General features: G+C 42.0%; 4 protein-coding genes across 5 annotated transcripts; 3 read left to right on the plus strand and 1 right to left on the minus strand.

The window, feature by feature from the left end:
• Positions 1–31679: 31679 nt before the first annotated feature.
• TCF21 (transcription factor 21) lies at positions 31680–34746 on the plus strand. Its single transcript, XM_048846294.2, has 2 exons — positions 31680–32306; positions 34219–34746. The coding sequence occupies exons 1-2, from the start codon at positions 31857–31859 to the stop codon at positions 34306–34308; spliced, it is 540 nt and encodes a 179-aa protein (XP_048702251.1). The 5' UTR covers positions 31680–31856; the 3' UTR covers positions 34309–34746.
• Positions 34747–47446: 12700 nt separating this feature from the next.
• TBPL1 (TATA-box binding protein like 1) lies at positions 47447–72514 on the plus strand. Of its 2 annotated transcripts, none has more exons than XR_007355812.2 (7): positions 47447–47625; positions 57137–57323; positions 58731–58813; positions 64331–64394; positions 66435–66538; positions 66639–66816; positions 70482–72514. XR_007355812.2 is itself a non-coding variant. In XM_048844510.2 (7 exons), exons 2-7 carry the CDS (start codon positions 57189–57191, stop codon positions 70559–70561), a joined length of 561 nt encoding a protein of 186 aa, XP_048700467.1. In that variant the 5' UTR covers positions 47449–47625; positions 57137–57188; the 3' UTR covers positions 70562–72514. The 2 variants fall into 2 exon arrangements, 1 of the variants encoding a protein (XP_048700467.1); XM_048844510.2 differs by having other exon boundaries at positions 47449–47625; positions 66639–66733.
• A 4181-nt stretch (positions 72515–76695) lies between these two features.
• On the minus strand, positions 76696–119934 carry SLC2A12 (solute carrier family 2 member 12). Its single transcript, XM_048844507.2, has 5 exons — positions 119639–119934; positions 109398–110735; positions 86134–86256; positions 82481–82613; positions 76696–79319 (listed from the first exon to the last, which is right to left on the minus strand). Exons 1-5 carry the CDS (start codon positions 119763–119765, stop codon positions 79220–79222), a joined length of 1821 nt encoding a protein of 606 aa, XP_048700464.1. The 5' UTR covers positions 119766–119934; the 3' UTR covers positions 76696–79219.
• LOC125634153 (uncharacterized) lies at positions 89660–92180 on the plus strand. Its single transcript, XM_048844509.2, has 2 exons — positions 89660–90981; positions 91570–92180. Exons 1-2 carry the CDS (start codon positions 90396–90398, stop codon positions 91650–91652), a joined length of 669 nt encoding a protein of 222 aa, XP_048700466.1. The 5' UTR covers positions 89660–90395; the 3' UTR covers positions 91653–92180.
• Positions 119935–121896: the final 1962 nt, after the last annotated feature.

The raw sequence follows: 121896 nt of genomic DNA on the forward strand, positions 1-121896 counted from the left end.
ATGGCTTAAAGCCATCTTTGCCCCTCCTCCCTCTGCGCTATGAGTTCTAAACTGAACCTTCTGGAGGTGCAGCACAGAATCTCAGCCTTGGTTCAAAGATCCCTGACATTCATTCCCCTTTCTTTTTTTTCCCAAAGAGAAATTGCCACTCTGAATCTAACAAGTCGTGGATAGTTTCAAAACTAAGAATGTCCTTGAACTTTCAGCCATTTCAAGAACAAAAATTTCCAAAATTTCTTTCATATCTGGAATTAGAAGTTTTAAATACCACAAAGGAAGCTATTCTTGCTGTACGACTAGCCATGACTGCACCTGAAAGCACTAGAATGTGTCAGCCTGTTCCCATGAAACTCCCAGCCTAGTTTTAGGAGGGATAGAAAAGCTTCTGAAATTTTGAATGTTCATCCAGATTGAGCCAGAAATCCAAACCTTTTGAAGCTTGCTGTCATCATGGCAACTCCTTAGGCCAGCATGGAACACTTCAGGGATTCTTCTGCTCTAGAATCTCCTTTGTAAACTCATCTGGTTCAGCAGCAGTCTTCTTCTGGGTGACTTAGCTCTCCAGCCAGGTCACACTTAAAGTTCAGTCCCCTTCCATGGACGCGAAAGTCCAACTAAATGTCAAACAAAAAAAAATGTTCTTCTGCAAGTCTTGGGCTACTCTTCAGCCTACCCTCTGGGCCTAAGTTCCCTCTGAAGTGCACGCCTGTGCGTCTGCACAGGAAACCATCAATCCCAAGGCTGTGATGAGGCAAGGAGACACGCCTCTCCCTCCCAGCTCCGGGGCTGCGGCGGGAAGAGAGGACACCTCTGTCCCGGCCCCAGGCCCAGCCCCAGGCCCAGCCCCAGCATTGCTGTGATGGGGAGAGGCGCCTCTCCTCTGGCCCCACACCCGGAGTTCCTGTGGTGGGAAGAGGTACTGCTGTGGGGAGAGAGGTCTCGGGGGAGTCCTTTTTCCCCGCTGCAGCCCCGTGGCAACCTGCACCCCAAACCCTTCATCCCTGGCCCCACCCCAGAGCCCACACTCCCACCTAGAGCCCTCACTCCCCCCACGCTCCAACCCTCTGCCCCAACCCTGAACCCCCTCCAGCACCCTGACCCCCTCATCCCTGGTCCCACCCCAGAGCCCAGACCTCCAGCCAGAGCTTTCAGCACCCACATCCCAGCTCTCTGCCCCAACCCTGAGCCCCCTCCCACCCTCCAAACCCCTCAGCCCCAATCCCGCCACACATCACCTCCATATTGGTGCACATAGCAAAATTCACTCTGCACATGGATGGGAATAATTAGAGGGAACATTGCTCTGGGCTCCCTTACAATTCTTTTCTGCTCTGTACTAGGCTTTCCCCCCAGAGGGTCTCTTATAGTCTATCATGCACTGGCTGAAGTTCCTGACTCTTAGCTCCTATTTGTAGGCCCTGAAGTAAAATGAGGTTCATTCATTTTAACTGAGCATTGCTTTCCAGAGCTTTCTCCCTGGAGGCACTTTTCCCTAGCAGGTTCCTCCTGTCTCAACTCCCAGGAGACTCTCCTGGAGACCTCCCTGTTTCCTACAGACTCTACCTCAAGGCTTCCCCCATAAGCCAAAGATGCTCCCTGGCATTCCTATCACTGCTTTCTCCTGGGTGTGTTCTCGCAAGCCTTTTTATTATGAGGCCCAGGTGTTCACCACGCTAACACCTCATCCCATTAGCCCTGGCACCCGGAAAGTTTGCAGAGAGCCTATGCTGCTGCTTGTGGACCGTGTCTGTGCCGCTCCCAAACCCAGCCTGGCCTGATGTTAATATCCCCCACCCCGCATTAGCCCTGGCCCCTCTGGCTGGGAGACAGTTAATTATGGCACAGGTGTAGCTTGCCCCCTTTCTCCTTGCATTGGCAAGTCACCCTGTAACACTTGCCTATCATATGTTGAAAATGCAGCAGACATATTTACTATACCTGACATCATTATTGCAAATTGTATCATTGTTAAGAGTGCTCAGCTTTGCCATGTAACAACAGGTTCTGCTTTTAACAAACTAACAAATATAATAATTGTATTTTTATTGTGGTAGTGTCTACAGCCCCCAGTTAGGATCAGGATCTCCTTGTGCTAGGTACTGTCTATTCAAATAATGAAAAGTCAGTCACTGACCCAAACAGCTTATAGTCTAGGAAGTGTTTACTATCTAAGTGCAATCCTCCACATTCATGCTTCATCCTGCTCCCATTGAAATTAATGGCAAAACTTCTACTGACTAAATGAGAGTTTCTTCAGGTCCATAAGTTTTAGTCTAGTTTGTTTTCCTCTTCCTCCTGGAAAAGATTCCTTGGATTCAACAGTAAGGAAAGTTTTTCACATATCTGAAACTACCACATGTGCTTCCTTGGTTTTCACTAATACAGAGTTTTCTGCATTGGCTCTTCAGTGTAAAGACTGAGTAGCTATAATAACATAAAACAGTCCTATAGAAACTTGTTTATAAAATTCAAGTAACATTACATTTCTCTCAATAGATGGCTTAGAATAAGCACTAAAATAGCTTTTATACAGTCCATAAGGCCAAAAAACAAATGCAACTCTGCACATTTTTGTACAGAGAGTTCCACAAGTGACGTGCAAGGCATAAGTGTGGCCAGAAACCATAAGCAAAAGCATTGTGTTAAAACTTTGCATGTCTTGATGCCAAAAAACTACTTAATATTAATCTCAAATCTCAACAGAATTATGAATTAAATGACAACAATCAAAACCAAAGCACAGAACACAATACATCACACAACTTTACTTTTAATAATTTGCATGGATGCACATATATATATATAATTGAATATGTATTTGAATATCTGTTGTGATTTAAGATATGAATCCTACGTGTGTGTGTGTCAGCATGAAAAAATATTATCTGGATACGGAGTTCTCTTCTTATCCTTAGAATAGGTACAACACGAACAGTACTGCTTTATCAGTGTAACTGAGCCTATTCTGGATGAGCCCCCTCTAGTGGTGAGATGGGAGTTCAGTCTCTATCCCCGTTCAGTCTCCAGTTTCCCTGCTGAGACTGCGAATAAGGATGCTAATACGTGCCATATTTAGTGATGGTATTGTGATGGGGCCATAATTTGTACAGATTCTTATGTGTAGTATAGGGCCACTTCTATATCAGTCCTTTCATCCAATAACATTATATATATTGCAATTTTTGCAGCTTCTAAAAGTGACCTAAAACAGCTTTCCATGCATGTACAAATCCTATCTGATCCTGAAGGGTCATGAAATATCATAACTTAAACCTGAGGCAGGTGAGATTAAGTAGTAGTATTATTCACATTTGAAAAAAGAGCAATTGAAGGCCTAGAAAATTTAGGGCAGTTTTGCAGCAGTGGGAGCTCTGCACTTCTGCAAATCTGGCCCAAAGTATTTTATGTAACAGTTCCCTTTCCTTCCTGGGTTACTCAGAAGCAGGCAACACCCAGCTGTGTGCTCAGGCACCTGATACTGTTGACAGTAAAGGAGTTCCTGAGTATCCCGGTGGCGAAGCTGGATAGGTGGGAATCCTCTAGCCACCTCTCTGCTGCAATCCTTTTACATATAAATAAATACATTTTCGCAGTGCCTCCACTTGGCAGGGCCCTGTGCACCCACACAGGGGTGTTCCTTTGGAGCCTGCAGGAATAAACCTCAGTTAATCTATGCAATGGGTCTAATCCCAAAGTAACAATTATAAACTCTATACAAACAATATACTCTGAGATTAGAGTTAACACACCTTTACTTAACAATTTAGAAAAATATGATATAACATTGATATTAACTAAAATGTCACAACCACTTTCAGTCAGCAGGGGCACTTCAAAAAATCAATTAATAAATGCAGTTTACAGTAGTAAATAAAACAGCCGATTTACATTCATACTGCCATCAGTTACCCCATGCCTGAATGTGCACCCCTCTTCATTTCAGCGTTCTAGACCATGATGGGGTGTACAAACCCCACCCTGGGCCTGAAGGGATTAAAGGACAATCCTGGGCCCAGGCAGCCCCACCCCTCCAGACCTGGAGGGGAAGCTTAAAGGGAGCAACCCATTTTAGATTAGGGAGGAAGACACACCTATCCTGAGGGCTCCTGGACAAGGGTGCTGAAGAAACTTCCTTGTGAGCAACAGGACTGCGGGCTGAGCACAGATGAGGCTGAAGGCTTAGTTGTCTTTTCTTTTGTTACTTTATATTGGCTTTGGAGCTCTGGGAAGAGACAGGCTGTAGGAAGTGACTCAGGGAAGGTAACTCTGAGGGCACTCCAGGGTGCCAGATGCCCTTGACCCTCATAAGGCCCTAGGTTGGAGCCCAGTGGAGTGGGAGGGCCCGTGCTCCCCTAGCAACTGCACCAGCTGCAGAAGGGACATAAGCCACATCCAATCTCACTCCCCCTCTGATAAGTAGAGGGCAAAGACATTGCGAACCTGGGGTGAAGCTAAACCCATCCTCAGGTGAGGGACTGGACTGAAAGGACATCTCGCTGAGTGATGATATTGAGTGTACTACCCACTAGACCAGCTGGCCCTCTGAGGGCTCTGTTACACAGATGCTCATGTGGGTATGCTTGAAGATCTTGAAGCTGGGGACAGCACTCTGCTAGTCCAGTAAAGAAGTCCAGCCAAGGCAACAAGGGGCAGAATAAGTGTAACTTGGGATCATTCCAAGCTACACAACCCCTCTGAAGATAGGAGTTGTTACAACCACAGGTCAAAAACCCTGGATCCTGGTTAGCCAATGAGAGCATGTCTTCTCTTTTCAGACTCAAGAAAACCCCTCAAAGTCTCTCTACTATCCCCATTCTTCCTAACAGCACTTTCCAAACAAAGAAGGTTGTGATTACTCACACAACTTTCACTGCATGCCAACCTGTGATAAGGTGACTACCCCCACACTCACCCTGCAGGGTTTAATGCAGGCCAGATGGGCCAATTAACCCATTAGGCAGCTATAAAGGAGACTCAACTGGTGGAGCCTTTAAAGGCCAGGAGCTGAAAGGAGAAGAGGCAGCTGGGAAAAGGCAGACACTCCCAGGAGAAAGAGAGGAGGCTTTTGGGAACTGGTAGGCCCAGGAAGAAAAGGGGAATGAGTAGTAGGAAGAGTAGTGAGACCAGAGAGAGAAGGCCCAGACTGCTGAGCTGAGGGTCCCTGGGCTGGAACCCGGAGAAGAGGACAGGCCCTGGTTCCCCTACCAGCCACTGGGCAAGTGGCACCCAGGCAGTGAGCGAGACGACTGCCTAGGACTATTGAGGAACTAAACTCCCCTGGAAGGGGGAACACAGACAGTGACATAGCCAGAGGGCCGAGCAATGAAGAGGACTCTGTGGGTCCTGGGGCTGTGGGAGGAGCTGCAGACTGACAGAGTAACAGTGTGCAAACCACGGATGGGGAGGCATCAGCCTTGAGCTAATCCCCAGAGTACCGGGGGAGGTGCCAGGCTGGAGGTGAATCGTGCACCCTGTGACACAACCTCAGTCAGTTGTGGGCACAGCAATGGTCTCTGCCCTGGCTCCAGTGAAGCCCAGCAATAGCCTCCTTGTGTCCATGCTTGGTCAAAACCAAAGCAGTTTCTTAGCAGCCACTCCAGGCTTGGACAGAGCTCCACAAAGCAATCTCCCATCCCCCACCAGGACCTCACCTCCCCTCACTCCTAGAAGTCGAAATCTCTTTTCCCCAAGGCATCAAGGGAGCTCTAGTCTCCAAGGCTGGATTGCAGCACTCAGTATCTTCCTGTCTGGAACAGTTAAGTTCAGTCCAGTTAAGTTCAGAGGCTCCTCTAATAGGGGGTGCCTACACTTATGCTGGGCAACCAGAAATGAGGAATGCACAATTTGTGACCACCTGTGACAAGTTTGATGGAAGAGAATTGTGCAGCATCACATGACAACCCTGCGGCAGAGGGAGAAACAGAAGCCAGTTTTCCAGGACAACATTCAACTGCATTAACCATGAGGCCTTTCTCCTCCTACAGTCCCTGTCCTCATTCACTACACACCTTCCAACTTCTGCAACAAATGAAGCAATGGTCCTGCAGACAAGCAGCCTCTAACTACACAGCCCTGATTCATCCCTAGAGTAGGTCCATCCTGTGCACTGAATGAGGCAAAAAAGTATGTGATCATATAATTGACTGAATCCGAATGTGTATACATAAGGGGACCAAATTAAGATTGCTCAGCCAGCTATAATTCTGGCATTTTCTAACTCTTGCATGCTTGGCTTTGCAACCTTAACATTGTTTTAAAGTTGGTTGTTGCTTTTTAAATAAAATTTCCTAATTTAAATATAACCCTGGAAAATCTCCCAGAAATTCCATCATGTGGAACCATGTTGATCCCCATCTTGGGTCATTACCAGGGTTTGGACCTTTAGACCCACAGCACAGACCTCTATCACTTGAGATAACAGAGTAACTGATAACCATAGTAGACTGTTATCCCAGACAAGCCAGTGGGTTTCAGAGCTATTTGTTGATGGCAGAGGAACGTAGAGACTCAGGCCTCCTGGATTCAATTCCAGGTTGTGCAGGGGAGTGTTCTCCAGTAGCTGTAGAACTTACTGCCCCTGTCCTCCCTGCCTATGTGTCTCCCTCTCTGCTTTGCTCCTGCCCCCAGCTCTTGACCTCTGTTCCAATCCAGCCTCCTGATACTTCCCCCTCCCCCTTATCCAAGCCCTTCTCTCCGAAACCATGCCTACCTCCTGCTCTGAACCCATATTTGTTAGAAATAAGGATTAAGGACACGCTCCAAAGCTCCATGTAGTCAACAGGAAAAACAAAAATCTCATTAGTTTCAGTGGGCTTTTTGACCAGGTCTGGAATGCGTGAAAGAAAAGCAACACCTGTGTTAATTTTTTCCTTCCTTTGAACAATGCTGGTGAAGTTGGCACTGGCTCGGTAGACTGGTGAAACATGGAGGGGCGGAGAGGATGAACAAAATTGGTATGTATAAGAAGGAATGATCGCGCACATGTGCTGTAAATTCTTCATCTTAGATTAATGTTTTCCTGTGAATATAATTGGCTGCCTTCTGGTTTAGGCCAGATGACCAGTTATATTTCAGCTCAGCTGTAAAGTTGAATCTAGATGAAATATTTGGACAATGGAAGCCAATGTCTGTGAGCTATTCCAGAAAATTATTAAATAAACAAAAAACACTGGAACCTCTAACAGCAGAACATAATAATAATTATTACTTTTCATTCACATATAATATTTAAATTCTACTGCGTCAGCTTGGCTGACAAAAATAAATAAACCACTGAAAAAAAGCAGGTTACCATAGCATCACCTTCACGTGTATGGCAACATAATATTTCTCAATGAAAAGTCTACCGTCATTAATAAGGGCACCAACAGATTGTCATGGCAAAATAACTCTATAAATTTGTTTGCTGTCTAAATGTTCCCATCCTGCATTTTCAGTCAAATATCAGTAAGAGAAGGAAGGAGCTGAATTCTAGTCCTACTGAAGTCAATGGGCCTTTTATTATTGACTTATTGGACCAGGGTTTGGCCCTGTGGACCAGATTCTGAGCTCATTTACACTGATGTAAATCAGGAGTAATTGAATTGAAAGCCCACATTTACAGTTATGCAAGTGGCATCAGCATCTGGCCTATGGGTTTAGCCCTATAAATCAGATTATCTTCCCCTATTCTGGTCACTTTCCACCTCTACATGGTACAAAGCAGTCAGAAACTGGCCCTAACTAGGTAGCTGAGAATTCCTCACATACATAGGGAGAATCTCTCAGTGGGCATAAAGCCAACATAGCTGGCTCCTATGCCAACTACCCTCCCCTGCTCTGGTGTAAGGTGCATAGCAACATGTGTTTGTGCTCCACCAGTTCTGCACTGCCATATGGTGTGGTCCCCAGTGGAACACAGTCAGCTGGTGTTAATTGGACTTTAATATACACTGGGGTAGGAGCAATTTAGGAATCAGAATTGCAACTGGCTTCCTGACTGCCCTTCTGCCCTCTGTCTTGCACTCGGCAGATGTCAAAACAGGAGAGAATCTGGGCCTATGTATTTAGGCAATGCGTGAGTGAGATTGAGAACCAGAAGGGTAATAAAGTGATACTCGTTGCTGCTTTTCAGTAGACTCACTGCCTTCTATGTTCTCTTCCTTGGTGTACCTCTTTATTTTAGGTACTCAGTAAGGGCCTGATCCTAGTAAGTGGAAAGGCTGACATTGCCTGAAATAGATGTGGGATCAGGGCTAAATCTGATTTTGAAATCTCGTCTTTAATCTTTCGTATTCTTCTGTGGCTTGCCTCAAATTTGTCAACATTTCTTTCAGGAGTTAAACTGATCAACGAACTGAGGCTTATGAAATGCATTGCCATGCCTTTATTCACATCCCCTTCAAACTAGCATTGCTTTACTCAGTGCTAATTGGTTTCCATCATACAACATCAAGATTTTGTTTCAAACAGAATTGTAATGAACCTGGGGCTCATTGCTGGCTTCCTCCTCTTCATCCCAGAAGGGCTGGAGAGCAAGGATGTAACCAGTGAAGTGTACTGTTACTCACTTCAACCTCCAATCAATAGAGGGCTGAATAATTCAGAGTACAGAAAGATGAGGTACTATCCTATGGTCACAGATGGGACCACGTACAGTAGACAGCTTGTAGTTGTGTGAGAGCAGGAACAGCTGGCAGCAAGAACCCCGGAACCGTTGTAGAAGTGGGGTGGCCAAGGCCAAAATGCCCCTTCCCTCCCTGGTAGAATCTATTATTCTGCAGGGTGGAGGGAATCTGCAGGGGATATGAATTCTGTACTTGCGCAGTGGCGCAGAATTCCCCCAGGAGTACATAGTGCATCTTGGCTTTTAGTAGCATGATCATGTTTTTTCCACAGCACATAAGTTTCTTTTGTTAAAAAGTGGGGGGCATGGCCACCTTTCCTCCTACCCCCCAATTCTGGTGCCTGTGGCTGGCAAGTTGATCACTGGTTGTGGAGAGAAGGCCAGGAAGCTTGAGAATGAATAAATAAATACATTAAATAATATATTATCCTTTAATAGGAGGGAAGGACTCTTGGAACTGAAAAGTTCAACATGGATTGTGACTGGGCAATTGGAGACAGAATATCTGAAGAGAAGGTGGGTTACTGACAGCCAGACATCCTCCCTGAAGTAGAACTACAGGGAAAAGTCAGTGAGAATAAATTAATCAGAAGCAAGGTGAAGTGTGTGGACTTGATTCTTCCAGATACTGAGCAGCAGTCAATTACATGCTTAGATGCTTTGCTGGATCAGGGTCAAAGTATTGAGCACCTTGCAGAAGTTCAGGGCCAGAGTGTTTAGCACCTTGCCTTAACAGAAGAACATTGTGAGGAAAGTGATGGTGACATGAAGAAAACATCTCTAATAATATCATTGGAAGTACTACAGATATTTGGCACCCTTCATAAATGGATCTCAAAGCAATTACCAACTTTAATTAGTTTACACTCTATACATTATATAGCTCAATATGGCAAAATGTGATAGCAAGCTATATCTTGGGGTTTGACAATAGCTGGATCTTCTTTATGGGCCAAATATTACAGTTCTAACTCCATCAAGTCAGTAGGAGCAGTGGGTGCTTAACACCTCTAAAAATCAGGCCATTCTTTTTTAGAAGCCTAACTATGCATGTAGGTGCCTAACTTTAGGAATTCTAGGGTGGGATTCTCAAAAGTACCTAAGGAAATTGAGTTGCAATAGTAATTTGAAAATCCCATCCTTACGTTTGAAATCCTAGCCAGTTATAACAGTTTTTATCCAGAAAGATGATAATATACCATAATTCAGTTCCTCAAATAAGGTTTTAAATTATTCATTATTTATTCAGTCTGTATTTCTGTTTGAGAGGTAGGTCGACTGAAATCATCTGTACACAAAACGTATGTGCTTAAAACACAACCTCAGTTTCTACTCTGAGTTTGTTTGTTTTTTTTAAAGTTCAGTATGTGTGGATTCATGCCTAACTCCTATTCCATTTCAGTTTGCTTTCAAACATGGCCAAAGAAAGGAGAGGAGAAAATGAATTGATATTGCAAGGTGAAATAAAATGTATAATGAAAGAAATCAAACAATGTTTGTGCATCAAGTCTGGTAGAACTTCTTCCTAGGAATGTATCTTATCAGTGATCAGACTGAGCAATGATCTGTTTCATTTTACTTTACCCTATTTGTCAGTGGCAGAAGAAAACAAACAACCAGCAATCCTGATAATTGTAAGAAGCTGGTGTAATCATTCAATGCAAATGAATTCTAATACGCCTGTTCTAACATCACTGTAGCCTGAAATCTCCTCCTTCTTTTCATTTAAAGCCTTATCACAATGATTTTCTGGCTTGCTCCTTATTATTCAATGTAAATTGCAAAAAACATATATTTGTAAGTTTCCTGAGAACATAGAGCACTAGGTTTAGTTTTGGCTTTTGTAGAACCTTAGAAGCTGGTGAATTATGTACATTATTAATTTAATTTTTGTGTTTTGCTGCCATGAATTAGCATATCACCATATATTTTCTAAATAAGAAGCTCACGTATGTCTTCACAAAACTTTAAAAATACTGGAACATTAAGGGCAATGAGAAGACTGGGTGTCCCATCCTGCTAATCCCTCTGACCCTTATCTTTCCATCTTCACTGACAAACACACATCTTGGGTGACATTCTGTGCTACACCTCTAACAGGCATAGCTCAGAACTTGCAGCCAAGAGGGAGAGGGAGCTAGGGTGGCTTTAAGTCACATATTTGCGCTCCTGATCCTGGGCTGCTCCAGGGGCTGGAAAGGCCCCTAATGTAGTTTATATAGCTCTAGGAGCCAGTCTAAGTTACAGAAGCCTCCCTGGGTTGCCGTAGGGGCTTCAGCACTGCCCCAAATAACCACAGCACTGCTTGCTGTACTCCTGTTACCCATGCACGACCCTTGCTACATTCCGGAAGACATTCCGGATGTCTTCAACAGTGCCTGCACAGGGGCAAATCCACCCTATTCAGAACTGGGGCTTTTAGGGCCCTTTCCACTGTGCTCCACCCAATATAAAGAGACAGGAGCAGGCCCTTGTGTTTCTTATTTATGGCCTGATCTTTCAATAGCTTTGGTATAGACTTCTATGGGGCCAAGGTCAGGCCCTTAAAGCACATCTACCCCACAATTTAACAAGAGGGTGAAAGTAAATGCAAAAATGGTAAAACAGGTTTCCTCCACTTTGAGGACTTTATTCTCCCCTTCCTGCATGTAGGTAATTCTCACTGTGCCCAACTCTGAAGACCTCATAAGATTAAATGCCCACTGATGTCAATGGCAGTTTTGTCTGGTAAGGACTGCAGGTTTGGGCTCATTAATACGAGTGGGAGGTGTGCTCGCAAATGAATCCTGGATGTGATTTGTGCCCATTAAAGAGATCCCTTTATGCTAGGGACTGCACAAACAAATAGTAAGAGACGGTACCTGCCTAAAGGGAGTTATAGTTTAAATAGACAAGAAAGCTAGAGTGGGAGAAAGGGAATATTATCCCCTGTCCCAGTGCAGTCCTTAGACACAAGGCACACTCTTTCTCTCACACGTTCAATGGCAATACAGGTATTTGGTATTGAATCTCTCAGACAATTCCATAGGACCACAGGAAGTGCCATTCCATGTCATGGGAGCCTTACCATTTACTTCAGAGGCATAGTAGGTTCAAGAACATAGTCTGGTACTCTGTCTCTGATTGTGACCAGTATCTTAGGTGTCAAAGGAACAGGGGAAATTACTCATAATGTATCTAGCCAATTATATGGGAACAAGAGGGAATTTTCTTCCCCAGCCTCAACAGAGATCATTTTATGCCATAAAATAGGAGGTTAGATTTCCCTTATCATAATTTTAGTTTGCGTAGTTACAGATGTTGCTGACAGTCGTAAAATTATCCTTTAAAAATCCAGCCACAATATGTTATCTTAATGATTGTCTATGGCAATGAACTCCACATATTAACTAAATGCTGAGAAAAGTGGGGAATTTCCTTTTACTTGTTCTAAATTTACTGCCCTTTAATTTTATGGGGAAGCGATATACTTTTCACAGTTTAGATTACATGACAGGGTATGTCTCAGTTCTTTACTGGATCAAGAATAGTTTTAGAAACCACCAGTGCAGTTTGATTTTTTATCGCAGCAACTACTATCCTCATTTGCAAAAGCACAGACAAGGGTGAGGCTTAAAGCTCTTCATCTGTTGGTGGCCTCCTGGGATGGACTCGCTCTTCCTCTCCGCTTTTTCTGCACTAAGCTGTGTCCAATTATTCACCTTTTAGGGCTATCAAAAGAGATTTATTTTCAGAATAACCTAATAATGTCAAAAACAACACTGTTATGCTCTGTCACCCACCAGGATGCTACAAAGGGAGACGAAAATGATTGTATCTACTCACTTTGTCTTGCACGTTTCACGTGACTTCTCTGATGAATTGACTGACCAATTTAGGAATCTATGTAGGTTATCATAAATAACTCCCTCACACTCCCTCACACTTTCTAATAACGTTACTGCAGAACAGTAACAACACCGTGATCCACCTCCTATTTCTGAAATAATTATTTTTTCACACAACTCCAAGTCTGCTTGGAAGGCATTATATAAGCTGACTCATGTTTTATGCCATTGAAGTAATTAAGCAGAGCTTTAAAAATCGTGTCCTTGCCCCCTGAAGGTTCTGTTAACAACTGTTTGGGTCTTTGCACAAATATTTCTTCTTACAAAGAGCTAGACTGAGCCTTGGTTCTACCACCTGTATAAAGGCAGTGTGTTGCTCACTGTACCTCCCCAGCAGAAGCTCTAGGAAGGAACTGTGACTTGCAGAGACAGAATTCCTTCTCTACTCGCCATTTACTCTCAGGGGGAAATAATGTGCATCACTCCCTTACCTGGCATGGATTAATCCCTCCACCCTGCTTCCAGTGCCATGCTCTGCCAAATCCAATGGCTGTGTGGACTGCTGGAGCAAAGCCAAGATGAGCAATTGCCCTTCCCTCATCCATTTCCCACCTGGGGTGGGGCAGAGCAGGGAGAGGGGTGACCAGGAATATTAGATGCGCAGCCCCATTTTACCCATACACATACACACACATACACCCATGCTAAGAGGTGGACAGGTCACAAAGGGGGAAGAGGATGAGGGGCATTATTCCCATTATGTGTGGCTGCATTAGAGCCAGGCAAGCTCTGGCCCAAAGATACTTGGTACTTTTACCAAATACTGTAGCTGCATATAAGAAAGGGTTGTGTGATTTTAGAATCACTAACACCATTTATATAGGTGAGGTAAGTTTACAATATGGGAAATTAACTCTCATGCTTCAATGAATAAATTGGCCACCTGCTGGGGACAGGAAGGAATCTACGCTATGTACATCACTGCACAATAAGCTTGGTCCATTATGGTCGGGTGGGTCCCAGAAGCAAGCTTCAGGATTAGATAGACAAATTCCTGTGTTCAGTGATTTATATAGGTGGGCTAATAGGAGGTAATAGGGATAATTTAGTTATAAAACATGCACAAATATTTGTATTTACATTTTGTTCTCAATAAGAGAGAGACCACAGAAAACAATATCTTATTTGTGCCCACATATTGAATGGGGGCTCTTTATTCCATGGAGTTTTGCTACTGACTCAGTACGAGCAAGATCAGCCCTTAATAGCCCACATTTTTACTATGATTTTCCTGTAACTTATGCAATATATTGGGTAAAAAATGGAAGATACCTTCTTAAGAAGTGAAAAAGGCTTCTGGCACATTATACAAGAGTTTGAATGACAACTCCGTAGAGCAGTAAACTTCCCTCCTTAAATTGTTGTGAGGCCTAAGTTGCAGGTCATCTTGCAAAAATTTCTATAATCACATGAACATTTGTATCTTGCTCTTTTTTGTGACCTGTTTTTTTAAATTAAAGAACATGAAAAGCAAACAAAAAGTCCATTACTATATTTGTTTCCTTCATGAGAAAGCAGTAAAAAAGTAGGCTTGCTTAGGGCTTGTTTACATGGTGTGATCATGCATGCCAGCAGGATGTAAATTCTAAAACATACAAGTGTGTTGTGCACTAACTGGTCTGGGTAGACTCTGCTAGTGCAAATTAAACGTTTCCTAGTGTGCATTGATAAAGAAGTGTTTCAACTATGTTAACACGCACGATGGACTTTTAGTGCATTCCAGTAGCATCCACATGGACCAGGTAGTGTGCAACACATTGGTATGCAGTAGAATTCCCTCCCCTCTGGTGTTCATTGCTGGACCATGTAGACAAGCCCTTAGACATAAACTCAAATGAAGTCCAGTGATAAAGACCTGTGACAAGAATTTGTTAAGGCAAAGTGTTTTTTCTTATTATGTTTAATTTAATTTCACATAGTCACATCATTTTCCATGGTTTTGTATAATGGAACTATATTAACCTGCTCTACTTATTTAAGGGAATGTGTTTCTAAGTAAAGAAGTTGTGATATAGTGCAAAGTTTAATGAAAAATGGGCAGCTCAAAGAATGTGTGTTCATTTTATATCCTTTTTTGGATCTATAAGTTATATGCCACCTGTTAGAACACGTAAAGAACAAAATGCAAACCACTGATCTAAATCAAGTTAGCAACTATTATATCAAATGTATTAGGAATAATATATTGCAAAAAACCCGCATAATTAAAATGAAAATAGAATTAAAATATAAATCAGATAAGAGTTCCTGACAGCATTTCTATTACAACATTTCATTTTTTTTTGTGATGACGTTACTCCCAAAATAAAATATCAGGAATGATCACATGATCGTTGTGTTACTTCATACCTGTGTTTGGTATTTCTAAATGGAACCCGAATTGTACATTAGCATAGGAGGAGTTCTGTACAGCATTTTTAATAGAACCTTCTTATTTAAGGCCAGATTCTGATGCCCTCACTCAAGTTTGGTAGTACTTTACTCCATAAAAAGTCTCCTTGACTTCACTGGGTCTTTACCTGGAGTAGGGGACAGAATGAGAGAAGGGTGTGAAAATTTGGCCCCAATAAGCACTTGCAGTCTGGTTAAATTACAGTAAAGCTCTCCTAAACAAAGTCTGGCTAGGGATCTTCCTAGCAGCCTGATAACCTGACAAATTATGACGTGAAACTTCCACAAAGTAAGGGGAAAACAGAAGAAATGTGTAAGCTAGCAATCACCAAGCCTATTAAAGTGCTCCCAGATCTCACCCGGAGGATTCACAATAATTCCTGATGTTTTGGTTTGGCCAAGAGGCAGGTTGCTGAGGCAAGAAGGGCAGGGGGGAAAGGGGGAGAGATGACCCTGGAAACAAAATATTGGTTTTACACCACAGGATATCTGTTACAGGGGAATTTCCTCTGGCGCCAGCAGGTATTTGAGCAGGCAGCTGGATGGATCCCAAAGGGGGTGGGGGAGGAGAAGAAATGGAGATGGAAGTTTGGGGGGGGCGGGGATCAAGGCGTTAAACCTTAAAACTGTTTGCAAGACCTGTGATGATTAGTCCACAAGGTTTTGGGCATGTGATGTGTTTTTCCCATCTGAGAGGGTAGAGGAGCAATCATGAAGAAATGCCAGATTCTCTCCCTAAACACTAATGTGTAAAATCTTCAGACTTATAGCAAGCCTCTAGTTTATGGCATGCTTTGTTCATGTGGACTGGATTGTTTGACCATGCAACTAATCTGAGACCTGCTAGCCACTCTTAGGGGTTCCAATAGCCTCTCTAAAGCAGCGCTGCACAGTGAACCCCCATTCTTTGGCAGACTGGTCCCGTTGTTTGTGACATTGCCAAGTAGCAATCATGCAATATCATACAGCGGATCAATAAAGTTTCACCCTAAAAGCCACCTTTTAGCAAATGTTTGCTCCCCGTGGGCTTGGAAAGGGGGATCTTCCTTGGAGGTCTGACGGCTGATTCATTAAACCAGAGCTGTCCACTGAAGTGCTCAGTAAAAGTGACTCTGATTTATTTGGATTTGTCACTATAAAGGTCTTTGGAGACAGCTATTTATCCAGTGGGATTCTTGACAAATTGGCCAAGTGATCTGGGTAGTGCACAGGGAGGACAGTCTCCTATGACCCTTCACATGGGCTGAGATGAGAACAGGTAACAACTTCTCTGCCTGATCAGAAACATGCACAGAGATCATGTCATCTGTAAAGCCTGCTCTGCCCACCTAGGAGCTAGTCACCCCCAGTTCAGCAAAGCAGTTAAGCATGGGCTTCACTCCAATGGGATTTACGCACATGCTTAACTTTAAGTATGCACTTAAGTGCTTTGCTAAATAGGGATGGACTTAACCACATAATCAAATAGATTGTTGAACTGGAACCTTACAAAAACATTTGTCCAATCGTGTCAGAATTTATAAAATGCCTGGATAAAATGTGGTGGATTCTCCATCACTGGAAATTTTAATATCAAGACAGGATGATTTTGTAAAAGATTTGCTCTTATTCAAGCAGGAATAAATTTAGGAAAGTTCTATGTCCTGAGTTATACAGGTGATCAGACTTGATGATCACAGTTGTACCTTCTGTCTTTATAATCTATAATTTTATAATCTATAACTCTTAGGATCAACTTGAAATTTAATTTTATTGGTAGTATACTTTAACCCTCTCCCTCCACCTCCTGTCTCCTTCAGCTAACCACATTAACTCCTGTGCCCACACTGAGAAAAGCAGGGTTTGAATCTGCTGCTACTTTCTTAATTCATCACTTATATAAATCTCATTAAAATCTCTAGTTTTGATACCTCCCTCTTATTATCACCTAGCCCACTAGCAGAACATTTGTCTGAGCACTTGGCCACTGCTGGTGTGTTACAGATACTGTACTGAGCCTCTCTTTTTCTAGCACACTCGTTTGTCTGATCTGCCCTCTGCTCACCTCCACTGGATTTCATTAAACAAATAAATAATACTCAATTTGAGTCCAAAAGTGCTGATTCCAGTGAGAAGGAATAAAGATGAAAACTTTGCTAATAAGGATAAATAGAAAGATACTCCAAATGAATAACAGCCCTTCTAGGAATTAGGTTGTCATTTTGTGAGGTTTTTAGCTTTATATGGCCCCATTCTTCTCTCACGCACACCAGTATAAACCAGAAGTAGTTGACAGATTTCAGTGGAATAAGTTTGGCATAAAACTGATGCAATTGAGAGAAGAATCAGGATCAGTGATATCTAAAGCAGAGTTGTGCAAAGAACTGATTTCTCAGATTGGGGGCCAAACCGAAAAATCAAAAACCAAATTTAGTTGGGGTCTACCTGAAATGGATGTTCTTGGGCAGGGGGATGTTTGGTTTTTTTTGTGGGGGCGGGGGGCATTGACAAACTGAAAAAGTTGAAAAAAATCATTCCAGGTCAGACAAAATGTTTTGTCTGAGCCAAAATGAAATGTATCGTTTTGCTTTCAATGTGTTTTTTTTTACCATTATAACAAATTAATAAAATTAAAGCGAAATTTGAAACATAAAGGCATTTTGACTTCAATTTGCAAAATATTTCAGTTGACCCACATCTGCAATATTGAGTGAAAAAAGTTTAGTCTGAAAAACTTCACCCAGCTCTAATCTAAAGTAATATGCCAAGCGGCACATTACTTATGGGCCCCAGCCTACCTCCTTTATTCAGGGTGAGTAATAATTTACCCTTCAAGTAGTCTTGCTCTTACTTGTGGATTAATGTACTAAGTGTGAGTAAGGATAGCAGAATCTGGCCCTAAATGAATCACTTCATCTTATCTTTAATTTAGCAAACCCAGGATTTTAAATGCCGTGCTAATGTTTTCAGAGTCAGTGGGAAAAAAAACAGAATCTTAACGGGAGCTGGAGCTAGTGTGAGCTATGAGAGTGCAACTGCAATGGTCTTTTCACCCTGCTTGGTGGTTGGATGATTTCAGCCTGGGGGTTTTGCATGGCAATCTGTCTTGCTAAATGTCAGGGTAAGATAAACTGTACTCTGTCTCTGATTTCTTCAAGAAAGAAAACAATTGAACGACTGATCATTCATCACTGCACTTCCCCTCCCCCTCCCGAACACCTCCTTGTATCCCAACATGTATTCCAGAGCTGTTTTGCTTTCCTTATCCATTTTTTAAAGTGAAAACAAAGAGTTTAGAGTAGTTTGTGTGTCTTTTACCATTTATCTTTAACAAAAACTGTTGGAGAGAATTAATAATGCATTTTGGTGAGAATAATACTTCATAAAGCACTTTGAGATTCACTAAAGAAGAGCACCAGATAAATAACATTATTATTGTTGTTGTATTTGCCATCTATACTTACATGTCCACTACATAAAAGTAACATTAATATTAAAGAGCTACATTTGCAAAATCAGCCTCTCAAATTGTGCCCACAGGTATTCACAGCTACATATGAATACCTACATGCACAAATGCAGTTTATGGACATGCAAATTTCAGTTTTTCACATTTAATTGTGAAAAGTTGTGAGTATAATTTTACAGCTCATGTAGGAACCCCTTTGAAAATGTGGACTCATATCAGTTGTTAACATCACTAAGAAAACCACTGGAAGACAGATTAGAAAGCTCAGAAAGGCAGATCTGTTAAGACATGCTGCAGATTGAGAAGAAAAAGATAGGATGGAAGCAAAGAAGGATGAAGAAGAATGGAAGAATGTGGAATTTATGTGGAGAAGAAAGGAAGCGTAGATGGAGCTATCCAAACTAGAAAACAGAAATAACTAGGTTTCCCTTGATGAGTTAAAGTTGTTTATACTTATTCTATTATCACTTCTGCTGTAAAAGCCAATAAAGCTACAGCTGTCATTATATCGAACTCATACTTGGCCTGTGTCTTGATCATTCCTATTTGATTATCTGCAATGGACAAATGTCCTTCTATGATGTACAAAGTACTTCACTTGTGGGGCCGATCCTGCTACTGCAGGTACTGAATGCCTCCTGTGAGGTGCTGAGCATGCTCATTTCCCACAGTAGCATTGTACTATAAGAGCTGAAGGTGTGCTGAGGAGCTCAAAGACCAGGCACACAAGCAAAAACTTTCTGGGTCAGAGTCTCAAAAGAGCTCAGCTCCCCTATGGGAGAGGCTGCATGTTCAAAAGGGCTAGTCATCCAACAGCTCCTGTCGGAGCTGCTGAGCACTGAACTCATTGGAAAGGCGGGGTATTCATGTTCATGTGTGTGTAAAACCCACTGGTGTCGGTGTGTGTGTGTTACGTGTATCCCTCTGGGTTTGTGTGTTACAGTTCTCAAATCCAAGTTCTGGCTCTTTAATGCAAGCTGTAGCAATTCATGCTTTTAGCTCTGTCAGTCTCTGGTTCAATCCCTAATGGGTCAGCCAAATCTGGTGGTGAAAATATGGCCCTTATGATCATCACAATTGTTCACTCATGGATTGTTTAAACCAGGATGTCTTAATATGTATTTGGGAATGTAAATGTTCATTATTTTCTTTTTAATATAAGCTGTTGGCCTCAGATGGACCCATTAAATGAAACTTTTTTAAAATATAAAACAATAAAAAGGTTCCTATTTATTATGTGTGAAACTGATGGGTTTTGAAAACAGACTGAGGCAAACAAGGTTTGATTCTCTGCACACCTCTAGCATGTCATGTGTCAGCATCAACTGTTCAATGTTAAAATACTGTGTAGATGCTTTTAAAAATTGCTCAGAAAATAAATCATTTTGGAGGATAATTGGTTAATAAAGGTAATCTTTAAACAATGAGGGTTGAAATCCTCACCCACTGAAGTTAATGGGAGTTATGCCATTGATTTCAATAGGGCCATCATTTCACCCTGAGCAGATGAATTAGTTATTTATTCAACAGAAGTGGCCTGGAGTAAGACTCTTTATATAAGGGAATTAGGGCTACAAGGGGTGTAAGGAACGTTTATAAATGTCTTTAGATCTCCCAAGGGAATCCTGTGTCATCAATGAGAGAGAATTACAGGAAACTTTGAGCAACACTTTATTTTCTTTTTCTGGAGAGCTTGGGGACTTTTGAGTAATTTAGGCTAAGGTCACTTGCTACTTGTGCTATAATGTTACCAACAATGGCCTTCTTGGTTTTACTGTTAAATCCTGAGGTCATCACTAAAATGATCAAAGTTAGCATTTTTCTTCCTACAGAATCTGTTTTTCCACCTTGATGGGATACCCGTGCTATTATCAAAAATAATATAAATTGACAAATCAAAATGTCTTAAAGACAGTAAAGCATCCTGCTTGTGAGCAAGACACATGGGTATAAAAATGCACCATCTTAATTGGGGTTTCAAGAAATAAGATGAGAACAAAGATTCAAAACTTTCATTATATTTCTATTGTTCTGACATTAATCATTACCTTCCAATTATCTATCAGTCTATTTATCCTAGGCATTGATACGGTGCCTGTTGCTATAGGGACTGAGCACCAAACAATAGGCCTGTGATGTAGAGAAATACTATTATCCTTGTTTTACAGAGGGGGAACTGAGGCACTGAGACACTTGCCCGAGGTCAGAGCAAGGAATTGTATGTGGATATCCAAAATTCCAGGCTAGCACCTTAACCACTGGGCTATTCTTCCTCATTTGCCTTAGCCTACTTTGTACTATATTATCTTCACACTGTAAACTTTATAGACTAGAATGTGTAACTTTTACTCATGGGGAGGGTCCCTTACATACATGAATAGTCCCATTGTCTTCAGTGACTTAAGGGACCGCACTTGGCTAGTACCCAAAAAGGGGCACCAATCACCTCAAAAGGACAAGGAGAGGTACAGAAAAGATTGTGTGATCCCTCCCACATGACAGCCAGAAGAGGAAGAAAGCAGAAGAAGGGAGAACACACTGCATGCTGCTGAGGGAGCGGGGGAGGTATACTAGGGAGATCTGGGGAGCTTTGCCTGGGGTATTTCCACACCAGTTCTTATATAGGCTGATACCTTAAAGGTAGACTATGGCTGTAGGGTTGGGATTTTCAAAGGGGCCTCTCCTGGGGTCTGCTATTTACTCTTTGGCAGCACCTCCTCATGGCTCATCTGGGGAATTGTTTAGCCTGCAGAAGAGAAGAATGAGGGGGGATTTGATAGCTGCTTTCAACTACCTGAAAGGGGGTTCCAAAGAGGATGGCTCTAGACTGTTCTCAATGGTAGCAGATGACAGAACGAGGAGTAATGGTCTCAAGTTGCAGTGGGGGCGGTTTAGATTGGATATTAGGAAAAACTTTTTCACTAAGAGGGTGGTGAAACACTGGAATGCGTTACCTAGGGAGGTGGTAGAATCTCCTTCCTTAGAGGTTTTTAAGGTCAGGCTTGACAAAGCCCTGGCTGGGATGATTTAACTGGGAATTGGTCCTGCTTCGAGCAGGGGGTTGGACTAGATGACCTTCTGGGGTCCCTTCCAACCCTGATATTCTATGATTCTATGCTCCTTCCCTGGACTGCTTCCTACATTCCTATTATAGGCTCCCCCTTGTAACAGGACGAGTGACTGGAGGTTTCCTCACTACTCTGTTGCCAGCTCCCGACTTCATAGAAGCCCTGCCTGTTTCTGCCCACATGAGCTTCATCCCCAATTAAGCCTCATTGCGTCCTAGTTCCCCTCCAGGTGCAGCTTATGGCTAATTGGCCTCTCTTGCCTCCAAGGCTAGTTTGGGTCAAACACCCCATCACAGGGCCTAGGAGATTAAGATGTCCAATGGAAGTCCAAAGAAATTGATCGCTTAACTCCCTTTGAAAATCCTGTCCTAGAAGGGTAGCTGTACAGTACCACGTAAGTCTTGGTGTTACCTGTACAAATCTGGAGTGTGAATTCACTTACAGTAGTGAATAGAAAGGGCTTGGATGCAGAGCTACATGTTTGTTAATTTTATGTTCACCTTCCGACTTTGGGGTGAATCTCTGCAATAGGGTTTGTCAACAGTGTGGGTGTGTTGTTGTCACAGTTTCAAGGTAACTGCACCTTTGTCTCCCTCTTCATGGTCCACTCTAGGAGTGCCTAGTCAGGTCTCAAGTCTCTAGCCATCCCCTGTCTTTGGGCAGGGACCCTTATCCCACTCCCTTCTGACCAGAGGGCTTAAGGGTGGTCAGCTCCCAACTTTACACTATGATCTCCAGCAAGCCAGTCTGCCTAAAGGTGAGCACCTGTGTGTTGCTTTCTCTCCAAGGGCAATGAACTGTGTACTGCCAGCAGTTTCCATTTACCACACAGTTCTTTCTGAGCAAGCACATTTATTCTTAAGGTATGAGCATTACAGAGAAAACATATAAAACCAATAAAAGTTCCTATATGCATACTAAAAGCTCACCAGATGTCACCCATCAGTCTTGTGGCCCTAGTAGGCCAGTCTTTCTAACCCTTCTGCAAGAATTGGGCCCCCTTTGGATAGAAGATCCTGTCCAATTGCTGGACCAGAAAGGAGGACCTGAGGCAGTTTAACTGCAGCTTTTTTATGCCAAATGCCCTTTCTTTGTCTGTTGGTCTCCAAAAATCCCAGTTTGAACAAGTCTATGCAAGCCCTCTTGCGGGTGCTACCTCTCTGAATGAACTCACACAGAAAAATTATAAAAGACAAAAACACCATAACACCCATGGGTGAACACTTTTCACCTCTCAGTCCTCGTCCTCAAATAAAACCTGTACAACGCCTTCAAAAGATGAGTCTGGGAGTTTAAATTCGTTACTTTACTAGACACTAAAAATATGTTCTTAATAAAGACACTGGATTTTTGGCTTATTACAACAATCCATAACCCTCTAGCCTCCCTTTTTTGTCCTAAGCCTTTTAACAGGCAACTTCACTTACGATATGTGTGAACTATTTATGCTAAACAACCTGTTCCACCTTGTATTTAGCAGTGACACTCTGAATACCTTTCCCAGACCTGGAGAAAAGCTCTGTGTCGCTCAAAAGCTTGTCTCTTTCATCAACAGAAGTTGATCCAATGAAAGATATTACCTCACCCACCTTGTCTCTTTACAACCTATATGATTCACCTTAATTATCTCCCACTATATTTGGTTCCTGAAGGAGTTGTGGTAACCCTTCCAATGGAGTTGCATACAATCTCTGCCCCACAGAGATATATGAACTTAATGCAATATGGTCCCCAAAGATATTGCATGGGATTGCAATATGTGCCACAATGATCACATTTATCTCTTTGTTCAGTTCAACAACAGTTGGATCAGGATTTTCCCCCTAACAAACCATGATGTACATTTGCAGCACAGTACAATTTGCCTCAATGTCATATGATTTCAAGCTTTACCAAAATGGCCCTTGATTATGGGCGCTATTCCATATCCTATCTAAATTCTCCTCATAAATTACAATCAAAGAAGTTCAGATGTAAATGTAAGATTTACCATTAGCTTGTCTTAGAGATGACAGAACAAATTAAAATATGTTAAACCCATATGCATTTATGGGATAAAAATATACAGCAAGAATTAAAACTTTTAAAAGGCATCATTTGAAATACATAAATAAAATGCATCTCAAATAAAATAAAATGCATCTCAACTCATACCACCTTGGGCTGTGATCTCTGCAGATCTTCCCAAGATAAGCAAGTCCAGGTCTGGGTCCTAATCCTTCCTTGGGATATGCTAGCAAAGACCACTCTGTTAAACCATATGTCCTGGACAAATTCCTATAGTTTGGGGATAACCTAGGATGAAAGGCAACCTAACTATAAGATAATATTATTTAAGATGCAATGGTGTGCCCCCAAATAATCCCCAGAAGAGTAGAGAAGTATTTCTTCTACTCTACCCCGTAAGAGAATTCTGAGGGAAAAGGATTATTATTTGTAGAAGATAGCAGCCTCAAAGAGTAGGACTCGCACGAGGAAAGGGCAAGAACAACAGTTGCAGAGGACAATAAATGGAAATTGGTAGCAGGATGCTTGTGAGTATTATTTTCCATACTAGCCACCTAGAAAATAGTTGTAAAAAAATCTGTGGCCCAGCTCTTTTGAAGTGACTAGTAATTTTGCATTCCTCAGTTCTGGAGCACCCAACTTGATACACCTTAAAGGGGCCTGATTTTCAGAAAGGGGGTGCACATTCTGAAAATTAGGCCTCTTTAAGGGGTCTCAAGTTGGACACCTAAAGCAGAGGCATTCAGATCTCTAGTTCATTTGGAAAATCTTGGCTTCGATATCTATACCATCTGTACCTAGCTATACCTACGGAGTAGTAATACGGGGGAAGAAAGAGATTTCCTTTCCACTCTGTGGGTTTTGTCATCTTTTCCTCTCACTTCTCTTGTAATTTTAGTTCTTCAGTCCTTTCCCAACCATGCTAAATTCCCCTTCAGTGTGCACGTGCGCACACACATACACCCCCCCGACACACACACACGTGTTTCTGGTCTTCTTTTTATTCTCTTCCCCATTTTGTTTTTAAAAACTGTTTTTCTCTAAATTATATACATTGAGTTTTATTATGTGCTTTTGCAACACTGCTTTCTAAAACAACCATGCTTTCTATATGTATTACAGCTCTCCATCTATTAATCGCATCATAAAACCAAAGGGCTGGATTGTGGCAAACAGCCATGACCCCACTTTGGGGGTGTGCCAGGAGCTAGGAGAGTCATTGTTTGTGAGACATGTACAAGGCCTGTCAGAGCTTAAAGGAGTGCAGGGTGACTGTGGTCTCTGCACCCCCTAGGAGCTGCATCATTTCTTTCCTCTGTGTACCCCCGGCCCCAGCTCCATTTGTTCTGGCTAATTGTTCCCAGCTCAGAGCCATGCACACACATACACATCTCCAAGAAACTATTGAGTTGAGCAAATCTATATCCCTGCATGCAATCACATATGTGTGTGTATGTATGTGACTAGTTTTCTGGTTTGTTGTAGTACCATTTTCAGCCAAATACTGGCTTTGATGGGCATGGAGCTCCCATTGATTTCAGCCTCTGAAGGCTTAATGTGGCCCCATATCAGGGGCGGAAAAGTGGCACCCCACATGCCCAATGGAACCAATGGAGCCTGTGCAATTTGTGGTCAACTCTGCCTGTAAGAGAGAAATGCAGCCCATGGAGACAATGGGTCCCAGCATGTGATGCTTAATTTGGATGTAGGTGGAGGACATAGAATGACCCACTCTATTAAGGGTGAGGGCAGTAGCTGCTATCTGTTACATTTTATACCACATACCTGTGTCCCTTGACATCTTGGAAAGTTGCCACTGCAGCCCCTATCTTGGCAAAAGATGAATATTCTTGGGGCCTGATTTTAGGAAGTTCAAGTCAATAGGAGCTTCAGATGCTCAACCTCTCTGAAAATCAGCGTGTGTGTGTGTGTGTGTGTCTTGCCAAAGAAACAAAAACCACCTAAATTGTTGTGATTCCTCCTCTCACACGCACCCCAGCAGTGACAACAAGTTCTGGGCATTTGCACCCTGCTTTTCCATTTTTTCGGGAGGCTGAAACCATCTGTCCAAGGTACTAACTATTGGAAGACAAAAGAGGGAAATTATTTCTTATCAACAAACTTCATCGTGTTTTAAAACCACAAAAATGCAAAGAATTAGCCAACTTAGAAACAGTATGAAAAGAGATATTCAAAATAAAAACAGTTATGTCTGCTCTTTAATCCTTCCGTGATAATTTTTCATGAAATATATTGCTTCTTGCATACTTCTCTTTTGAGTATTTGGTAGAGGGACCTGTGACTTATAATGTCAACTATGTGGCAATGTTTCCGAGATGCATCCTATAAGCATTAGATAATATACTGTGTAGCACAGTTGGGCGGATACCACACATCATTGTCTGTGAGTTCTTGCTTGCATTTTAAAATACATGTGCATCAGCCGTGCTCGTACCCTTTTTGTGTTTGGTTTCTACAAACGTTGGAGAGATCAAGTCTTATTTGCATGCATGGTTGTGAAAAGCAAATTGTAAGCGTGTTCATTTGCTCATGGACGACGGCACAAATGGTAACTTATGATGATAAACTTATGTTGGTGATAATATTGGGACTACTTGTTTGTGTGTGCTTATAACTGTAATGTGTCTCTTGAAGGAAAAATGTATCTGTCTTCTGCTGTTATAAATATGCCTCTACATTTTGTGCTGTTCACCAGTAAGGTAATTAATAGATCCCATACAAACTTAACACCTAGCAAGGCAAGAGGATTCCCAGTATTCCTTATCTGAGACCTGCCACAGAGGCAGGAAATGAGTCACACGGGGAGTTGACTGCAGCCTTCATAACTAGGGCCACAAATGCACACACACTTGCTTTGTTTCCAGCTTCTGTCTTGAACGTTAATATCACCTGAAGTCAACACTGTTCACACTGAGCCAGATTCTGCCGCTCTTATTCATGTAGTATCACTTTGTGGGCAGTTTTGTTGATTTCAATGGGACTGCATAACTAGTAAGATACTACTCCACATGAGTAAGAGTGGCAGAATCTAGACAATTATAGATGATGACCTATAGATAAGGTTGCATGACAGTTACCATTATAAAACCCTGTTTTCAGTTGCTTATAATTTTGGCAAATTTTAACAATTCTGGCTGAAATTTTCCACGGTGGCTTGAGCTGTTTTTCTTTCTTTTTGTTTGTTTGTTTGTTGTTTTTTAATTCAGCATAAATGGTTCAGCTATTTTATAGGATGAGGTTAGGGAAAAAATATGTTGCATGGTCCATGATAAACAGTTCTTGCAGCCATTTTGTTGAAAAGCCCTACCATCTCCATGCTTTGGAGCAGGAGCTTAAAATTTGGCAGGGGAATCACTCTGGTGTCATGTATGTGCTTTTTGCACCAATTCTCCAGGGCATCATTCGGCTGCCTTAAAAACAAGAGCATCCTTTTTCTTCCTGCAGTTTCCTGTCTCATTCACTAGACACCTTCCAACTTCTACAGCAAATGTGGCAGAGTCCTACGGACAACAGCCTCCTTCACTACACAACTCTGGTTCAGATCCTGTGCACTGAATGAGGCAGGGGTCCTGTAGAAAAAATAGCATGTGACTATGTAATTAAAGACTGTATCATAAGGCGTAAGCACAAAAGGAGTCAAATTAGTGTTGCAAGGACAACCTTAATTCCAGCATTGCGTAACTTTTGATTGATTGACTTTGTAAACCTAATGTTCTTTGAATGTAGCTTTTTGTATGTAATTATTATCATGACGATAGCTATTTAAAATTAGCATTGTATGGGGGCGGGGGGTTTGGGTCATTCTACTCTCTCAGATTTAGCTTTCAGCTGAGACCAAACACACCTGTGTGCTATGTCAGCCCAAAAAGATTTTTTTGTGAAAATTATAAAATGAAAATAGGAACTGCACAAGGTAACTAGAACCTTGGGGTCCTGTCTCACCTGCGCTCTCAATGATTCCCTTCTGAGGCCCAGGCAGTGTTGAGGAGAAAGGTGCCTGATGCACATGCAGAGTGGACAAGAGGCATACGGAGTGGTGGGGAGAAGGAGTACATTGGGATAAGGAACCTAATGGAAGCGGGGAGGCAGCAACTGGAGGCTGATGCGGGGGATAGAGAAAGAGAAACTGGGACTGAGAGCTAGGGCAGAGCGACAGAGGGGCTGGGCAAGAAGATGGGGATAGGAATGGAGGAGACAAAGACTGGAAGCTGAGGGACACTGGATTGGTTGCATAAGGAGACTGGGACTGAGTGGCCAGGAGGGAGATGCTTGGAGTGTTTGGGTAAGGAGACTGGGACAGAGAGCTGGGGAGAGACGAGGGGTGAGAGCAGGGTGAGGAGAAAGGGGAAGCTGGGATTGATTGGACAAGGAGACTGGGAGCCAGGAAGGGAAACAAGGAGGGAAGACTGGGAGTCTGTTGGGGGCAAAGAGCTGAAACTGGGTATTGGGGGCAACTGGGGATGGCTGGACAAGGAGACTGGGACTGAGAACGAACAGGGGTGAACAGAGCTATGGAAAGACAAGGCATATCTGGCAGGGAGCCAGGGTGCAAGGGGAGAACTGTGACTGGCTGGGCAAACAGACTGAAACACGGAGCTAGGGAAGGTGTGGGGAGAGACTGAGATGGGATGAGGGGCAGTGCAGAATACTTGGACTGGCTGGGCAAAGAGACTGGGATGGGGGTGAGAAGCTGAGGGTGGATGGGGAGCTGAGCCACAGCGGCCCAGATCCTCAAAGGTATTTCGGTATTTTATTTCAATGGAAGTTGGGATCCTATATACCTCAGAGGATCTCGGCCAGAGAGATTAAAGTCAAACGTGACCACTAATTTGGGGTGCCCAATCTGAGACTTTTAAGACCTGCTTCTTCACAGTATTTAACTTTCTCTAGCACTTGATACATGCAAAGCATAGCCCCCACTGACTTCAGTTGCAGCTGCGAGTGTTCAGCTCTTCCGCAAAACAGATCTCAGGGTCTCAAGTTGGGTACCCAGAAAATACGGAACAGACAATTAGTGACCACCTTTGAAAAGTTTGGTCTCATGACTTGCCCAGCGTTCCATGAGAACTCTGTGGCAGAAATAGGGATAGAATACAATTCTGCAGGGCAGCATTCATCTGTCATAAGCTTGAGGACCCCCACCACTACCATCACCACTACTGCCACCCCTCTAATATGTTATGTCAATGAAGTATTGTCTACTTTTCTAGAGTCTGGCCTTCTGGCTTTGATCAGTTGTAAAACAGCATAATTGCCTAATTCTATTGGATATCCTGTGAAATGTTTGAGATTTGGAAACATATACAAGCTGTAAATTAACTTTTTGTACTTTTCATTGTCTATTTCTCAATGAAGACTATTACAAAATTAATCACACACACAAAAAAGCATGTATATATATACACTCCATATGTATCTAGATTAAAAATATGATCTAGATTATTCTGATTTTCAGAGTATATGTGCATGTGTATGCACGTATACACACACATCCTCTGTATCTATTTTTATTAAAAAAAAATACAATCTATATTAGTTTGATTTTCAGAAGTGCTGAGGACTCAAAACGCTATTTGAAGTCAATGAAAGCCAAAGATGCACACTGCCTCTAAAATTCAGATGCATACTGTATGTGTGTGAAGTTGCATTTTATAATGTATTTATTAGCATGTGTTTTAGATGTTTTCATAAAATCTGAAAATTATTTTTGCTTTCCCATCTAGTCAAGACTTTGAGAAATTTATAGGATGCAGTTAAAAGTCACTTAACTGAAAGCCTATGTAGACATGCTGGTTGATATCCTTTTACTATTTTCTGGGCTTTTTCTTGTGCTTTGCATATTGCACTCTGTGGTCACTTGTGCTCAAAGAAACAAGCACCTTCAACTTGATATTTCTGTCATCCCTGTTCTGGGAAGAATCCTGTTGCTGGTTAATAACATCAATCACTTGGGCCATAAATCTTTGCAGTGGATATGGTCATTTAAATCTCCACCTGCACAAACAACAAGCAGGCACAGAAAATAAGAAAGCTCATAAATCTACATGCTGGTGATTAGTAATTTTTGGATCTTTAACAAGGATGTTATAAAGAAAGAAATCCTAATTCATTAATTAGAGTTATATGCTGACAATTTGTTTAGTTTATAGCACAGAGAAAACACAAACAGGGCACAGTTAACATAACATGACGTTAGAGGTTAGTGAATTCCCAACAGATCCCAGAGCTTGAAGATATGATATCTTAATGTACTTATCCTATTCTGAGGAGGGGGTGTTATCTTGCAGCCAAATGGCAAGGACTAGTTTAAAGTTTAGATCCGCACTTCTTTTTCTGGCTTATACAACTAAGGGAAAACATAAATGGATGAAAAGGTAAGAGATACTTTCATTGCTTATTAAAATCTATATTGAATAATATTTTGTTCATCTATAAAAACTCTCATCTGAAGATCTCATACCACTATACCACCATTTACTAATTTAGCATCACCATATCCCCTAAATATTATGTTGGTTTGGGGGAGGGGGGGGTTAGAAGTGTGGACAAAGAGCCTGATGCAGTGCCCACAAAAGCTAATGGAAGTCTTTCTCTTGGTTTCAAGGAGCTTTCAATCAGGCCTGGAGCAATTAAGTTACACATTGTGATTAAGTCTCCTAAGTAATTGTTTTCCCTGGGGTCCAGATTGTACTTCCACATACTCACAGAGGGCACCACCCATATGTGGATCTGCTTCCCTGTAGTCCTGTTCTCTCCTCCCACACATATGTACAACTCAATCTCCAGAGAGATTTATTTTTGGTCCAAGATCTATGGGTGGGGAGGGGACAAGATAGGGAAGGAAATACAACATGCTGCATTTACTTTTCTATGGACCTCCCTCTACACTTGGTTCCAGGGGCAGAGGCATTTAACCATTGACTTCAGTGGAAGCAGAGTTAGGCCAACGATGGGTACTTTTGAAAACTCTACTATATATATTTCAGAAAAAGCTTTACATGGGTCTTAATAACCTACCAAATTACATTTACACATTATGGGTGGGATTATGAAAGCACTCAGTATTGACCTAACTCTGCACTCATTAAAAACAGTGGTAAAATTCCTATTGACTTCAGTGGCAGCAGAATTAGGCCAAAGCTGAGTTCTTTTGAAATTCCTACTCTATGGGCCATCCCATGCTGTATTTACTCAGACAAACCTCCCAGCCGGTCTTTGGTAATGGATCATGCAGTAACCTGAATATAGACAACTAGACATATTTTTAGAATATAAATGAACAAAATAAATATTAACATAAGTACCAAAATCTTTGAAAGAAATATATTTATTTAAACTGATGTTTTATTTAAAGGCAACTTTTTATGCAAACTTTGCAACATTTGGTAAATATTTTTCCTGATTTCATTTCAATTTGTAGGTATATATTTTTATTCTATTTGTTATTAAAAGAAAATAGTCTAACATTAAATTATAATATCACTTTGCACTTATATAAGGCCTTCCATTGGAAGAATTTCTAAGTGCTTTGCAGATACTGATGAAATAAGTTGCACAGCATACCTGAGAATTAGGGAAGAATTAATTATTAATTATATTTGTTATTGTTGTTGTTATTAGTATTACTATTATTGTTGTTGTTATTATTCCCATTTTACAGATGGGTAAACTCAAACAGAGAAATGAAGGTGCTTAGCCAAAGGTCACACAGGAAGCCTATAACTGAATTCAGATCTCCTGGGTTCAATCTCTGTGCTTTCACTAGGGGACCCAGCTTCTGTGTTTCAGAGTATATCCTAATAGGATGCATTCTCAAACAATCATCCACAAATTTCTTTCAGATGAGTTTACAGAACACAGTTTGGAAGCTATGTGTTAACAATCCATGGCCAAGTCAGCTGCCTGGTAGACCGGCTGGGCACCCTGATCAGGAGGCATTTTAGCTTTCATCAGGAGTCATGGACAAGGATGACACCAGAGGCCTGGGTCATCTAGCAGGCAGGAGGGAGGGCCATGCAGAGTTCCAAGGGGCAGAGGAGGGGGGAGTTGCCTTGCTCCAGTTGGGAAGATTTGAATTACAACGTTGAGTTCACTGGAACTCTTCTTTGGTGCCTGTTTTCCCCTCCTGCTCTTGAGCAGAGGTTTGTGAATGTGGTGAGCAGCAACAGGCAGTGGCCGGACAGGGCCCCTCCCCTGGGCTGCAGCCGGATCCGCCTCTCTATTCCCCAGATAAATTACTAGTGTCCTCAACAAATTCCTCAGCTTTCTCTCTCACTCAAACACGGGCAACAAGCGGGGGTGGGGCGGGGATCCTCTCTTGACTGCAAACCTATCACACCCCAGGGCGAGGGGAAGCGTCTTCTCAAGCTGAGCTATTCCCCCAACGCCTGCCCCTGTGGGAGTTTTGATCCCTGCGCATCTCTCAGACCATGTCCACTGGCTCGCTCAGCGATGTGGAAGACCTTCAGGAGGTGGAAATGCTGGAATGCGATGGCCTGAAAATGGATTCTAACAAAGAGTTTGGGACGTCGAACGAGAGCAACGAAGAGGGCTCCAATTGCGAGAACGCGTCCCCCCAAAAGGGGAGAGGCGCCTCAGGCAAGAGGAAAAAGGCTCCCACCAAAAAGAACCCTTTAAATGGAGTGAGCCAGGAGGGGAAGCAAGTCCAGAGAAACGCTGCCAATGCCCGGGAGAGAGCTAGGATGAGGGTACTCAGCAAAGCTTTCTCGAGGCTTAAGACCACTTTGCCCTGGGTACCTCCAGACACCAAGCTTTCCAAACTGGACACCTTGAGGCTGGCATCCAGCTACATTGCTCACCTGAGACAGATCCTGGCCAATGACAAGTACGAAAATGGTTACATTCACCCAGTCAATCTGGTAAGTTCCAGCCTGGGCGCGTTTAATAGTTCATCAATACACTTGATGGCTGAGGTGAAGGGCGGGGGAAATCAACATGTGTTGTACCCTTCAGATAGGACTGCTGGCAGATTTGGGGCGTTGAGGTGTTGCGTTTTATTAGAATAAAACAGACGCCTTCCAAGTCACCTCCCTCCCCAAACGCTGTTTGCTGAAACCTTAAAAGATCTTAACGTTATAATGGCACTCCTTTTTCTGTGTTCATCTGCTCAAAAGGGGGTGACAGATCAGAAGCGCTGCAACTGTGCAAATCGATTCAGTAACGTCTTTTACACACACACTGTTGGGAGAGAGACGACATCCCTAAAAAACCTATGTAACAAGTTCATTATACACGCAGTATTTATACACACAGGGTTTCTTGTTCAATTAAGTACTTTAACATTGTTCAGTATATAGGAACAGGTCCGATTTCTTAACGCAGGAGTCAGTCTTCATGTCTTCTTTATTTTCTGGTGTTTATTGATGTAAAATAGCACACACACACACACACACACAAACCCCCTTGCTTTTTAAAAACATCACCATAGATCTATTCTTTCAATACCTCAGATTTACTGGTCTCGGGATGTTTCTTTTATAAATGAGAACTTTAGAGTAGGAAAAAAAAAACCCTCTAAATCCTAGGCGAGAGTCCTCTAATTTCACCAAGGATTTAAAAGATGTATTAGGTAATTGTAGCTATTACTGTAGAGTTGGAAGTACAGTAAAGATAAATGAAACACAAGTTCTCCCTCATATATATGTTGATGTAATTCATTCTTGCTGTACTGCCAACCGTATGCATAATAGTAATAATTCAAACCACTGCAAGAACTGAATACATTTTCTAAAATCGGTGGTTAAAACAGATCATTCTTACTCTTCATTTAGCGTTTAAATTTTGATACATGTTTGGACATTGCATGATAAATGAATTTCATAAAACACTGCGGCCGTTCAGTGGGGTGATCTTCTTTTGAGCTGCTTTTCAAACGTTTGGGACTCCGCGGGAAAATAGCCGGCAGTTTGCTATCCACGAGGTGATTTGATAAGGACTTGAGCTATTTATTTTTAAAATAATTGCATCTTAACTCGTGGGTAGACACAGCAATCTAACAAGCGGGCAGACTGCAGTCTGAGGGCAACCCTTTTGAACTCCTTGCAAAATGTTTTCGGGGGTGCAGCTGTTAGTGCTAAGGCTATTAAAGGAGGCTGCTCTTCCTGCAGCGGTAAAGCGAGGGGAAAATAATAATATAATTTAAATTATGGGTCTAACCCGGCACTCTTTACTTAGCTAAACCTCCCCTTAACCTCAGTGAGACTTTTACCTGAGTAAGAACAGCAGGAGTTGGCCTTCTAATAGTAGAATTACAGTAATCGGTACAGTGTAGAATGCTGAGACTTTTGGTAAGACAGCAAATGGATTTCATTTTAAAAACAAAGGAGCAACATATGAGAGCGGTGCCTTGACATTACCCAGTTTAGGAAGAACGGTGTTGATCTGTCTTTACTCGTACTAATTATGTGCTCATGAAAACGCTATCAGTTATCTGAAAAGCAACAGAGAGCGATTTCTGGGATGGCTAGACCACGATTCATCACTCGGAGGACTATATATAATCACAAGGGAGAGAGACGAATGGCTTTGGGAGGCTAAGCGTTTTTATGTGCGTTGCCCCTGAGTACAATCCAGCGGAGTCATCGCTAGAAATGACTAACCCAGCACCTGGTTGCCTAGCTCAACAGCTTTTTATTGCTGGTAAAAATGTGGAGAGGCTATTCTGCTCGTGTGTTCTGGTGTATCACAGTCGCACTGGACACTTGTAATATCACAGTGATAACCCCATTTTTTTTTATCCCCTTGCCCATCCCATGTCATTTCCTGCTACAGACTTGGCCTTTTATGGTGGCTGGCAAACCAGAGAGTGACCTGAAAGAAGTGGTGAACACAAATCGCCTGTGTGGACCTACAGCATCCTGACCAACCTCAAGCCTAGGAGACCATCTTCAGTCTGTGTGTAAGGCGGGGGAGATGGAAAGGGAAGCTGGAGACACCCCGCTAAGGAACACTTTATAGAGACGAGGAGATTCAGCCTCACTAAAGAGGAGACCAAATGTACATTAGCAAAGACTCCACCCCAAAGATCCCATATATTTAACTTTATTAACGCGTGTACAGTTGGTTGTCCTGCAAAGCAGCCTTGCTGGTTCAAGTGCTAATAGCGAGGAAGATCAAACACAACGTACCAAAATGTGTATCTTTTGTATGATACAATGTGACATATGTAGATTCATAGAATAATTGACTTTGATAGTCACATCTATAAAGTAATTCACGTTAAAGATATATAGATATATTTTCTTCAAACAGGTTTTGCTATATTTCTGTGAATAAATCTTGCTTTCTATAGAAAATAAATACAGAGCGGTCTAATTTTCATTTCAGCGCTGGAGCGTTTTGCGGAATGACACCGCGTTCTCGGTTCTCCTGAAAGCAATCACATTTATGTGGGATGATAGATCCGGGAACAAAACTCTTTGACGCCAGATTATAAGGTGTTTATTTTCCTAATTAAGAAGATTTAGACCCTATCCTTTGGGGGTCGGGGGATGATGGTGTTTGGAGCCTGATTGCCAGTTCGCGCTTCTTTTTTAATATTTTGTGGAGAAAGAGAATTACTTCTGAAGTGTGATAATAACCCCTGGCAGATTGGGGATTCCAGCATTTCTAAAGCAGCCTCCTGCCATTTGAAACTGACCAGCAACAAAGTTCATAGCCTGCTGGTCCACGGGTAGTGCTAGAGTTTTCATAGCACAGCCGTGTTGCGAAGTACACATTAATATCGATTGTCAAGGCTAACTCCTTACTCTAATTTTAAAAAGACTGACTTTTAGTAACTGCGGGGGAGGCGAATCCAAGGCCTGATCAATGCTGGAAGCGGTTTTCCTCCCCTACAATTTAATTTCGGGGGGAAGGGGTGTTACTTAATGAGTTACTTATTGATGAAGTGCAGCTAGAGAAAGGATTCCCCCTGGGCCCAGGTTCGTGGTGCCTAGAATTTTTAATTTAAACATCTTCCTCTCTATTGATCAGATAGTCTGTGGGAGATTAAAGTTGAGATAAACAGAGCGCGCCGGCCTCTTTCCCCTGCGCCAGCGGAGTGCACAGGCAGCTGATGCGCCAGATCCCACCGAGCTGTTTAATGTTTCAGGGTTATGACCGCACTGTTTACAAGATGTCTTCGGTTATTTATACTGTTATTATTAGCAGAGGGGCTTTAAATTTCCGCTTCACTTGCTATTTCAATTTTTTTTCAGTTCAATTTGATACCTGGGTATTTTCTTTTTCTTTACGAAAACAGACAACATTGGCTTTCTGGTCGCTGCCTTACACTGTCTCTGTCTCCGCCTGGAAGAGTTTACCAGGAAACGGGAAATGCACAAGAACAAAAATCAAATCAAAACAAAACAACAACCGCTGTAATGCAAGTTAACGGTCTCATGGGAACCTTAAGGGTTTGCTTTGGGGGAGTCAGGGGAAGACAAGACCGCGCAGACAATATAGCTGATTTACACTAGGGGCTAGGTGGTGATCCGATTCGATATCACTGGGAAGACGGCGAGAAAAATCCAGGGCCAGAACTCTCAAAGTTAGTGGTTTAAAATTAGGCACCTACATTCATATTTCTGGCCTGATCTTGCAAGCACGTTTGCACCTGAGTAACTTTGTGCATTCCAAAGCCAGTGAGATCCCTGGGCTGAGCCAAGGTAGGTGCAAAAGTTTTTGTGGGACCGGGTTCTCAGCTATCTAATGACCTGATTTTCATCTCCAATCCCACTGAAGTCAATGGGCGCTGCGGATGCTCCGAACCTGAGGGAAACAGACTACTTCTTTCAGTGCCAAACATTAGTTACCTAAGGTTCAATCCTGAACCCTTTAAGTCAACGGCAAAACTCCCCTTGACATCAGACATCTACAGCTGATCATTTTGGTCAAGATAAATAAATCAGATAGTAGCCAATAGAAGTTTTGCTCCAGTGAGGACTGCGAGATTGGGGCCCAGGTATATATTCCTGATTTTGTATCTCCAAAGCCTGCGCACTTTCTTCTTTTTCCAGTGATGTTTTGTTAACGTTTCTTCTCTTTGCTCTAGGCTCCATCACACTGTCATTTCCTCCGTTTCATTTCTGACGTCTCCGTGTAAGTCTGATCTACGGTCCTTTATTCAGGCAAAATCCCTCTTGAAGGATCCTGCCCTGTTTTACATAAACAGAGTCCGGACTCAAATAGGAAGGAGTGGTGAGGTCACAGACTCTGTATTATTAGATGAATGCTAATAATAGCTTAGGATAATAGCTTTTTGCAGATCGGTTTCCTGATTTGTCCAATATATCAGTGTAGTGAGTTACTGATTATATTTTTATTTTACTAACCTCTAATTTAATTTTACATTTAGATTCACAAATTATTTAGTCCCTCAAGTGACCCAAATCCACAAATCCAGATTACAAGAGAACTATGATCTAGTAAATTCATGTAACTAACACTAAACTGATAAACACATTATGGTCCCATAAATACAGTTAAAGAAAATAACTACCTATAACACATATGTGTGCGTGTATAATATATATAAACATGTTTGTGTAGGATATATATATATATATATATAATCCGTGTGTGTGTGAATTTGAAGTAATTGTTCTAATACTTTTTAATAATAGTGCTATGTCATTTAACTTTCTTCACATCTTTAACTTAACACTTGGTGAAATTAAAAACGCAGAGACACATCCCTATCTGGGGCAAACTAACATAATCTCCTTGTCTTTAGTGGAGCTATGCCACTTTAAAACACCTGAAGATCTGGTCCTGAATATTTTACTTATTATAGGGTAAATATAAATGGATCAATCCTGAATTTTTTGCACACCTAAAGATGATGGGAACCTTGCCTGAATAAAAATTGCAGGACCAGAGGCATGCTCTTACTTCCACAGAATCAACTGGAGTTTTACCATTCCCTTCAAGAGGAACAGAATCAGGTCCCATGACCTTAAACTATAGGTGTACTTTATAATCAAGGATCCCTTGAGAGTCACATTTTTATGTTACCTAATGAAACAGAAAAAATAATTGTATTGATACTTAAAATCATTAATTGGGTCAATATTAACTACTGCTTACTAAAGAACTGAAACCAAATGCTGTTCTCTTTTCACACCTTGAAGTCAATGGGAGTTTTGGGGGTACAAAAAATGCAGGATTGGACCCCAGATTTCCTACATAAACAGGTTCCATCTTTTCACCACTCCAGTTCTCAACAATGACTAAATTCAGTCAACACTTTCCTGCTCCTTTTTTAATCTGGTGATATTAATAGTTCATTAGAGGCTAGGATTTCATGGGATATTTGCCACTTTAAATGTACAAGAATAGGGTGGTGAAAAAGGAAATCATCTAAAATGGAAATATGAGAAATGTAATTGCAATCATGGATAAAAGCCTGCATTGAAAACAATGTAGAGACAACAGGTTCATAGACACATAGTAGATACAAGGAGACAGATTCTGCCACCTTTACTTGCTTTGGGTAACACCTTATCTGCAAGTAATCCCATTCAAGACTACTTGTGAAGTAAGGTACTTGTCAAAATGAGTAAAGGCACTGGAATGTGGCCCAGTGAGACCAATTGTGCAGCAAACAAAAAAGCAAATGGTTTTACTTAGATTGAAAAAAATGAACCAAATGTTTTTCTTTACATGTATTTAAGAGAGAATGGGTGACATTTTCAAAAACTTCTAAGTGACTTGCAAGTCTGAGTCCCATTTTCAAAAGTGACTCAGGCACTTAGGAGTCTAATTCCCATTAACTCTCACTGAATTGTGGAGTCCTGAGTGCCAAAGTCTCTTCTGAAAATGGGATTTAGGATCCTAAATCTAGTCTTAAACTATTCAACCAGTCCTCACACAGGCTGCAGGACTTCGTGTTCAGAGTGTATTTGCCAGCAGCAATCCTCATGAAGCAAGGAGGACTGGACAGCAAATGCTTGTCTTCATTTAAGCCTATGCTATCATCTCTGTTACTCTGTATGATGGAACCACCAGCCCATAAAACACCAGTGGTATTGTTGCTAGCATATCAGGGGCAGGGAAGCCACAAAGGGTGGCTGCCTTACTTCTCCTATGGAAAGAAAGACAGATGGCCTATTGCAGCACAGTCGGTTATTCCAGGTTAGAGCCTGAACTAAGTTTTCTGCAGTGGGACACCTGCGGTTCACAGCTGCAGAGCAAGGAGGTAGAAAGGTGTGGGGTTTGAGATGGAAAACATCTCTCCACCCAAGGTCAGTCCATTTTTCCTTCTGCAGTCAGGTGCACTTGGTTGCTGTATAGTGCAATCCACAGATGTGTAATGAACATGGAGTTGTGTTTATTCAGTGTAAACCCATTGACTTGGAAGCACTGCCTTCTTTTGGGAATTGCACAGCAGCCATTGCAGTACATCTCAGGAACAAAGTGGGATAATTTGAACCATTAAACATCACAGAAATTATGTATCTCAATCCTCCAAACCCCTAATACTATTAAAGTATTGTATTTTTCTGCTATAAAAATATTTCCCCTCACCCTCCTGCCCTACCTGATTTCCCTTTCATCATTCATATCCCTCATGAAAACATACTTCTTCTGTGGAGCCTTTGTACAGTAGTCTAGACTCAATAATCCAGATGTTTATTAAAACATACGCAGCAGTCTTTTAAGACTGTACCCTCAACCTGTGCATCACGTGTGTGAACTTTGCTATCTGTATCTGAATTAGACCGAGAATTGAGGATAGGGACTGCGTTTTTACAGCACTGATAATCAATAACACCAATGAGATCTAAGGACCAGGTTTTTTTCTTTTTGGAATATAGGTATTATGAAGAATATGACAGCAATGGCATTGGTGAAGTCACATGCAAGCACGTTTTCCTAGGCAGTCAGTCACAAGTGTGGGGTCAAAAATGTTCATGCTTCAACCAAATAAAATATTTTGCATATTCTGATCATAGTATATTGGTTTCACATGGTCCTTTCCCACAGATGAAAAACCTTAGGCCTGGTCTGCACAGATTTTTTTACTGATTTAGTTATGGCATTCAGAAGTGTGATTTTTCACTGAAATAGTTCAATCAATGCAACCCCTCTGTGGATGCAGTTATACCCAAATGAAGGTGCCCATACATTTACAAGAGCAAGCTATATCTGCATAACTATGACCACACAAGGGGTGCACCACTTTAACTATACAGGTTTCAAATGGATATAGCTAAAGCAATCCAAAAACTCCTTGCGTCCAAGCCCTTACTGTCAGAACAGTCTTGAAATTAGACATTCTTGTGACTTGTAGTTTTGTCCTGAAATTTGAACTTCTAAACTTACTAAAGAAACATTAATATGTGTGTGATGTGTGTACACATAGGCACAGGCATCAATTGAAGAATTTGAAGTGTCCCTGGTGAGAAAGACATCTGAAAAATATCCCTCCTGATTCCTTAAAATACGTGAGGTAATTTTCACAGAAAGAGTGACAAAGACAAGCAGATCTATAGGACACTGCACTCTTTGCATAAACCGTAACCAAGTCCATTTCCCAGCTATAAATATGGATTAACTGTTTACTAGATTCATCGGTTCCTAGGCCAGAATGGACCACTCTGATCATCTAAACTGACTTTCTGGATAACACACGCTATAGAAGTCCCCCAAAATAATTCCTAAGGCATATATTTTAGAAAAGTCCTTTTTGGGTTATTTAGCTGTTGTTCAGAACAATGTGGGTGAGGTAATATCTTTTATTGGACTAACAGACATTGTTCCAATAAAAAAAATATTACCCCATTCACCTTGTCTCTCTAGAATCCTGGGACCAACATGGTTACAACAACACTGCAAACAACGTCATTCCAGATCAGAGAGGCCAGGAGAGGTAGTAAGTTAGCTCCCAGAAGGAGCCTCTGATTGTGTAGCTACCCAAAGAGGAGTCAAGAGTAAAGGTGAATGAACAGCCACAGAATGATCTCTCTTCCTCCGGCTACTGCTCAGTCCTTCAAAAGGCAGGGGGAGGAACCATCAGCATCTAGATCACAAAAGGGCGGAGTCAGACCACCAAAGAGAAAGGAAACATAGCTGAGTGAGCCTGAGAGCTGCAGCTGCCTTTGTCTACCCCGGGAAGAACATCTGTGAAATTCTGGACTACAGCAGCAAGGAGGAGGAGGAGGCAGAGACAATGCACGTTCCCAGGGATGGAGCACACACACAGAGATAACTGTTCAACTGGACGGCAGCCCAAATCGCTACAGCTATATACCTCTCACCCTTCAAACATATATGAGACAAAAGCCAGTGTATGACAAATGACCAGAATGACTGTGTTACCCCTGGCTTTTGGGTTTGTGCCTATTGTGACATATTTAATCATCAAGGCAATATTTTTCTTCGTTGAAACAATAACAATAATATGCAGTGTCTTTTATACAAACAAAACAAGAGACTGCAGAATACCACCACCACCACTTACATATAGCGCTTTTCACGTTTCTTCTATACTTAATGTTCTCCCAGAGGCAAGAGAAAAGATTAGTTAATAATGCTTCTTGGGTGAAAATTAATGTAGAAATAGAAAAACATAGTCAGCAACCCATCTACACTAGGGCTCCCAACATTGCTAACACTGGTGGAACGGAACCGGTAATAGCAACTAAAACATTTGTACAATTTCCTTAGTGAGGACAAGGCTTTTGTATTTTCAGAGGAGCACAGCCATTGGGAGTTGAGAGTATTCAGCACCTCTGTGCAAAGAGAATTCAGCACTTTGCAGGATCAGGCCCTGGAGAAACTGATGATAGAAATACAGAATCTGAAACTGAGTGATTCTGAAGAATATAGGAAGAAACTAGAAACAAACAGAAACATAATCATTTCCCCTTTTCTCCATTTTATCCCACACCACAATCCAGCCACTTTATCAGTGGAAAGCAGAAGCCAAATCTGTGACAATTTAATATGCTCAGCATCTCACAAGAGTTATTCAACACCTCTTATGTTCTAGGCCCTGGTTAATACTCTGTTGCTCTTTTAATTTTATTATTCCTATCTATATTTCCTTGGTATTGCCAACAGAGTCTTTTTGTGCTAAGGATATGATCTGAATGTTTGATTCAATCCCAGCTGCTGAAATTAGATCTAGTTAAGCAGGAAAGATGGTACCATTCTGCCTGCTGTAAAGTTACTAAAGGACAATCTTGTCGGTTGCTCTGTATCTTTCCCTTTTTCTTTTTGGTATAGCACTTCTCTACATTTTTTTTCATGCATAAGGTTGTAAAATAACCTTTTGTTTGCTTGAGTATAAATGGCACTGTTGAGCTGTTTTTACTATTTACACCAGATATATAATCATATGATTGAATATACCGAATGAGAGTTATCATACGGCACATAACGGCATATCTATCTCAGAAGCATATGAGTATACTGAAGACAAGGGCAGCAGATAAGCCAGAGTGCTTATACTATTTACTATAGCCATACTCAGCAACCAGTGGGTGCCTTCCCTTACAAGCCTCTTCCCATGTGTATCTTTCTCCCGAGTGACTGCTGCCTTCTGAGAGCTCTTCAACAATCCCTGAGACACTCCGTATAAGCTCTCTCTTGATGATGATCTCCCCAGTAAGATGCTGTTGCCTCCACTTTAAGGTTTGGTGCAGGATCTGATTGTCTCTAGGTAACTATTATTGAAACAGAGTGCACACTTGCTCTTTCAGTGTAGCCTGGGATGCTCAGTTAATTAGCAAGCCCATTGCAAAACAAACAGCAACTGGAGGTGCTTCAGGCTCAATTGTAATTATTTTCATTATCATAGCACCTAGGGGCCAAATTTGAGAACAGGGCCCTATTGTGCTAGGCACTGTACAAACATAATAAGATTGCCCCACCCCCCAAAAGCTTACAATCTAATAGACAACGCAAATGTTGGAAGAGGAAACAGTGGCAGAGAGAGTGAAGTGACTTGCTCAGAATCACACAGCTGATCAATGACAGAGGCAGGACTAGAAACCAGGTCTCTCAAGTTGCAATTCAGGGCACTATCCACTGGATCAAAAAGATAGCAATAGCTAGCCCATGCACTAGATCTTCAAAGGAACGTGAGAGGGAGCATACAACCTATAGAGAACTACAGGGAGGCAGGAAAGAATTAGTTGTGTGTTGGAGGAAGAAGCAGCCACAGTCCAATTTAGAATGCTGTAGGGGAGCGCAAGTGATCCAAGGACTTGTAGAGAAGAAACAGGGAAAGATGGTTGTGGGAGAGCATAGGGAAGAGTTTCAAGGTATCTGATTAAACATCTAAACTTTTTACCTAGTTTCTAATTGCGTGCAAGCATTTGCTTACACAACTGCCAAATTTGCATGCAAACTTATCAATCACAGAATTTGTATGCATAACTGTCTGTTTGCACATGCAAATACAATAGTTGTATATGCACCTGCCTGGGCATACTTATGTGGACAAGTAGAGGCCGTGTCTTGAAAATATAGCCCAGTATGAATGAGGAACAAGTGGTAAACAGATAGTTGTAAGTTCAAAATAATATGGGATTAATTTCTTTATAATACAAAAATATGTTTATAACATCAGGGTCATGACTAAGCATCTGTATGGAAGTAACACTAGAAGAAGTGAGGACCTGAAAAAGTAACAGTAGGTTTGTGGAAAATAAATACATTTAGAGAGACACTGTTTGTAACACCAGGCATTTAATAACATGCTAAAAAGCAGGGCATTAAAGCCAAAAGTTTAGCTAAAGTGCACTTTATCTTTTTTTCATAACATGGCTGCCTGGTTACTCACAAATGGACCACAGATCTCCAGAGAAGAACCTCAGCATCCTTTGGGATGGTATATATAGCACCCCAGAGGAACTGCCAAGTTCCACAGGAGGCATCATAGGAATCTGTTTAATGGCTAAGAGATCTTTTGTAACATCTGAGGTGACTTAGCAGACCACAGACAAGGAATTAAAAGTAACATGACACACCCCAGAAAACTGCTAGACATTCCCTGGGGTGTCACTCAATTACAGGATATGAGCGGCTGCTCTAAACTTATAAGAATCCCTCCTTTCAAAGAGTTTCTTCAATTTACTGTGTTTCTTCCATGTATGTTTCTTGCAGTGTGATTGTAGCCATGTTGATTCCAGGATATTAAAGAGACAAGGTTGGTGAGGTACTATTTTTACTGATTTCAGAGTAACAGCCGTGTTAGTCTGTATTTGCAAAAAGAAAAGGAGTACTTGTGGCACCTTAGAGACTAACCAATTTATTTGAGCATGAGCTTTCGTGAGCTACAGCTCACTTCATCGGATGCATACCGTGGAAACTGCAGCAGACTTTATATACATTCTCTGTGTGTATATAAAGTCTGCTGCAGTTTCCACGGTATACATCCGATGAAGTGAGCTGTAGCTCACGAAAGCTCATGCTCAAATAAATTGGTTAGTCTCTAAGGTGCCACAAGTACTCCTTTTCTTTTTACTGAACCAACTTCTGTTGGTGAGAGAGACATGCTTTTGAGCTATACAGAGCTCTTCTTCAGTAATGGGAAAGGTACTCTGTCTTTCATCAAAGGCAATTTGTCCAGTAACAGATATCACCTCACCTCCCTCCTTAGGCCCTACGCTACCAGCACTCCCACTATCTTCGAGACTCCACTGACTTCCTGAGGAAACTACAATCCATTGGTGATCTTCCTGAAAACACCATCTTATCCTCTATGGATGTAGAAGCCCTCTACGCCAACATTCCACACGAAGATGGACTACAAGCCATCAGGAACAGTACCCCCAATAATGTCACGGCAAACCTGGTGGCTGAACTTTGTGACTTTGTCCTCACCCATTACAATTTCACAATGTATACCTTCAAATCAGGGGCACCACTTTAGATAGTTGCATGGCCCCACAGTATGCCAACATCTTTATGGCTGATTTAGAACAACGCTTCCTCAGCTCTCGTCCCCTAACACCCCTACTCTACTTGAGCTACATTGATGACATCTTCATCATCTGGACCCATGGGAAGGAGGCCCTTGAGGAATTCCACCATGATTTCAATAATTTCCATCCCACCATCAACCTCAGCCTGGACCAGTCCACACAAGAGATCCACTTCCTGGACACTATGGTGCTAATAAGTGATGGTCACATAACCACCACCCTGTACCGGAAACCTACTGACCACTATGCCTACCTACATGCCTCCAGCTTTCATCCAGACCACACCATACGATCCATTGTCTACAGCCAAGCTCTACAATACAACCGCATTTGCTCCAACCCCTCAGATAGAGACAAACACCTCCAGGATCTCTATCAAGTGTTCTTACAACTACAATACCCACCTGCTGAAGTGAAGAACCAGATTGACAGAGCCAGAAGAGTACCCAGAAGTCACCTACTACAGGACAGGCTCAACAAAGAAAATAAGAGAATGCCACTAGCCATCACCTTCAGCCCCCATCTAAAACCTCTCCAACGCATCATCAAGGATCTACAACCTATCCTGAAGGAGGACCCATTACTCTCACAGATCTTGGGAGACAGGCCAGTCCTTGCTTACAAACAGCCCCCCAACCTGAAGCAAATACTCACCAGCAACCACACACCACACAACAAAACCACTAACCCAGGAACCTATCCTTGCAACAAAGCCCGTTGCCAACTGTATCCACATATCTATTCAGGGGACACCATCAGAGGGCCTAATCACATCAGCCACGCTATCAGAGGCTTGTTCACCTGCACATCTACCAGTGTGATATATGCCATCATGTGCAAGCAATGCCCCTCTGCCATGTACATTGGCCAAACTGGGCAGTCTCTACGTAAAAGAATAAATGGACACAAATCAGACATCAAGAATTATAACATTCAAAAACCAGTTGGAGAACACTTCAATCTCTTTGGTCACTTGATTACAGACCTAAAAGTGGCAATTCTTCAACAAAAAAACTTCAGAAACAGACTCCAACAAGAGACTGCTGAATTGGAATTAATTTGGGAACTGGATAAAATTAACTTAGGCTTGAATAAAGACTGGGAGTGCATGTGTCATTACACAAAGTAAAACTATTTCCCTGTGTTTATCCCCCCCTCCTCCCCGCCCGCCCACTGTTCCTCACACATTCTTGTCAACTGCTGGAAATGGCCCACCTTGATTATCACTACAAAAGGTTCTCTCCCCCAATCCCCCCCCCCCCCGCTCTCCTGCTGGTAATAGCTCACCTTACCTGATCACTCTTGTTACAGTGTGTACGGTGACACCCCTGCTTTCATGTTCTCTGTGTATATAAATCTCCCCACTGTATTTTCCACTGCATGCATCCGATGAAGTGAGCTGTAGCTCACAAAAGCTTATGCTCAAATAAATGTGTTAGTCTCTAAGGTGCCACAAGTACTCCTTTTCTTTTCACCTCACCTTATGTAAGTTTCTGTCCCTTTCATGAGCCACAAGGTGGCAGTCCTGTTGCACATAAGCATTAAGACAGGGCATGTAATGTTCCCAATGCTGCAAAAAGTAAAAATTGCTATAAGAAGCACTGCTATTCTTAATATTCTCCTAGAGGCTAGAGAAAATATTTGAAATGGGAAAATCTGCAAAAATTGCTCCTAATCAATTCCTATTTTTGGGGTGAAAATTAATGTGGATGTAGAAAAAGTTGTCCCAATGCTGAAAGAGTTTTTAAAGTAACAATTTTAAATCAGTTTCACTTGTCCTATGCACAATCAGTACTATTTCACTGTAATTTCTTACATAAAAAGTACTAGTTTATAGAACTAAAGCTTCAGAAAACCTTAAATAAGAGCAATACATTGCGCTGTATAGTACCTTTCAGACAAGGTTCTCGACTCCGCTATGAAGTAGTATCATCTCCATATTATGAGGAGGTAATTTAAGGTACAGAGAAGCTAAGTGATTTTCTCCAGGGTCACATTTCAAGTCCATATCAGAACCGGGAACAAAATCCAGGAGTCTTGACTCCCAAGTTTTCTAACCACTACACCATAATCACATGTAGCCCCCTGCCAACAGACATTATTGGAATACTCCTATTAATCTAGTTTTTCTGCTATTACATGTTCTTAAATTATATTTTAAAGAGCAATGTATGGGACTGAAACTATATGTTTTGCGAGACTGAATATAGTGCAATCACACTCTTTATGTGCATAGCCACAGGACATTTCTTTCACAACAGTGAAGCCTGTCAGGCTGTAAGCAGTAACATTTTCTGCTAGCTGCAGTCACATGTAGACCTCTTAGAAGTTCCACTTTCCAGATGATTTTCTTGACCAGATAAACTTAAAAACAAACAAAATAAAATATAATCCAGTCTCTTCTTTATCCTCTCTCTCATGTTACTTTGGTGTAAATTTAAACCAGATCTGGAAGTCAGAGACACAGTGTGGGTGAGGTAATATATTTAATTGGACCAACTTCTGGCGAGAGACCAGCTTTTGAACTTGACCTGATGAAGGGCTCTGAGTGGCTCAAAAGCTTGTCTCTCTCACCAACAGAAGTTGGTCCAATAAAAGATATTCCCTCACCCACCTTGTCTCTCTAATATCCTGGGACCAACAACACAGCATACAAATTTGGAAATGACACTGAAGTTAAAAGGGCAGTGGCAAACCCGCTGGACAAAACCACTTTGCAAAATACCTGGAACAAGCAAAGGCAGCAGGTGGCCAGGCTGGGACAGCTACTGCCCGCCAGATTATAACCCGGCTGGGGGGAGCAAACAGCTGCACCCCGAGTGACTTGCGCTGCATTGCCCTCGCAGGCTGCTGAGCAGTGCATGGAGCCTGGGGCCTCGCACGGGCCGCCACTAGCAACCCAGGGACAGCTCAGGCTGCAGAAGGAGGTAAAGAGGCTCGAGCCCACCCTGCCCTGAACAGGACGTTCGGCCCCGAACCCCGCAGACATCCCCACGCGCATGCTGCGCTGAGCTGCTTAGCGCGAGGCGGGGAGGAAAGGAGGTGGAGAGAAAAACCGGAAGCGCGTGCGCAGCGCGGCCCTCGTGGCACTTCCGCCGGCCGTTCTATCCGGGGCCGTCTCTATGGCCGCCGCGTTTTGCGATGTTTATTGTCGCGGGGACAGGGCCCGGGACCCGGAACAACAAAGAGCGAGAGCGACGGGGCGCGTAGCAACCGGGCCGCGCGCGGCGGAGCCGGGGACACTCAACCGCCGGCCCACGCGGTAACTGCAGCCGCCGCCGCCCACCCGCGGCGCTGGCCGGGGAGGGTCTGGCGCTGCGGGGCCGGGGCGCGGGGGGGCCGGGCAGGCAGGTGTCGCGCGGGGGACGGGGGAGCCCCGCTGCGTCCAGGTCGCTCCGAGACCCCTTCCCCGCCCCGCGGTCTGGGCCCGGTCCCCCGGGAGCGAGCGCTGAGCGGCCCGCGGCCTCTGTGTCGCCCCCCCGCCCCAATAAAGGCGCCTCTGGGTGCTGCCCTTTGCGGAGCTGGGGGGCTCGGGCTTCGCAGCCCTGTGGCGCTCCCACCCCTGCTCTCGCCTAGTGGCTCCTTCCTGGGCGGCGTGGGGCAGAGATCAGAGCAGTGTCTGGGCCCTCCCCTCCCCTCCCCTCGTCCCCACAGCTGGGGTGCTGCGGAAATAACGGTGCGTGCACAAAACGTAGTTCAGGCCCTTGGCCAATCCTCCCGCCCCACCCCGTCCTCTCACTGACCCTTTCCATGGGAAGGGGAAAGTGAGGAGGAGAACGAGACAAGAGCATCCTCCATGGGAAACAGTGTTTCCTGGCAACCAATAGAGGCTCCTCAAGATGGCAAATACTTAACCAACCCTCCCCCCCCCCACCACCACTTCCCCCAAAGGATGATTTTTGTAAGTTCCTAAAATAACATTTGTAGGTTAGATTAATCCTTGGTGGCGGCATGTTAAACGAGATATAGAATCTATCCCAGGTGATCAGCCTTGTGAAATGGAAACTGTCACATGATTTAGGCCTAAATGCTTTGTAGTTTAACAAAAAGTTTAAGTAAAAATCTAACGTTCATGTTTCCATGAAAAGATTTTGGCTAAGTTTAGAAAACAAATCATTGCTAAAAAACATTGTTTACTTTTGTCTATTTATGTTGTTCATTTATGTTTTGTACTTCATTCAGTTTGTTCCAAAACAAGAATCTAGTCAGTTTTATTTTTTGGTTCTGATGCAGCAGCATAATCCAACCTAGACATTGCAGCAACTACTGCAAAGGAATGTTTAACACAGCTTTTATAAAGGCTTTTAAAGCTATTTTGTATATATTTAATGAAAATATTTCTATAAATATTAGGCTTTATAAAGCCTCCTTTCCCTCCAAAACCTAGATTGGAGGTCTAAAGTGCCTGACAGTGTCCCTAAGAAAAATATGAATGGAACATGTTAGCAATTTTGTGCTGCTAAGTAAGTGCTCTGTAAAAGGAAAAATTAACCTAGGAGCAAGTGGTCTCGGATACAGTGAGTTTCCTAAACTGTGAACCTGTAGAGAACCACCAGCTCAAAAGAGGAAATACACTGGACCCTCACTAGAACACGAGATTTGGGATCCATGCGCGGTACCGCGTTAATGTGGGGACCATGTTAAAATGAATTGCAATTATAGTAATTAAATTTGGGATCCATGGCTGCGACCACGTTATATGCGAATTCGCGCTATATAGACACGCATTCTAGTGAGGGTCCAGTGTACTTTCTTGACAGTGGATACAAGCAATAATAGTTATATGCAGCAGCACTTAAAGGCCTCAGTAGGAACCAATGCCCCTGTGTGGTAGGTGCTGTACAAACACACAGACTCTGCCCTAAAAGCTTACAATCTATAAAAACCAAAAATCTAAATAAACACAACACACCAAACACAAGGGAGGGAAATGAGATACAGTGCAAACAAAATATTACTTTAGGCATTATGGTGGCCATCTTTGATCAGGGGAAAAAATTTTCCTCTGCCCAGTTTGACAGCCATGTCACATGATGGTTATGATATTGAGAGACAAAATATCTATCATCTGGTATCCTAATGTAAGGGTGGGTTCTTTCTTTCTGGTTGACTGACAGTCATCTAATTAGGAAACTAAGAGGAACCACTGCATGACAAGTGTGTGTGTGTGTGTGAGAGAGAGAGAGATTGTGATATACAGATTACATACACGTGCACAAAAACATACATCAGACCCAGCAGACAACCAATAAGGTGAAGGGAAAGGTTCATCCTCCTCTTCTAAAGTCTGTTTTAGTGTTCAAGAAATTGGACTCTTAAATCATCTCCCCACTGAGACAATAGAGGCATTACACAAGTGCTACTGGAACTCCTATGAGTAGGGCCCTACCAAATTGACGGTCCATTTTGGTCAATATAATGGACATAGGATTTTAAAAATCGTAAATTTCATGATTTCAGCTATTTAAATCTGAAATTTCATGGTGTTGTAATTGTAGGGGTCATGACCCAAAAAGGAGTTGTGCAGAGTGTCACAAGGTTATTGTAGGGGGGGTTCCGGTACTGCTACTCTTATTTCTGCGCTGCTGCTGGTGGGGTGCTGCCTTCAGAGCAGTGTGCTTGGCCAACAGCTGTTGCCTTGTGGCCACCGAGCTCTGAAGTCAGCACAGAAGTAAGGGTGGGAAACCAGGACACCCCCTCGCGCCCCCAAAAATAAACCCAACAACCTTGTAACCTCCCTGTAACTCCCTTTCGGGTCTGGACCACCAATTTGAGAAGCGCTGGTCTCCCCCATGAAATCTGTATAGTATAGGGTAAAAGCAGACAAAAGACCAGATTTCACAGAGGAGACCAGATTTCATGGTCTGATGCATTTTTCATGGCCGTTAATTTGGTAGGGACCTAACTATGAGCTACACAGCATTGGTGTGGGATTGATGTTTCCTAAGATTTGACAGCTGCAAGCTTACTAGTTGGTTGGGAAGCTCTCTGCCCAGAGTAGCTTCCCAAGTTCCTGCCACAGAGCTAGAGGTTTAGGGAGTTTTTGTGGTTTTTTTTCTTGTGGCAAGCTAACCTTTCCCTTAAATAAAACAGATTATTGTGAAGTCAACATCTGCATCCCCCAAGGCTTACTGAGGCCAGGAATGTTTTCTGCTGAATTCAGACCATCAATTATGTTTTAAGGAACACTTCAGCGTTTAGGTAAAATAATGTCCAAATAGAGCGTAAGTCTTTGTTTACAAAAGAAAGCAAACATAAAGCATTCTATTACAGCTTTATTTCTATCATACAAAATAAGTGGTGTAGTTTTAATCATTTCATCACATGGATGTTGGTACAATAGAATGGCAGTACCACTATTGGCTAACAGCCTATGAAGGCCCTAGTTCTGCAGTCAGAGCTGCATGGGTGAACTCTATAACTACACAGTGGTCTTCCCACGCAGATCCAAAGTGAGACTGAGGCCAAAGTGGTTTGCAGAGCAAGACTAGTATCTCCACAAAAGTAAGTGTATGCCATTAAGTCTTTCATTAAAAGACTCTGGTAACACCATAAACCATGAGTAGTTATTCCCTTACATCAGCTGACTCCCTCGCAGTACTTTATAGCATCAAGATTCAGATGCCGAAAGACCTTAAGGCTCGTCATCAGTAAACCTATGACAGTGTCCATGTATTACAGACTGGTTTGAACTTTTATTAATTAGTTGTTTCTAGCGATCTTAAGGTAGTAGCTTTATCCGTTAAAATGACATGTCGGGTTAAGTATTGTTTAAAATGTTTCTGTGCATGTGCAACTAATATTTTAGGTTATTAAAAGTGAAAAACATAATACTGAATTTGCTTCCCCCCAAATAGGCTGTTTACCTTTGGCATTTTTCTAAGCTAGGACAATAAAAAGCACACTAACTAGTGCTTCTCAAGCACTGGCACAATGTTGCAATACTCTTTAAGTTGACAGTATCTTTTTAATACTTTTAGGTCGGAAAGTTCATGAACAGAGCTAATCAACAAAATCTAGTGGAGTCTAATAGGGCAGGTTTAGGAATTTGGCCTGTTATTATAATAATAATAATAAATGCACAATTTATAAAGAACTGGAAACTTTGTTTCCATTCTTGTCCCATTGCTTTACAAGTATAGTTCCTACATCTGGAGTAATAGTAGTGAGCCCTATAAATCTATTGGTTGAGTGATCTCAAAAAGTGCTTTACCAAAGGTACATAAGCACTTTTATCCTCATTTTAAAGACAGAAAAGCTGAGGTACAATGATTAAGTTATTTGCCCAAGGTCATATAGCAAGTCAGTGGCAGAGTTAGGGTTAGATACTAGAGGTGACTCATTGACTTCACTGGGGCCAGGATTTTACCCTATTGTGTCCTGCCCCATGTCTGTACCATGTTCACTGGACCATGCTGCCTCGCAAAGATGTTATGTATAATTTAAAGAACAGTTATATATAAACTCTGAATATATTTTTGCATCTTTCCTCTTGTTAATATTGTTGATTTGCCCTTTTGTTAAAAAGGAATAACCATGAAGCTGAATCTGTATTTCTATCTTGAGGGATGGTAGCCCACCACACTTCATTTCCCCAGAATCTTTTCTTTGTTCTCAGTATGTTATACTGTACTAAAATGAATGTCTGAAGATTTTGTTTTAGATTTCCTCCTTTATCCAACTTCTTGGACTGTTACTGAGACAAAGACAGTTCTCCCCCTCACCCCCCACCTTTTACACCACAAAAGGGAACTCTCTTGTTTTATTCAATGTTATTAGATCATGTAATGAAAGACCTTATCATTATGCATATGTAACAAAGGGTGAACAAGAACTCCAGCAATGAAATTCCTGACTCTTGTGGCTTCGTATTCTGAAAGAACACTAAAGTAATAATGTTTTGTATTAAATAGCTTGTTCAACATGCTGCTGTTAATGAGGAAACTTAAATCAGTATTATACATCTGAAGTAGTTTACTGTGTAAACACTCAACATTGAAATATTAAATGTTCAAGTTTGTTTTTTTCAACCAGTGGAAGGTGGTTTTAGTCTTTTACATTGGGCTCAGATATTGCTTGTATAACAAATGTCACTTTTTACCAAGTAACTGTCACAAGCTGTAGACTACAATTATAAAGTTATAGTTAAAATTCATTTTCAAATTTCCAGTTATGTGCTTTGCATCATCTGAACTTTCGGAATATTACTGATGAAAATAGGTGCATTACTATTACAATATAAAACTTCAGCTTGCCAAAATCTGCACGTTTAAATTGTTCTTGATGATATTCTTGTGGATGAAATCACTCTGATTGACTGGGCCCCACAGTATATTAGTATTCTTACTGGTAATTTTCAGCTCCCACATTGAACTTGTGAATTGTTTGTTTTTGTGATCTCTCCACCCTGTACCCACTGTTCTTAACCACTTCTATTGTATAGCTGGCATTTACCTCTAAAAGATGGGTGTTTTGTGATAAAAAGTTGGAGGCATCTCCCAGGAAAGCAGTTACATTATTTAACAGCTGCTGTGGTGTTGTTAAGTAAACATTATACTGTAATAGGCCATCATAAACAGACATGATAGGGCATTAGGAAGCTTAGGGATATGTACAGTTCTCCGTAGAAAAATATTAGTTACCGTTTTTCTTTCTCCTCCACACCCTATATCATTTTCTGTGCTTTCTCGCTATTCTTTTGCCTTTGCTTTGATTCTTTTACTCTCTCTCCCCCCTGCCTCCTTTTTCCTCTGTCTGACAAGCCAAGAGCTATGACATAATGTTTCAGATATGGAGCCAGCTGCAGAGTGAAATAGATGATGATCATACAGCAGCCAGTTCCATATGTAAAAGACATCTGCATTTCAATGTGTCACTACTATATGATGGTTGCTACTTCTCTTTTAGAAAAGAAGTACTTGTGGCACCTTAGAGACTAACAAATTTATCTGAGCATAAGCTTTCGTGAGCTACAGCTCACTTCAGGTGCCACAAGTACTCCTTTTCTTTTTGCGGATACAGACTAACACGGCTGCTACTCTGAAACCTGCTTCTCTTGTTATCCAGCTGTAGTCCTCCACTCAAGGTGTGTCTGAGAAGACTGTTGGTCAGAAGTTGTGGCAGGGTGCCATGTGATAGGAGGCCAAGAATGCATGGCAAATTAACATTAAAAGTGCTTAGGTGGAAAAGTTGATACTAACAATCTTGGTTTCCCTCTTGCTTATTTCTCATAAATATTTTGACCTTGCCTCTGTATTTCATTTAGCAAGGGAATATATGTGATGGGCTCCTTTTACATGTGGCAGTTTCTTGTCTCCTGGCCGCCTGCTTTTTTGATAACATGAATCAGTGTAGAGAATTTATGTTGAGGCTGACAGCTTTTCTTTCATTATACTCTTTGCTGTTTGTTGTGTTCATTCAGTGTGGGGTGTTACTGGATTTTCAGCTAATGGATCAACAGTGTTTTGATGTACTATGGCTAAGGCTTACAAGTCTGTCAAGGAGGTCACGGATTCCGTGATTTTTTCGTTACCTCTGCAACTTCAGGACTTGGGCTATCAGTCCTGGGTGGTGAGGCTCAGTCTGTCATCTCTGTGCTGGGAGGCTCCAGCTTCCATGAATTCTTGTTTATTGCCTGTGACCTGTATGTGACTTTTGCTAAAAATAACCGTGACAAAATCTTAACCTTAACTGTGTCCTCCATCTCTTGAATTGAAATCTGCTTTAGTTTTTGAATCTTTCCTTGCCAAATTCTTGCCCATTTTGCTAGCCAGTAATTTTTCAAGGATTTTCCTAACAAGCAGCATTAAAATTTTTACTTTTCTATATTTTCTTGTAAAAAGTTACGAAAATAAATTGCAGTGCTTCAGTGAGACCCTTAGTGTATGTCTACACTGCAGCTGGGAGCATGCTTCCCAGCCTGGATAGACAGAGATGTGCTACCTCCACTCAAGCTAGCACACTGACTAGCAGTGCAGACTTTGTGGCAGTGACAATCACCCATGCTCAGACACTCCTGATCTCCTGAGTCTGAGTTCAGTGGATAGCATGCTAAAAATAGCAGTGGAGACATCCTTGTGGCACTGGCTAGTCACCTGACCTTGGACCTGGAGGGTTAGGCATGCCTGGGCTCAGGTGGTTAGCTCATGCCACAGTGGCAACACCGCAATTGTTAGCAGGCTAGCTGAAGTGGAGCTAGCTCTTATCTGTCTACTGAGACTGGAAGGCATGGTCCCAACTCCAGTGCAGATATACCCTTATTATATCTATCTTCTCTTTTCCTTCCCCTACCTCCTCTCTGCTTCAAAAAACAAAACTAAAACCACCCCCACAAAACCAAAGGAGCTGACTTTCCTATCCAATTTTTGGAGGATGGGTGTCTGCTGGTAAAATGACAAAAAACATTGACGCTGTTATTGCATAGTTCTATTTGAATTTTAATTGTTAGTGGCAATATTGTGTTGAAATAACATTGACGCTGTTATTGCATAGTTCTATTTGAATTTTAATTGTTAGTGGCAATATTGTGTTGAAATAACATTGACGCTGTTATTGCATAGTTCTATTTGAATTTTAATTGTTAGTGGCAATATTGTGTTGAAATAACATTGACGCTGTTATTGCATAGTTCTATTTGAATTTTAATTGTTAGTGGCAATATTCTGTTGAAATAATTGGTTTTAAAAAAACAAGTCTGCAGTGGGAAGTGAAAGTTCAGTGTATTACTAGTAGAGCACTTGAACTCTGGGATGTTTCAGAGTTGGTCTGATTTTCACAAATGAGAAACTGAACAATCCTTAAGTATGACAGAAGTTGGTCCAATAAAAGATGTTACCTCACTCACTTTATCTAATATGCCAGTATGTGTTATTTGTAGGAGAGAAGAATTCTGAAGTAGTTTCTGGCATGGGAAAGGAACTAAAAGGAACTACTTTTAACCATCAAATGGTGAAAGTTTCTTTTTTTTAATATTGTAGCCCAGGGGTGGGCAAACTACGGCCTGCGAACCACATCCGGCCCATCCAACCATTTAATCTGGTCCTCAGCTCCCGCCAGGGAGTGGGGTCGGGGGTTTGCCCCACTCCCGCCAGGGAGCAGGGCCGGGGGCTTGCCCTGCTCCACGCGGCTCCCAGGAAGCAGTCGGCATGTCCCCCTCTGGCTCCTATGTAGTACGCGTAGGTGTGGCCAAGCAGTTCTGCGCGCTGCCCCATCCACAGGTGCCACCCCCGCAGCTCCCATTGGCCGTGGTTCCTGGCCAATGGGAGCTGCAGGGGTAGCGCCTGCGGATGGGGCAGTGCGCAGAGCCGCCTGGCCATACCTTGGAGCTGGAGCGGGGACATGCTTCTGGGAGCTGCTTGCAGTAAGTGGCTCCTGGAGCCTACACCCCTGAGCCCCTCCCCCCCCGTGCCCCAATCTCCTGCCACAGCCCTATTTCCCCTCCCGCCCTCCGTACCCCTCAATCCCAGCCCAGAGCCCCCTCTTGTACCCCAGCCCCACCCCAGAGCCCGCACCCCCAGCCAGAGCCTTCACCCACGCCCCGGTGCCCCAATAGCTTGCCCCATCCCTGATCCCCCTCCTGCCCTCTGAACCCATTAGTCCCAGCCTGGAGCACCCTCCTGCATCCCAAACCCCTAATCCTGGCTCCACCCTAGCTGGAGCCCTCACACCCCTCCCCTGTACCCCAGACCCGTGCCCCAGCCCTGATCCCCCCCCACCCTCCAAACCCCTTGGGCCCAGCCTGAAGCCTCCTCCTGCACCCCAAACCCCTCATTCCCAGCCCTCCCCAGTCCTCACCCCCCCCCCGCCCGCACCCCAACCCGGAGCTCCCTCCCGCACCCTGAAATCCTCATTTCTGGCCCCACCCCAGAGCCCTCACCCCCTCCCGCAACCCTACCCCCAATTTTGTGAGCATTCATGGCCCACCATACAATTTCCATACCCTGATGTGGCCCTCAGGCCAAAAAGTTTGCCCACCCCTGTTGTTGTCCTACATTATACTGAAACACAATGTTAAGAATATAATAGAATGACACAGTGTAACCAAGTGCCTCTCCTCCCAGTTCATTCATAGCATTAACTATATACAGGAAAACTAATTTAAGGATAAAAAATACTTTTCAAAGTCAGTTTATTCTTTTAACGTATTCATGTTTTGTGCATATCTTACAGTTTCACAGGCAATGAGAAGGCTTATAGTTCCAAAGCATAAACTTTGGCAAATATTTGATTCTTATATTTGGAATTAAATTTCATCCATGTAATCATCATTAATCGAAACAGTCATGAGAAACAAATTTTTCCTTATGTTTAACTTTATCCTGCACTGACTTGAGGAAGGAATTGAGGAAAGGTTATCATTTATAGGTGCTATAAAGCTTTTCCTTTGTTTCATAGAAATACTAATTCATCTTCATATTCAGCTTTTAAAAATATTTTTGTTGAATGAACAGCATAGTATAATTAAGATATCTTATTCCTTTAATTTTTTTCCCAGTTTTTATGTATAATTAGTTCTTTCATGACAATTTCTGATAAGTTGGTTTCACGGTATTGAAACATGAGTGTTAATAAGCAATAGGTTTCCTGTTTTCTGATACACAGGATGCAAAACTGTGTGGTTAACACAGACCATAAATGAGACAGAATGGCATACAATTTATTCTTCAGTTCCAGATTCTAAAACTGTCTCAATTAAGGAACTAAGGTACATGAAAGGGATAGTTTTAGACAACTGTGTGACACAGTATTTTTAATTGTATTGTTTTTTTTTTCAGAATGTGATCTTCATGGTATGCTGGTGGGGAATCTGAGTTTTCAACCACCCCAATGGATGCAGACAGTGATGTTGCATTGGACATTTTAATCACAAATGTAGTATGTGTTTTTAGAACAAGATGTCATTTAAACTTGAGGAAGATTGCATTAGAGGGAGCAAATGTGATCTACAAGCGTGATGTTGGGGTAAGAAATTTAATGTATCTCAAATGCCAAACTAGACTAACTTTTATACATGTTTATCAAACTAGAGCTCTGTCAATATCCATATGTTGGATGTAGTTGGTAGTGTGAATTCCAAAGTCAATGTGGCAGAACTGTGTTTAGAATGGCTGGATTCTCATCTCTTTGACTTCTTCCAGTTTCTCTCTTGTTCAGGTTTGCCGGGCTTGTATCTGTTCTTGGATACTAAATTTGAGGAGACAAATATTGCAGTACTTTGAAGCCATAAGAAATGTTGTGAAATTAAATCTATGCAGTTTTTCTGGTGCACCCTTACCCAATATTAAACAGGGAGAAAGTGTTGTTGCCTTCATCTAGTCCAGTGTTTCTCAAACTTTTTGATCCCAGGGACCAGCTTGCTGCCTTTCTGTATTGTGTCAATGAAGTTTCAGGGGACAGGCACGAGTCCATGGACTGGTCATTGAAAAACACTGATCTAGTCCATCTTCCTGTCCATGCAGGGTTAGTTGGGCTGGCCAGAAAAATACCCATTCTGACATGCCAAAAACTTGGCTTGAATCTTACTTATTTATATAGCCCCCTATTGTAGATGTGCACATATCTGTGCAGGAATAAAGTAAGACTCGGATCACTGCCTTGAGAAACTAAATCTGATGTGTGCAGTTAGCTCCAATGTATAGGGGAACACCTTGTTAGAAAGGTATTATACAATCTTGTGTTTATTAATTCTGGCATGGTCAAGCATGAGTGGTAGCAGGGAAGTGCTCAAGTTGTAATCAATGTTGAATGCTAGTCAAAGAACAAGTTTTGAGGTGGGATTTTGAAGCAAGATAGTGAGGTTGCTAGGTATACTGGTGTAGGGAAGCTATTCCAGGTATAGGCGATGGTGTGAAAGTATGGGCAGCTTCACAGGTTAGAGGAGGAGACAAGCACAGTGAGAAATCAAGAAGGAATTAGCAGAGGAAGGATGCTTGGGGAAGCAAAAGAAAATGAGATCTGAAATGTAGACAAAGTGAAGTTGTGTAAAACTTCGCAGATGAGATCAAGGAGTTTGAATTTGTGCAGAAGGAGACAATCAGTGGAAAGAGTCAGAGCAGTGATGTGGTCATAGTGACAGGCAAAGATGATTATAGCACAATGCTACCAGCCTTAAAAAAGTTTATTTAAATAATTTCTGTTCACTTGAGCCACCAGCCAGCCTGTTACTTTAATACTTGCTTATTGGCTAAGATACTTCAGGTTTATTTTGCTCTTCTCAGGAGTTGATATTGATTTAACTTCTGAAGGCAAGGAAGGAACAGTCCTCAAGGCTAAAATAGAATAAAGGAAGTATTTTATTAGTATAACACTTGTTTTTTCAGTATGAAATCACACATACACTAAAACCTGTTTTTCTTCTAATTCTTTCAGAAAGTATTAATGAAGCTTAGGAAACCTAGGATTACGGCCACAATTTGGTCCTCAGGAAAAGTTATTTGCACAGGAGCCACAAGGTAAAATCCCTCTTTTGAAGGAGAGGGAAAAAATTGTTCCTGGATGAAACTCTTGTATACGACATTGGAAAATACCACTTATTATCATGAAATCTATTGCATATATTATTGGCAGCTCTGGTACAACCACCTATTATGAAGGTTGCACGACAGTTCCCATTATAAGAATCTGTTTACAGTTGCTTATAATTTTGCCAAACTTTAACCCTTTGGGTAGAATTTTTTTGTGCTGAATGTCTGCTTCAGGCTGAATTTTTCTGAAAATTTCAGCTAAAACAGTTCAACCATTATTTCTGAGAATGACACTAGGGAAAAAATACATTGTTTTACCCACATTTAAAAAAAAAAAAGTCTGGCAACCTTTTCTTTGAAATACTGTAACATCTCCATGCTTTGGAGCAATGACTTGAAATTGGAGTGTGGGGAAGTGGGGTACTTTGTGTCAGGGGAGTATTCTTTGCTGTCTCTGTGAAAATCCATCCAAATTTGGTCAAGTTCTAAACCCTGGGGGGGCGGGAGGAATCTCCATTTGCACATTCTCAATAGAGCCTTCTTCAATTTTAGCAGCTACATTCCCTGAAGAGTTGGTCTCCATTTGGCATACTCCAGCCCAGAACTGAGCAGGACTTTCCCTGCAATTGCTGGGTTGCTGTGGGCTGTGCCAGGTCTGGGTCCTGGCACCTGAACTGGGAGCCTGGCTCTCTTGTGTTTTCCATGACCTCCTGCTGCGTGAAGCAGGTTGCTGCGTGGCTCCAATGCAGAGGGGACAAGGGACTAGATTGGGACAAAGAGCCAGAGGGAGGGAGAGTGAAACTGCAGGCTGGTGGAGGGGAGGGGCGGAATCTGGGTCTTGGGACAGGGAGGACTGAGACTGGCTGAGGAAGGGGTCTGATATGAAGCAGGGTTCTACAGACAACAGTCCCCTTCAATACACAGCCCAGATTTATCCCCAGAGCAGGTCCATGCTGTGAACTGAATGAAGCAAGGGTCCTGTGGAAAACATAGTATTGATCCTGTAATTGAAGACTGTAACATAATATAGTGGTTCCCAGACTTTTTACTAAGGCAACCCATCAAATGCATTTTGTCTTTTTGGGGGACCCACCATTACCCCCTCACCTCCCTTTCCCTCCCTTTCTCAGCCCTCCAGCTCCCCTCTCCCTCCAGCCTCCTGCTCAACTCCCCCTCATTTCCTTGCTCTTGCTTTCCCTGCCTTGCCCCATCCTGCAGCCCCAGCTGGTCCCTCTCTCCCTCGGCTGGGCCGTGATCACTGATGATGATGGGCGTTCACTCGTTACCGAGTATGATCATCTTCCATGAGAATTATGGATTCTCAGATGACTAATAAGGCCTATCCTTGAATCACAAATTCTATTACAATGGGAGCAGATGTTTTTGGGCTCAGCAGGAGGCTGTTGACCATGACTGGAAGCCAGTCTCTCCTTCCTCCTGCGCCTCTTGTCCTCTTCAGCTTGTTGGCAAGCAAGTTCAAACTGCAGGGGACCAGCATGTAGGACTTCACTCCATTAAGCGATCCTGGACAAGTGTCTCCCAAGTGTCAATGTCAATATTACACTTTTTTAGGTTGTCCTTCAGCAAGTCCTTATAACACTTCTGTTGTCCACCCATGTTATGGTACTCTTCTTTCAGCTGAGAGAACAGGACCTGTTTTGGGAGGCGATGGTCTGGCATCCAGACAGTGTGACCAGGAATTGCTAATGGATGATCATTGCCTCGATACTGGTGGTCTTTGCCTCTTCTAGAACACTAATATTGTTGCTCCTGTCTTCCCATTTGATCTTCAGAATCATACGAAGGCAGCATTGATGGTGCCTCTCAAGGACTTTCAAGTGGTGTCTATAAGTTGTCCAAGTTTCGGACCCATACAACAGTGTTGGTAGAATAACGGCTTGATTAAACAAGAAGCTTGGTGTCTGTTCGAATGTCATGATTTTCAAAACCCCTGTGCCGTAAACAAAAAAAATCTATGCTGGCACAGCTCAGGTGATGTTGAATTTCTGCATCAATATCTGCCTTTGCTGAAAGATGACTTCCAAGGTAGAGGAAATGATCGATATTCTCCAGTGCCACTCCCTTGATGTTGATAGATGGAGCAGGTAATACCTCATTTGGAGAAGGCTGATAGAGCACTTTAGTCTTCTTGATATTAAGAGTGAAACCAAGACATGAGTAAGCATCGGCAAACACATTCAAGATAGTTTGAAGATCTTTCTCAGAGTGGGCAAAGATTGCATTGTCATCAGCATACTGAAGTTCCACACTGTTCGGAAACCACTCTGTGACTCTCCTAAAATTTCTTCTGATGGGCAGAAGGCGGGTTGCAAGGATCCGCGCCAGAACTTTGCCTGCAATGGCTAGGAGGGAGATACCACGATAATTTCCACAATCCACTTTATCCCCTTTCTTGAAGAGGGTAACAGTCAGGGAATCCCTCATTTCACTGGGTATCTCCTCCTTTATCCAGATTTTAAGGGTAAGCAGGTAAGCTGACAAATTAGCTCTGGTCCACCATCTTTGAAGATTTCAGTGGGGATCCCATCTAGACCTGCTGCCTTGTTGTTCTTCATATGCTTGGTGGCATTGTGTACCTCATAAAAATTGGGAGAGTCTCTGAGCTCATCCCTAAATAGTCATTGAGGGATTTGCTCAAGGACTTCATCTGCAACCATTGAATTACAGTTAAGGAGATCTTCAAAACATTCTTTCCAGTGAGAATTGATGGCTTCGTTGTCCTTCAGAAATGTGGTTCCGTCCTTAGAGTGAAGAGGATTGATACCATGATGAATTGGCCCATAAACAGCGTTGGTGGCACTACAGAAACCACAAGTATTGTGGATGTCCATGAGATGTTGGAGTTCTTGTGCTTTCTCAGTCCACCATTTGTTCTAGAGTTCTCTGGTTTTACGTTGGACTTCCAGTCTCACCTTGGGATGGGCTTCTCTCTTTGTATTACGATTTATGTCGTTCTGCCAAGCATGAAATTTCATTCTCTTCTCATTGATGAGTTGCTCAATTTCAGCATCATTCTCGTCAAACCAGTCCTGATGTTTTCTGGTTTGGTAGCCTATGGTTTCCTCACAGGCATTGATTATTACTGCTTTCAACTGGCTCCAATGTTCCTCAGTTTCTTCCGGAAACTCTGATGGGAGCTTTTCTTCTAAGACTGCTTGGAGGTGGTCATGCTTAATAGAGTCCTTCAGATCTTGAACCTTCAATTTGCACCTGACCTGCTTCTTTTGCAGCCTCCATTTGGGAGCGATCTTAATTTTCATTTTGGATCGAATAAGGCTATGATCAGTCCAACAGTCATCAGCAGTTGTCATTGCTCTTGTGAGAAGTACATCACTACGATATCAGGCACGAACTATGACTTAGTCGAGGAGAGGCCAGTGCTTTGACCGTGGGTGTCTCCAAGGTGTTTTGAACTTTTCCTTGTGTCGGAAAAGAGTGTTCGTAATAATAAGTTCATGTTCAGCACGCTTGGTCAAGAGCAGAATTCCATTTGAATTGCTTTTGCCAACTCCTTCTTTCCCGATTGTTCCTTTCCACAGGTCTGAGTCTCGTCCAACACTTGCATTGAAATCCCCCAGAAGGATGATCTGATCTTCTGTAGGGGTCTCCGATAAAATGGTTTCCAACTGAGAATAAAAATCTTCCTTTACATTCTCATTGGCATCCAATGTTGGTGCATAGGCGCTCACAATAGTTGCCTGTTGATTTTTGGTGAGCCTCAATCGGAGTGTCATAAACCGCTCATTGATGCCAACTGGTATCTCAGAGAGGCACCTTATGAGTTTGCAAAAAGAAAAGGAGTACTTGTGGCACCTTAGAGACTAACCAATTTATTTGAGCATAAGCTTTTGTGATCTACAGCTCACTTCACTGTGGAAAATACAGAAGATTTTTTTTATACACACAGACCATGAAAAAATGGGTGTTTATCACTACAAAAGGTTTTCTCTCCCCCCAACCCACTCTCCTGCTGGTAATAGCTTTTCTAAAGTGATCACTCTCCTTACAATGTGTATGATAATCAAGGTGGGCCATTTCCAGCACAAATCCAGGTTCTCTCCCCCCCACCCCCAACCCACTCCTTATGACTTTGTTCTTTATAGCAAAGCCCACTTCATGAAATCGGGGTTCATCTATAGATTTTCCCTTCCAGAAGTAGGTGTATCCGCCTTTCTCCTCCCTCACCTGTCCTTCATCAGCTCTTCTAGTTTCGGACAAAGCAGCAATTTTGATGTTAAACCGACTCAATTCATGAGCAATAATGGCTGTACGTCACTCTGGTCGGTCGCTGTTTGAGTTGTCCATCAGGGTACGTATGTTCCAAGTTCCAAAGTTGAAAAGTTTCTTACATTTTCGACCGCTGAAGTGGTGATCCTGCTGGATGCGGCTGTCCAACCAGGAAAAACAGAGGCAAGACTATTTTTAGGGTACCTTTTCTAACCCCCCTTCCCATGTGGGGTGAGCAGAATGGATCCGAAAAAGGACTGCTCAGTTGTGGGTGCAGCTGCAGAGATGCTCGACCCTCCTCAATCCTTGAGCAAGACAACTGTAACACACACCCACCACCTGTGTGTCAATCTGTGACTAGGAACATCCAGATTTCACTGTCCTGTTCCTGTCACCACTCGCAGATCACCACCGGACTTGTGTGTGCAATGTTTTCCCAAAAGCTGGAAGATGCCTGTGCCGGACTTCTTTTAAAATGGGGAGACTGGTGCACAAAAGTCACCACGCTGTCCTTGACAGATAGAGGACTTGAAACCAGTGGCATGGACACCATGACGACTGGAGATTCTCTATCTGCTGCAGCCTTCATCCACCTTCACAGCCATTATAACGTTACACAACAGTTTCAACTCCATTGTGCAGTTATCCTCCATCGGCTCTGCTGTTAGGGACTTCTTGGATTACACTTTGTCTGGAACCTCGCCCTTGACAGTTCTGCCATGGGTGACCCTAAGGGAGTACATGACTCCAGGCAGCATCGCTCTCAGGGTCATTGAGACACACAAGCCTCTCTACCATTATAAGGGTGTTGACTGTACAACCACGCAATCACTACCAGGCTGCTGACTGTCCAATTCTGGCTTCAGCTGCTTCCTCCATGCTGCTGCTGCCCAAATCCCTCTCCCTACACTGCTGCCTTCCAGGGGAAGTGAGATTGCAGGTGGGGAGAGCACCTCTGGGACACAAGTGACCCACCTAGATGCTTTCCAAGACTCACTGGTGGGTCGGGACCTGCTGTTTGGAAAACACTGTCATAATGCATATGCTCAAGGGGGCTGATTTCATATGTACAGGCTATCTTAATGCTGGCACTTCTTCACTTGACTTTGCATTTTAACGTTCTTTTAATATAGTTTTTGTTGTGATTACATATGTAAGTATGTGAACGTGTGTATGTATACATCTTAAAATTTTAGTTTTATTGCTGTAACTATTAGTAAAGCTAGTTGCTTATTATCTCTCTCCTTTAAATTATAGTGAAGAAGAAGCTAAATTTGGTGCCAGACGATTAGCTCGTACTTTGCAGAAACTAGGTTTTCAGGTAATGATCCTTTTGATAATAACCTTCTCTTTTAGGGGTGAACAATAGGATATGTATGTATTTCTATTGATAGGGGATAGCATGTTTGGACCTTTCAGAACAGATAGCAGAAGAGGTGCTATAACAATTTCATAACCAGCATTTTCTCACTCAAATTCTCATTGTGTAGCAACGCAAGTTATCTTGAGATTGTATTTATTTGGGGCTCCCACTTGGTAGTTCAGCACCAGGTTTCCTTATCAGCTAATGAACAGAAATTTGTTTCAGGAGGCTGGGTAAACTAACCACCTGCATATATATATATATATAATATATATGTCCTCCTTATACTCAAAATCTCTAAAAGGATTGCATTGAAGAAAAGTGGAAATTTGCCCCATCCATTTGTAAAATATTCTGAATGGCATAAATATGGTTGTCATATGAACAGACACATTTTCCCAATGGATCTTGTTTTCGGATAGCCATTATGGTGAACAATTCCTAACTGCTACAAGTTTGATTTTTGTTTTTTTAAATTAAACTAAAGCAAGTTGCTATAGTCTAGTTAGCCACTGTGCACTGCGACCAGGATTTACTCCTGAATTAGAACTTAAAAAGTGGAACTCCTCCTTGCCTGAGCTTGAGTCAGTTGCATCTACCATTCAGTTGCAAGGTCTGCTACTGTAAATGACTTAGGCGTGGCTGATAGAACCATTCAGTTCGGTGTTTGTTCCTTGAGCAGAAGGGCATATAATGACATTTTAGAGCTATCATCCAACCAGTTGCTCTAATTTAATTAAATAAACCATACATTTACTATCAGGCAAGTAGCTAGACATCAGAGTGATGATATGAAAGTAAGAATGGCCTACTTCCAAGGTTGTTTAGCATATAAAATGGCCACCAAATTTTAGAGGTGGGCAACCAGCCCACAGCAACTCTTACTATCCTAAGTGCATTAAATCAAGTGATTTAAAACTAAGTGATGGGGTATTAAGTATTGGATATCATGTAAAAGTGAAAACGATGGAGCAGAATGTTGAATTAAGTCAGATGAAATATATACCCTGGTAAAGCTTTAGTAATGGCTTTATAGGATATAAACTGGTTCATTTAGGTGCAGAAACAGATTAATGTGGCCTAACTTTATTGTCAGAGTGAACGTTATAGGCAGAGCACATGTTGATGTCTAATTAATATTGCACAAGCATTTCCATTCTAAGGGGTCATTTTCATCTGCTTGTAATTTAACTGTTCAAACTGAAATTTGGTAGACTCATTCTCAGGCTGCAAATTTTTTTTTCTTTTTTTTTTTTTAATTAAGTTTGAGCAAAAATGGGTCTTCATTGGCCATGTCTGTGTTAACAGCTTCAGGAAAATCTCCCACCATTGCATTGGCTTTGCTGGTAATTCGCCAGAAGCATTTTACCACCATATTGTAGCATTGTGTGGCTGTGGATAAAAGGCTATTGGAAGCCAGCAGTTTAGCTTTTTGTTTCAAAAAGAGAAAGGAAATGGCTTTCTGTGAACTAGCTACTGGAGAAAAAACAAACAAGCAGTTTTCTCTCATTTTCTTTTTTATTCTTAACTCTGGGAGAAACTGTTAAATAAAATAATGATAAACTGTTAATATGAACTAACTATGTAACACCTTAGTGGGTTCTAGTAACACTATAAACCAAGCTTTCTCCGTGTCATTTATTTTGGTGTTTCATGAATAATTTGGTTTAGTTAATTTTTAACTTAGTCACACATGCTTACTACAGTAATATAGACCATGCATGTTCATTCTAAATGTAATTGAATTTACATGAGAAGGCAATTGTGTGTTTGGTTGGTTTTTTTGCTAGACAAGTTATTGGATCACAAATATAGTTCAGAACTAAGTTAGGTATTTAAAAATTCTACCCTAGTTCTGTTTGGATTCCTACTCTTGTCTGCTTTGTGTTAAACACAGGGTTTTATTGGTTGAAATAATCAAATTATTGTCAGAAGATATCTTTTTCGTATCAGATATCATAACCTTTCTTATTCTTGTTCTCTTTCTCTCTCCAAAAGGTAATTTTCACAGATTTTAAGGTTGTCAATGTTTTAGCAGTATGCAACATGCCCTTTGAAATCAGATTGCCAGAATTTACGAAGAATAATAGACCTCATGCTAGGTACAGTAGGTCTTAAGAGAATTCTTATCTTTTTCTTCAGTGTATCAGCTTTTTATTAGCAAATATAGAAGTGTCTTTGACAATCTTTTCTGTTTTCTAGTTATGAACCGGAGCTTCATCCTGCAGTGTGCTACAGAATAAAACCTCTCAGAGCTACCTTACAGATTTTTTCAACAGGAAGTATCACAGTAACGGGTACTTTATGATGCCAAAATAAATATTTAACTTACTTTGTTTCATGGGAGTTCAGTTAGACTTTCAAAGCAACAGAGAGACAGGCATGTGAGATTTCATTTGTACTTAATGCTGCCAGATAATTTGTCTTTCAGTGAAAATACCTGAATAACTGTGGGAGAATGCAATACTACCAGCAGATCAAATACGTTTGTTTTATACACGTGGATGTAGTCAGTTTCTGGGGAGATGAGGCATATGAGGAAACTGAGCTTATATACCAGAGACTGAGGATATTTGCTTGTTTAAGTACAAATTCTAAAACTTTAACCTTTCTTCTCATTTTTCTTCTGTACAGTCCCATAAACTACTGCTGTTTAAGCAGCAGTTACTATCACAGGCATGCACCTTGAGACTAGAGAGGCACAGCCAGTACAACATGGCAACATCATCCTTTGACCAACTACTAGGGGGTGTTAGAGATTGCCCTATTTCAGGTTTTGGTCCTAGTCTGGCAAACGCTTGGGTAAACTTCCTCTTGCCCCTTTTGGATTGAAAAATTACACACAACCTTGGCTGGAAACTTAAAATGAAACAAACAATTAAAATAGTTGTGGGGAAACCTCTTCCTAGATACCAGACATCTAATGGATTTCCTCAGTCATTGGAACTTTTTTGTTGACTTTGGTCCTGAAATTAAAATAAATATGTATGTATGTATATGTGTATATATATATTTTCTTGGAGGCTTTGTGCCACCTTTTCCCCTCCCCTTTATTCCTACTTGGCATCCTCTGCCCCGTATCTCAAGATGGACTTTACCATGTTTCCCAGATATGCACAAACATCAGCTGAGAGCAAATACAACACCTGCTAAAATGGGGAAAAAACATGAATAAAAAAGGATTCAAAAACTGTGGGAAATTAAAATAGAACTCCGACACACATGATCTGGAATTATCCCATGCTAAATTTCTGTTGATTGGAAATGACAGATAAGATATTGGTATCTAAAATCATGCTTAGGGACACTTGTATTTGGGGGGGAGGGATATGGGATCCTTACCAAGACCTAACATTTTATACAATACATTTCTTTTGACTGCAATAATTATAGCTAAAACCCACAAACATCCAAAATGGAAACCTACCCAAAAATGTAAATGTTCCTGCAAGCTAATTTGAACTAGTGACAGCCAAACATAGAAGAAAAATTACTTTTCAAATAAATGAGAAGCTTGAATGTTCCCCAGAAATACAGCCAACTTATTGAACTGTGATTTAACTATTTCTATTTTGTAACTAAAAATCTCTATTAAAATTCAGGAGAAATACTTTTTTTTAAAAAAATGACATGTGTGGGGAGAGTTACAGGCTTGATGAAGAGAGAAAAAAGAAATGAGGAATCTGGTGGCAGTATCATCAACTCCAGCTTTCCTTCCCCTAAAATGCATGTTGGGTTTCCTCAACTTCTCTGTCTCTCGTCTCTCCCTGTGCTAACCTCCCCAATCCTCTGTCTTGCTGTGGAGGTTCCCTTCCAGGTCTTCAACTTTGGGAGAATCACTACTATCCTTGCAAGACCCATGTACCTTTCTGCTTTCCCCGGCCTGCTGGATGTTACTGCGCATTGTTCTCTAGAACTTCTTATTTCTGTGGTAGCAGACAAATTGGAGGGAGGTGCACTGCATTCGGTAGTGCCTGCCTGGAAAGCAGAGTATATTGGCTGATAGGCCTCGTATAATCCTCACAAGATTTGAAAATATGAGAAGGATCTTCTTCCTGGTCCATTTTCTTATTTTTGTAAACGTACAAAAAAGCACTAAAATTATGTTTCCTGAAATTTGCATGTAAATAGGATATACAACGATTTGTGATCTCTTTAAAGATCACTACATTAGGAAGAAACTTTGGAAGTCCTCTTCTCATTCCTGGTGAAACCATTAGTTCATTAAGTCTGGTATCCTGTCTCTGACAGTGGTCAATAGCTGGCGCTTTACAAGAAGGCAGAAAACCCTCCCCAAATTCACTCAACCAAACTGGCAATGTTATCCATGAGGCAGAGAGGGACCCCAGCAGTAATCAGTTTATGCCATGAAACATGTGACTTGATTACCCTTGTCCTAGTTTTCATTTATACAAATTTTGTTAATAGTTTTTAAATTATGCAGGCCATTAAAAATCCAGCTGTGATATTTGATACTGACTTTGAGAGGCAGTGAATTATATAAGTTGTCTGAAATATTATTGAACTTATCTTTATTTTGCCTAAAAATACTGGCTGTTTTCATTGGGTGACCCAGAAGGCTTTATGGGCTGCAAAATTTTGAATAAATTAATGAATTCCTTTCTAACTCTTTTCTCTTCTGGGGTACATAATCCTAGTTTTTCCACCTACACAATCCAAAATATCTTTAGAAAGGGATTTTTAAAGGCATAAAGGGCAGGCGTCATCTTAATTGAGAAAGTCCACAGACACAATCTCAGGTCACCAAAAGTTGGCAGTACTATAAATGGGGGCATGTTAGCATTTGATACAATTTTAGTTGTATTTTCTGCATTTTCTACACTTTTTTAAAATACTGCTGCAAATTAGGCAGACCCTTTTTACTGAGCCTCCAAAATAGTTTTCCTCGGAGGAAATCATAATTTCACACACTATCAGTATGGATGAAAAGTTGACTATTTTGGTCAATACATCACTATACTCCTGTCCAAGATTAATTTTTTTTGTCATTCTGCTCAATCATTTGCAAGCTTCATAGTTTGTTACCCAGTGACTTAGTGCCACCAGCAGACATCACCAACTCACTCTCCATTTCTGTCTCCAAAGCATCAGTAGATTAGTTTAGATCAGTGGTTCTTAACCTTTACTGCACCCCTTATCAAAAATCAAAATATGTTCTCGCACCCCTTATCAAAAATTGTTGAAGTAGGTCAGTTCTTTAAACCTAGATATATTTTTTGTTTGTTTATTATGGTAATTGTTAAAAATGTATAATGTTAATAAATACATAGGTTTGATGAAACAAAGTAGTTGTACTTACGTGCCTGTGCTTAATTTGTGTTTTCGATGATTTACCGTCTAAAAAAATCTGGCATGTCTGGCACCCCCAGAGGGTGTGTGCACCCCACGTTAAGAACCACTGGTTTAGATGATAACCTGAGGATTCTTCCCGTTTGAGGAGATAACCAGATTTTGGGCTAACAGTTGTGTCCTGAGGTTGATGGCAGAGGAACCAAATAAGCCAAACTACAAAGTTACAGACCCATCAAGTTTTTGTTATACCGAACTGTCGAATAACTGAGACAGAGGTTAAAATCCATCACTTACAAATAGTTTCCTTGGTTAGCTCAATGAAATGAGAAATTGAAGTGGCCATCCTTTGATGTGGGTACACAGGTTCTGAGGACAGTAGCAAATCAGAAAGCATATGGTATGCTTTCTAACCCCACTCTTGCTGGGATTCTTCTATTCCAGTATACTACACAGTATATAATTTCTTATGAAATAAAAGTGACAGATGTGGAGTTATTAATTTCTAATCTAGTCAACAACCAGTTCAAATGTCATTATGGGTTCTAGAAGTTGCATATTATTTTCTTCCTCTAAGTACTTAGTAGCTTTCTTGAATATGAGAAAAGGTGTGTCTACAGTGTAAAGTTGTGCTAGCTGATATACGCTGAATGGTTTTTGAGGTACTGTTACATTCTTGCTTTTTAATGCCCTGACTTTTTCTCCCTCTTCTCTCTATTTTTTAAAATGTCTCAGGGCCAAACGTAAAGGCTGTTGCCAGTGCTGTGGAGCAGATTTACCCATTCGTGTTTGAAAGCAGGAAGGAAATTTTATAATTCACCACTTAATGGTTAGGTTCCCTAACCAAGCACCTTTAAAGACTGCTGCACATTGGACTAAAAGCAAAAAAAGGAAAACTGGACCAACAATAGCTGAGGAAATACAGACTCTTTTACTTGTTCATGGCCACAGTGTAAACTCCAGTCCCTTTGGATTTTATTTTGAACAGTGCTGTATTGTAAAAACAAAAGTTTACAAGATATGAAATTGCTGCTTTTAAAAAGACGTTCTATTTATTTTTGCAGTAATTTCTGTGTATTCATAAGCAAACCTGTCACGATGTGCACTACCTTTCAAACATTTTTTTAGTTTGAGCTTGTGTTTTATTTTGTGAATAGTCTTTTACATTTTTGTATGCTGAATATTGGGCACCAAAGAAGCTGTAAAAGTTATCTTTTTCACTTGATGAATGTGCACAAATAAAAATTTGGAAAATATCTCTCTTAATACCTGTTGTTATATTCCTTTCCCCTTTTTCTATTGCAATTAAAATTGTACAGTTGCAGATTAATTTGGAAACAATGTAAGTGTAGTCTTTTGCTGATACTTTTGTTCCTACTTGTAGTGTGTGTGTGTCTAAAGTAATATGCAGAGGGCTAGACTGAAATCAGTGGTAGTTGCGTACGTGTATCAGAGGGTAGAATTTGGTTTGTTATACTCTTAGTTCTCAACTAAATGCCAGATTTTAACAGTTTTCTTGCTGTTGTGTTGAAGAGAATATGCTTCTAAGCATAATGGCCGATGAGCTTTCATCTTTTGGTGACGGAAAAAGCTTACATTCGAAGAAGCCTCGGTAGAAAAAACAAGGAGCCCTTGTCTACTGGGTGGATGTGAAAAAGGAGCCATCGCATGGGCTTGTTCCTGGTGCCTGACCATGAAGGAAAGATCATCTTCTTGGAGATGAAGCGAAGCAATGTAATTACCATGCTAAGCCAGTCCTAGGCTATTTCTGAAGGACTAACCAAGTCTTGTGTCATATTGGTACTGTATAATAGTATTATCCTGACAAGAACTGCCAACAAGCAACAAAGCTTGGTTCTGGCATGTAATTTCATTGGTATTAATTTTGGACTTGAAAGCCAGTATTAGTCCTCTTAATACATGCACATGTAGAACACAGGAGGGGTGAATACTTAAAGTAAATGAAAATGTTACTTTTAAAAATTACAATAAATATGTATAAATGTATATATGGTCTATTTCCCCCTGTCTGAACCTTCAGAAATTAACACAAAGTGCATATTTGGTGCCACAGGTGGTGTACAACCTTAACTTGAGTCATAAAAAAATATATACTGTGAACTTCCATAGGACATGAAATCCGTAAATGTGAAACAAAAATAGAGCACCCTAAAGAAGTCCTAGCTAACGCACAGCAGCCTACCCTTTATCCTGCATGTGGGGAAGAAATGGAAGGAGTTGGGAACAGCCACTGTGTCTTCATGTGGAAATGGTAGAGTAAGGGAAACAAATAGTAAATATACAGTCAAGGTTGGTAGAGGAAAAGAATATTCAGCTGTCAAAAGGCAGAATGAATTACTGGTGGCCAAAACATTAAGTGAAATAATAGTTTTTACAAATGTATCAAGGAAGGTGTGTGTGAGGATAGAGAGAGCATGTCTGGCCTTCAATAAATGTGGGGAACTAAACTGAGTCTAAAATCACAGAAATGTTTTTTAAAATGTATCTTTAAGCAAATGACAAGAGAAATATGTCTGTACAGATGTTGATTAAAAGGAAGTTAAAGGAATACTTGCTAATACAAATGGGCATGTTTGTATAATATCTTATGATTCTAGAGTGTCCTGAACCACTGGGAGTTATTTGAAAAATCATGGAGAACAATGGCGGTAACAAGATGAGGGAGGAAGGGGGAAGCAAATGTGGTAGCCAATCTTGTTCGTTACTGTTAAGTCAATGTGCCTAATAAAATTATGTATCTGTCTAAAGTATTTATATTGCATTTATCATATTAAGAAATTAAGCAGCTCTGTATCTGTCTGAAGTACTTACCTGGTCCCCAACACCATAGCATTTGAGTGCCTCACAATTCTTATTTATCTTCACAACACCCCTGTGAGCCAGAGAAGTGCTGTTATCCACATTTTACAAATAAAGGGACTTGTGCATGTAACTGCCTCCTTAGGCACCTAAGTCTAACATTTAAGTGCCACTGACATTCACAAAACCACTGCTGAGCTGCCACCTAACTCTGTAGGGGCTCAAGTCCCCATATATGCCAGCAGGAATGTACAGAGCTGTCTTGCTGCCACACACACACCTCCCCCCACCACCTAATGAGCTGCCGGGAGCAACCACACCTAAGCCTCAGCAGAATTTTCAAATGAGGTTTTTCACCCACATCACCTGTGGGGCCTATCGGGTAGGCGTACTCAGAGCATTACTAGCCCCCACAAAAGAGCTGGGACTGAGCAGGTTGGGAATTTGTGTGTCCCTTCCCAAGTACCCACTAGCCTAGTCATTGGATACTTGCCTGGAGTGAGGGGAGACCCAGATTTGAATCCCCACTCTGCCTGATTTGGAGCAAAGACTTGAATCCAGGTCACCCGAATCCTATGTGAGTGCCCAAACTACCAGCTTCTGAGTATTTGGGATGGATTTCTCTCAGTCTCTCCCGTTGAAGATTGATATAAATAGTTAACTATTGGAGAAGGAACTTGAACCCAACTCTCCCACAGCCCATGTGAGTACCCTAACCACTGGGCTATAAAATTAGCCTCTTGTGTTTTGTTGCTTCAACAGAAGAGAGTGAGAGATACCCACATCGGAATTCCTCATAATGTGGTCAGCACACTCGCCTGGAATCAGGTAGGCCTGGGTAGGACTAAGTTCCTCCTCTATAGCAGAGCCGGTAAATACTGTAACCACTGGGATATTGGCTATAATGGGGTGAGAAGGCCAAATCCCAAGTGGAAATAGGTTCCTACCTCCAACCTGTCACTCAGGCACTTAAGGCCTACCTCAATCAGAGTTAGTGCTGAGGTACCTTTGTGGCTCAGGGCCCTCAGCTCCACCCCTTTCTTTCCTCTGCATTTCAGTGCTGGCTAGGTTAGACATCTTGCTGGATTCTGAGCCTCTCCTTCTTAGGCACTGGACTCTACAATGTATAGGGAGCCTGGATGCCTACCTTGGGGCTGTGAATTCTGGAAGATGGCAGAAGACCTAGGACTTAGGTGTTGGCCCACTTTATGAATCTATCCTTAAGTGACTTGCCCAGGGTCATACAGAGAAAATGTGGCAGAAGAAGGACATGAACCCAGGACTCCCCTGTCCCAGGCTTTTTCCCTGATCACTGAACCAATAGTTCATTTCTGAAAAATAACTTATAGGGACAATTTTTAACTCTATAATTTCTAAAACAGTTTATGTAAAATGTGTCATTTAAAGTGTCATTAAAAATGTGTCATTAAATGCATGATGGTATAAAGTTTAAAGTAAAATGTGTCATTTTGTTTAAAGTAAAATGTGTCATGATGGTATAAAGTATAAAGTAAAATGTGTCATTTAAAGTGTCATTAAAAATGTGTCATTAAATGCATGATGGTATAAAGTTTTCAGTGGTGCTAGTTTGGAGGAGCTGCATAATTCACTTTCAGGTTCAGTGTGTGCGAGGAATGCAGCAATTCTGAATTCATGCTGCTTTAGGTAACAGGACAATGAGCAGTAAATATGATGAGTTTCTAAAGAACAAAATCATGGTATAAAATCTGGGTTCTGATCCTTCAGTCCTTAACTGCTGAAGGAGAGTTTGAGGTACACAACTGCAAGAGGTGGCTTTGTTTGCTGCTTTTGTATCAAATCATAAAACAAGTGGGTGCAGTCAGTGAAATATTTCTGGATTTTCATTAAAATTTATTTGAGGAAGAATACTGTCTTGGATATTAGTAGTTACTTGAAGTGAAAGCTGCCTGATGGAGTTTGAATGAAGGATAAAGAAACATAACAATGTACCAAGATGGGAGAAGGCATATGGTGGGCTGCTGCAGTGATCCGTGTTCATTTTATTTAATATCTTTATTAAAAATCTGGAAGAGGGGACAAAATGTGTGATAGTTAAACTTCCTGATAATTGCAAATTAGGAAGTTGTGTTAAGACAGAAATAATACAAAAGGCCCCTGTGATTAGATGTATAGATCCTTATCTTCCCCTCCACTTCCATCCCAAAGGGGACCCTACTTAGGTGGACCATGGAGATGGAAATGCCAGTTCTGTGCCATCATACATCATTCACTGTGATCTTGTGTAAATCCCCCTACTGGAGCTCCAGGGGGATGGGGCTGCATAGAGCTTTGCCCAAAAAAAGGAACACCACAGTCTACATTATCTCATGTTGGAGATGTTGGATGTCCGGTTAGATGGCTGCAGCAAAGTTAATGGTGGCTTGTGCCTGCACCCAGAGTTTTTATTTATTTATTTATTTATTTTGCCAGGTGCCCGGTCAATGGGGAATGTGAGGTGAGAGCTGGAGCACAAACATGTCCAGTCCTTCATGAGAATGGGTTGGGAGGTAACTGCCATAGGATTTCCTCAGCCAATTGTCTTTTTTTTGTGGGAACACTTGCAGGATATAACACCAATATTCAGTGGCAGACATCTATTTAGAAAACGGTAATACTGCAAAGGACCAAGTGGTTGATAGTGGAAAGTAAATTACATGAGACCTGTAGAAAGAATGTAGTATGGTGCTAATAATAAACCAATACAGCTTTGGACTACCTGCTTAGAGGCAGCGTGAAGCTATAGAGGCACAAATCAGGAAGCTGACAGTCTCCTGCCAAATGCTATTGCTAAGAATATACCAACTCTAGAATGCTGCATTCATTCCTGGGCACTTCTTAGTAATGGAAAAATGTTGACAAATTGGCAGCAAATCATCTATCAAGTAACAAGAATGATTGAAGGACTGAAGTGGATGACTTGGGGGAAAAAATAATTTGTCCAAAGCTGCCTGACTGGAATACAATACTGATAATTCTCTACAAGTGTAACCATGAAGAGGGCTTAGAGGTCTGTCTGGGTAGAGCTCGGTGCAGGATCAGTGCCTGTCAAAGGCTAGCTGGCCCTTTAAGGGGGACAGGGGGTCAGCTCAGCTGCACCTGTGATACAATAACTATTCTCCTGCTGATCCTGACTGGTGGCTTGATTGCAATTATTGGACAGCTGGGAAAGGAAGGCTGACAGAGAGAGAGACTGGGGGGAACGCACCTAGAAGATTGAGAGTTCCCTCTCTTTGAACTAAGTCTGATAGAAGTTAGGTAGCAGGATAACTGGGAGAAAGCTGTAGGAGGGAAGTAGCTTCTGTGGTGGGCCTGGAAATAGGAGTTAGAGTCTAAGAGAGGTAGTCTTGGGACTCCATGTTCAGCTAAGGAATGGCGCCTAAGGGTAATTTAAGAGGGATGAAAAATTGAGCCTAAGGTGGATAGAAGCAGTTTAAGTTCATGGTGTTAGTTGGAATTTGTCGGGAATTCTAGAGTAGACACCCTTCCTTGAAAAAAGGGTGAACCTAGAGTGGCCAGGGAACATGGGAAGGTAGAGACGGTCTGAGGCTGTGAGACAAGGAGTGTAAGGATGACAGAGACCAGAGTCAGAGGCTGAAGACCTAATACAAGGTCACGGAATAATTTATTGGTAGGACTTCCTGTTACCCCTGGAAGGGGAGGGACTATAAGTGACCTGCCTAGAGAGCTGAGTCATGAGAAGAAGTAGGGCTGGAGTGGTGTTTGGCAGGGGGTTCCAGGTGATGAGAGCCTGCTACCCAATCCTGAGCCATGAGGAGGGTCTGCTGATTGGGGAGTCACTCTCCTCCAGTTCCAAAAAGATAAAAATGAGAAAAGCAGTTGCACGTGGAAGCCCAGAGAACAGCCTCATATAAAGAATAGAACACTGTTGCATTACATGTGCCCCAAACCTTCTTTTCTAAAAGTACATTTGTGCAAATGTCTAGGAGCAACAGAAATATTCTGTGACTTTGTTTAATGTCACTGTATTTTTTTAACACTGCAGCGTTTGCAGCCCTAACACAATATTTTGCTAATGTCTGAGAAAATGAACCTGTCTCTTTGCTTTTCGGTCTGGTGTGTGTTTAACACACAAACAAAACATAAAACATAACAGCGTAGATTCTTTATTATCCAAGTGGTGAGAAACACAAAATAAACATGGCATAAACAGTACACTATAAACTTTAATATTCTTCTATTTCAATAGTCCAAAGTGGAGAATTTAATACAGGGAAGGACACTAATATTTTTAAATGATTAACCGGCCTATACTGCCTTAAGGGAAGGAAAATTCAGGCTGACTTACAGTATGGCCAACCCTAAGAGTTTGAAAATCGTGAGTCTGAACCAAAAATTTCCTGAGACTTTCAAAAGGTGAATAAATTATGGGTTTTGGCCTGCTTTCTGGCTTTTGCACACCCCCTTGCCATCTTCAAAGTGTGTATAACAATGGCAGGTTGGAAATTCAAACTGAAATGCATAGAAAATGTATGTGTGCGCTCACATCCTGCTCTCCTGGATTCCACTCTTCTCTAGCCCCCCCACTTCTTAGCGTCTCACTGCCAAACTCCAGCTGCCCCACAATTCCTCCCCTCTAGGCTCCAACAGCTGCCTTCTGGCTCCAGCCTGCAGGTGAGGCTCCTACCTCTATTAACTCCTCCTTCCTGCACTGTAGTGCTATTGGAGGGAAAGGGGGAGTCCGAGGAAGATGCTGCTGAGCTCAATAGAAGGGATGGGTTCACCCTGTTGTGCTGTACCTGCTCTGGAGCTCTGCCCCACTCAGAGAGCACAGCAATACCTCTGTTCTCAGCAGTGACTATAGCTCTAGTCAAAAAGGGAAACTGCAGATGACTCAGGCAAAATTCTTGATCTGTCTGATTGATCAGAATGCAGCCCAAAACTGACACGCACGGTAATGTGAACATTGACGACAGCAGTGTCAGGAAAAGATGGCCAGCCATGAGATCTTACCAGTCTCTGGAGCAACGATCTAAGGGATTTGCTGGAAGCTCCAGGGCCTGTGTCCTTTAAAACAAGGAGAGCTCTGGAAAATATCATGGTATTAAAACTCCAGTGTTGGCAGGAGGATGGACTTCAACTGATACTTCCTGTACAAAAAGATTGGGTAGGGTTTTGATGTCAGTTCTCTGAGATATCAGGCTGTAGCCCTCCACAGCATGTAGGATAAGGTGAAGCTTGATCAGTAGGCTCACGTCCCGAGGTAGCTAAATTCCTAATAGCTGCTAGTAAATTGTATCTTTGACTCTTCTCTAGCTTTTCTATGGGATTTGAACTTCGTATTCAATTCTTTAATATATGCACTTCTTGAATCCTTAATGGAAAGCTTAATTGCCTTAGAACCTATAGCCTGAGTAGGCCTATAGCTTTGGCCAGATGGGTCAGAAAATTACAGTTCCTCTTGTGCAAAAAAAATCTGTTTTTTCAACGAGATGAGAGTAGTTAAAGCAGTGCCAGATTTCTTGCCCAAAGTTGCATTAAAATATCAACTGAAGGGATCATTTCTGATTCCTTGACTAAATCCTGGTCATGAGGAGAAGAGATTCCACTGTATGGTTGCAGTGAGCCATCAGGATTTCCCTAAAAAAAAAAGACTTGATACCCATCTGTTTGGGTGACTTATTTGTCTTCTAAGAGCTCACTCTACAAGAACATTCATGACCTTCTAGGCAAAGAGAGTAGAAGTCTCTCCACTTGAGTTGTCCAGTGTAACCACCATGTCCACTCCATTTACTTTTGTTGAGTACTGGAGACTGCATTTGGTGACAGCTACAGCTTGACATTTCTAAGCAGTACAGCCAGTTAATTATGGTCACCACTGAATACAGATTGAAATCCTATGTGTCTCAGCATGTAAGAGGGCACTGGAAAATGGCAATTTGTGTTCCGCTGATTTGCTTTTTCCAAGTACTCCTTTAGCAGGTACCAGTCCAGATAGCATCTCAAGTCTAGAAGTTCAACAACATAGCTTTAATTGCTATTGCTGCTGTTTTAAAAGTTAATCAAGCTTATTGCTCAGCAAAGCAATGGACCATGAGCCAACTAGTGCCTAATGAAGGGCGAGTGGTGATTGTTTGGGGAAGATCACTTTCATGTTCCTGACTCTGGAATAACTAAAGTAGACAATGAAATCCAATCCAAGTTTCACACAAGACCTTGTGTATGTTGGGGCCAAGAGTGCTGAGAGAGTCATGCAGACTTCTAGCATGGCCAGATGTGAATACAGTAATAAAGCTGCTAACTGCACTGCACAGATTCTTCCTTTTACATATTCCAGTCTAATGTGACCTGTGCTGCAACACAAAATGATCTGGGTCCCCACAAGTTGAAGAAGTTAGCAATGTGGCTATCCCTATGTTAAATATTGTAATTGTTTTATTTCAATAACCATTCACCTCCCATATTTCAGAGGTGGGTTAATTTGGAGGTGAGGAATGTTGGCTTTACTTATTTTAACCCTTTTAATAAACTTTAAACTACAAAAATCTTAAATGTTTTTCTTTCAGTGGCAATATAAAGCTACTAAAGAATGGAATACAGACTAAGTGTTGTGTAGTAGTGTCAATATTGTAGAAACTGTCTCGGTTGCCCTTGGACAAATATCCTTCTCCAGTCTAGTAGAACGGCTCATGATGATCTCTCTTGGGAAGTTCTGTTGGCACTAGTTTCTCTCTACGTTGGCCCATCCAACAAATGGAGCTCTTTGTATACTTCCTGAAAGAGAAGAAACATTTAGCATTCAATCAAATGGTCAAAGTTTGTTCTTCCCTCGTAAATATTTCTACCTCTTTGGCTAGTTCAGTGACACAGAAATAAGTTTTGATTACAGCTGGTCACATAATGCACAATCATTTGCTAGTAATACATTCAACAACTGCTGCAAGGATTTGTTGAGTAGATTTATTCAATAAACAGTTTTTACAGCTTATCACATAAAACATTATTTGCTGAGTTTCAGAGTAGCAGCCGTGTTAGTCTGTATTCGCAAAAAGAAAAGGAGGACTTGTGGCAACTTAGAGACTAACCAATTTATTTGAGCATAGCTTTAAGTGAGCTACAGCTCACTTCATCGGATGCATTCAGTGGAAAATACAGTGGGGAGATTTATATACATAGAGAACATGAAACAATGGGTGTTACCATACACACTGTAACGAGAGTGATCACTTAAGGTGAGCTATTACCAGCAGGAAAGCGAGGGTGGGGGGGAACCTTTTGTAGTGATAATCAAGGTGGGCCTTTTCCAGCAGTTGACAAGAAGTTTGAGGAACAGCGGGGGTGGGAATAAACATGGGGAAATAGTTTTACTTTGTGTATTTTCCACTGTATGCATCCGATGAAGTGAGTTGTAGCTCACGAAAGCTTACGCTCAAATAAATTTGTTAGTCTCTAAGGTGCCACAAGTACTCCTTTTATTATTTGCTGAGTAATGTAGTCAAATGCATTGACTAGACTATTGGGATATCACTCAGAAAGCTTTAGTTTTGACACAGGTTTCCTACAGCTTAATTTCTGTCTGTGTAAGTATTTTAGCTACTTTACTATTTATTCAGAAACATAGACATCTTTGGAGCTTTGAAGAGAAAGACATGGTCCCATGAACTGTGGGAGCATGTTACCCTACTTCTCCACTAGGTGGCAGTTTTGGCTTACCTTTTTTTTTTCTTTTTGAATTGGAATTAGATGGAGAAAGGAAAATACTTTGTTATGCCATGTGTAACAGACACTTGGATGTTGCTAGCTTTGATCTTTGCAATGATTCTTTCTCTTTCTGCAGTTTGTTTAATGATAGAGGAGAATGGTGAGAGCAAAGGAGACTGAGTCCTTAAATCTTGTCCAATAAATATGTATTCCTCAGACTGGTAGTCAGCAACTACCTTATTGTATTCTCAAAGAATTCATTGATTTTTAAGGTCAGAGGGGGTCACTATGATCATCTAGTCTGGCAACAGAATTTCACCTATCAATTCCTACAGTGGAGGGAATTATTCTTTCCTCTATATAAGTGAACATTTTCAAGCCAAATCACTTCTGGTTGAACTACAGAGTATCTTTAGAAAGACATCCATAGAATCATAGAAGATTAGGGTTGAAAGAGAGCTCAGGAGGTCATCTAGTCCAACCCCCTGCTCAAAGCAGGACCACTCCCAACTAAATCATCCCAGCCAGGGCTTTGTCAAGCGGGGCCTTCAAAACCTCTAAGGATGGAGATTCCACCACCTCCCTAGGTAACCCATTCCAGTGCTTCACCACCATCCTAGTGAAATAGTGTTTCCTAATATCCCCCACTGCAATTTGAGATCGTTACTCCTTGTTCTTTCATCTGCCACCAATGAGAACAGCCAAGCTCGTCTTGATTTAAAGACTCCAAGTCATAAAGAATCTCTCTTGATAAGTTTCTCCAATAGCTAATTACCCTCACTGTCAAAAATGTCTTATTTCTTATAAGAATTTTTCTCATTTCAACATCCAGCCAATGGAACTTGTTATATCCTGTCCTTCAAATTAGTAGTACCTAGTGAAGGGGCACACAGCAGCAACAGAGATGGGATAGCAATAGTCTACTCAAATTCAGATAATGGTTGGTTTGATTAGCTAAAAGAATCCTATGGGACCAGGATTTCACCAATAAAGACAATAGCAAAATTCCCATTGACTTCCATTGGGCCAGGATTTTACCCTATGACATCTGTAACATGACCCCATAAGAATTACAGTGGTCAACTATCTTTTTCTGTGATTTCCCTACCCCTTTTTCCATGATGTTGGACTCCTTTGAAGCTGATCTTCATTAAAGCAGCCAGCTGGTGTAGCTAAAGGCTTCTCACCATCAGCGGAGTGAGGTCCTGAAACAGCCTTCCAACTGGAGTAATGGGACAAACAACTGAACTAGTTTTTAAAATGGAGCTTGATAAATTTGTGAACAGGCTTATATGATTGGATTCCCTATGAAGCCTCTGACCCAGGAGGTCCTTTGCAGTCCTGTGCCCTATGTAGGGTTGCAACCCATCTCGAACATGTCAGGAAAGTCCTGAGTTTTACACCTCAGTCCTGTGTATCCCTGTTTCAGGGGACACACACAAAAATTAGCGCACTGTTAAAAGGCATCAGTTAATTTCTGATCAGTGAAGCTTCTACCTAAAGAATGTGGATACAGCATATAAATACTATAGAACTGTAACTTTGTGCCCCTATGGTTCATTGGGGGTTCATTGGAATCACATAGGACCTTCTCTGCTTATGCATTATGGAAGGAAGCAGATGGAACTCCATCAAATAAAGGATGGTCAGAATGGGCCAGGCAGAAGGCTACATGGGAATGAGGATACTTGCACATTTTCCATCTAACTCCACTACTGCTATGCTGGAGTTTGCACTACACAACTGAGTAGGGACATACACAAGACTTCCTGGTAGGTCTTTTTTGGTGAGATTTCCCCAACAGAGCTGCAGACCTGAGCAATTTGGAAGGTTCTTTCAGATCAAAATTTGTGTGTGCTTAAAACTCATCTGAACCTCTGAAGCTTTGAGGTCCTCCCCATCATTAAAGGACAGATTCACTAGTGCACTCTTCCTCTTTTGTTCTGATACAAAGCAGCTGGAGTGTACTGGGAGAATCTGAACTCTAGTTTAGATACTCTTACTGTTTACTTATTCATCACAATGAAGTTGATAGTAGGAGACTGTAAATCCTCTTTTGGGGCCTGGTCCTTCACCATTGAGGGGTTTGCCATTGACTTTAGTGAATGAACGAACCCTCAAGGAGTTTGATCTTGCAAGCAAACCCAAAGTAACTTTCTATTTATTAATCTGGCAGTAAAAGGCCACAAGTTAATTGGGAGTGTGGTGGGGATGCAAATACACTTGATACTTACTGTTTAGCTAGTTCCATGGATATTTGCTCTAAAGAGGATCCCTTTGTCTCTGGTATAAACACAATGATGAAAGCCAGTGATGCTAGACTCGTTATTGAGTAAATGAAACACACCCATGGCAGACCAATTAGGTCTATAAAAGAAAAAATATGTTTTGTTAGTATTACAAAAGGGTTTTTTAAGGCAGTCCCATTGAAATCAGGGTTGACAGCATTGAGCCCTCGTATCTGTAAGTAATTGTTATGTCACAAGGAAAACTTATATTTTTAATTGTGCCTGGTGCAGGGGTTCTGGAATAATGTGTATAGTGGGGGTGCTGAGAGCCATCGAACCCAACTATAAACCTTGCATATAATGGAAGGAAACCACTTCAAGTCAGGGGATGTGGCAGCATCCCCAGGACCCCTAGTTCTAGCCTTGTGCAAGCAAACTAAGAAATCACAAATAGAATTCAGCAATGCTTGACTACTGGCTTGACTTTTAACTACTATCCCCCGATAGCAGGTCTGGTAACCACTGGTGCTGGTCTGAAAGTTCAGAGGCTCTTTGAAATTCCTCCAACATGTATTTTTGATGTGAACATTTTATGAAGCAAAAAAAACATATTTCACACAGTTGTAGTTGCCAGCTCTAACTAATCCTTTCATGCTGGCAGTTTCCAGTACTTCCACTGCTGACAGTCCACTCTGTGCCAGTAATGGATCTAGGAGTTAACTCCTGTTGGTTCCAGTGAATAACCAGGTTTTGAAAATACATTTGGAACAATGGAGAATACAAGAGATCAGAGTCACAATCTCCTAGCATCTGTCAATTTGTGTCATGAGCTGAAAGTTAAGGCTGATGCTCTGGGCTGTATTGTACGCTCAGATATGCAAGTACAACTCCTGTTTGATTCAATGGAACCTGACAGGTTTCAGAGTAACAGCCGTGTTAGTCTGTATTCGCAAAAAGAAAAGGAGTACTTGTGACACCTTAGAGACTAACCAATTTATTTGAGCATGAGCTTTCGTGAGCTATGGCTCACTTCATCGGATGCATACCTTGGAAACTGCAGCAGACTTTATATACACACAGAGATCATGAAACAATACCTCCTCCCACCCCACTGTCCTGCTGGTAATAGCCCATGGGCTGGTAATAGCCCATGCTGGTAATAGCCCATGGGCTATTACCAGCAGGAGAGTGAATTTGTGTGTGGGGGGGTGGAGGGTGAGAAAACCTGGATTTGTGCTGGAAATGGCCCAACTTGATGATCACTTTAGATAAGCTATTACCAGCAGGACAGTGGGGTGGGAGGAGGTATTGTTTCATGATCTCTGTGTGTATATAAAGTCTGCTGCAGTTTCCAAGGTATGCATCCGATGAAGTGAGCCATAGCTCACGAAAGCTCATGCTCAAATAAATTGGTTAGTTTCTAAGGTGCCACAAGTACTCCTTTTCTTAATGGAACCTGAATGCACCTTCAGTCTTTTGCCTGAAGACTAACAGCCAAATTTTGCCTGCCTGTGTAAATCCAGACTAACTCCACTTTTGCTAGTCAAATTCTTGTGGATTTACACTCATTTAACTGAACAGAATTTGGCCTGAAATTTTTCTTGAGTTTTAACCAAGGAAAAGCAGACTATTTTTCCTTACCCTGTTTTAAGTCTGGATCGTACCTCTTCTTGATAACCTAATCTCAGCACTCTATCTAACATTACTGAACTCTACCAGACCTGCAGCAAGTTCCAAGATAATCAGCTGAGAGCTGACTCTGCTTCTGCTGAACTCTAGTAGAGCTGGTTGAAACTCTGTTCTGCAGGAAATTCTGACATTTGGAAATTTGTTTTTGTTTGAAATGGTCTAAAACCAAAACATTTCTAAACTTCTGGTGAAATAAAGTTCTGGAAATAAACTGTTTGAGGTTGATCAAATCATTCTTATTTTGTTACATTATAATTTATAAACAGTCTTTTATTTTTCAAAACAAAAAAACATAGCATTTCATTCTGATAAGGTTGAAACAATGTTTCAGCCTTATCAAAACACTTTTTTCCATTTTTTCTCTAAACAGAACTTCATCAAAATTGAAAGTTGGCAGGAATGTGTAAATTTTGGTTAAATGGAAAAACATTTCACTGGAAAATTTTCAACCAGCACTACCCTAGAGTAAAACTTCCATTAACTTCAAAGGAAACAGGACTGAGTCCTAACTGTTATTTGTATAGCTTATTAGTGAAGAGGTCTTTGATAGCCCGAGTAAGAGACCTGTGGCCAGATTCAGAGGTAGTACAAACTAGTCTCTTAATCTGAATCCATTATGCTTCCTCAGGCATATTTACCCCCTACTTACTGGCGTGTGAGCGGAAGGCAGTCAGGACTGCAGATGAAGTCTAAACTGATCTAGTGTACTCTCTGTGGGGTCTGGAACACCCACCAGCAAATCACCTCTGAATTTGACCCTTGCATTTTATTTCTAACATTTAAGAGATTGTTATGTTGTCCATATGGGAAAGATTCATTATGCCTGTGATGCAGAGGTGCATTGGCAGTTCACTACTGCATCAGCAACTCTTGTCAGGCCTGAAAAACTCACTACACCTCACACATTGCTGTCATAGTGTTTATCTGTAAAGAATGTTGTGTGAGATATCAAATGAAAGCTGGTGATACACTGGTCATTAATATCATTGTGAAACATTAACACTGTGTATTAACTGTGTATAGGAGGAATTATGGATACTTACTGATATTAAGCTTTAAAATCTGTAACCAAAGGGTGAAACAGGTTTTCTTCCAGACAAGAGGGAGAACAGTTATCTCCCTCTTTCTGATATAAATTGAGCATTGTGATGCCAGAAACATTGGACAGTTCATTTTGTGTTGGAGGTAAACAGAAGGAGCAAATTAACATGAGGATGAGAAATCAGCATAGGAAGACACTGGAGTCTGATCCCCAGGGGTTCATCCTGACTAGTGAAAAGGACCAACTTTGGGGAATATAAGGAGAAGCAAAAATAAGCTTTGGTTATCCATCACTGAGGGGACAAAGAGGTCAGTGCTCTTTGTAACCATGAATGGTGGATCCATGAATGGTGGGTTGGTGTCACTAAGAAATGGCTGTAGTTGAGAAGTCTGCCTTAGACAAGGATTGAAGTCCATTAAGTTTGTCACTAGAAAGTGTGATAATACTTTTGTTTTATTTGTAACCATTGTCTGTGTATTATCTCTGCTTAGTATCACCTAAATTTCTGTTGTTGGTTAATAAACTTCTCTGTTTCATCGTAAGTACATCTCAGTGCAGTTGTGATAAGTAGAGTGTGAATTCCTGGTTAAATCAAGCCTCTTTAGAGCCAGTGCACTTGGTAATTTCTGTGAGCGTCCAGTGACGGGTTAGATGCTGAAGGGAGATGCTTCTGGAGTATTCAGGAACTGAAGAGCACCAAGGGTTAACCTGCAAGGCAAAGTTAGGACTGGCAGAGTCCTGAGGGATCTGTGGGGCTGGCTAACCAACTGGAGTGGCAGGAAATTGTCACTCGGTTTAACATCAACAGTTCCCTTTTATGATGAGAGACAGGGCTAACAGGATGACATACAGTGCTAGACACCCTGAGAATGTGTCACAATGCCCGGTAATGGGCATATACACTCAAGAAGAAACAAAGAATTCTTACCAGTTACAGTCAAAAATGTCAAGGAGATGAGGAGATTTATACCCCAGTTCAGGCTAGAGGTTAAAGCCATGGCCCGTCCTCTGATCCCACCAGGGAAAATTTCACTCAGCACTAGCCAGGTCACTGAAAGGAAGGGGAAAAAAGACATTATTCTTGAAAGGACGCCTGGGTGCCTAAAATTAGGGACATAAATCCACAATTAGGCACCTGAATGAGTGACCTGATTTTGTTTTGTGGTGCTGAACACCAGCAGCTCCCACTGGACCAAGGCCTGAACTCCAAGCTGTGTGTGGTACCTTAGTCATGTGACTCACATTCAGTCAATAAAATGCCTGTCAACTGCTGTACTATAGGGTTTTCAGGGACAACCCAACACTAGAACAATGTTTTCCTGCTTCAAGCGTGTGCATAACACTACATGTCTGAAAAGTGTGAGGCAAGGTTTGACAGTGCTATCCCTACACAGCTGAATGTGAAAGAGGGAAATGACTAAACCTCTCTCTCAGAATACAGGTTAACGTATGTGGAGGCAGCGAGACAGAGTACTCGTTGGTTTGTGAGCAGCACTGCATGTTATGTTGAATTATGAATACCTGCCAAAAATACAGCAAGTTTGCTATTCCAGCCATATGCTATATATGTAAGTTTTCTTTCCTCTTGAGGTAAAGGTAGATATGATATATATCTAGATATGATATATTTCTATTCTTGTTTTATGAGTGTCTTGCCTTTGTCTTATATATAATATTATATCACTCTAATATCCATGTACACATAAAGCTAAATTCTGACTTCATTTACACACAGTGATTTTAATTGGATTGCACAGGTGGAACTGAAGACAGAGTCCTGATCTTTGGCTGTGCTGTGGCTGCTTTATGCTTCATACCACTAGTGCAAAGTGATCCAAAAACTGGTTTAGCCAGACACAAGAGGAGAACCCCAGTGAACCCTAAGCCCACCTGTCCCAAGTAAGACTACTAGGCCTTTCCTGTGCCTTGACAAATCATTGTTGTCATAGCAGATCCTTTAGGTGATTGGCAGCAGAGCATAACTTAGATCAGCCGGAGGATGGTGATAGCTTATGCAGGAGGAGCGGACAACACCAGGAGAGCACACAGGTGGGGCACAGGCATCTAAAGGTTTTTGGTCACAGCCATGACTCTGGACCAGAACTGGGCCCTTAATGATTTTCTTTCTGTAGAACACTAAATGCTTGTTTCCTGTTCACTTACACTAAAATCACTGAAAATTACAATTTTAACATAGAACATTGGCAGTGCTTCCCATTGGGCCGTACGCCACACCAAGTATGACTAAAGGGTTCCTGTTTGGCAGGGGCAGAACTCATTATACCACGGCAGTGACAAAGGTGGGGAAAAGAGAGGCATTTTTGGGAGGAAAATGTGGTTAACCTGTACTTTGCTGGCTCCAAGTGGTTGGATTTAGTATCCAGGAGAAGTAGAGAAATATAAGCCACTCCTCTTGTCTTTGTAGTTTAAGGAATAACTCCACTGCCACTTGTGACGTGTTGGTCAGAGCGAGCAGCGTGCTGATCAACAGTTCGGGATCCATTCCTGCAGCTGAAGAGGCAGGCGCGCAGGACACAAACCGTTGAAAGATGGTGCCAAATGCGGACAGAAGCACAGGGATTGCTGGGATGTGAAGCAATGCATCATGGGGCATTGGGACAGGACACAGGATGCCCCACAACCCCCCTCTGCCTTCCCACAAGTCTTAGCGGCAGAAGAGAAACAGGTGCTCTGTGGGACAGCTGCCCAGAGCGCACCGCTCCAAATACCGCTGCAAGTGTGAACACGCTATTGCACAGGCAGCTGTCCGTGTGAACACACAACAGTGGTTTCCCTTCAGTGCTCTCTGAGCAGCGCTGTAACTGCTGGTGCTGTAACTCTGCCAGTGTAGACGTGCCCTAATATGTTCTGTCCATCTTTTCCCCTAATCTGAATAGTAAATAATGAACGATTCTTGGCTTTTGACACCTCTCTGGAATCGCTATCACCATTTGTCCTTTTGCCAAGAAGCAGCAGCTGCAGGAGGCACAAAGGGGCTGCATTTTCCTCTTGGGATACCAGTAACTAGGTGTCAGCTTCTGTTTGTCGTCATAATTAATACTGAGAGCGGTGACTCTAGTCCCCATGCAAAGCTCTGAAAATCTAACCTGCCTATCTCTAAAGCCACTTCTGCAGAGTAACTGACTGCTTCACCTACACTCGCTTCGGCAGATATGTTCAGCACTGTAACAATAAGCCCAAACCTCAACTCTGCGTCAGAAAATAATGCCCCTCTCCCACCACGTACAGCATTCCAGCATTGTTTCAAGTGTGCATTGTAGTAATAATCGCACAGCATACATCTGGACAGTCCTTGGGTGGTGTACATTCTGCAGAGAGCACAAAGCTGTGGTTTTTCAACTTGAGTGTGAGCCGAGGAGTAACAGTAAGAATAGGGGGTGCATCGACATTGAAGCTGAAGGTGTAATTTCCAGGTAGGGGAGAGACACATCTGCTAGCTTTGATTGAGCTAACATGCTAAAAATAGCAGTGTAGCTGAGTGGTGCAGGTGAGGAGAGGGGCTAGCTGCCCTGAGTACAGTCCCAGCCAGGATCCTAGGCACTTACTTGGGTGACTAGTCCATCCCATCACCTGTGCTGCCATGGCTCTGCTGCTATTTTTTGCGCACTAGTGCGATCAAAGGTAGCACATGTACGTTTACCTGTGGTGGGAACTGTGCCTTCAGCTTGACTGTTGATGCAGCCTAAGCGTGAGCCTCTGAGCTGAGGGCTAAGCCCTGTGCCTATTGAAGTCAAAGGGAAAGTCTCTCATGGATTTCAGATGAGCTTTGGGTGAGGCCTAAGTGAAAATATGCCTCAGCCCCTGTGTGTTCTCTCACTTACACTCAAGCGTGGAGTGCAAAACAAAACAAAACAAAAACAAACCACACCAAACAAAACCACACACCAGGGGCAGGGTGTGGTAAAAATGAGCATATCTGAAGAATTACATGGCTTTAAGTGTGATCCTCAATCTGCAAATGAGGCACATGACTAAGTCCCCTCTCTGACCTCACTCCTGCTAGTACGCAGAGTGGCTGCACAGCCGTGCTTTCAACGTGAAATTGGACTTGTGCATTCAGCTCATGTCTTCCCTTCCTGCACCTGTGTTGTGCAGAATCAAGTCCTTGATGGACAGAATTAAAAAGAAGAGTACTTGAAAGAATTCAGGGTTTTAGCAGCATAAATTGTGAGAAGAGATTAGGCGGATTTACAGTTTAGAAATGAAAGAGTAGAGGTATGCAAGACTGAAAGGAATGGAATGGTCTGTTAGCAACAAGAGGTCCAAACTGAAGATAAGAAGGGGATTATCCCATAAGCAATGTCAGCAGAATATCTGTAGGCAAAGGGTGCTTAGAGACGCAACAAACTTTCAAAGTCAAGGAGAGAAATAAGTGAGCAAATAAAACAGCAGGCACGACACTGAAACTGTGCAGAGAAGCAATGAATCAGAGGGTGCAGCTAATGAATGAAGTTTGCTCTGAGGGCAAACTCTCCTTAGGTCTTTCTCCAGCTGGACTCCTGGCTCTAAGCATTTCCAAAGAGTTAGATGATAAAGTACTTTGCAGCGAAGGACATCTCCACATTTTGCTAAACTACCTGGGGCCAGATGCTTCTCTGCTTACTCTCAAAAAATAGTATGCTATTTCACAGGAATTTCCACCGATTTCAATGGGACTTCTTGCAGAGTAAGATACAGGCCTTTGGAGTACATATAATGGGGTCTAGACTGAACATGTAGCTCTGTGACTCTGAGGGCCTGTCTACATGAGGAGATATACTGGTATTATACCTCTACAGTTATGCCACTTTAGCTCCCTGTGCAGACACTCTTAGCCCTGGTCTACACTAGGACTTTAGGTCGAATTTAGCAGCGTTAAATCGATGTAAACCTGCACCCGTCCACACGATGAAGCCCTTTATTTCAACTTAAAGGGCTCTTAAAATCGATTTCCTTACTCCACCCCTGACAAGTGGATTAGCGCTTAAATCGGCCTTGCCGGGTCGAATTTGGGGTACTGTGGTCACAATTCGACGGTATTGGCCTCCGGGAGCTATCCCAGAGTGCTCCATTGTGACCGCTCTGGACAGCACTCTCAACTCAGATGCACTGGCCAGGTAGACAGGAAAAGAACCGCAAACTTTTTAATCTCATTTCCTGTTTGGCCAGCGTGGCAAGCTGCAGGTGACCATGCAGAGCTCATCAGCAGAGGTGACCATGGTGGAGTCCCAGAAACGCAAAAGAGCTCCAGCATGGACTGAATGGGAGATACGGGATCTGATCGCTGTATGGGGAGAGGAATCCGTGCTATCAGAACTCCGTTCCAGTTTTCGAAATGCCAAAACATTTGTCAAAATCTCCCAGGGCATGAAGGACAGAGGCCATAACAGGGACGCGAAGCAGTGCCATGTGAAACTTAAGGAGCTGAGGCAAGCCTACCAGAAAACCAGAGAGGCGAACGGCCGCTCCGGGTCAGAGCCCCGAACATACCGCTTCTATGATGAGCTACATGCCATTTTAGGGGGTTCAGCCACCACTACCCCAGCCGTGTTGTTTGACTCCTTCAATGGAGATGGAGGTAACAAAGACGCAGGTTTTGGGGACGAAGAAGATGATGATGATAATGATGAGGTTGTAGATAGCTCACAGCAAGCAAGCGGAGAAACCGGTTTTCCCGACAGCCAGGAACTGTTTCTTACCCTGGACCTGGAGCCAGTACCCCCCGAACCCACCCAAGGCTGCTTCCTGGACCCGGCAGTCGAAGAAGGGACCTCCGGTGAGTGTACCTTTTAAAATACTATACATGGTTTAAAAGCAAGTATGTGAAAGGATTACTTTGCCCTGGCATTCGCGGCTCTCCTGGATGTACTCCCAAAGCCTTTGCAAAAGGTTTCTGGGGAGGGCAGCCTTATTGCATCCTCCATGGTAGGACACTTTACCACTCCAGGCCAGTAACACGTACTCGGGAATCATTGTACAACAAAGCATTGCAGTGTATGTTTGCTGGCGTTCAAACAACATCCGTTCTTTATCTCTCTGTGTTATCCTCAGGAGAGTGAGATATCATTCATGGTCACCTGGTTGAAATAGGGTGCTTTTCTTCAGGGGACACTCAGAGGAGCCCGTTCCTGCTGGGCTGTTTACCTGTGGCTGAACAGAAATGTTCCCCGCTGCTAGCCACGGGGAGGAGGGAGGGTTGAGGGGGTAGCCACGCGGTGGGGGGAGGCAAAATGCGACCTTATAACGAAAGCACATGTGCTATGTATGTAATGTTAACAGCAAGGTTTACCCTGAAAGAGTGTAGCCACTGTTTTATAAAATGTGTCTTTTTAAATACCGCTGTCCCTTTTTTTTTCTCCACCAGCTGCATGTGTTTCAATGATCACAGGATCTTCTCCTTCCCAGAGGCTAGTGAAGATTAGAAAGAAAAAAAAAATGCACTCGTGATGAAATGTTCTCTGAGCTCATTCTGTCCTCCCACACTGACAGAGCACAGACGAATGCGTGGAGACAAATAATGTCAGAGTGCAGGAAAGCACAAAATGACCGGGAGGAGAGGTGGCAGGCTGAAGAGAGTAAGTGGCGGGCTGAAGAGAGTAAGTGGTGGGCTGAAGACAGGGCTGAAGCTCAAATGTGGCGGCAGCGTGATGAGAGGAGGCAGGATTCAATGCTGAGGCTGCTGGAGGACCAAACCAGTATGCTCCAGTGTATGGTTGAGCTGCAGCAAAGGCAGCTGGAGCACAGACTGCCACTACAGCCCCTGTGTAACCAACCACCCTCCTCCGCAAGTTCCATAGCCTCCACACCCAGACGCCCAAGAACGCGGTGGGGAGGCCACCGGCCAACCAGCCACTCCGCCACAGAGGATTGCCCAAAAAAAAGAAGACTGGCATTCAATAAATTTTAAAGATGTAAACTTTTAAAGTGCTGTGTGGCATTTTCCTTCCCTCCTCCACCACCCCTCCTGGGCTACCTTGGTAGTCATCCCCCTATTTGTGTGATGAATGAATAAAGAATGCATGAATGTGAAGCAACAATGACTTTATTGCCTCTGCAAGCAATGATTAAAGGGAGGACGGGAGGGTGGTTAGCTTGCAGGGAAGTAGAGTGAACCAAGGGGCGGGGGGTTTCATCAAGGAGAAACAAACAGAACTTTCACACCGTAGCCTGGCCAGTCATGAAACTGGTTTTCAAAGCTTCTCTGATGCGTACCGCGCCCTCCTGTGCTCTTCTAACCACTCTGGTGTCTGGCTGCGCATAACCAGCAGCCAGGCGATTTGCCTCAACCTCCCACCCCGCCATAAACGTCTCCCCCTTGCTCTCACAGATATTGTGGAGCACACAGCAAGCAGTAATAACAGTGAGAATATTGGTTTTGCTGAGGTCTAAGCGAGTCAGTAAACTGCGCCAGCGCGCCTTTAAACATCCAAATGCACATTCTACCACCATTCTGCACTTGCTCAGCCTCTAGTTGAACAGCTCCTGACTACTGTCCAGGCTGCCTGTGTACGGCTTCATGAGCCATGGCATTAAGGGGTAGGCTGGGTCCCCAAGGATACATATAGGCATTTCAACGTCCCCAACAGTTATTCTCTGGTCTGGGAATAAAGTCCCTTCCTGCAGCTTTTGAAACAGACCAGAGTTCCTGAAGATGTGAGCGTCATGTACCTTTCCTGGCCATCCCACGTTGATGTTGGTGAAACGTCCCTTGTGATCCACCAGAGTTTGCAGCACTATTGAAAAGTACCCCTTGCGGTTTATGTACTCGGCGGTTTGGTGCTCCGGTGCCAAGATAGGGATATGGATTCCGTCTATGGCCCCACCACAGTTAGGGAATCCCATTGCAGCAAAGCTATCCACTATGACCTGCACATTTCCCAGGGTCACTACCCTTGATATCAGCAGATCTTTGATTGCGTGGGCTACTTGCATCACAGCAGCTCCAACAGTAGATTTGCCCACTCCAAATTGATTCCCAACTGACCGGTAGCTGTCTGGCGTTGCAAACTTCCACAGGGCTATCGCCACTTGCTTCTCAACTGTGAGGGCTGCTCTCATCTTGGTATTCATGCACTTCAGGGCAGGGGAAAGCAAGTCACAAAGTTCCATGAAAGTGCCCCTACGCATGCGAAAGTTTCGCAGCCACTGGGAATCGTCCCAGACCTGCAACACTATGCGGTCCCACCAGTCTGTGCTTGTTTCCCGAGCCCAGAATCGGCGTTCCACAGCATGAACCTACCCCATTAGCACCATGATGCATGCATTGGCAGGGCCCATGCTTTCAGAGAAATCTGTGTCCATGTCCTGATCACTCATGTGACCGCGCTGACGTCGCCTCCTCGCCCAGTATCGCTTTGCCAGGTTCTGGTACTGCATATACTGCTGGATAATGCGTGTGGTGTTTAATGTGCTCCTAATTGCCAAAGTGAGCTGAGCGGCCTCCATGCTTGCCTTGGTATGGCGTCCTCACAGAAAAAAGGCGCGGAACAATTGTCTGCCGTTGCTCTGACGGAGGGAGGGGCGACTGACGACATGGCTTACAGGGTTGGCTTCAGGGAGCTAAAATCAACAAAGGGGGTGGCTTTACATCAAGGAGTATTTCAGGCAGGACTTCACGGAGGGTTCCAATAAGAAATGGTGCATCTAAGTTATTGTTCTTATTGGAACAATGAGGTTAGTCTGGCCTCTGATTGATACATGGCTAGATTTACCTTGCTGCACCTTCTCTGTGAGTGACTGCAGTGTGACCTAGAGGAATGAGTCCCCTAGATGGGGGAGGGGGGGGAAGCAAATGAGTACAAAACAAATCTGGTCTGTTTCTTGTTTTGATCCACTCCATCTATCTTTCACATCTTTGGCTGGCAGCAGACGGTGCAGAAGGACTGCATGCCATCCACATCTCTTGCCTGCCCGGCAGAAGATGATGCAATAGGACTGCTAGCAATCCGTATCGCCTGCCTGCTCACCATAAGACAGTTCAATAGGACTGACTGCAGGACTAAAGAAAATGACCTGGTCGAGTCACTCCAAATTTAGTCCCTGCGCCCATGTCTGCCCAGGCGCTCCTGGCCGACATGGCCAGGAGCACCTCGGACATGACAAGGATGGCTACCAGTCATACTGTACCATCTGCTGCCAGAAGGCAATGGGTTGCTGCTACTGTGTAGCAATGCAGTACCGTGTCTGCCAGCACCCAGGAGACAGAGGGTGATGGTTACCTGAGCAGGCTCCATGCTTGCCGTGGTATGGCGTCTGCACAGGTAACTCAGGAAAAAAGGCGCAAAACGATTGTCTGCCCTTGCTTTCACGGAGGGAGGGAGGAAACGGGGGCCTGACGATATGTACCCAGAACCACCCGCGACAATGTTTTAGCCCCATCAGGCATTGGGATCTCAACCCAGAATTCCAATGGGCAGCAGAGACTGCGGGAACTGTGGGATAGCCACCCACAGTGCAACACTCCGGAAGTCGACTCTAGCCTCGGTACTGTGGAAGCACTCTGCCGAGTTAATGCACTTAATGCACTTAGAGCATTTTCTGTGGGGACACACACACTCGAATATATAAAACCAATTTCTAAAAAAACGACTTCTATAAATTCGACCTGATTTCGTAGTGTAGACATACCCTTATTCTGGAATAAGAGACTTTTCTGGTTTAGTTTATGCTGCTTTCAAAGGGTGAGTCACAATTCCTTCCCTGGCTTGCCTTTATTTCCTCCTTGGAACAAATCAGATATTGCCCCATACTGGTAGCACTTTACTTCTACCCATTCCCTCTCCTTCTCCAGTTGCTCCTCCGCCATCTAAATGGATGTCGAGAATGGGGGGGTAGGAGGGGAAAGGAGAAGCATCTGCCCAAGAAGCCTGCTGTCTCCCCACTTCTACAGACCAGTGGTGCTGGTAGCCCATGCAGAGGAACAAAGTGGAACATTTCCCCCCTTATTCTCTTGCATGGATGGGAAACGTGACAATCCTGCCATAATTGATTATTTTGTCTAGAACCTTTTTCTTTTTTTTCTTCTTAATTTTTTTTTTCCGTGTTGGGATCCAGGAAGTGCTGGTAAAGGACTTCCCCCCAGCCTAAGGGGAGGATCCACAGGTCCAGGATTCCACGTGATTACAGGGGACAACTAAAGATATAACAGGAATGGGAGTGAGGTCACACGGCTAAACGAACCTTTTTCTTCTGAGGCAGATAAAACATACTGTGGAAAATCACTCTTGTAAATTGTGTGGTGAGCTTACCGCCATGTGACCCTCATTTACATTACTCGGTACAGTGTTCTGACACTGACCCCAGAGAATTTGATTATTTGCAAATACTTTAGCAGCAACTCCGGAGAAGGACAATGAAGATTGCTAGAAGTATGCTGAGGCTTACAAACAAACAAGTGCAAAAGCTAGGAATGTTTAAACTTGAAAAAAGGCAGAGTTAGAGGCAGTTGTTTTATTCCAAACCAGAGAAGATCGTTAAGATGCATGAATAATAGGAAGAAATTCTATGGCCTGTCTTGTTCAGGAGGTCAGACTAGATTCTCATTATGGTCTCTCCTGGCCTTAAAATTTGTGTAAATGAACGCAATCCTCCTTTTTGGCTCTATCCCCATACTATGACAAGAGTGGTCACTCAAGATTAATAATCAGTAAATATGGAACAAGTGAAAGGATATATTACTTTGCCTGTAATCAAGTACTAGAATTCATAGCTGTAAAAGAACATCAAGTCAAAAACTGTGTCTAGATTTGAAAAAGGACTGCATTTAATTACCATTGGTAAGACTAGCAAGCTAAGACAAGGGTAATCAAATGTCATGCCTCAGTGTGTATCCCAACTCCTTGGGAGATCAGGAAATAAACATTTTCCTATGTACCTCATTCTACAGTTTTCCAGGTACTTTGATGTTTTGGGTATCTTATTTCTGCTTTCCTCACATGAAATAGCATTAGCTATTGCTGGAAGCAGGATACCAGAATTGATGGACCAATGGTCTGGACTGGTGAGGCAAATTTTAAATTCACTTTTTTTCCCCTTCTGCTATGATAAATTCTGTGGGCCAAATCCTGGAAGTCACATATGGAAGACAATCAGGATTGTGGAAAACAATGTTCAAGTCCTTAAAATAATTAGTCTGTGTCCAAACCATGAGCATCAATGATATGGAGATAAGCTGAGCAATAATATAAGCATCCTTTGCGGAGCCCTCTTCTGAACTAAAATATGTACTTCTTCCTCATTCCTCCTTCTGTCTGCTCCTCCAATTCATGTTAAAACAGAGCAGTTAAACATCCCCGTTAGAACCCATGACCTCTTTTCTGTGTGCTAGATACTTGATACAAATTGTAGCAACTCTAGTGTCTTTGGGAAGCAATACAATATTCTTTTTTGAATATATTCAGTTATATGTAGAAGAAAAAGAATATTCATGAATGTGGATTGCTTCCTGATAAAATTTCCCTATAAAATTCCCTATAAAATCCCCTATAATATTCATGAATGTGGATTGCTTCCGGATAAAATTTCCCTATAAAATTCCCTATAAAATCCCTATTAAAATTTCCCTATAAAATTCCCTATAATATTCATGAATGTGGATTGCTTCCCTATAAAAGGTGATTACTGTTACGTAAGAGCCAGTCTGTTCTATAGGAACATAAAAATTGCCATCCTGCATCAGGACTCAGCTTCACTTAGACCAATATCCTGTCTGCAAACATGGCCAGTACCAGATGCTTCAAAGGAAAGTGTAAGAACCCTCGCAGTAGACAGATATGGGGCAATTTGCCTCGCACATCAGGTTTCATCCTAATCTCTAATAGAGATTGATTTAAACCCTGAAGTATGAGGTAAAGGTTCTCTTTGTAACCTTACTACACAATCTGTTTCCTTTTTGTTCTTGCCCATGTTGGCATTCATGCTGCTCCATCAACAAACAGCCCACTTGGCAGGCAAGCAGACAAGAATGAAAAAATAAGCTTCAATGGAAAATTGCTTAGAGTAAGTCACATACTGTAGCTTAAGAAATGCCTTTCTTATTAAAATGGGGAATATGTATTCCTACTTGTGAGTGTTTGTTCTGAATATTGAATCTAAGATAATCTTTGGAGGCATTTGCACAGGAATGGCCATGGAAGCCAGAGGCTCTAATTCACAAACAAGTTATGCACAAACTACTCAGGATTATTGCATATTTCACTCCAGAAAAGTATGGAGACAAAAAAATACACAACTTGGGTGGCTGAATGTACCTGCTTTTCTAGTACAGAAGACAGGGTACATTCTACTCCTGAGGGGACCGCAGAACAGAAATGACTGCTGATTGAGACCCAGGAACAGGGACAATTCTAGTTTTATGCTTTCAAACAGAAAGTGTATGCTTTTAACAGGAAAAAGTATGAATGTTTTTGATGTTTCCTTCCTATGAAGTGAGGTTGTTCAGGGCATATCTGTTCTTGATTGTCTTCTGAGCATCTCCCTTTGAGGTTTGATCCTAAAAGTCCCACTGAAGGCAAAATTCTGTGCATGGAAAGTTTGTAGAGTTGGGCCTGATATGGGCAATACTGCACATGCCTTTTTATTTTTTCAGAAAAGCCCATGTATATATTCCCCATAGCAAACAGTCACATTGAATGAGTTAGATCTTTCTCACAGTTGCACTGCTGTAAATCCAGACCTACCTTATGAGTCAGTTACTTTGGAGCCTAAAGCCCCAATCCGGCAGACAACTCTATTTGTGCTGGCTTCAGTGGAACTACTCTCATGCTTTAAATTTAAGCCCCCGCATGTTTGCAGGATCAAGGCCTCATACAGCAAAATGCAGCAGCAGGATTGAGCTAACTTCATATGCCATTAAAATGCTCTTGGCATTTATTTCCTTGAAAAACATGACCCCTTGAACTCTCTACTTTGGATAAGCTATAAACTTGTGACTTTTTAAAAAACATACTTTTTTGGCATCAAGCACTTTCTCACCTTATAATACTTGATATGCTGTGTTTATCTTTGCTGGTGAAATCTAGTAATGTGTTTGCATTTAGCATCCTATTGAATTAAAATTGCTCTGGGCTTTTGTACTAAGCCTGCACAAGATCACGGAAGCTCTGAAATATCATCTTCCCAAGTGTAGAAACTGGACTGTGTTGAATTTGACACACTTTTAAAAAACTTTTTCACACAATGACCACATACAGACATGCTCCAGTGAATGTCAAGTGAAATTAATGTAAACCCTTTACTATGATAATCAAAGGCCACTATTTACTGCATATTTGAATGTAACATTTGACCTACATTACATGAAGGGCAAATGTTAAATTCAAACATACAATAACTAATAGCGGCCTTTTGATAGCAGATAAAAGGTTCTATATTTTTATTTGTGTGCTGCCTGGCAAAGGAAAATGTCACCGTCACATAAAAATAAAATGTTAGAATGAATTGTTATTACAATAATATATATATGAATGAGATGGTCTGCATGCATTTGTAAAATTCATTCGACATGAGTTTGGGTCAGTGGCATTACTGTTGCTGCTACTAAATAAGATTCAGCATATATGTAGTGCTTTGCCTCTTCAAAACACTTTGCACATGTTAGCTAACCAGATCCTACTCCTCTCAGCCCCTGCGTGCACTTCCTGCACAGCTCCCTTACATGCAACCTCCCACTTTGCACAGTGGAACTACACGGGTTCTGCTCCTAAGTAGAGCTCTATGGCCTAGCAATATGGAACTGGATTTGCACCTACCAGAGGCCCTGCTTATGCAAGATACTTAAGCACATGCCTAACTTTAAGCAGAAGTAGTTTCACTGAAGTCAATGGGATTACGCAAAGCTTAAAGTTACTTACGTACTGTGCTGAACTGGGGTCAGAATACCTAACATTATAGCATCAAGTTTTAATCCATTGTACTGAAGGTCTTTTATAGATATAGGCAGCTAGCCTCAGTCCTCGTCAATTTTCTTCTCACAAAGCCAAATTCTGCCCTTTGTTACATGTGTGTACTCCATTGACTTCAGTGGGGTTACAGGGAGAGCAGAATTGGGTTTATGCTCTCAACATGCAACTCATTTGTTTGGAGGTAGCTAAAGGCTTAATCCTTTAGGGCGTTGAGCACTTCAATCTGATCTAGCAAAGCACTTCTTCCAGGTTTAAGTTTAAGCACTTGAGTGGGCCCTTTGAAGTCACTGGGAGGGACTACTCCTGTGCTAAAAGCTGCTTAAGTGATTTGCTGAATTGGGCCAGACTACTCAGCACCTTGCAGAATTGAATCCTAATTGAACAAAGGGAAAACTCTGGAATCTCAGCATTTTTTAAAAAATGATTTCTATGAAATTTTTCAGTACTCTTATGCACAGATTAAGTAAATCTCTTTCTTGCTATAAAATAAACAATACTTAGTTATTCCACCACATTGGCTCAGATTAATCTATTTTAAGGGCAGTTTAGAAAACTCACACTGCTCTGTGATGTTTATAATTCAGCTTCAGACTACCTAAGCATAATTCAAACTAGCTGGCACTTTACTTGCATCAAGTATTCTATGAAATTCAAACTGAATGCTGGCAGATGGATGGTGTTCAATCCAGAGCAAGGGTTTTCTCTTGTGTTTTGGCACCCGCGCTCACTACACTGCAGCCTATCAGCCTGTGGACATTATATGAAATGAAGATTTAGTTGGGGAGTGGTCCTGCTTTGAGCAGGGGGTTGGACTAGATGACCTCCTGAGGTCCCTGATATTCTGTGATTCCATTGAATGCATCTGATGAAGTGAGCTGTCGCTCACGAAAGCTTATGCTCAAATAAATTTGTTAGTCTCTAAGGTGCCACACGTCCTCCTTTTCTTTTTGTGATTCTATGAAGACTACATGTGGTGTTATTTGAATAGCACGTGAACAATGAATTGGATAAGTTCTATCTGCATCAAATCCAAAACAACATCAGTGTAGTAGAGCAGAGCAAACTCTCAAATGACTCTGCTGTACATGTTGGCTATGCTATGAACCTCAAAATAAAAAGATGAATCAGTTGTTTTCTAGGAAAAATAACCCTAAAATATGCCACTTTTTAATTTTGTTTGAACATGAGGGTTTCTATCATGTAAACCAGCAGTTCTCAAACTGTAGGTCGGGACCTGAAAGTGGGTCGGGATCCCATTTTAATGGGGTCGCCAGGGCTGTCTTAGACTTGCTGGGGTCTGGGGCCGAAGCCCAAGCCCCACTGCCCAGGGCTGAAAGTGAAACCCAAGGGCTTCAGCCCTGGGTGGCGGGGCTCAGGTTACAGACCCCCTGCCTGGGGCTGAAGCCCGTGGGCTTTGCCCCCCTCCCCTCCAGGGCAGTGGGGCTTGGGTGGGCTCAGGCTTCGGTCCCCCCTCCTGGGGTCATGTAGTAATTTTTGTTGTCAGAAGGGGGTCGCAGTGCAAATGAAGTTTGAGAACCCTTGCTGTAAACCGATTAAACACATGTTTTCCAGGTTTGAGCATTCTGGCTCTAATCCAGCAAACCACTTAAGCACATGATTAACTTTAAGCGCTTTGCTCTTTTTTAAGTCATGTAAACGCTGGACATTTTATTTATATGAACTGTAAGGCAAGATCATGAAGAGTCTGTAAAACTTATGAACTCATAAATACAATGCTTCAAACAAATGTACAAGGGAACATTGTAGCATGACTGATTAACATTAAACGTATGTGCACTATAAACAAACATAGTAAATTGATGTCTTATAAAAGCTTGAAATGTTACTTTGTCTAGTGTCAGAGATATTGATGAGAGCTGTAGCACACACAATTTCTACCAGTGTCTTCCAATCTATTGTAAGGCCATGTGGCTTATGCTATTTTGTAGCTGAATAATATCCAACTAAAACAACTGCTGAGAGTAATGGGTTATGTTTAGAGATGGGCAAAATTTTAAGGCTGAAACTTTTTTCACTGAAAAATGCACACTGGGGTTGTCTGAAACATTTTGTAAATTAATGTCAAATTTGCAGAATCGTTTCGGTCAGGAAAAAAACCCTGAAAAAATCAAAACATTTCATTTTGACATTCTTAAAAAATGTTTCAATTTTTTTACTCAAAATGACTTGTTTTGAATGTTGTTTTATTTTTAAAAGCATTAATGGAACATTTCATTTGATCCAGACAAACATTTTTCAACTTTGCACAGCTCTAATGATGTTGCAAGTGACACTGCATCCTCACTCACTTATTTTCATTACCAGATTTTCCAATTTCTTGAAGGAGACGCGATGTCCCCATTTAAAATTTGATCAAAGTTGGGTTCTGCAGCAATATGTTAGGGGTGGAGGGAAATAGTGTCTTGATCATAAATATGGGCATAATGTATCACTCTTGTCATCACATCAGTGGGTTGATCAAAGCCAGAAGTGAAGCTGGCTATTTTGTTCTGTTTTAAATTTGCATCAAGTGTTTGAAGGGAATATGCTAAAGAAATGTACAAAACAAGACACTTAGCATCTTCAAACCATGTAACAAGTAAATCTAATGATTACAGATGTGCAAAATGCAGTGGGCCAATATTATCCCTGATGTAACTCCAATGACTTCAGTGGAATTACTGCAAGGATCATGGTTTCAGTTTGCAAGGGCACGTCAGTATAGACAGATACTTGGTTTTTTTGGAAGTTAATTATTCTAAACCACATGAAAACACATGAGGTGTGTGTCCCCACTGAAGAGGACTACCACAAAATAGTAAAAAGCTGGATGGGGATTCGTCCCCTTCATTTCCTTCAGTGGTTAATATTTCACTGCTTTGACTAGATTTCTGCATACACACATACTGCCTCCTGCATCTTGCCTTAAGTCTTTGGATTTACATAAGCTCAAAAACTCCCAGCAAAACTCATCCAAAACTGACATTTCCAGATTAAGCATAAATTATCTAGGTTTCACCCAGAATTTCAACCCATTCTTGGTGAGTTTGGCAAAACTGCCCAGAGTTGGCTTTGTAGCAAAACCTGATGCTAGCCATGTTTCATCCTGCTTTATTAGAAGTTTCACAGGCTTCTAGTAAACATTGGTCCTACATAGAGTATGTCTTCAGCCGAGAGTTAGGCTCTCACTGGGTTGTCCTTAATGTGGCTCCCATCCACGCACAAACCCTCTCATTAGAACTTAGTGGTGCTTTACATCCAGGCTACTGGCCTCTCCTGAGATATACGCTAAAACCCAAGTGGTTCTTACACTCAAACTAGTAACCCCCTTTCCCTTTGTGCCACGGATGTGGGCTAAATCATTGGAGTGCTGTTAATCCTTCAATGCTTTTCCAATGTTCCCTCTGTCTGCCCAGAAGGACAGACATGTTGTCCTACAATTCACTAAGATAGATACAGAGAGTGGCTCAGTTTACTGCAGAATAAAGGACCATGAGATTCATAGACTGATAGATTCATAGATATTTAGGTCAGAAGGGACCATTATGATCATCTAGTCTGACCTCCTGCACAACGCAAGCCACAGAATTTCACCCACCACTCCTACAAAAAAACCCTCACACCTATATCTGTGCTATTGAAGTCCTCAATTCGTAGTTTAAAGACGTGAAGGAGCAGAGAATCCTCCAGCAAGTGACCCATGCCCCATGCTACAGAGGAAGGCGAAAAACCTCCAGGGCCTCTTCCAATCTGCCCTGGAGGAAAATTCCTTCCCGACCCCAAATATGGCGATCAGCTAAACCCTGAGCATATGGGCAAGATTCATCAGCCAGATACTACAGAAAATTCTTTCCTGGGTAACTCGGATCTCACCCCATCTAATATGCCCCTAGAAGTCCTAGCAATACACATGGGTGAATGCAGCACCAGTGTGAGGAGACGGGGTATGTCCAAATTGCAGCTGGAAGCTGTATTTTCCAGTTTGAGGAGACATATCACACTAGCTCTGATTGAGAGAGCACACTAACAATATAAGTATAGCTGTGGCAGTGGGAGGGGATAGCCACCCCCAGTACACACACATCCAAAATGCTAAGTAGATATTTGGCTAGCAGCAGCAGCAGAGGGAGGGGAGAGCCACCCAGGTATGTAGCTAGCATCTAGCACAGGTATGCAGCTATGAGACCCTCTCATCCCTTATGTTGGTCTCACTGTGCTTCTAATTTTAGCATGCTAGTTCATGAGAGCTAGCTCAGGCATGTCTCCTCAAGCTGTGAATTACGTCCCACTCGAAGTGTAGATGAAACCTCAGTAACTCAGGTATGGCTTTGCAGTGTGGCTGCTCAGACTTGAACTAAAGTAACCCTGGTGCTGACCACCCAGTTAGCTCTGCAGTGATGATATTAGTGAGCAAAAATCTTCTGTTCAATGCAAATTAATTTGAAAGGGCACTTAATGCAGTCCAAATAGAATCATTTTTATCTTACTGGGCCCATTGCCCAGCCACAGTAGCTAGGTTGGGTGCTCGGGAGATGGGTGGGCATGAGTATAGGAATCCTCTCTCCCTACAGATCAGCTGTGGTCTTGCTCCATGACCGCTATTGCAACACTGAGGCTGCACTGACCTCCACATACTTCTTCCATGACGGGGTGGGGACAGAAAAGAGGAGGGTCCACGTAACTGCCTAGGCCCTCCCCTGTCCCCTATACCATACTCACAAACACTTTCTGCATGATAGGATGCAAAGGCCACTGTGAAATTGATCTCAACACTGCCCTTCCCCCTGGTGCAGTGATTGCATTGCCATGACCTCTCCACAGACACAGAGGCATGAGTAGATCCCATTTGCTTAGCTATGCAACATCTTCTGACTCTAGAAGTTAAGGGGAAAAAGTGATGAACTGAATAATCAATATGTAATTCTGTTCTATTCTCCCAATGCTGAATAATGAATGGCTGATGTTAACAGAATGGCCATTTATTTCTTGGTGAAAATGTCAACTTGTGAACATTAGGCTTTATTAATTTTTTTAAAAGCCCACCCCCGAGAACAAAAACTTAAAGTTGGCTTTGCCTCTGCAATTTAAACTGCTTACTGGGAAATTCATTTTCCTCTGAAGCCCTGTAAAGGACATACAATTCCACTCTCAGGATAAGGCTCCCAGATATCAATTCCCACGCTGTAACTAATAATAACAAATACAAATATAGGGCCTGATCCTGCAAATGCCTACTTTGTAATAGATCTTCAATGGGAATAATCAAGGTAGTCAGCAGTACTTATCATAGTCAGTGTGTGCAAGATCAGGCCTCTGTAGTGTGTGTAGAGACAGAGACAGAGGTGAGATTTTATTGAGAATGATATTTGGGAACAAAGGACCAAGTTCTCAGCTGGTGTAAATTAGTGCATCTCCATTGAAGTCAAGGAAGCTGCACTAATTTATACCAGCGGAGGATTAGGCCCCAAGTGTATTGCTCAACAGCCTAAAAGCCTCTACATCTGCAAAGAGAACAGGCTAAGATTTTACATTAGAAAGAGGAGTCATTTTGCGAAAGTATTTAGAGGACATGCTGTGGGGGTGGTACACACACGCACACACACATGCATACACATATATATATATAACCAAAATGCAGAAAATTATTTATGCTCCCCTTCAATAAAAGCATTCCTCACCATAGAATAAGTGCCAAATGATGTTCCTAAAAGCAGAAAAAGTCCCTCCACCTATACCTTTTGGGAGAAGTGATCTGCATCTGGTGTTTCTATAACAGAAGTCAGTGTTGTCAGTTTCACAGCTTTACAAGCTGTGGGAAATGTGTAGATCTCATCTGGACAATTACTCTTCCCCGCAATTTCAGAATCACATGCAGAATTTCCTTTATTTGTGTTAGTTTTGCCATTGCCCCAAACTCTATCAGCTCTGTTCAAACTGTGAATTGGTCTTATGTCCATGGGTTTAATTTCACTTGTTGGAATAAATTCAGACCTTGCCATACATTCTGTGCTTTGTCCATTTTAGCGAGAGGCCATCAGGAACTGGTTATGGCTCCTGATAATCTGCCCTGGCCTTGGCCCTGCTTCAGGTTTGAGCTGGTTGAAGGCTGCTCTAACTTACGCCAGCTAGGTACGGTCGTCTACAGATCACGCACCACTTGGCTATAACTGCATTTCATGCTATGGCTATTCTCTCACTCTCCCCAAGCCTGAGACAACCCCTGGGCTGGATGATGTGGGGTGGAATGCATAGGAGCTGGCTCTGCCAGCTCTTTTGTTTGTTTCTTTGTGAATTCCAGATGCTGGGAATATCCCCAGCAGGGGATTTACTGGACTTTTCCATTCTCTTTGCACAGCGTTAGCTTCAGTCCTAAGTGGCACAAAGGGAGCAGATTGGGACAAAGAATCTGATCCTTTGTAAACGGGTGCCATTCCATTACTGTTAGTGTGGAACTGTACACACTTATATCAGGTCTGAAAGTGCCTGTATTGTTTGGGGGGGAAACACCAGGCTGATGTGGCATGTTTTTTGTTTTAGACGTGTTTTTAACCAACAGGATTATCACACTCAAATTCATGGGTCTCATTTAGGAAAATAATCTCATCATTAGGAATTTCCATTGCCTCAGTCTTACAACTTAATGGTGACCAATGGTGGAGTTTACTTTTATTTACAACACAGAACTTTTTATTTCTGTCCCCAAATGGTTATCACATCATAGATATGACTTACTTTCTATTATTCCAATTAATTTTCTTCCTTTAGTATGTGGCCATGAGCAGATACCCTCTACAGAAGACGTTTGTTTCCTAGTCTATATTAAATACATTTTCACTATTGCATCCAGCTTTCAATATAGGCAATGTATCTGTGATCCATCTACGTACAGCATTAAACTCAACATCCCACTTCTGTTCTGTGTTCTGTTTTAAGGATAGTGTCATCTGTAGGCTCAAATTTCTCAAGTCCTAAGTGTATGGCAAGTTCTTATGCCTGAACATAGGTCCTGAGGGCCCACATCTCTTTGCAAACACTCACTGAAATCAAACAAGCTTCTACCTCACTCACCTTGCCTTTGCAGCTTCATGTTCACTATGGATTGATAATTATCTGCTGTGCAAGTATTTTTGTTTCCTGGTGAAGGGGACTCCTCCCCATTTGACCTTTTTGAAATGCCAGATGTTGATGACAGAAGATAAAGAAGCCAAAGGTGTGTCAAGTATGTCTAACATCTGCACTTTAGTTAATAGGAGCTGATGGTGCTTATGTGAGTAGTGTCAGCGAGACAATGTGTGCTGTCCTGCAGTGTGGTGCAACACTGATTTATTGTGCTTGTAATATACCCTAATAATTGTCTGAAACCGAGTGTAAGCGAAAAGCTGGATTGCACTTCATCAAACTTAATGCAAAACAGAGAAATAAAGCTGCCCCTCTTATCTTGCATAAGGGCTTGTTTATATAAATATACAATATATTGGAATTAAACTAGGACTAGACAGCTGCTCTCTTGTCTACAACTCTTTTATAATGCAAAAAGGCTTTAATCTATCTGTTTTCATTATGGTTGTGCCTGAGTGCTTTCATAAGCAATAATAGACAGTAATATTTAGCAAATCAGTTCATTAGAAAATCTAATTGCTTCTAGTAATTTGGTAAAAAGAAGAAACCACTGAGGTACAAAAATAAAACAAAAAACGGCTACCAAGAAAGGCAATAATAACTGGACCTCACACTAGAGCCAAAAGTCTTTGCACAGTAGGAAAAAAGGAAGATGAAAGAGCTGGATTGGAATGATGGATTCACATGTACTCTCCATAAGGATTTGAACTACACATACTCTAAATATCATATGTTTTCTAAATAGACAAAAGGCTATTGTGGCCAGCTTTGCCCGGCTGTGTGAGGTGGTGGGTGCAAGAAACCTTCTGCCCCCTTCAAGGGTAGGCACAATTCCATCTGCCTGGAGGTGCTCATTACTCAAGAAAGAATACAGATGCCAAGTGAGGTCAGCCCCAGCTCTCCTTCTTCATATCAACCAACAGAGCAAGCCAGACATTGAAGGGAAGTTGCATGCTGCACTCACTGAAAGGGTAGTGAAACCTCCACTACAGTCTGCACCATCTGGGGCCCCATGCAGATTGTCTGGCTTTGTCAGTCAGAATGTTCTGGAACTTATATTGTGGCATGGCCCCTCCCTTTCCCACATGGGATATGGTTTAAAAGTAACAATTTGGTAGACAGTGTAACAGGTTGAGGGGATGAGTAATCCAAACATTTTAAATGGGCCATTTTATATAATTGAGGGATTGTTTTTTTAAAAAAAGCTAACACTAAGAAAATTTAATTTAACAGACGAAATCTACACATTTGAAATATCTTTAAAGTGTTTGAGCTGCAAGCAGAAGAAGCCAGGAGTTACATATGAAACTCAATCCTTATCCTGCCTTTCAGCCACGGCACATATAATTACAATATATAAAACCCTCCATTATTTATAGACTCCAGCAATTCCTTGGTTCAGTTAATCTGAGCTTTCTGTATTTAATCAGTTTTAGCTGAGCATTGGACACTGAGTTACTACACTGCATAGATACACCACCATATTTTGATTCACTTCATATACAGTGTACATCGCAAACATGCCTTTGTTCAAACCTATCTACTTTAAAGTCCCTAGAACTCAAGCGTCTGTGGAAAGCAACTTGATTGCATCCCCAATGCTGGAATAAGTTGCCCCTTCCAATAAAATAGATGTCCACATTTTGTTTCATTTGAAGAAACTTTTAATTCCTTGTTTTAAGAAAACTTGTTAATGGAAAAGGAATTGAAATTGTGATGCTTCCCTACTGGTTGCTATTCTAGGATTAGTTTGTGCTCTCTGTTACACTGGTGTAAATCTGAAGTAACTCTTTTTAGTGATGTTACTCAGGATTTATACCCATGTAACTGAGAACAGAATCTAGTCCTTAGGCTGGTTATAAAGTACTGAAGTATGCTGGAGTAACTGTCAAACTGCTATCCTTTCGGTGTCTCTTGGCAATGAATATTTATCTCAGGCAGCTATCCTAGTGAGCTATTTATCCTAAATAAATAACTGTTGTTGGGTTTTGTCTTCACATTTTTGCCTTTTGTATGACAGTAGGGTTGTTATGCTCCTGGTAAACTCTTTGTCGTAATTAACTTCAAGGAGTACAGTATGTTTCCAAGCCAAGTTTGTGTCAGGGCACACAGGCACACAAAGTCTGTTAATAAATAATAGGCTTTGTGCATGCACATTTTACAATCTGGTTTAATAAAAGATCAACCCTATGTGAAAAAGAAGGAAAAGAGTAGTTTTAGTCACTGGGAATGGGAATGGCAGGAAAGTTGTCTTCTGTCATTAGTGAGGACCCTGCAGTGGTGTTTCTTCTAAAAGCACACTTTGGTTTAAATGGATATTTTATAGATTGAACAATTCTTAACTTTTTGTTGTTTATTCTGTTCAGGATAGGAAGTGTATGGGCCAAGAGAGTTTACTTAGTAGGATTAAATGTTTTCCATTTCCTAGCAGTAGGTTGGGTTACATGGTCAGCGTGGCTACATGCTCCAGAACCTCAGCTGGAGTCAATCGGTGTAGCTCCTGTTGATTTGGGAAGGCTATGCTCATTTGAAGCACCTAGCAATATGTTTTTAACTTGGGTTTATGAGCCATCACAGTATAGCTTATGTATTATCATTTACATGGTAAGAAAAGAAAAGAAAAGAAAAGAAAAGAAAAGAAAAGAAAAGAAAAGAAAAGGGGTGGAGTGTGGGGGAATTAAAAATGGTTCTAGATACAGTTAATGTGATACAGAGTTTTTCACTTACAGGTCGCTGATTCAAATCAACACCAGTTGGCAGTGACTGAGGGTGAAATCCTGGCTTTGCCATTGATTTCAATGGGGTGAGGATTTCACCCTGAAAGTTACCATCACTTGGATATTCTACAGACTTATATTAAAATTTCTCAACCTACTTTGTAGTGGTAACATGCCCTCATCACCATTAGTGTTTCTAGAGGCGATCTTAGCAGAGAGGTCAAAGACTGACTGGGCAATGGAGACTGAATTGCTCTCTCGCCCGCCTTGGTTGGTGTCTCCAGAGTCTGTTGGCAGAGCAGCATGGTGGAAACACATACTGCTGCTTAGTGTGATGTTTGTTCTGTGGATTGAGAACTTCAGTTTCCAGTGATGTCAACATGGGCATCTAAAACCAGTGCTTAATTTACTTTTAAATAAATCATTAAAAGGAATAAAAAATATGAAACACTTACTTGGTCCAAGACCTATGGAAAAAGCAGCAACATAAACAAGCAAGCTGGCCAAAGACAGCCATTTCAGAGCAACTGGAACTTCTACAGTGTCTATTACTACGTGGGATCCTCTTTGGCTTGCTGCAGAGGTCTTTCCTCCTGCCAAGGCTGTGCTGTTCTGCTCCTCTGTCTTAGCAGTTTCAAATTTTCTCAGCGTGGTTAGCGATGTTCTGCCTTGGAAAGGCATACCAGCAAACTGCTCCCTGAGACTCTCGTTGCTGGCACTCACGTTTCCTGGTCCATGAAAAATGGAATCTTCCAGGAACTGGTTTCTACAGATATTAGTGAAATTCATGTGTATATTAAGATTTACCAATCCCATAGTGACCAGTGACACTGCCATAATAGAAGAACCAATACACAGAAAGGTTTTGCTTCCAATTTGATCCACAAAAACAGTGGCTGGGATTGTACTAACCACTTTAACCACTCCAACTCCAGTCGAGGCCAAGCTAGCTGCTTCATTGCTCTGGAACCCAACTGACTTTAAAACAGTGGATGCATAAAATAAAATGTTAGGCTGCCCTGTTGTTTGCACAAAAAACACTAGCGTGAGGCCTATTAGCATTCGGGCTCTCATGTTGTCTTTTGAACGGAACAGGTCCAAGAAACTGTACTGATGTTCATCTTTCAAAGAAGACTTGATCACAGTGAGTTCTTCAGCAGTATTTGAAGTTGCCCTGAGCCTTCCCAGTACCTTGCTAGCAGCTTCATCGTTACCTTTCATAACAAGAAACCGAGGACTCGGTGGAAGGAAATACATGGCAGTAGCTTGTAAGGCACCTATTGGTATCACAAGGCCAAACATATACTTCCAGCCATGGGAAACATTGGTGAATACATAATTTGAAATGTAGGCAAAAAGAATGCCAATCACAATCATAAGTTCATTTAATGATACAAGCAGACCTCTTCTATGCTGTGGGGCTATCTCAGCGATATATACACACGTTGCAATTGAGGATAATGATATTGAAATACCAATAGCAATCCGTCCTACAATAAGTATGCCATATGATGAACTGATTATCAAGATCAGGCTTCCCAGTACAAGTAAACAAGATGCTATAATAATCGCAATTCTCCTTCCAAATCGGTCTATTAGGAATCCACCCGTAAGTGATGCTAGTAAGGCCCCAATGAGGAGGGAGCTTACGACTATTTCCTGTCGTTTGCAAGAAAGTGCTAGTATACTGCTTAGCTGAAGAAGAGCCCCAGAGATGAGTCCCAGTTCATAACCCATTAGGAATCCACTGATGGCAGCAATGGTAGATGATAGAAAAGTAAATGTTCCACATCCTGGAATTACAGAAGAAAACCAAAATGAGCTCTGTACCATTCTAATCATCAATAATAAAGTTATTTTATAAACCTGTCCTCAAAATCTTATTCTGAGGTCTCCATTTGGGGGGAAACGATAGGATCAAATGAAGAAAACCCAACAACATTGATCATATCAAGTGACATTGCTGAAAGCAGGAAAAAATACATCATGTAATGCACTTAGTTTTTCCCCTTTATTTTTAGTATCTCTTAAGCACCTGATCCCAAACCCATTGAAAGACTCCCATTCAGTTATAGAGTTTAATGCCAGGAGGGAGCACCAAATCATCTAGTTTGACCTCCTGTATATCACAGGCCACCAACGTTACCCAGCACCTGCACATTAAACCCAACAACTGAGGCCAGGTCTACACTACAGATCTATATTGGTATAACTACGTTGCTCAAGGATGTGAAAAATTCACACCCCTGAGTGACGTAGTTATACCAACTTAACCCCCTATGTAGACAGCACTGTGTTGGTGGGGAAGTTCTCCTGTCGACATAGCTGCCGCCTCTCAGGGAGGTGGATTAACTATGTCGCTGTTGGATTAACAGACGCTCTCCTGTTGGCATAGTAGCGTCTTCGCTAAAGTGCTGCGGTGGTGCGGCTGTGCTGCTGTAGTGCTGTACGTGAAGACAAGCTCTGCAATTAGACCAAAGTATTACGGCCCACAGGAGACTAGACTATTATGTGCCACAGACAGAGAATAGGAGGGACCAAGGTGCACCCGTGCCTGGGGAATGAGTAAGTGAGATATAGGCAGATAATCCTGGCCAGTGACCCACACCCACACAGTTCAGGAGAAGGGGGGGAAAAAACAAGGTCACTGCCACTTGCTGACTCCACATATGGTGACCAGTTAGACCCTGAGCATGTGAGCATAAACCAACCAGCCAAGCACTTGAGAGAGAAAATGTTTGGCGCCACCTCAGAGCCCTGGTGCTCTCTGTCCAGTGTTCCATCTCCAGCCGGGGCCATCCCTGATGCTTCAGAAGAAGAAGAGAAAAATAAATTGGTGCTGGGGGAAATCCCTTCCAATCCTAACCCCTGCAAGTAGTAAGCTGAAGCCCTGACACATGAACTTTTAGAAACGTAAGATGTAAACAAGAAGTGGGCCAACCGCAGGGCTGTTGAGAACTGTCCCCTATCATCATTTTTTTCCTGTTAAATTTCCAACATTTTTCCTGAGTTGAATTTAGTCACCATGAAAGGCATCAGACTGACAGCCCTAGAACCCTTATCCACACAGTTGGTATATTATAGACAAGAATAGTTTATGCTTCCTAACCAAAGTGCTTCAGTCCCACCTTGGAGGGACTAACTGTAGCTCACGAAAGCTTATGCTCAAATAAATTTGTTAGTCTCTAAGGTGCCACAAGTCCTCCTTTTCTTTTTGCGAATACAGACTAACACGGCTGTTATTCTGAAACATGTGAGAATATAGTTTATCCTGGACTCCCATTAAATCCTTGGCCTTGCTGAGAATGCTACGGTTGCTGATTCTGGGGGTGTTCCTTTGTGATGTGGACACTTATCCACTGGAAACCAGACAAAGATTTCCCACCCAGTTTTGCTGCTCCAGATAGATAGATTGGATATTTCAGATAAGCCAAATTTTGGGGTGCAAACCTCTGAACACTTTGGGATTCACTCATCATTAATCCTTGAGTTCTTTTTAACAAAAAGATCAGCTATTTCACATCAGAAACAGCACAAGGCGTAAGCAGACTAAGCAGTTGCTTAGAGCCCCGAGCAGCTCAAGGGTGCTCCCTATTAATTATTAGTATGTGTTGTGTGTGGGGAGGTCTCTAAAAATATTCCTGCTTAGGGCCCCCAATGGGCTAGCATGGCCTCTGTTTCACATAGTTTCTGATGGCTGCATCACTGGGAATAAAAACCAGATGGTGCTAGAATAGACAAAATGGAGAACATGTGCCATTGTTTCTCCACTTTAAAATAAACTGTGTTTTATACAACTGAGATTCATTGTTTATTACAACAAGAAAGATGTAACTAATCATATTCTGCTTGTTGTGAAGCCTTTGCACCCTAGCTTTTGGTGGATAATTCTAGTGTATTATTGTTGGGTTAATTCTTCCACTCAGCATAGTTGTTGTTTTTTCTCAGCATGATATTGGCTGCCACACAATTAGAGCCCAAGTGAATTGACTGCTGATATTTCAGTTAGTTGCAGAGAGCTCATGGACCAGTGGGAAGTGGCTTCTGCAACATAGCACAGACAGTATTTCAACTAATTCTTTTGGGGCAGCTTTGGACGACTAGTTCAGTCAACTTGGCCTGAGAGTGGTGTATGGTATGGTAACCTAGCCCATCGGAAAGTAATGGATAGTTCTGTATTTAATGGATAGCTCTATTTATTTTCAATTGCTGTGATCTCCTTTGCACTGTACCCAATACTTTTTTCTCCATTTAGGCCTACAGTATCCAAGAACAATAGGTTTATTGGCAGCACTGATTTGTGCAAAGTTACACTGTGGGCCAGATCTTCAGGGGACGTAAATTGGCTTCAACTGAGCTACCCTAATTTACACCTGCTACAAATCTGGCTCCTGGTATACATATGTGATACAGGTGTTAACCTCACTGCAGAAATTAACCTTCTCCCACCTTTGATCTTCTGCTTTTAATACATTAGTAGTGCTGGGGGAAAAAATCCTCCAGTTAGGTCCCGGTGGAGGAATTCAGTGGGGCAGGAATAAGACATTACTTATGCCCCCGGGGTAAATAGTATGGTTATTTTAAAATAAATTATTTTTGATTTAAAAAAGTATGCCAGTTTGGTGTGGCCCTCAGACAGCTTGGAACTTGCCAGCGTGGGACTCAAGGCCACAAAGGTTGTGCACCACTGATACATGCCAATGTTTAATAAGTATAGGATGATTATTGTATTGGTAATTTTAAATGTTAGCTTTGTTTTTTCACTCCTAGTTTGAGAACCTTCTCTAAGGCCTGAGGCTCATGTTATTAGACCTACTCAGTTTTACAAACTTGCAGCAACTAGTGTTACGCCGTTGATCTACAGCTCTCACCTCCTCTCTCTTCCCCAAAGCAGGTTTTGGAACAGCGAGTTATACCAGTCGAGCAGGTTTTTAATTTTTAGGGAAGACTCTGATTCCCATTTGTTGTCTGACAGTGACCCCCACCCACCACAGTTCTGCAGATGAGCCTATCATCTGTCAATCCTAACATCCTTTTGAAATGAATTGTGCTGCCTTTTCAAAGTTGGCCCTTGAATGTACAGCACCTCCTGGCAGGAAAAGGGCAAATAGAACATTCTACAATCTCAGTAGCAAACTCTCTCAGCAGTTCTACGTGAATCACATTTAATCAGCAGTCATTGCTTTTCCCTGGAGCCTATACATATTTTTCTTATTACTGGGCCAAATCTTAATGTCCCTTACCATACTCAGTCCTTACTTGGGCACAATTTCCAATGGGTTAAATCCTGAGAGCTTTATTCAGCTTCCACTCAGGCCAAGTCTACAAGACAGAGTTATATCGGTATAACTGTGAAAAATTCACATCCCTGAACGACTGAGTTATACTGACCTAACCCCCGGTGTAGACAATGCTCTGTTGACGGGAGAGCTTCTTCTGTTGACATAGCTACTGCCTCTCATGGAGGTGGATTAAGTATGCTGAGGGGGGAAGCTCTCCTGTCGGGGTAGTAATGTCTTCACCTGTGCTACAGTTGTGCAGCTGTAGCACTGTATGTGAAGACAAACTCCAAGTCTTTCCCTGACAAAATTCCCATTGACTTCAATGTGACTTTTGCTTTAGCACTTCCAATAGTTTTACAGACACTCCTTTTAAATAAAAAGAAAAGGAGTACTTGTGGCACCTTAGAGACTAACCAATTTATTTGAGCATAAGCTTTCGTGAGCTACACTTTCCACTTCTTCGGATGCATACTGTGGAAAGTGTAGAAGATCTTTTTATACACACAAAGCATGAAAAAATACCTCCTCCCACCCCACTCTCCTGCTGGAAATAGCTTATCTAAAGTGATCACTCTCCTTACAATGTGTATGATAATCAAGGTGGGCCATTTCCAGCACAAATCCAGGTTTTCTCACACACACACACACAAACCCACTCTCCTGCTGGTAATAGCTTATCTAAAGTGATCACTCTCCTTACAATGTGTATGATAATCAAGGTGGGCCATTTCCAGCACAAATCCAGGTTTTCTCCCACACACACACACAAACCCACTCTCCTGCTGGCAATAGCTTATCTAAAGTGACCACTCTCCTTACAATGTGTATGATAATCAAGGTGGGCCATTTCCAGCACAAATCCAGGGTTTAACAAGAACGTCTGAGGGGGGGAGGGTTAGGAAAAAACAAGGGGAAATAGGTTACCTTGCATAATGACTTAGCCACTCTCAGTCTCTATTCAAGCCTAAGTTAATTGTATCCAATTTGCAAATGAATTTCAATTCAACAGTCTCTCGCTGGAGTCTGGATTTGAAGTTTTTTTGTTGTAATATCGCAACTTTCATGTCTGTAATCGCGTGACCAGAGAGATTGAAGTGTTCTCCGACTGGTTTATGAATGTTATAATTCTTGACATCTGATTTGTGTCCATTTATTCTTTTACGTAGAGACTGTCCAGTTTGACCAATGTACATGGCAGAGGGGCATTGCTGGCACATGATGGCATATATCACATTGGTGGATGTGCAGGTGAACGAGCCTCTGATAGTGTGGCTGATGTTATTAGGCCCTGTGATGGTGTCCCCTGAATAGATATGTGGGCACAGTTGGCAATGGGCTTTGTTGCAAGGATAGGTTCCTGGGTTAGTGGTTCTGTTGTGTGGTATGTGGTTGTTGGTGAGTATTTGCTTCAGGTTGGGGGGCTGTCTGTAGGCAAGGACTGGCCTGTCTCCCAAGATTTGTGAGAGTGTTGGGTCATCCTTCAGGATAGGTTGTAGATCCTTAATAATGCGTTGGAGGGGTTTTAGTTGGGGGCTGAAGGTGATGGCTAGTGGCGTTCTGTTATCTTCTTTGTAGAACAAAGTGGCTGGGAGTGGCGAAGTCATTATGCAAGGTAACCTATTTCCCCTTGTTTTTTCCTACCCCCTCCCTCCCCAGACGTTCTTGTTAAACCCTGGATTTGTGCTGGAAATGGCCCACCTTGATTATCATACACATTGTAAGGAGAGTGGTCACTTTAGATAAGCTATTACCAGCAGGAGAGTGGGGTGGGGGGAGGTATTTTTTCCTGCTTTTTGTGTATAAAAAGATCTTCTACACTTTCCACAGTTTGCATCTGATGAAGTGAGCTGTAGCTCACGAAAGCTTATGCTCAAATAAATTGGTTAGTTTCTAAGGTGCCACAAGTACTCCTTTTCTTTTTACGAATACAGACTAACATGGCTGTTACTCTGAATCCTTTTAAATGCAGGCTTTTTGTGATATTTCTGGGTGGAGAGGGGTTTAGACATTCCCTTTAAAAATGCTTCTTTAAAAATATATATATATATTTCTTTTGTTTTTGTGAGAACCCTAAAATATATATAGCAATTCACAGTCATGTGCTGCTAATATATATATTTTAATGGGAGGCTTCCATAAAAAATTCTAGATAAACCCCATGGCCAATGGGTGTGTGACTAAAAATAAAAAGGATTGAGAAAGCTATTCATTTATTTTTCCATTTCAATAAAAATGCGTTCTAACAACCAAGGAAGAAGGCAGCACTGCCTGGCAAACAAACTTATCTTTAAGAGCATTTGCTAAAAGGTTTATGGTTTGTTCCTGAAAAACAGACTGAGGATAGTAACAGTATAGCCTAGAGTTCAGCATGTGTAATTTGAAATTAGGGGTGGAGATGGGGAGATGAAAATGTTATGGAGGGAGTGAATCCTTCCCCATTATTTTTTTAACCTGTCATTTGGTACAATCTGAGCCATTTCAAAGGTAACTGTATATTATGAGATGCACGGGTAAGTCATTTCTGGCAGGGGAGATTTACAAGCTTTCAGAGAAGGGGTGATTCCATCAGAGGCAAATAAAACCATCCTTATCTGCCCTTCAATTTGTAGCAAGCTCCTGACTATGGAAATTTTGAACTCTGTCCAGCACATCACAGCAGCTTCACAGATGAGATTATTCCAGGCATGGAGATTCCTCTTGTGCACAAATGTTTCCACATTGTTTTTTAATTATTCCACAAAGCACATTTCAGTTTCTCTGTCTCCATAATGACACAATTTTTTTAAAAAAATTGTAAATAAAATTATTTTGTTGTTATAATTTATTATTTGTAGTACACTAATGCCCACAATGCAGACAGAAGGAAATTGCTGCCCAAACAGGTATGTTGGTTATGGGATGTGGAGTCTTTCATCTCTGTGCCCTTGCTACAAATCCAGCCCACTGTCAGAGTGTCTGGAAATAGATGAATTTTTTTCAATCCCTCACCTTCCTGAACTGCCTCAAGGGTAATTTGGAGTGAGAAAGTCTCCATTTCCGGGAAAGAAGTAAACAGTTTTCGGGAAGGTTATAATTTTTTCTATTTTTAAATGTTTGCTATTTGCAACTATCTAGAGATTTGGAAAGTTGGGTACAGTTCTATCAAAAATAGATTAATGGTAAATAGGTCAGGCAGTCAAAAGTGCATGATGAAAGGAGTTCATCACATAGATATGACTACCAAACAATGGGATTCCCCCTCTCCAATGGGACAAGGCATTTGTTTGTAGCCTTGGTAGATCATGAGATATCAAACCTTAGAACTGCAACATTTGTATGGAAAATTGATTTTCCCCAGGTTATCTCTTTCCTCTCCCTCTCAGAGCTGGACAGTTAGACTGGATAGTATAAGGGGAGCCTGGCTTTACAGGTGGAAGGATATGGGAAAAAAGTATTAACAAAAGTTTTTAAAATGCTCAAATATGTTTCTAAAATAGTGTTTCTCTAAAACATGTCGCATATGCAGAATACATTGTGTATACATTGTGGTGTGGTTTGTTGGCGCTTGTTGGGAACGGCTGCATAATTCATTCTTGGGTCTGGCTTTTGTAAGCAAGTTGGCATCCCAATCTCATGCAATAAAACCTTTATACCATCATGTAGTCAGTCTACCTCTCTAAAACTGAGTGTGAAAAAGATACATGTCATTGACCTGTTCTGATGTTCAAGGCTTCTTTAGACCCAGCATGAGGCCAAAGGGTAGGCATGAAATATCTTTGTTTTCTCTTGTTGAATTGCCAGTTCCTAAATTTACTTGATTTAGGCCCCAGCCTTATAACTGGATTCAAGAGGGTTAACAATTGCTGAATTGGGACCTGAGTCATGTAGCAAGCTTAATGTGAATCTCATTTCTTTCCTTGTCAGATAACATTTTATTTGCACCCCATATAATAATATTCACTTTTACTATCCAAAATTTTGACTAGATGGTGTAGCAAGTTCAGAAGCACTGTTCATTTTGGGAGCTTCATTTTAAACCTCGGGTATTTGCAGCACCCGTTGCCATGTATCTAAGTAATTCAATTCCTGCTGATGGCACTATCCACCACACAGTGTGAGAACACAATAGAATTCATATACAGAACAATATTTGTTATTTACATAGGGGGGAAAGTTTTACTTTCCCATGGAAGTTAAAACAGTTCAGAAGGATATGGGTCCTTTAAACTGGAGATTACTTTCAGGCCAGCTGGTGGAATACATATTTCATATATTCATAATTCTCCAGCCCTTTAACAATATTTTTAAAAAATCTTGCTGAAAACACAGTACTTTAAAACTGAAATCTGTACAATTGTTATGTCCCTGAAAAAGAAAACAAAAACAAAAAGAAAACCCAACCCAGTTCACGCTTCGTGGCTGCGTAAGTGCAAAAGACTGAGGTGTTGGAAAGTATGGCGTACTGGGTACATTGTAACCTGACGACTATGTTGCATAAATAATGCACAGATTGTAAAAACAATAGTTCAGTAATGTGTCCGCAAACTGAATGGTTTTTTGTTCATTAACCCTAGCTTCCCTGCGATCCCAGATATCAGTGGATATTGCTGGCCTTATCAATAACTTTTTATTACACGCCAACAATATCATTTGTGCCAATAGTATCTTAACATATTTGGGTTAGTTAGTTCATTGCAATTCATTTATTTCTAAGCGAACATTAACTCAGGCATAGCCCTCTCTGGTTTTCAGCAATATTTTCCTTCTTCTGCCTCAGTTGTAAATCATGGTAACAGAATGTAACGATTTTGTGTCCCCTCCTTCTGATCTCAGTAAAAGAATCTCTAGATGTACAAAATGTGTTACACCAGAGATTAGGAGAAAATGACAGTTAAAACAGCAAAGTGCAGATGGATAAAAGTTGTTCTATGCTTGCAAATATTTTTTTCAGTAGTAATTTCATATTGGATTCCTAGTCTGCAGACCCAAAGTCAAACTGCTATAAGCAGGTGCAACTCCCAATGGAGTCCATGAGCTCCAGTGATTTCAAAGGGAGGGTTGAATTTGGTCCTTTGTGTGCATGGGTCGCAATAGAATAGCCATTGTGGCATCAGTGGCTCTTTTGATCTTTCAGGTGACTAATCTGCAAAAGGAGAAGTATTTACACATTAGAGGGTGCATACATGAGCTGTAGGATCAAGGCCTTCAGGGGGAAGTATTTCAAACACCCTCATTGAAAGGGAAAGGTGACACTTTGTTTTTTGCTCACATTTTCCCTCTCTTGCAATGCCAGGAATTAGGGGGCAGACGAAAGGTGTTAATTTAGACTCTCCTGGCTTTTGCCAGGCTATTTTCTTCCAAACCCGAACATTAGTTACACATATTTGCTCTATTGTCATTCAGTCACAGCTGGCATTCAAACTGTGCCACATTACCTGTCTGAGTGGGAAGCTTGTGTAGGTTGGTGTTGCTGCTGCGGCTGCCTCTGTTATCGTCACTCTCCCCTGTTCTCATTTTCCTGCCCTGCTGGTTGAGGTCCTCCACATTCTGCACAGGGACCATTGCCCTTTAACAGCTCTATTCCACACTTCAGGGTAGAAACACTTCACAGGGCAATTGTCCGTCCCATGCTGCCAACAAACACACAGGTTATTTTCCTCATGGCAGCGTGATGCAGAAGCTTACAGAGTGTATGGCACAGAGTGATTTGTGAACAACTTTGTTTCTATTTCAGAAGGCTTTGCCCTTTCTAGTGACACAGGCTGTTGCTATTCTTGGTAGCCTATCACAGGCAAGTGGGAGGGCCATCTTGCAGAACTATTGGTTTTGCCTTTAAACAAACAGTTGAAGCCATTAGGCATTCACACAGAGCTCAAGGCACATTCTTTAGCCATTAGCTTAAAGGATCTCTCTTGTGTTAATGTACCTTTAAAAAAAATAAAAACAGAGAAGGAACATGAAGGGAGATTTAAACTATTTGCTGCGTCAGCTAAAGTTAGGGTACTGAATACACACAGATGGTGTCAATTAATTCTTTTGAACGATGAACAAGTTATTGAGATAAATTCTACAGAGCAAAGCAGTGTCAGTCTTTCAGCCTCTGAGTCCAGTGCCAAGTAGTAGTGATGGTATATTTTTAGTCATTTCTACCATGCCGGAGTTGTGCATGTTTCAGAGGAACAGCCGTGTTAGTCTGTATTCGCAAAAAGAAAAGGAGTACTTGTGGCACCTTAGAGACTAACCAATTTATTTGAGCATGAGCTTTCGTGAGCTACAGCTCACTTCATCAGATGTTTACAGATGAATAAAAAGACAAGAGCCTGCCACATGAGTTTAGAGTCAAAGGGCCCAGTCCTGGGCACTGCTAAGTACCCACAATTCCCACTAACTACAACCGAAGAAAGGGGCAATAATAAACAAAGGGGGAGGGGAAGCAAGACAAGGGTTACAACAGTGAAAGATGAACTATGTACATAGGGCTAGATAGTGCAACCCTTACTCGAGCATCAGTGAGGCGAGCTGCTCATGTAGGCATGCACCAAGTGAGCCACTAGGGTGGTGTAGACTTTTAATTTTGTTTCTTTTTTGTTTTGTTTGGTTTTGTTGCAGTTAATGCATTAACACGTGGGGACAGAACGGGAGTGAAGGCGAGGGCAGAGGTGGAAGGCTGGTAACTCTTGCCCTAGTAGCATTTTCAGGAAGGAGCATTCCTAAACGTTTTTCACCTTAATTAAAACAGTCACCAAACATCCCTTATCAGTCTTTGCTTGACAAGGACATTCTACAGAAGAGAAAATAAATGTCTTTTCTGAGAGGTGGGTCACAGGAAAGTCTAGAGGCAGGAACATTTGGATTCCAAAATAACAAAGATTCTTGCTGTGGCCTTATTTATTTATTTATTTTTGACGGTACATTTGGCATTGTGTTACAAGAGTCAGACTAATCCTTCTCCTACTGGTAATTTTTTTTTTAGAAAGAAAATCAAATAAGAGCATATCAAGGAGTCAGCAGCCGTTGGATGCTGTCAGAGTCTGTCAAAAAAAAAAAATACTCACTACTGCCAGTGAGATATGTTTACATATGGTACATTTAAAAAAGAAAAAAAACATTTCATACTTATTTTGAATTTTTGACAAAAACAGGACGCTGTTTCCATGGGGGGGAGCTGTAATTTTGTTTTGAAAAATCTGTTTTAATTATGAAAATTAATAATTTTATCTATGGCGAGATTTCCCTGTGACAATCTGAGGGCCTGCCCTGCTCCTTGAGCGATTCTCAAATAGCTCCCTCCCTGAACATGACTCTTAGACAAAACTCTTAGACTCTTTTTTCAGTTAGACCTCTAAACAGACCCTTGTTTCTTCTAGTGTCCAAAATCCCTAGCCCCTCTCTCTTTAATGAACTTGGGATGCCTGAGGGCATTATCCTATGTGGCATATTGGCTGCAAACAAGTCCCTCGTCCTGGATGCTTGTCTTTGGGAGCACGTGTGCGGCTCAATTTCCCTCTCTTGACTGCTAGTTTGTGGGGTAGCCAGATTCTTTGTTTGACACACTGTAATGTTTCAAACCCTGAGGTGATATATACCATAATACATTGCGTACCCAAGAGTATATGAGATTTCAGTTTAGTGGCAGCTGGGGCCCCACAGAAAAGTTACCAGAGGACCTTGGGGCCCTCACTGGTGTCTAGCA

This window comes from Caretta caretta, chromosome 3 (genome assembly GCF_965140235.1).
Source record: "Caretta caretta isolate rCarCar2 chromosome 3, rCarCar1.hap1, whole genome shotgun sequence".
NCBI lineage: Eukaryota > Metazoa > Chordata > Testudines > Cheloniidae > Caretta > Caretta caretta.

Excerpts from the sequence above, each read along its gene's own strand:
- TCF21 (XM_048846294.2), top strand. The coding sequence starts at position 31,857 with ATGTCCACTGGCTCGCTCAGCGATGTGGAAGACCTTCAGGAGGTGGAA. Across the intron at positions 32,307-34,218 it reads ACATTCACCCAGTCAATCTG|ACTTGGCCTTTTATGGTGGC; the intron begins GTAAGTTCCAGC and ends TTCCTGCTACAG.
- TBPL1 (XM_048844510.2), top strand. The coding sequence starts at position 57,189 with ATGGATGCAGACAGTGATGTTGCATTGGACATTTTAATCACAAATGTA. Across the intron at positions 64,395-66,434 it reads TGCAGAAACTAGGTTTTCAG|GTAATTTTCACAGATTTTAA; the intron begins GTAATGATCCTT and ends TCTCTCCAAAAG. Across the intron at positions 66,734-70,481 it reads AGGAAGTATCACAGTAACGG|GGCCAAACGTAAAGGCTGTT; the intron begins GTACTTTATGAT and ends AAAATGTCTCAG.
- LOC125634153 (XM_048844509.2), top strand. The coding sequence starts at position 90,396 with ATGCAGAGCTCATCAGCAGAGGTGACCATGGTGGAGTCCCAGAAACGC. Across the intron at positions 90,982-91,569 it reads AGTCGAAGAAGGGACCTCCG|CTGCATGTGTTTCAATGATC; the intron begins GTGAGTGTACCT and ends TTTCTCCACCAG.
- SLC2A12 (XM_048844507.2), bottom strand. The coding sequence starts at position 119,765 with ATGGTCCCTGTGCAGAATGTGGAGGACCTCAACCAGCAGGGCAGGAAA. Across the intron at positions 110,736-119,638 it reads CAAGCTTCCCACTCAGACAG|GATGTGGAACATTTACTTTT; the intron begins GTAATGTGGCAC and ends CTGTAATTCCAG. Across the intron at positions 86,257-109,397 it reads TTCCATAGGTCTTGGACCAA|TGACCTGGCTAGTGCTGAGT; the intron begins GTAAGTGTTTCA and ends CCTTCCTTTCAG.